At 40.4% G+C, this 143,808-nt stretch overlaps 5 protein-coding genes, 1 long non-coding RNA gene and 1 other non-coding gene across 12 annotated transcripts in view; 2 read left to right on the top strand and 5 right to left on the bottom strand.

Annotated features, from left to right (window-relative positions):
• ENSA (endosulfine alpha) overlaps window positions 1–4,653 on the bottom strand; it is a 7,504-nt gene extending 2,851 nt beyond the window's left edge. Inside the window, exons 1-3 of one of the 2 annotated variants that reach the window (XM_003817297.6) lie at window positions 4,439–4,653; window positions 2,492–2,617; window positions 667–833 (exon numbers count right to left, since the gene is read on the bottom strand). In XM_003817297.6, coding sequence (XP_003817345.1) covers window positions 667–833; window positions 2,492–2,617; window positions 4,439–4,495 — 350 coding nt within the window. In that variant the 5' untranslated portion in view covers window positions 4,496–4,653. Of the gene's footprint in view, window positions 1–666; window positions 834–2,491; window positions 2,618–4,085; window positions 4,237–4,438 lie in introns of those variants that run through there. The other variant, XM_003817298.7, reaches the window with a different exon arrangement.
• Window positions 4,654–4,770: 117 nt separating this feature from the next.
• Window positions 4,771–16,404, top strand: LOC106635332 (endogenous retrovirus group K member 10 Np9 protein-like). Of its 4 annotated transcripts, none has more exons than XM_055101747.2 (3): window positions 4,771–5,018; window positions 11,233–11,350; window positions 15,494–16,404. In XM_055101747.2, exons 1-3 carry the CDS (start codon window positions 4,935–4,937, stop codon window positions 15,589–15,591), a joined length of 300 nt encoding a protein of 99 aa, XP_054957722.1. In that variant the 5' UTR covers window positions 4,771–4,934; the 3' UTR covers window positions 15,592–16,404. The 4 variants fall into 4 exon arrangements, 3 of the variants coding, with proteins under 3 accessions (XP_054957722.1, XP_034790723.1, XP_014202565.1); XM_034934832.2 differs by having other exon boundaries at window positions 4,786–5,018; window positions 11,233–11,308; XM_014347079.3 differs by lacking the exon at window positions 11,233–11,350 and adding an exon at window positions 5,484–5,527 and having other exon boundaries at window positions 4,786–5,018.
• Window positions 16,405–26,592: 10,188 nt separating this feature from the next.
• On the bottom strand, window positions 26,593–77,489 carry GOLPH3L (golgi phosphoprotein 3 like). Its single transcript, XM_003817295.6, has 5 exons — window positions 77,289–77,489; window positions 74,950–75,144; window positions 43,976–44,107; window positions 42,145–42,259; window positions 26,593–29,114 (listed from the first exon to the last, which is right to left on the bottom strand). Exons 2-5 carry the CDS (start codon window positions 75,130–75,132, stop codon window positions 28,687–28,689), a joined length of 858 nt encoding a protein of 285 aa, XP_003817343.1. The 5' UTR covers window positions 75,133–75,144; window positions 77,289–77,489; the 3' UTR covers window positions 26,593–28,686.
• On the bottom strand, window positions 66,848–73,817 carry LOC129394447 (uncharacterized). The gene is made up of 2 exons (XR_008621728.1): window positions 73,762–73,817; window positions 66,848–69,058 (listed from the first exon to the last, which is right to left on the bottom strand). It is a non-coding gene; the product is annotated as an uncharacterized LOC129394447 (long non-coding RNA).
• HORMAD1 (HORMA domain containing 1) lies at window positions 75,152–102,260 on the bottom strand. Of its 2 annotated transcripts, XM_034934796.3 has the most exons (16): window positions 100,601–102,260; window positions 99,427–99,492; window positions 97,430–97,574; window positions 94,919–94,982; window positions 94,386–94,422; window positions 92,139–92,159; window positions 91,851–91,877; window positions 89,186–89,253; window positions 88,546–88,697; window positions 86,844–87,100; window positions 84,574–84,640; window positions 84,413–84,489; window positions 83,605–83,688; window positions 80,414–80,485; window positions 77,484–79,031; window positions 75,152–76,159 (listed from the first exon to the last, which is right to left on the bottom strand). In XM_034934796.3, the coding sequence occupies exons 2-15, from the start codon at window positions 99,457–99,459 to the stop codon at window positions 78,951–78,953; spliced, it is 1,185 nt and encodes a 394-aa protein (XP_034790687.1). In that variant the 5' UTR covers window positions 99,460–99,492; window positions 100,601–102,260; the 3' UTR covers window positions 75,152–76,159; window positions 77,484–78,950. The 2 variants fall into 2 exon arrangements, with proteins under 2 accessions (XP_034790687.1, XP_054957687.1); XM_055101712.2 differs by having other exon boundaries at window positions 77,484–80,485.
• LOC112438271 (U6 spliceosomal RNA) lies at window positions 82,166–82,272 on the top strand. The gene has a single exon (XR_003026725.1). It is a non-coding gene; the product is annotated as a U6 spliceosomal RNA (small nuclear RNA).
• A 7,974-nt stretch (window positions 102,261–110,234) lies between the features above and the next one.
• On the bottom strand, window positions 110,235–143,022 carry CTSS (cathepsin S). Its single transcript, XM_003817293.6, has 8 exons — window positions 142,734–143,022; window positions 141,674–141,800; window positions 134,850–134,972; window positions 131,995–132,144; window positions 128,766–128,993; window positions 126,989–127,154; window positions 124,747–124,849; window positions 110,235–110,996 (listed from the first exon to the last, which is right to left on the bottom strand). The coding sequence occupies exons 2-8, from the start codon at window positions 141,797–141,799 to the stop codon at window positions 110,897–110,899; spliced, it is 996 nt and encodes a 331-aa protein (XP_003817341.1). The 5' UTR covers window position 141,800; window positions 142,734–143,022; the 3' UTR covers window positions 110,235–110,896.
• Between the last annotated feature and the right edge of the window lie 786 nt (window positions 143,023–143,808).

The following is a 143,808-nucleotide window of genomic DNA, read 5'->3' as shown; positions in this document are numbered from 1 at the left end:
TTCAAAAGCAACATGCTGGAAGAGAGAGAGAAGGTGCCCATTTTCTGTGAATAATGTTCATCAATCTTTATACTATTTGAGAGCCAGAGCAAACTGTAAGAGATACTAAGTAATGGAGGCTAAGGGGGCACTGTAGTTTTAGGCAAACAAGTCAATTTTTCTTTTTAAGGATTCTCTAAACCTGCCATAATGGAAACATGAAGCAATAGCAGCCTAAGGGACAGAACACTTAGAAGCACAGAAAACATGTCTCATTCAATCTACCTTTCCCAACTACGTTAGGTTAGCCTTGGGATGTTAAACCTGCCAAACTATTCCCAAGGCTCAGCCTAATCAATGTTGGGACATTCTCTCCCAAAAGGAGAAATCACATCTCTCCAGTTTCTCACACAAAAAAAGCATTTGCAGCATTATCCAATCCTAGCCTTTCCTATTTCTGGGCCCTACCTGGACTACAGGGAGTGTGTGGAAGTGTCAATCTAACGAAATAAATAAACTTAGAGCCCCTTTTCAACCTACATTACCTTCTCAGCAGCCCCCAGCAGAATCACAGTCATTTCTGGCTAGCAAGCTGAGAAGATCTGACTAGGTGCCCATTTCATCCCTGCCTATAATATATAAACGTCCAGTGGTTGAGGAAGGGGAGGAGAGGGGGGCTCAGGTTACCCCGCAAGCTTGCTGGTGACGAGCGAGGACTTTCTCTGGGGCAGATCCTGTGGGGTGGGGATGTGATCACCAGTCACCAGGTTCTTGTCTGGTCCTGCACTTGGCAGCTGCTTATTCTTCATCTTGGCTTTGGCCATGTTGTAGTCTCCTGAGTCAAAGTACTTTTGCTAAGAGATAAGAGGGAGGTTTAGGTGAGTGAGGACTCTGGCCTTCCTCAAAAACAAGGAGACTCACATCTCACATCCATTATAAACCCTCATGCACACTCGGATCTTTCAAGAAGTCTTCCTTGATTAACCTCATGCATACACAGTTTAACATTAATTACATGTACTTATGTCTTCTCCCCAGTGTGTTCTGACTTTTTCAGGTACGTAAGCAATTTCCCAGCTAGAGTATATAGTTTTGGAGTCAAGGGATAGCCCCTGCCATCCTTTGTACTCCACTCAGTAGAGGATCGTTCCACCAAAATCACTTATTCATAAAGGGTAACTGAGGACCTTACTGGGTACAGGGCAATAGCCTGGAACTGGAGAAACAGAAATGAATAAGATATAGAGAAGGATAAATATGGGGCTATCCTAGCCACCAGGAGATCAACTACAAGCCAACAACCTCAAAATGATTATTCTCCCAGACCAGGAATAGAAACTGGGCCTGTTCATGAGGATAATGTATTTTCCTTCTGACTCTCACAGCTCCCACACATGTTCCATGACTGTGACAGCCTGCCCACGCCTGCCTTGCCTCCAGCAAGGTAAATGCAAATCAGCATCACATTATCATCTGTGACTAAGACTCAATAACTGGAATCCTCCACAGGGATATTTCACCCACCATTTCATCCACACAGAGAAGCACACTCCAATGTAATGATTTATAATCCTACAGTCATTGCAGAGGAGAGTAAGGAAAATAAAAAAAATTTTTTTTGAGATGGAGCCTCGCTATGTTGCCCAGGCTGGAGTGCAGTGGCACGATCTCGGCTCACTGCAAGCTCCGCCTCCCGGGTTCACGCCATTCTCCTGCTTCAGCCTCCCGAGTAGCTGGGACTACAGGCGCCCGCCACCACACCCGGCTAAGTTTTTGTATTATTAATAGAGACGGGGTTTCACTATGGTCTCGATCTCCTGACCTCGTGCTCCGCCCGTCTCGGCCTCCCAAAGTGCTGGGATTACAGGCGTGAGCCACCGCGCCTGGCCAAATTTTTTTTAAAAAAAACGATAATATAATCCCTCAGTCAGCTTTAGGTACCTTTGGGAACTAAAAATCTGATCAGGAGCTACATGGCTATGAAAGTAGACTCTCTCTTGGTAAGGAGGACCACTCTGAACAAGAAAAATACATTTGCTGCAGGAGTATAATTAATGGCTGGTGCTCACTTCAAGGGTATGAAGAAACTGATTCATTTCAAGTTGAGGATTTATTTCTGTAGGAGAGATGGTTTGATCTTCTTCTGAAATGATGCATCCCAAAATTTATCTCTAATGCTTAAAAAGTGCACAATCCTAAAACCTCCAACATTCAAACAGGCAAATGCCTGGGGGCAGTCTGCATTTCAGTTTCTAACATCTTTCCCTCATTTCCCCACACACCCAAATGCTCCAATTTAGGCCTTAATTTCCTACATGGGAAATCAGGAGGGAATTGATACCACATCAGGGATTTACATTAATTTGACTTGCTCTTTTCAAATTTCAAATTCGCCTCTACTTCTGTTCAACAACAAAACCTCCAGAAAAGGATCCAGTAGAACCTCTACAGACTTCATTCGAAGAACCTCCTTTGGCTCCAAAGAAAGAGGGTAAGAGACTATGCCCCATACCCCTTTCTGGAGTCTCTTCATGAGGAAGTCGGAGCCTCCAGGCTTTTGTCCTAGGCTTGGGTATTTGGCCTTTAGCTTTGCCTCTTCAGCTCTCTCAGGGAGAATACCTTCTTTCTCCTGCGTGTCCTGGAGAAAACAAATGAGCCAAATAAAATTAAAGACTGAGAAACAACAGCTTCTCACATCTGATAACAACTATACTATCAACTTCTCCTGGAAATCCACCCACTTGTAAATATGCTATCTCTACTCTGCTGTTAAAGCTAGACCTTTGTTAAAATCCCTAAAGCTCAAGATGACTATTGTGAGAGAAAAAGACAAGCTGCTTCTCACACTTCACCCAAGGAACCAGCCAGGGACCTGTGCGTATTGGGCTAAAGGTAATACTAAACACAATACTTTAATCACAGAGTGGGCCATATCACTCAGCACAAATGCTAAGAAAGACAAAGAGAAAAAAGCAGGGCTTCTGGTGATAGAGGATGAGTAGCAGGGTTCCCTAGGCTATCCTACATGTCACATGAGAAATTAAAAAAAAAAATAGTTTGGGGCTGGGAGCAGTGACTCATGCCTGTAATCCCAGCACTTTGGGAGGCTGAGGCGGGTGCATCACTTGAGCTCATGAATTCACTACCCGCCTGGGCAATATGTTGAAACCCCGTCTCTACAACAACAAAAAATAGTTTGCTAAATGTTTCCTCCTTATTTTTTTCTTTCTTTTTTAAAATTGCTACACGACAAAGCAGTTCCTTCTTTATTCAAGGTCTAAGCCACCTGTTAGGTCTCCCTGTGGAGGCGGCTAGCTATGTGGCCTTCTCCAAAGATCTCCACCTGAGTAATGGCACAGCCTTGCTTCAACATTTCCACAAATATTATGGTAGCAAGCTGATAAACAGAGAGGAAAATGATACTGTTTTTAACCTCAGGAAAACAAAGATACAGTAGGCTCACTAGTATTTACCCACCAGTTTTCATCAAAAAAATCAATACCTACCCTGGTGGTGCAGGGACTCTCACTACTGTAGTCAATCTCTTTTTTTTTTTTTGTGGTCCCTGCTGCCCTTTAGTGAGTTTTTGAAAAGATATGAAGTCAACGTATGACTCTTTTTAGTGGAATTATATTCCTTTCTCTTGGAAATTACGCACAGATATAACACCAAGTGTATTTAATGAGTACCTGAACCCAGTACTAAATTTTAAAAGTCAAATACAAACCCCAATAAGGGGTTTATTTGGCGTTAGTGTTTCCATCACGGAATCGCAGGTGCACTAAGTCCCTGCCTTGGAAGTCTAGGGGAAGAGAGAAGTGTCTTTCTCACGACCCTGTCGGCGTCTTTTCCAAGTTTAATTACCATGATTCTGTTTGGAACTCTAGCCCTCTTCAATCTTGCTGGGTCCTCATTGAAGGTGAGCAATAGACCATCCTTAGCTACTAAAATAGGTCTCTTGAGAAAGTTGCCGCCTTAAACTAGCCATCATAATAATTACACTTCTCCCCTCCCCCAATACTGGTTTTTTTTTAAACGTCTTTACCTCGACCCCTATCTTTGCGGATTGAGGCTGCGGGCCCCAGCCCGGTTGCTGGGTCACTTACCTCTACAAACCAATAACACACATCACACCCAAGACCACCAGCCATCCCCTTTCCATTCACCGTCTTTCCAACCACCCGCCCCACGTCCATGCTCGGCCAATTATAGCACAGCGTCCAAGGTTTGAGCGGTAGGCCTATTGGCCAATCAGGAAGAGTACAGTACTGAGTGACAAACGACCCAACTAACCAGCGCCTAAGCAGCATGTCGTGTTGAAGCTCACCCAGCGTGACGCAAAAAGTGGCCAACCCCTGCGGAGCCTGAGACCATGGCGACCAATCCGCACTGGTGGGAGACCGTCTCCCGCCCCATCACGGTCTCCCCAGCTCGCCCGCCCGCACCCCTTCCACTTCACCTGCTTCTCCTCGCCGGTCTCCTCCGCAGGGTTCTCTTCTTCTTGTTTCTGGGACATGGCGGGACCGGGACTGTGGAGTGTAAGGGGCCCGGGAAGGCAACCGGAGAAGGGAAGGGGGAGGGGAAACGGGGACAACCTGCGCTGCTGCTTCGGCTCCTGTCACTAGGGTTGCTCAGTCAAAATGGCGGCCCTTGCCCGTGACGTTGCGACCGCCCCTTCCTATGAGAGCCAGTGGGAGTGAGGTAGATAGGGCAATGACGTAACGATCTACCAATAGTCGCCGTCTAAAGGTGGGCTCTATAGAGGCGACCGGCAAGCTGGAACACCAACCTGGAAAGAGAGTGAGCCACAAGGACCAATTGGAAGCCTGTGGGGGATATCGGGGGCGGGGCTGCTGGCTGTGGTACTTTTGCAGCTTTGGTGGGCTCCGGCTTCCTTCACACCAGCCCCCCGCGTCCGAGAGACTTAGCAGGGCGTCAAACTGGAGAGCGGAAGGATGGAACCTTTTATTCTCAGGTGGAGAGGATTAAGCTTTGCGGTGTTAGCAGAAAATGATCGAGCTCCAGAAAATGATTTGGAGGTCAGATTCGATTTTAAAATAGTACTAACAGGCCGGGCGCGGTGCCTCACGCCTGTAATCCTAGCACTTTGGGAGGCCGAGGTGGGCGGATCACCTGAGGTTAGGAGTTCGAGACCAGCCTGAACAACATGGTGAAACCCCGTCTCTACTAAAAATATAAATATTAGCCGGGCGTGGTGGCGGGCGTTTGTAATCCCAATTACTTGGGAGGCTGAGGCAGGAGAATCGCTTGAACCCTGCAGGCGGAGGTTGCAGTGAGCCGAAATCGCGCCACTGCACTCCAGCCTGGGTGACAGGTCGAGACTTTGTCGCGAAAAATAAAATAAAACGGTACCAATGGTATTACGATGTGTCACTTGGCCTGTGGAAGAGAGAGACTGAGTCTCAACCCGAGCTGTCTTGCAAAACACTAATGGCTTACGTTCCGTAGTTTCACTCTTATGTGTAGTTTTTATATTCCATCAGGGTGATCCCTTGGGGACTACGCTCCTTGAAACAAGGAGGACAGTGTAAGTATGTGGTAAACATTTAGTAAATACGGTTAATACTAGTTAACTTATCCAGAATTACAGTTTAACATTTCCTGGGCGTCTGTCTGTATGTGGATGGTACTGTGTTAGTTGGGGGGCGGGGTACGTGTATAGTAAGGCAGTCTCTGCCCTTAGAAAGCTTACAGGCCTGGCTGGGCGCGGTGACTCACGCCTGTAATGCCAGCACTCTGGGAGGCGTAGGCGGGCGAATCACTTGAGGTCAGGAGTTCGAAACCAGCCTGGCCAACATGGTGAAACCCTGTCTCTACTAGAAATACAAAACAAGGCTGGGTACGGTGGCCCACGCATGTAATCCCAGCACCTTGGGAGGCCGATGAGGGTGGATCATGATGTCAGGCGATAGAAACCATCCTGGTCAACATGGAGAAACCCCGTCTCTACTAAAAATACAAAAATTAGCCAGGCGTGGTGGCGTGCACCTGTAGTCCCAGCTACTCAGGAGCCTGAGGCAGGAGAATCGCTTTTACCTGGGAGGCGGAGGTTGCAGTGAACCGAGATCGCATCTCGCCACTGAACTCCAGGCTGGGTGACAGTGAGAGTCCGTCTCAAAAAAAAAAAAAAAAAAAAAAAGAGTGGCAGATAAGAATTGCTCTTTATGGAGATAATTTGGTGGTAATGAATAAAAAGACTCAGAATTCCAAGCAGAAAACTACCAGAGATGAACAGTCTAGCCGAGTCCTCTGCAAACGTTAGGTAGGAGATAATTAGGATTTAACCTAGAAACGTAGTAGTTAAGAATAGAAAATAGTGAACCTAACCAAGAGAGTCTGTGACAATGGAATCCACTAGACTAGCAGCTGATTGAATAGAGAATGAGAAGACTGTGTGCCTCAAGGTGATTATTTATAGAAACAATAAATTCAAGAAGAGGAGTCAATTTGGGAATGGAGCTGAAAAGCAGAGAGAAAATAAGGCATTCAGTTTTGAAAACATGGACTTTTTTTTTTTTTTTTTTTTTTTTTTGAGACGGAGTCTCGCTCTGTCACCCAGGCTGTAGTGCAGTAGCACAATCTCAGTTCCCTACAACCTCTGCCTCCCGGGTTCAAGTGATTCTCCTGCCTCAGCCTCCTGACTACAGGTGCGCGCCACCATGCCCGGCTAATTTTTGTATTTTTAGTAGAGACAGGGTTTCGCCATGTTGGCCAGGCTGGTCTCAAACTCCTGAACTCAGGTGACCTGCCTGCCTCGGCCTCCCAAATGCTGGGATTACAGGCGTGAACCACCGTGCCCGGCCTGAAAACATGGACTTTATTAAAAGCGAATGAACCATTTGGTGGAGACATCCAGGCAATGAAGACTTAGGATAAATGACCTCTAAGATCTCCATATCTGAAATTTAAGGGTTCTAGGAAATGTAAGTGTGGGAGTTTGGGAGAAAAGTAGACGCTAAAGATGTACAAATTTTGGACTTTTTCACATAAATGTAAGTAAAGTTGTGGAAGTTGATGGGATCACAAAGGAGAATGTAGGAAAAAAAGAGGTTCCAGTCAGGTGCGGTGGGTGGCTTACACCTGTAATCCCAACACTTTGAATGGTCAAGGTGAGAGGATCGCCTGAAGCCAGGAGTTTGAGGTTACAGTGAGCTATGATCATGCCATTGCACTCCAGCCTAGGCAACAGAGTGAACCCGTCTCTTAAAAAAAAAAAAAAAAAAAAAAACTCCCAAGACAGAAACGTGGGGAAAAGTTGGCAAAAGACATACAAATGATCAGAGTGGTAGGGAGAGAATTAGAAGAGAGAAGAGCCATGGAAAGCAAATGAAGAAAGGGAGGGCAGGTTGTCAATGTTAAATGTAATACAGAAATTAAAGATGGAGGTGATAGAGGTCAATCGCAAGACGTTAAGGAGCGAGGAGGTGGTACCAATATTGAACAGTGGTAGCAATATTTAACAGTAAAGCAAGGAAAGGGCAGAGCTGTAGCAGCAGATTTTCTTTTGGGAATAGGCAAGACTCAAGCACGTTTTTAGAAAAGGCGAATGAGGCTGGATGTGGTGGCTCACGCCTGTAACCCCAGCACTTTGGGAGGCTGAGGTGGGCAGATCACGAGGTCAGGAGTTCGAGACCAGCCTGACCAACATGGTGAAACCCCATCTCTACTAAAAATAAAAAAATTAGCCGGGGTGGTGGCATGCATCTGTAATCCCAGCTATTCAGGAGGCTGAGGCAGGAGAATCACTTGAACCCAGGAGGCGGAGGTTGCAGTGAGCTGAGATCGTGCCACTGCACTCTAGCCTGGGCGACAGAGTGAGACTCCGTCTCAAAAATAAATAAATAAAAAGAAAGAAGGAAAAGAAAAGGGGAATGAGCTAATTGAGAGAGAAAAACTAAAAATGTAATTATTTACTTTACAGAGGCAATAATGGCTGGGCGCGGTGGCTCACTCCTGTAATCCCAGCACTTTGGAAGGCTGAGGCAGGTGGATCACTTGAGACCAGGAGTTCGAGACCAGCCTGGACAACATGGTGTAACCCTGTCTCTACTAAAAATACAAAAAGTAACCAGATGTGGTGGTGGGCACCTGTAATCCCAGCTACTAGGGAGGCTGAGGCAGGAGAATGGCTTGAACCTGGGAGGCGGAGGTGGCAGTGAGCCAAGGTGGGGCCACTGCACTCCAGCCCAGGAAACAGAGTGAGACCCTGTCTCCAAATAAATATAAATAAATAAATAAAGAGGCAATACTGAAAGAATTAAAGTCTCAGAGAAAGTTAGTAGGTCAAGAGGGAGAGAGGCAGACAGGTTGACTTTGGCAACTGTAAAGGAAGAGTGGGAGCTCAAATGTACAGAGATTTTGCATGGCTAAACATTTAGGAAAGTCACACTGAATGGACTTGTTTTTCTGAGTATGGTCAATCTTTTGAAAATAAAAAGGGCTGGGTGCGGTGGCTCATGCCTATAATCCCAGCACTTTGGGAGGCCAAGGCGGGTGGATCACCTGAGGTCAGGAGTTCGAGACCAGCTTGACCAACATGGAGGAACCCCGTCTCTATTAAAAATACAAAATTGGCCGGGCATGGTGGTGCATGCCTGTAATCCCAGCTACTTGGGAGGCTGAGGCAGGAGAATCACTTGAACCCGGGAGGCGGAGGTTGCAATGAACTGAGATTGCGCCATTGCACTCCAGCCTGGGCAACAAGAGTGAAACTGCATCTCAAAAATAAAAAATAAAATAAAAAAAGAAAATAAAAAGGATGGGGGTGAGATAGAGGATCTAGGAAAAAATAGAGGTTGGAAATAGTTCTATAGAAAATGGCAATGATTCCAAATAGCAAGAAAGAGCTGAGATTAAATAGTAGATTAGAATTTATAGTAGTCCCAATCAGCATGGCTTTGTGACTTTGGTCAATAACTCCTGGCTGCTTTAGAATGGAAAAAACAGGACTAGTAGAGAGGGAACAGTGGGAGGAGGGCAATAAGGAAGTCTAGAGATTGGTTTGCCAGTTTGTTGAAATAGCTGACCACAGCATCTAGGCTCTTTACGAAAGATGGAATGAGACGGATGAACTAGGAGAACAGGAAGGTGTTGAAGAACTGTCTCATGAAGAACATGAGACAGATGAAGCACAGATTTGGTGGGAATGAATGAGAGAGGCTGAAGAGTAGGAGGTTGCAATGAGACTAAAATGTTAGTTTATATCTTGGGAGGTAGAGAAATTACAGGTTATGTTAAGCTTTATCCCATAATAACTATAATTGATGGCAGATATGGCATGGCTATAAAAGTCACTTGATAGGCTGGGTGCGGTGGCTCACGCCTGTAATCCCGGCACTTTGGGAGGCAGAGGCAGGCGGATCACCCGAGGTCAGGAGTTCGAGACCAGCCTGGCCACATGAAGAAACCCTGTCTGTACTAGAAATACAAAAAAAATTAGCCGGGCATGTTGGTGCCTGCCTGTAAACCCAGCTACTGGGGAGGCTGAAGCAGGAGAATCGCTTGAACCTGGGAGGCAGAGGTTGCGGTGAGCCAAGATCACGCCATTGCACTCCAGCCTGGGCAACAAGAGTGAAACTCCATCTGAAAAAAAAAAGTCACTTGATGGCTTGGCATGGTGGCTCACGCCCGTAATCCCAGCACTTTGGGAGGCCGAAGCAGGTGGATCACCTGAGGTCAGGGGTTCAAAACCAGCCTGGCCAACATGGTGAAACCCCGGCTCTACTAGAAATACAAAATTAGCCAGGCATGGTGGATGCCTGTAATCCCAGCTGCTTGGGAGGCTGAGGCAGGAGAATCGCCTGAACCTGGGAGGCGGAGGTTGCAGTGAGCTGAGATCACGCCACTGCACTGCAGCCTGGGCAACAACAGCGAAACTCCATCTCAAAAAAAAAAAGCCACTTCATGTAATCAAGCAAGTGGGAAGCCGCAAATGTTGAAGTCCTAGAGCATAATAATTGGGAGGAGGTTAGGAAAGGGTGACCATGACCCATATTTGGCCATGAGCTGTATATCTCCAACACATACTATGTAGAAACAACTGTACGACCCTTATCAAATGATTTGTATGTTCAGTGTTTAAAGGATCATTTCTGGGTAAGGTGGTTACGGAACATTTCAGATGGGATAGAAACTAAGCCGGGATTATGAGGATGAACGGGAAGGTTGGAGACTGGTAAGGGGAGAGAGGAAGGGAAGACAATTTAGAGGACCATCTCATCTTATAAAAGGTCAGACAGAGGGTGACTGACCCCTGACAGAGGACAGTAGGAAAAGAAGAGGGAAATTGTAGCAAGAGTTCCCTAAAGGGAATGAGGTTCTGCTAGTGCAGCAAGAGACTCCTTTCATCCAACAAACTTTCTGAGCATTCACTATGTGCTAGGTATTGTTCTGGGCACTGTGGATGCAAAGATAATGGACGGTCTTTTCAAGTTGTTCACAGATGAGTGGGCAGATAAAGACAGTTTACACTGGAAAAGGTATCAAAGGCAGCTTCCAGGAGAATGTGACATTTGAAGGAAGTATAGGAATAATTCAGATTAAAAAGAAAAGAAGGCGAAGAAGCCTTTTTCAGGCAGAAGGAGCTTCATGTGAAAAGACACAAAACCATAAGAAACCTCCATGTGGATCCCTGGTTCTCAAACTTGTTTGATTAGAAGCTCCCAGGGAACTTTATAAAAATACAGAAACTCTTGGCCCTATGTCACTCCAGCTGAGTCAGCATCTCTACACTGGGGCCTGGAAATACATATTTTTGAAAAGCTCCCAGAGGAAAACTGGAAAAGAAGGCTGATCCAGGAACCTGTGTGAAGTAGCAAGACGAAGTTTTTCACGTTGCTGGGGTCCTGAGAAGTCTTGACAATCATGCTAGAGTACTGGGGTTTTATGAAGACAAAGGGAGCCTCTAATTTCTCTTCTCTCTTTTTGTTTTTTTTTTTTTTTTGAGACAGAGTCTCAGTTTCACTCTGTTGCCCAGGCTGGAGTGCAGTGGCACGATCTCGGCTCACTGCAACTTCCGCCTCCCCGGTTTAAGGGATTCTCATGCCTTGGCCTCCCAAGTAGCTGGGATTAAAAGTGCTAGGAGGCAGAGGTTGCAGTGAGCCGAGATTGTGCCACTGCACTCCAGCCTGGGCAACAGAGTGAGACTCTCTTAAAAAAAAAAAAAAAAAAAAAAAAGTTGTCAGACTACAGAAATGGCTGGGTTTAATTTTTTTTTTTTTTCTTTTGAGACAGGGTCTTGCTCTGTTGCACAGGATGGAGTGCAGTGGCCCGATCTCAGCTCACCACAACCTCCACCTCTTGGGCTCAGGTAATCCTCCCACATCAGCCTCCCGAATAGATGGGACCACAGGTGTGTGCCACCACGCCTGGCCAATTTTTGTATTTTTTGTAGAGACAGGTTTTCACTATGTTGCCCAGACTGGTCTTGAACTCCTGGGCTTGAATGATTCACCCTCCTCGGCCTCCCAAAGTGCTGGGATTACAGGCATGAGCCACCGTGCCCAGCCAATGGCTGGGTTTAAAACACATACCATTCCTCTGATGGGCCAAACTGAGAATACCAGGAACGTAATCAAGCCCTGTCCTGTCCTTGTCTCCTTTGCAGTCAGGGCTGTCTTTAAATGTAGCTTAAGGAAAGTAGCCAAGTAATCAGAGTAGTGCAGGGTTAAAGGTAAATTTCAAAAAGATAAAATCATAACTCATAAAAATAAGGGAACTAAGAGGGCCAGGCACGGTGGCTCATGCTTGTAATCCTAGCACTTTGGGAGGCTGGGGAGGGCGGATAAGCTGAGGTCAGGAGTTCGAGACCAGCCTGGCCAACGTGGCGAAACCCCATCTCTAATAAAAATTCAAAAATTAGTCAGGCGTGGTGGAGGGCACCTGTAATCCCAGCTACGGGAGGCTGAGGCAGGAGAATTGCTTGAACCTGGGAGGCGGAGGTTGCAGTGAGCCGAGATCGTGCGCCACTGCACTCCAGCCTGGGCAACAAGAGCAAAACTCCGTATCAAAAAAAAAGAAAAGATCGACAGAACTAGCTCAGTTGGATATAAGAAAGGAGTAGCTGGGTGGGTGGCTCATGCCTATAATCCCAGCAGTTTGGGAGTCCAAGGCAGGAGAATCATGTGAGCCCAGAAGTTTGAGACCAGCCTGGGCAACACAACAAGACCCCATCTCTACAATAAAAAATAAAATAATTAGCCAGGCATGGTGGTGCAGGCCTGTGGCCCAGCTACTTGGGAGGCTGAGGTGGGAGGATTGCTTGAGCAGGGAGGTGGAGTTGTGATCACACCACTCTACTGTAGCCTACTTGGTGAAAAAGTGAGACTCTGTCTCAAAAAAAAAAAATCTGGGCATAGTGACTCCTCATGCCTATAATCCCAGCACTTTGGGAGGCCAAGACAGGAGGGTTGGTTGAGTCCAGGAGTTTGAAACCAGCCTGGGCAACATAGCAAGACCCCTTCTCTTAAAAAAAAAAAAAAAAAAAAAAAAGGAAAGAAAGAAAATTAGCCAGGTGTGGTGGCACATTTCTGTGGTCCTAACTACTTGGGAGGCTGAGGTGGGAGGATGGCTTGAGCCCGAGAGGTCGAGGCTGCAGTGAGCCATGATTGCACCACTGCACTCCAGCCTAGGTAACAGAGCGAGACCCTGTTTCAGAAAAAAAAAAAAAAAGGTTAAGAAAGCGATAAAATAAGGCAGGTTATATTTATGCTAGGTGACGTGGAGAAAGAAAATGGACACTATTGGTTGAATTCAGGTTTAGGCAATTACGGTGAAAATACATTATGAATGTGTTTAAGAGATTAGTTGAAATATCTAAAAGATGAATAATTCTTTTGGGAAATACTTTCTGATCAAGCTATTTCTAATTCCAAGCTCTGCTTAAGAATAATGTGTAAAAACTATGATTGCTAAAGGAATGATTGATTTAAATTATACATTTGTCCCTTTTTTTGAGACTGAGTTTCATTCTTGTTGCCCAGGCTGGAGTGCAATGGTGTGATATCTCGGCTCACTGCAACCTCCCCCTCCCAGGTTCAAGTGATTCTCCTGCCTCAGCTGTGGGGAAAAGAAAGAGAGATCAGACTGTTACTGTGTCTGTGTAGAAAGAAGTAGATATAAGAGACTCCATTTTGTTCATCTTGTGAGTCGATGGCGCACGATTGTGGTGTTTCTGTCTCCGTGGAGGTGCTTTTCTTTGCATCTCCGATGGGTTCATTGTAGAACTTCAAATGTCTAGTGGGTATCCAAACAGGAAGCTGATTTTCTCCTGGTGAAACACAAGCAAAACCTCTCCCCCATGTTACCACCTTCCCTATTTCCCATGTCACCACCTTCCCTATTTCCCATGTCTTATTTTTATTATCTTTCTACCAAATCAGTTTTCCTTCATGTGGGCTGTTCTTTTTACCAGTAAGATGTTGTTCTGCAGAAGTAGTAGTCTGATTTCTATAAATGTTTAAAAAATATAAAGTATAAAGTGCTAGATTAAGTTGCATCTGAGGCGTGGTACATTCCTTACTGTCTCCCCCTTCTTTTTATTTAACTAATTGAGTTTTGAGTGTTCTATTAGTTCTTTCAACTATGGCCTGTCCTTGGGAATTATAGGGAATTCCTGTTGTATGTGAAATTTTCCACTGATTTAAGAATTTTTGGAAAGCTTTACTACAGTATCCTGGTCCATTGTCAGTTTTAATTTTTTCTGGAAGTCCCATTACAGCAAAACAAGATAATAAATGTTTTTTAACACGGGAAGTACTTTCTCCTGTCTGGCAGGTTGCCCATATGAAATGTGAATAAGTATCAACTGTTACATGAACATATAATAATCTTCCAAATGAAGGTACATGCGTGACATCCATTTGCCATAATGCATTAGGACACAGACCTCTGGGATTAACTCCTGCCTCTTGAGTGGGCAGGTGTAAGACTTGACACTGGGTGCAATGTTGTACAATATCTTTTGCCTGTTTCCATGTGACATCAAATTTGTTTTTTAATCCTGCTGCATTTACATGAGTCAAAGCATGAAATTTTTGTGCTTTTATGAATGCAGATGATACCAGTAAGTCAGCTTGTTCATTTGCTTTAGACAAAGGCCCTGGTAAATTAGTGTGTGCTCGAATATGAGTAATATAAAATGGGAAATTTCTTTTTCTTACAGTTTGTTGTAATAAATTGAATAGCTGGTTTAACTGATCATCCATGCTATATTTAATTAGAGCTGTCTTTACATCCCTTGTAGCCTGTACTACATATGCAGAATCTGATACAATATTGATAGGTTGATCAAAATCTTGTAACACTGTAATGACTGCAACCAACTCTGCTCTTCGAGCCAATTGATATTGAGTTTTGATTACTCGCTCTTTTGGCCCTGTGTAAGCCACTTTTCCATTGCTGGAACCATCAGTAAACACTGTCAGAGCATTTTCTAAAGGTTCACGTCTGGTAATTTTAGGTAGAATCCAAGTAGTCAATTTTAAAAACTGGAAGATTTTTGTTTTTGGGTAATGATGATCAATAATTCCCACAAAATTAGCAAGACCAATCTGCCATGCACCAGAATTGATAAAGGCTTGTCTAACTTGTTCCTTGGTTCAAGGGACAACTATTTTGTCTGGGTCATTTACACACAATTTTATTATTTGTAATCTTGCCTGACCAATTAATGTAGCTATTTGATCCAAGTACAATGTAAAAGTCTTAATTGTACTGTGAGGAAGGAATGACCACTCCACAAGATCAGTATTTTGAACAGTGATGCCTGTTGGAGAATGTGCAGTAGCAAAAACCAAAAGTTGGAGTGGGGCTAAGGGATCTATTCTATTTATTTGTGAAAGGAGCCGGGCACATTCCTCAGCCCCGGGCTCAAAACAAACAAGCCCAGTACAAACACATCCCATCCTCCCATCCCACCACATATCGCCATATATCTCTCAAACTTCCTGAGCCCAGTACAAACACCACCAGGAAAGTCTCCGATAAGGGGACAGCCGTTCAAAGCTTTACTGAAAGAGCGGGAACCAAAAGAATTCCTTTGTTCCCCTGTAACTTTCAGGCTATAAAAAGCAAACACTCGCATTGTTCAGGGCCCTCTTGTATGCTGTGGAATGGAGGGACCAGGTTCGAACTTGTAGTAAAGATCCTTGCCGCTTGGCTTTGACTCTGGACTCTGGTGGTCTTCTTTGGGGAACTAATGGTCTGGGCATAACATTTGCACTGATGAATTTTTTGTTCCACTAATTTAATTTCTTTTATTGCCTCTGGGGTTAATATTCTCTTACTGTTTAAGTCTGAGTCTCCTCTTAAGATAGAGAACCAATTTTCGAAGCATCAAAAGCCCATTTAAATTTGGTACCAGAAACTGAGGCAATCGCAGGAGTGGCTGATGGCCTCGCAAATCTTAACCCTGTCACTTGGGTTAAGACCATCGGAAGTACTACTATTATAAATTTCGTATTAATCCTTGTGTGCCTGTTTTGTCTGTTGTTAGTCTGCAGGTGTACCCAGCAGCTCCGAAGAGACAGCGACCATCGAGAACAAGCCATGATGATGATGGTGGTTTGTCGAAAAGGAAATGGGGAAATGTAGGGAAAAGAGAGATCAGACTGTTACTGTGTCTGTGTAGAAAGAAGTAGACATAAGAGACTCCATTTTGTTCTGTACTAAGAAAAATTATTCTGCCTTGAGATGCTGTTAATCTGTAACCCTACCCCCAACCCTGTGCTCCCTGAAACACGTGCTGTGTCAACTCAGGGTTAAATGGATTAAGGGCTGTGCAGGATGTGCTTTGTTAGACAAATGCTTGAAGGCAGCATGCTTGTTAAGAGTCATCATCACTCCCCAATCTCAAGTACCCAGAGACAATACGCTGCGGAAGGCCGCAGGGACCTCTGCCTAGGAAAGCCAGGTATTGTCCAAGGTTTCTCCCCATGTGATAGTCTGAAATATGGCCTCTTGGGAAGGGAAAGACCTGACCGTCCCCCAGCCCAACACCCGTAAAGGGTCTGTGCTGAGGAGGATTAGTAAAAGAGGAAGGAAGGCCTCTTTGCAGTTGAGATAAGAGGAAGGCATCTGTCTCCTGCTCGTCCCTGGGCAATGGAATGTCTCGGTGTAAAACCCGATTGTATGTTCCATCTACTGAGATGGGGAAAACCACCTTAGGGCTGGATGTAGGACATGCTGGCAGCAATACTGCTCTTTAAGGCATTGAGATGTTTATGTGTATGCACATCAAAAGCACAGCACTTTTTTCTTTACCTTGTTTATGATGCGGAGACGTTTGTTCACATGTTTTCCTGCTGACCGAATCTCTCCACTATTACCCTATTGTCCTGCCACATCCCCCTCTCCGAGAAATGCCCAATAATGATCAATAAATACTGAGGGAACTCAGAGACTGGTGCCGGTGCGGGTCCACTGTATGCTGAGCGCCGCTTCCCTAAGCCCACTTTTCTTTCTCCATACTTTGTCTCTGTGTCTCCTTCTTTTCTTAAGTCTCTCATTCCACCTGACAAGAAATGCCCACAAGTGTGGAGGGGCAGGCCACCCCTTCACTCAGCCTCCTGAGTAGCTGGGATTGCAGGTGCGCGCCACCATGTCTGGCTAATTTTTGTTTTTTTAGTAGAGGCGGGGTTTCACCCTGTTGGCCAGGTTGGTCTTGAACTCCTGACCTCAGGTGATCCACCCATCTGGGCCTCCCAAAGTTCTGAGATTACAGGCATGAGTCACCGTGCCCAGCCCATTTATCCTTGATATAGCTAAATTACTGAGCATTAGGAAGGGTGGAACTTTCAGCCTGTAAAATATGAGTGAGGTTTCACAAAAACTAGCACAATGTCTGGGGCCCAGATTATTCTATTTGTGACTGGGCGGGAAGAGGTATATATATAGTAATTTTTGTATTTTTAGTAGAGACGGGGTTTCACCATGTTGGCCAGGCTGGTCTTGAACTCCTGACGTTAAGTGATCCATCTGCCTCCCAAAGTGCTGGGATTACAGGTGTGAGCCACCACTCTGGGCCATAGATCGGGTGATTGGGGGAAGACCTGAGGTATCTGAGCAGAAATCTGGGTGGGGAGTGAGCCAACAGTTATCTGGAGGGAAACTGGTTCAGGCAGAGGGAAGAGCAAATCCAAAGCTCCTAAAGCAAAAGCATATTTTTGGTGTATTTGAGAAACAGCAAGAAGGTCAATGTAGCTAAGAGCCGGAATAAGAGAAGAGATGCAGGCAGGGATGAGATTGTTTTTGGCTTCTTAGGTCATGGTAAGAACTTGGATTTTATTTTTTGTGTAATGGGCACCCATCAGATGGTGTTGAGCAGGTGACTGACACAAAATCATTTAGGTATTAAACTGATCCTTCCGCTGCTCCATGGGGACCAAGAGTGGAAGTAGTAGCAGGAAACCAATTAGGCTTTTACAACAGTTCAGGTAAGAGATGACAGTGACTTGGACTAGGGTGTAGTAGCTATGGAGATGGTTGAAAATGGCTAGATGTGGGATCTATTTTAAAGGTACCACCAATAGCATTTGCAGACTCAAGGATGATTTCAAAGTTTTTGGTCTGAGCAACTAGGTGAATGATAACATTGTTTACTGAGACGGGGAGGCCTTAAGTAGAAGGTTTAGGAGGGAAAATATAGATTTTGCTATGGACACATTATATTCTATACAGACATAATTTAAAATAGTTACCAGGTCCATCAATTGATGGATAAACTATGGTATATCCATACATTGGAATATTATTTGTTAATAAAAATAAATGGTCGGGCGCAGTACCTTAAGCCTGTAATCCCAGCACTTCAGGAGGCTGAGGTGGGTGGAGTGCAGTGGCGCGATCTCAGCTCACTGCAACCTCTGCCTCCCAGGTTCAAGCCATTCTCCTGCCTCAGCCTCCGGAGTAGCTGCGATTACAGGCGCCCACCACAACGTCCAGCTACTTTTTGTATTTTTAGTAGAGATGGGGTTTCACCATATGGGCCAGGCTGGTCTTGAACTCCTGACCTTAGGCGATTTACCCGCCTCGGCCTCCCAAAGTGCTGGGATTACAGGCGTGAGCCACTGCACCTGACCACTATTCACTTTAAATGGGTATACTGTATGGTATGTGAATTATAATCGCAATGAATCTATTCTAAAAATATAGTTATTGAAAATATATAATTATGAAAAGCATTATGAAGCTATTCCCCCCCACACCAGAAGCTATTTTAATAAAAGATTTTAACCTACTAGAAATAAAAGGAAAATTAAGTAGTCAAGAGTTCTAATCCTTCTCTGTTAACCACAGGAAACCTGGCTGTTTGGACTGTGTGTCTGTGTCAACAGACCACCACCAACCTGGAACAGTATTTGCTAATAACAAGCAAAGTATTCCTGAGTAATAATAGCTTCTTGATTGTTGGACTCCCATAAAGCAGTCATTATTAAGCTTTTTAACTTTTTTTTTGTTGGGGGGGTGGGTGGTGTGTGTAAAGTATTGCATTATGTTTACTTTTGTATATATTGCCACCAGTTTTTCCAAATCTGATCTTTGAGAATCTGGTATAAACTATGGTTCTTCTGTCCCCCAAATGTGCTTAAGCGCAAATACATACATGCAATATTATACGTATTTTAGGATGTACATAGATCCCCTGAAACCAACCAATGCAGCTCAGTTTCTAGTATTTGCTATCACAACAGGGTGACTATAGTAAAAAATAATTGTTCATTAAAAAATAACTAAAAGAGAGGCCAGGTGCGGTGGCTCATGCCTGTAATCCCAACACTTTGGGAGGCCGAGATGGGTGGATTGCCTAAGGTCAGGAGCTTGAGACCAGCCTGACAAACACGGTGAAACCTTGTCTCTATTAAAAATACAAAAACTAGCCAGACATGGTGGCAGGTGCCTGTAATCCTAGCTACTCAGGATGCTGAGTGTGGAGAATCGCTTGAACCTGGGAGGCAGAGGTTGCAGTAAGCCAAGGTTGTGTCATTGCACTCCAGCCTGAGCAACAAGAGTGAACTCCATCTCAAACAAACAAGCAAACTAAGAGTATAATTGGATTGTTGGAAACATAAAGGATAGATGTTTGAGGTGATGAATACTGTATTTACTCTGATGTAATTATTACACATTGCATGCCTATATCAAACATCTCATGTAACCCATAAATATATACACCCACTATGTATCCACAAAAATTAAAAAAGAGCCCGGGCATGGTGGCTCACATCTGTAATCCCAGCACTTTGGGAGGCCAAGGCGGGCGGATCACCTGGGGTCGGGAGTTCGAGACCAGCCCGACCAACACGGAGAAACCCTGTCTCTACTAAAAATACAAAATTAGCCGGGCGTGGTGGCGCATGCCTCTAATCCCAGCTACCCGGGAGGCTGAGGCAGGAGAATCAGTGGAACCTGGGAGGCGGAGGTTGTGGTGAGCTGAGATCGTGCCATGGCACTCCAGCCTGGGCAATAAGAGCAAAACTCCATCTCAAAAAAAAAAAAAAAATTAAAAAAGAAATGCATTCTTATGTTATACCAAAACACGTATTCATAGTAGTTCTATTTATAGTTGCCCCAAACTAGGTCAATCAAATCTTCAAAAAAAGTAAAATAGTTAATTCATGGTCACAAAACATACATATTTCATAATTTCATTTGTATAAACCTCAAAAGCAAAACCAATCTATGGTATTTCAAGTCAAGATTGTGGTTACCTTTAAGGGAGAAAATAGCAACTGGGAAAAGGTATGAGGGGGGATTCTAGGGTGCTGGTAACGATCTGTTTCTTGATTTGGGTGCTGGCTATATATGTTCACTATTCATTTTTAAAAAATAGACACAGGGTCTCACTATGTTGCCCAGGCTGGTCTTAAACTCTTGGCCTCAAGCAGTCCTCCCACCTCGGCCTCCCAAAGTGCTTGGATTACAGGCGTGAGCCACCATTCCCAGCTAGCCACCTCATTTAAAATAGTATTACTTGGCCAGGTGCAGTGGCTCACGCCTGTAATTCCAGCACTTTGGGAGGCCGAGGCGGGTTGGGATCAAGCCAGCCTGGCCAACATGGTGAAACTTCAACTCTCCTAAAATTACAAAATTAGTAATCGAGACCATTCTGGGTAACACGGTGAAATCCCATCTCTACTAAAAATACAAAAAATTAGCTGGGCATGGTGGCGGGCGCCTGTAGTCCCAGCTACTCGGGAGGCTGAGGCAGGAGAATGGCGTGAACCCGGGAGGCGGAGCTTGCAGTGAGCTGAGATGGCGCCACTGCACTCCAGCCTGGGTGACAGAGTGAGACTCCGTCTCAAAAACAAAAAAAAAACAAAACAAACAAACAAACAAAAAACAAAAAAAATTAGGCTGGGCGCAGTGGCTCATGCCTGTAATCCCAGCACTTTGGGAGGCTGATGTGGGCGGATCACCTGAGGTCAGGAGTTCAAGACCAGCCTTACCAACATGTAGAAACCCCGTCTCTACTAAAAATACAAAAAAAATTGGCCAGGCGTGGTGGCATATGCCTGTAATCCCAGCTGTCAGGCCTCTGAGCCCAAACCAAGCCATCGCATCCCCTGTGACTTGCACGTATACACCCAGATGGCCTGAAGTAACTGAAGATCCACAAAAGAAGTAAAAATAGCCTTAACTGATGACATTCCACCATTGTGATTTGTTCCTGCCCCACCCTAACTGATCAATGTACTTTGTAATCTCCCCCACCCTTAAGAAAGTTCTTTGTAATTCTCCCCACCCTTGAAAATGTACTTTGTGAGATCCACCCCTGCCCGCAAAACATTGCTCTTAACTTCACTGCCTAACCCAAAACCTGTAAGAATTAATGATAATCCATCTCCCTTCGCTGACTCTCTTTTCGGCACCCAGGTGAAATAAATACCCACGTTGCTCACACAAAGCCTGTTTGGTGGTCTCTTCACACGGACGCACATGAAACCAGCTACTTAGGCTGAGGCAGGAGAATTGCTTGATCCCGGGAGGCGCAGGTTGCGGTGACCCGAGATCACGCCATTGCACTCCTGCCTGGGCAACAAGAGCAAAATTCCGTCTCAGGAAAAAAAAAAAAAATTAGCTGGGTGTGGTGGGGCAGGCCTGTAATCCCAGCTACTCAGGAGGCTGAGGCAGGAGAATCACTTGAACCTGGGAGGCGGAGGTTGCGGAGTCGAGATCATGCCATTGCCCTCCAGCCTGGGCGACTGAGTGAGACTCCATCTTAAAAAAAAAAAAAAAAGTATTTTATTACTTTTTGAGCATTTAAAAAGTATTTTTTGGCCAGACGGTGTGGCTCACGCCTGTAATCCCAGTATTTTGGGAGGCCCAGGCGGGTGGATCACTTGAAGCCTCCAGCCTGGCCAACGTGGCAGGAGAATGGCTGGAACCCGGGAGGTGGATGTTGCAGTGAGCCAAGATGGTGTCACTGCACTCCAGCCTGGGTGACAGAGAGAGACTCTGTCTCAAAGACAAAAAGAAAATTTGTTCAGTATTTTCTTCAATCAGCTTTCTCAGACTGAATGTTCACCCTTTTAAATATTCATAATGTTCCTGAGAATCCATTTGGCTATTCTGTTTTCTTCACCCTTCTCCAGCCTTCCCCTCCTCAATTCGACCCATTTCTTCCCTACTTCCCAAAAGAAAAAATATCTACTTTGGATTAATATAAATCAGTTTAATCTAACTTATTCAAGACTTTTTTAGCCTCTACTTGGAGGTTCAAGAAAAGGTGAGTGTCAGGCCTCTGAGCCCAAGCTAAGCCATCATATCCCCTGTGACCTGCACATACACATCCAGATGGCCGGTTCCTGCCTTAACTGATGACATTCCACCACAAAAGAAGTGAAAATGGCCTGTTCCTGCCTTAACTGATGACATTGTCTTGTGAAATTCCTTTTCCTGGCTCATCGTGTCTCAAAAAGCTCCCCTACTGAGCACCCTGTGACCCCCACTCTGCCTGCCAGAGAACAACACCCCTTTGACTGTAATTTTCCTTTATCTACCCAAATCCTATAAAACAGCCGCACCCTTATCTTCCTTCGCTGACTCTCTTTTTGGACTCAGCCCGCCTGCACCCAGGTGAAATAAACAGCCATGTTGCTCACACAAAGCCTGTTTGGTGGTCTCTTCACACGGACGAGCATGAAAGTGAGGTGATAGAACTAGGGGGAAAAGAATTATTATTATTATTATTAAGGCTAACCTACAAATATTTTGAGGTATTTTATGGGTTTAAATATCCATAAATCTTTGAAGAAGTCTCACTTTCAGATAAGGAGGAAACATTTCAGTATCTCTGAAATACAAGAAAAATTTAGGATTAAAATTTTTCTCATTAAATCAGGAAAATGATGTACATTTATTGGACTGATTTTTTTCTTGTGGCAGAAACATGGATTCAGTCAAGAAGCCCTTCTGAAGGAGTAGAAGGCCCTAGATTCCCAGGTAAGCTTCTGAAGTAAATTCAGTTAAATCTACTATCATACTTTGGGAGGTTGAATTAGATTAAGAAAAACAAAGTGGTAGCCAGATTATTTATATTCTGGGAAAAAATTCTACACAAAAGAGCTCTTAGCGAATATTTAGTTTTTCCCCTCTGGTTCAATTTACTTTTTTACAATTTGGAATGCAAAGGAAAACTGACACGGTAAGTGAGCTGGGCTGCTAGAAAACGGAGATTTCTGCCAGGAAGTGACTCTCGCTTTGACTTGCATTCGATAAAATTTTACTGCTTTCTGGGAGAGATGCTCCCTCAATTATCAATAAAAAGTCACTTTTCAGCTGAGCACGGTGGCTCATGCCTATAATCCTAGGACTTTGGGAGGCCGAGACAGGAGGATCCCTTGAGCCCAGGAGTTTGAGACCAGGCTGGGCAACACAGGGAGACCCCCCTGCCTCTACAAAACAACAAAAAAAAGCATGTTTGGTTTGTCTCTTTCCAAATTACCTAGACAACTTGGAACTCAGCAGAAAAATAAGACAGACCAAGGCTTTGAGAATAATTGCAGACACAGAAACAAACAGTACATACACACATGTAACAGATAATAGAAAAATATAAAAAAAGCAGTGTTACCTAACATTTCAGCATTAAAGTGATTATTTTTATTCTTTAGGGAGAGTAAAACACATTTTAAGAAACCATGTGAATATACACTTATGGGCATTTTAGCTGTGTGGCAAAAAGGAAGAACAAATTTTATCTGTTAGAATCTAAATTAAATTTCAGTTTTGTTGTAATTTAATGTCGGAAAGCATGCATGCATACATGCAAGACAGTGGAATATATAAAGTGTTGAAAGACAAAAACAACCCACCAACCTAGAATTATTTCTGTTGTTGTTGTTGTAGAACTGGGGCTCTGGCTATGTTGCCCAGGCTGGTCATAAACTCCTGGCCTCAAGTGATCCTCCTGCCTCGGCCTCCCAAAGTGCTGGGATTACAGGTGAGCTATTGTACCCAGCCCAACATAGAATTCTATTTCCAGTTAAATTATCCTTCCAAAATGAAGGATAAATAAAGACTTTCTTAGACAAAAACTGAGGGAATTCACATCCAGCTGACTTGCTCTGTAAGAAATGTTATTGAGAGAGGGAAAATGATAAGTAGGAAACTCAGTTCTTCTTTTTTTTTTTTTTTAGTTTTGTTCTTTCACCCAGGCTGGAATTAAGTGGCACGATCTCGGCTCACTGCAACCTCTGCCCCCCAGGTTCAAGCAATTTTCCTGCCTGAGCCTCCCCAGTAGCTGGGATTATAGGTGACCGCCACCACACCCATCTAATTTTTGTATTTTTAGTAGAGATGGTGTTTCGCCAGGTTGGCCAGGCTGGTCTTGAACCCCTGACCTTAGGCAATCTGCCTGTTCGGGCTCTCAAAGTGCTAGGATTACAGGTGTGAGCCACTGTGCCTGGCTGGAAACTCAGTTCTATATAAAGAAAAGCAATGGGAAAGGAATAAGGAAAGGTAAACAAACAACAAAAAAAATTTAGCTTGTCCTGGTGCATGTGCCTGTAATCCCAACTACTGGAGAGGCTGAGGCGGGAGGATCCCTTGAGGCCAGGAGTTTGAGGCATTATTGGGCTATGATAGCGCCTGTGAATAGCCACTGCACTCCAGCCTTGGCAACAAAGTGAGACCCCATCTCTAAAAAAAGAGCTGCCAGTTTCAAAATCCTTTGTTTAGTTTACAACTTGAATATATTCTCTTAGTTTCTGGGCTGAGCGCAGTGGCTCATGCCTGTAATCCCAGCACTTTGGGAGGCTGAGGCGGGTGGATCACCTGAGGTCAGGAGTTTGAGACTAGTCTGGCCAACATGGTGAAACCCCATCTCTACTAAAAATATAAGAAATTAGCCAGGCGTGGTGGTGGGTGCCTGTAATCCCAGCTACTAAAGAGGCTGAGGCAGGAGAATCACTTGAACCTAGGAGGCGGAGGTTGCAGTGAGCTGAGATCCAGCCTGGGCAACAAGAGTGAAACTCCATCTCAAAAAAAAAATTTTTTTTTTCTGGAAATATGTGAAAACGACATGCATTCATGAAATTCTAGCACATCACCAATTATCTTGTACATATTATTTCCTCTGCTTAGGGTAGCCTTGGCTCTTCCCTCTTAGCCTGAAAAGATCCTTTGAGACTTTTTAAAAATTTTTTTAAAAATAGAGACAAGATCTTGCTATGGCCCAGGCTGGTCTTGAATTCCTGGACTCCAGTGATCCTCCCACCTTGGCCTCCTAAAGTGCTGGGACTATAGGCATAAGCCACCTTGGCCCAGCCGATCCTTTGAGATTTAGTTCAAATGAAGGCAAGAAAGGGTAATGATTAAAAAGTAGGTGTTTGAACTGAAGCTCTGCACTAGGTCCTCAGGCAAGCCTCATTACCTGAGTTTTCTTTTTTTTTTTTTTTTGAGACACAGTCTTGCTCTGTCACCCAGGCTGGAGTACAGTGACACGATCTTAACTCACTACAGCCTCCACCTCCTGGGTTCCAGCGATTCTCCTGCTTCAGCCTCCCGAGTAGCTGGGACTACAGGCATGTGCCACCACGCCGGGCTAATTTTTGTATTTTTAATAGAGATGGGATTTCACCATGTTGGCCAGGCTGGTCTCGAACTCTTGACCTCAGGTGATCCAGCCGCCTTGGCCTCCCAAAGTGCTGGGAATACAGGCATGAGCCACCACACCCAGCCACCTGAGTTTTCTTTAAAAGAACACTGTAGAGTTTTTTTTTTTTTTTTTAGTGTTGTAATAAATGAGACAAGATACAAAGCAGTTAGCATAGTACCTACCTCACAACAAAAGTGCTCAATATATGATAAGCATAATAAAGAAATACAACACCTCAAAGTCTTCTCTAACATTCCCAGGGAGAATACTATTTACTTGTGCTTCCAAATATTATGTTTATACTTCTATTTGAGCATTTGTCACAAATTATATTATTTGCCCACATAAATGTGCATTCTTGGGAGCTAGAATGGTGCCCTATGCAATGTTTTATTGTCAGTGCCTAGCAAGTGCCCATCAATTTGTAAGTACTCAATATTTTTTTGATGAATGAATTATAGACAATAAGATATAGGGTGGCGTTCTCCAATTTTAACATGCAAGCTTTTAGAGTTTCTTTTTTTTGAGACGGAGTCTCGCTCTATCGCCCAGGCTGGAGTGTAGAGGCGCGATCTTGGCTCACTGCAACCTCCGCCTCCCAGATTCAAGCAATTCTCCTGCCTCAGCCTCCCGAGTAGCTGGGATTACAGGAGTGCGCCACTATGGCCAGCTAATTTTGTATTTTTAGTAGAGATGGGGTTTCACCGTGTTGGCCAGGCTGGTCTTGAACTCCTGACCTCAGATGATCCACCCGCCTCGGCCTCCCAAAGTGCTGGGATTACAGGCATGAGCCATCGCGCCTGGCTGAGAATTTCTTTAAAATGCAGCTTCCTCCTAACTCCAGAGACTGATTTACTAGGATCTGCATTTTAGCAAGGTACCCTCCTATCTCACACACACATTTTGGTGCAATGGTTTTTGCAATATACTTTGAGAAACATTGTATAAAGCATGACTTATGGAAATAGTACTTTGTCTTAAATAAAAATATTAGAAAAGTATAAACAATCCTAATAAACAAATGTATTATTGTCCCTTGTGCTATAGATAAAGAAAGGGAGAACAATAAGCCAATTATAAGCACACTTACATTTTTACATGTTAACTCTGTTATAGTCAGGCATGTCACCTACATTTGGAACTTAAGATTTTCAACTCCTAAATTCAGGTGTCATTTGCAAGTAGATATTAGTAGAACAGATCATATTCATTCTCTTCATGGTAATAATGGTATAATTGGCTAATTTATTTTGATTGAGATGGAGACACTATTTAGGCTTTATAGTATTAGCTGGTGTTCGTGTGGTCAGCTTTTGACATGTCCTGCCCCTCAGCCTATGCATGTTACAATTGTTTTTGTATCCCTCATTTTCTACATAGGATAAAACAAGCTGGTATGCTAGTGTAAAGGGGGAGGCATTACTAGCCTTGTGTAGAAAGTCCTTATTTCCAATTAAAACAATTTAAATTATAAAATTGTGCACAGAGAGACCAGAGAGCTGATAATTGATCTTTATTATACAGAAATGTGAAGGCCATAAGCATTAAATGAGAAGGAGTTTGGCAGTGAACATTATGCAGATTCAAACTGAAGGTATCCTCGTCTTATTGAGATATAAAAATAAACACTAAGAGTTGCAAGAAAGAACTCAATTCAACTTCTATCTCCCAATCAAGCTATAACTTTCCACAGGAAAACCTGGTTTCAATTCATGCCGAATTGTTCAAAGAAAAGAAAAAGCTAAATCAGTTAGAGACAACACATGGACTGGCTTTTGTCCTATTAGAGAGCCAGACTGAAGCTGTATTCAGCCTCACATTTAGACACTGTTTCCTATTACAATTTATATCTCTATTTACCTAAGAGATACCTAAAGTGAAAAACAAAAAAATGTTAACTGAGCTGGGGAATTTTTGTGGGGCTAAGTAGATTTGGCAGAGGGGAGAAATGAATAAATAATTCATTTAATTATTTCTAATCAAGAGGATTTAATGTCAGGTCTGGGTCATCTGTATTAACCCTTTGACAGTTTGTTGTTCTATAATGGTCAAGAAGCACTATCCCATTAAAGTATAATAAATGCTGAACATCAGCACAGCTCAGTGCACATCCTCTTTATATCCTCAAATACTGGACTTTATATCAGCATGCTTTCAATACCAAATTAGCGCTTTAAATAGGATCTTTCTTAATAAAGCTTCTCATTGCCCTCACTACTGAAGTAAAAAACGTGTTAGAGATTTGGCCAGAAAGATGGTTTTACTGAAATAAGACTGATGACTAGGAGCACATCTATGGATTAAATATAGACAAAACTACTCCCAGAAACCTTAAATATAGACAGACTTTATTAATTTATGTAGGAAGCCAAAAATAGGAAATAAAAAGATCAGGAGTTCAGATATACTGATATATTCAGCAACTGAAACTTACAATTCCTTCAATTCAGTCAGAGCAGAGACATTTAAAGTAGTCTGGAGGGGTGGGTGCAGTGGCTCAAGCCAGTAATCTCAGCACTTCGGGAGGCTGAGGTGGAAGAATTGCTTGAGCCCAGGAATTCAAGACCAGCCTGGGCAACAAAGCGAGACTCTTGTCTAAAACAAACAAAAAAAAGCTGAGTATGGTGGCACGTGCCTGTAGTCCCACTTAGTTGGGAGACTGAGGCAGGAGGATCCTTGAGCCCTGGAGGTCAAGGCTGCAGTCAGCTGTGATTGCACTACTGTACTCCTGCCTGGGCAAGAGCAAGACCCTGTCTCAAAAGAAAAAAAAAAAAGTGGCCTGGGGGAAACAGGACAGTCATATACCCCAAGAATGGAAATTTTCATGCCACCCCCCTTCCTTCCTTACAAATTCTAATGCTGATTGCATGAACGAGGTGTTGAGAGAGACTTTTCTTTTCTTCATTTAGACGTTTGCCCTAGTGAATGAGGGAGCAAGAGAATGCTAAGAGGGATGAGAGAATATATTTCTGGCTCTAGGACTTTGACATCCAGGTAATTGAATCTGGGACATTCTCATTAGGTTAGAAAAGGAAAGATGAGAAAATCACTAGCAGGATATGCAATTCCAGAGACCATCTGCTCCAAAAATTAGTTTTGTTTCTCATTGCTCCTTATTCAGCGACAGTTATTTCAATAAGCTACATTATTTAGCAGAGTCTGAGAGACAAAGGCTGTGAAAACATGTATTTAAGATAGAAAACAAACTCAGAAAAATATAATAGATAGTTCGCTTTTTATCTCATTCACATTCTATAGCTGGAGAACTCAAAATCCCATTTAGATATTTCTGCTTATCCAAAAGCACACTGGGTGAAACTAAACCACCAAATGGGAGAAAATGTTCATTGGGTGTGTGTGGGTTCACCCAGTTTATTTACCTATGGAGTGGAAGTGTAGGGAGAAATAAGGTCTGCTTATAATGGTCAAGGTCTATGGAGAAGCCCTGAAGTTGGCTCTCCCCAAATCACAAGTCTGATTCAAGAAAAGGAAATAAAAATGATGAAAACATCTCATCACACAAAACTCAGTGATGGGGTCTCTGACAGTCACCAGCCAGCAGGGGAAAAGGAGAAATCCACCTGCCGGCTTTAAGATTTATTGAAGGCTGCCAGCACAGCCCAGATCATTTCTGTGGCACTAGGCTTTGTCCCTTCCACTTCAGGGTCCAGTTCTACTAAGTCCTTGGCTCGATTCATTGCCACATCATACTTGTCATCTGTCAGAGAGGAGAAGACATTCTCTAGCACATCAGAGGAGTGGGCTAGCACCAGGAGTGCTAGTGTTCGCTTGTCCATACGCTGAGGGTCATTTACCCACCGCTCTAGTACACTATCTTGAAGTTTTTTCACTAGTCGCTGTTTCTCTGTTGTATTGGTCACTGGATGAGTAGTCATGTCAAATAGCAGGAAATTCTGCTTCTCAGTGGTTAGAATACCCTTCTCTACTAGGTTCTTTGCGATGCGCTCTCGTACATTTCTCAGCTGGTACTGTAATTTGAAGGGGTTCCAAGTCTCGCCTATGAGAAAAAAGAAATAGGACATAATGAACAGAAAGAGAAAAGCAAAATGAAACATGTAGTTGTTTGGAAACTTGAATGGCTAAAATGTTTAAAAGCATAATCTTCATTCCTCAATTCATTTGATCCTTAGTCCTTTATAATCTGGCTTTGACTCCAACCACATTTCACATTAAACCAGCTTCAAAAAATGTCACCAAGGACTTCCATATAGCTAGAGCTTATAGACTTTATTTCTGTTCTTATGTGACCTCTGTGACACTGTAATTATTTATGTATTTTTCAAATTCTATTTAGGACACCAGTCTCTCCCAGATGATTTCTACTCTATATTGTGGAAGTTCTATTTGCTGGTGAAGCTAAGAGGACTGAGGTTCCCTACCCTATTTGTAGAGCAGAAGCTCTATCCCAGGCCTGGTAGGCTGACAATATTTAGACTTCAATTGCTCCCATTCCAGCTTGTTCGTAGATTAGAGATTCTGCAACAGAAAAGGCAAGTCAAGAAGACCAGGGGCTAACACCTCTTTCCCCCAGCACCTACTCATACAGCAGGTGGGTATCACTGTAGGAGAAGTGGGCCCTTGTGCAGAAGTTCTGCCCAGGAGGGAAGGAAGGCCTGAAGAATGAAGAGCTCCAAAGCTCTGCCTGAGAGGACTGACTTTATTTGGAACACAGTGTGGAGAATTCTATGCCTAAGGGTGTTGAAAACCATAGAGATCTTGGTGGAGAGCAATTACAAGGTGCTGCTAGCTCTATGGCACTGGTATGACAAACCCAAATGGCAAAGCCTCCAGAAGTTTAACAGGCAGAACCAGAGAAACAGAAAGCCAAGAAAAGTCCTTCTGGAATCATGACCAACACTGGGGGTTGGGAAGACTGTGTGCTTGCACCAGGCTGCACCCACTCAGGAGCAATCAGAGCAGGACGTGGGGCTTGACTTGAGAGTATTCCCCAGACCACACATAGATCTATCAAAAAAGGGTGGATGCTTCACTGGCACCAAGGGCTAAAGCACAACCACTGAACCAACACTGGCTGAACAATAAGCTACCCTAACTCAGAGGCAACTCCTAGGAAGCTAAGCTTAAAAATAATAATAGCCAGGTGTGGTGGTACACGCCTGTAGTCCCAGCTACTTGGAGGCTTAGGCAGGAAAACCCAGGAGGCGGAGGTTTCAGTCAGCTGAGATTGCGCCACTGCACTCCAGCCTGAGTGACAGAGTGAGACTTCATCTCAAGAAATGAAAAATAAAAAATAAAAATAAAATTAAAAAAAATCACATGCACCCCTGGTGTATGTCCAAGGATGTACTCTCTCCGAGAAGAAATCAGAGAGGGAACTTCCAAGCTGCTAGTTCCTCACTGAATGTGGGGCAAAATGTAAACTCCCTGATTTGTGATGGCTATGTCAAAATCACACACACATATCCAACAGTAAAGGATAAAAAAATTTAATTGGCTAAAAGGTCTTAAGCACAACCTTTGACTAATAAGTGGCTTCTACTGACCCACTGGCAACACACAGGGAGTTAGGCCAAAAGATAAAAACAAGAAAATATGAGCAGTGACATCAGAGGCTGCACACTACAAGAGAAACAGACTTCAGAGAGCTGCTGCAGGCAAGTCACTAAGGAAACAAATTACCCAGCAAACAACACAATCAACCTCTAGTGGGAAGGAGAAACCAGTATAGCAGGTGTCCCCAACCCCTGGACCATGGACTGGTACTGGTCTGTAGCCTGTTAGGAACGCAGCTGCACAGCAGGAGGTGAGCCATGGGTGAGTAAAGTTGAGCTCTGCCTCCCATCAGATCATCAGTGGCATTAGGTTCCCACAGGAGTGTGAACCCTATTGTGAACTGCACATGGGAGGGATCTAGGTTGCATGTTCCTTGTGAAACTCTAATAAATGCAATGCACTTGAATCATACCGAAACCATCCCCCCATCTCCCACCCCAGTGGAAAAACTGTCTTCCACGAAACCTGTCCTGGTGCCAGAAAAGTTGGGGACAGCTGCAGTGTAGTATCCAGAGTTGCACAATTATCTAAAATGTCCAGTTTTTGACAAAAAAGTATGAAGTATACAAAGAATAAATTGTGACCCATTGACCCATTCAGAAGAAAAAAAGCAGGCAATGGAAACTGCCTTTGAGAACGCTAAAATGTTGGACTTTACAAAGACTATAAAGCAGCTTTTATAAATACGTTCAAAGACCTAAGGGAAACCATGACTTATCATATAGAGAATATAAATAAAGACAAATTATAAAAAAGATCCATTATAGGCCAGGTGTGGTGGCTCACGCCTGTAATCCCAGCATTTTGAGAGGCTGAGGTGGGTGGATCATTTGAGGCCAGGAGTTCAAGACAAGCCTGGCCAACATGGCGAAATGCCATCTCTACTAAAAATACAAAAATTAGCCAGGTATGGTGGGCACCTGTAATCCCAGCTGCTCAGGAGGCTGAGGCAGAGAATCGCTTGAACCTGGGAGGTGGAGGCTGCAATGAGCTGAGATAGTGCCACTGCACTCCAGCCTGGGCAACAAAGCAAAACTCCATCTCAAAAAAACAAAAACAAAAAAACCATTTAGAAATCCTAGAGTTTAAAAGTACAACAGACTGGGCATGGTGGCTCATGTCTGTAATCCCAGCACTTTGGGAGGCTGAGGCAGGCGGATTACTTGAAGCCAGGAGTTTGAGACCAGCCTGGCCAATATGGTGAAACCCTGTCTCTACTAAAAATACAAAATTAGCCGGGTATGGTGGTGTGTACCTGTAGTTCCAGCTACTCAGGAGGCTGAGGCAGGAGAATCACTTGAACCCAGGAGGCGGAGGTTGCAATGAGCCAAGATCACACCATTACACTCCAGCCTCGGCGACAGAGCGAAACTCAAAAAAAAAAAAAAAAAAAAAGTACAACAAACAAAATGAAAAATTCACTCAAGGGACCCAACAAGAGATCTGAGCTGGCAAAATAAAGAATTAGCAAACTTAGAGATCAAAGAAATTATGTAATATGAAGAACAAGGAGAAAAGAGAATGAAGAAAAATGAACAGACTCAGAGAAATATAAAGTATCATCAACTTGATGAACATACATAAAATGGAAGCACCAGAAGGAAAGGAGAGAAAGAGGCAGAAAAAATACTCAAGAAAGTAATGGCTAAAATCTTGCCAAACGTGATGAAAAACACTCAACCACACATTGGAGAAGTTCAACAAACTCCAAGTTGGATGAACACAAAGAGACCCATATCCAACATCATAGTAAAAATGTTGAAAACCAAAAATAAGTGGAAAATCATGAAAGCAGAAGAGAAAAATGACTTATCACATCACAGTGGAACTTTGTAAGCTTAATAACTGACTTCCCATTAGAAAAAATGCAGGCCAGAAGAATGAGTAGACTTATTCAAAGTGAGGGTAGAAACTATTAGCCAAGAATCTTATAACTGGCAAACTATCTTTCAGAAATAAAAGCAAAGCAGGTGTGGTGGCATGCACTTGTAGTCCCAGCTACTCAGGAGGCTGAGGCAGGAGAATCACTTGAACCCAGGAAGTGGAGGTTGCATTGAGCTGAGATCGTGCCACCGCACTCCAGACTGGGTGACAGAGTGAGACTCTGTCTCAAAAAAAAAAAAAAAAAAAAAAAACCCTAAAAAAAACAAAACAAAAATGAAGGCAAAGAAAAATTTCTAAAAAGGAGAAAAAATAAATACATTCCTAGATCTGAAAGAGTTCACTGCTAGCAGACCTGCTTATAAGAAATATTAATACTAAAACTAAAGGGAAGTTGTTAAGGCTGAGAGCAGGACACACTAGACAGTAATTTGAATCCACGTGAACAAACAGTAAAAGTAATTATGTAAGTAATAAAAAAGATGGTATAATTGGATACTTCATCTCAACTGATTTATAAAGCAATTGCACAAAACAATATTTATATAATTGTTATTGTTGAGTTATAATTTTTAACTTTTTAAACTTTTGCACAAGGTTATAACATATAGAAATGTAATAATAGCACAAAGAAAGAGGGTGGGAAAAAAGTTGTGTTGAAGTAAGGAAAATGACAACAGATGGTAACTTGAATCCACAGGAAGAAATGAAGAAAACCAGAAATGGTAAATAAGGAGGTTAATATAACAAACTCTATAAGTATATATTTGTGCTTTCTTCTCTTCTTTAATAATTACAACAATGAATTGTTGAATTTGTAACACATAGAGATGTAATACGTGTAACAATATTGGCATGGTGGGCCCATGCCTGTAATCCCAGAACTTTGGGATGCCAAGGTGGGCAGATTGCTTGAGCCCAGCAGTTTAAGACCAGTCTGGGTAACATAGTGAAACTTTGTCTAAAAAAACAAAACAAAACAAAAAACAACAAAAAAACCCCCAAAAGCCAAAAAAACAAAAAAAAAAAAAAAGAAAAGAAACATATAGCAATATTAACACAAAAAGAGGGAGAGGGAATAGAGTTATATAGAAGTAAAGTTTCCTTGGAATTAAACTTGGTATAAATCTTTTTTTTTTTTTTTTGAGACGGAGTCTCACACTGTCACCCTGGCTGGAGTGCAATGGCGTGATCTCAGCTCACTGCAGCCTCTGCCTGCCGGGTTCAAGTGATTCTCCTGCCTCAGCCTCCTATGTTAGATTTACTGGAGAAAGACTTGAAAGCAACTTTTTTTTTTTTTTTTTTTTTTTTGGAGACAGGGTCTTGCTTTGTTGCCAGGCTGGAATGGAGTGGTGTGGTCTTGGCTCACTGCAGCTACCACCTCCCCAGCCCAAGTGATCCTCCCGTCTCAGCCTCCTGAGTAGCTGGGACTATAGGCATGTACCACCATGTTCAGCTAATTTTATGTTTTGTAGAGATGAGGTCTCACTGTTGACCAGGCTAGTCTCAAATTCCTGGACTCAAGTGATCTTCCCACCTGAGTGTCCCAAAGTACTGGGATTACAGGTGTGAGCCACCACACCCACTACAACTATCTTTTGTTTTTTTTTTTGAGATGGAGTTTCACTCTTGTCGCCCAGGCTGGAGTGCAGCAGCACAATCTTGTCTCACTGCAACCTCCACCTCCCAGGTTCAGGTGATTCTCCTGCCTCAGCCTCCCAAGTAGCTGGGATTACAGGTGCCCACCACCACGCCCAGCTAATTTTTGTATTTTCAGTACAGACGGGGTTTCACCATGTTGGCCAGGCTGGTGTTGAACTCCTGACCTCCAGTGATCCACCTGCCTTGGCCTTCCAAAGTGCTGGGATTACAGGTGTGAGCCACCGCGCCCAGCCACAACTGTCTTAAAGATGCTCAAATATTTTAAAAAATGGATAAAGACAGGAAAATAATGTAGAAGCAAAATGATAATATCAATAAAGAGATAGAGAAAGGGACCAAAAGGAAATTCTGGAGCTAAAACTTATAATAACTGAAATAAAAAAATATACTAGGGGGGCTGGGCATGGTGGCTCATTCCTGTAATCCCAGCACTTTGGGAGGCCAAGGTGGGTGAGTCACTTGAGGTCAGGAGTTCAAGACCAGCCTGGCCAATATAGGGAAACCCTATCTCTACTGAAAATACAAAAATTAGCTAGTGTGGTGGTGGGAGCCTGTAATCCCTGCTACTCGGGAGGCTGAGGCAGGGAGAAGTGCTTGAACCTAGGAGGCAGAGGTTGCAGTGAGCCAAGATTGTGCCACTGCACTCCAGCCTGGGAGGCAGAGCAAGACATTCCGTTTAAAAAAAAAAAACGAAAAACAAATTTGAAGAAGCAGAAGAAATAATCAGCAAGCAGTTCCCTGTTAGGATACACCCTCCAGATCAACAGGGAAATATTATGGCTACATTTGAGCCTTTTCCTTTTAAATTTGGGAAACGCCATGAGGGGCCCGTCTGGGCCCGTTCCAAACCGGGGCATTTCCAGCTTAGGCTATTCCCTCATCCCTGTACAATGTCTGTCCCCCGCCATAGCAGGTAGTGCCGCAGTAGATTTATGCTGCACAAAAGCTGTGAGCCTTCTGCCTGGGGAACTCCTGCAAAAGGTCCCAACAGGAGTCTGTGGACCCTTGCCAGCGGGAATGATAAGATTACTTCTAGGAGATCTAGTTTAAGTTTAAAAGGAGTACAAATACATACAGGAGTCCTTGATTCAGATTACAGTGGGGAAATTCAAATTGTTATATCTACTTCTGTTCCCTGGAAAGCAGAGCCAGGAGAGCGTATAGCACAGCTCCTGATTGTACCATATGTGGAAATGGGGAAAAGTGAAATTAAATGAACAGGAGGATTTGGAAGCACAAATAAACAAGGCAAAGCTGCTTATTGGATGAATCAAATTACTGATAAATGTCCTACCTGTGAAATAACTATTCAGGGAAAGAAATTTAAAGGTTTGGTAGCTATAGGAGCAGACATTTCAATCATTTCTCTACAGCACTGGCCGTCTGCGTGGCCAGTTCAACCCGCTCAATTTAACATAGTTGGAGTTGGTAAGGACCCTGAAGTGTATCAAAGTAGTTACATTTTCCATTGTGAAGGGCCCAATGGACAACCTGGGACTATTCAACCAGTTATAATTTATGTACCTATAAATTTATGGAGAAGAGATTTATTACAACAATGGGGAGCACAAGTTCTAATTCCAGAGCAATTATATAGCCCTCAAAATCAACATATGATGCATGAAATGGGGCATGTCCCTGGTATGGGACTAGGAAAAAATTTGCAAGGTTTGAAGGAACCACTTCAAGTGGAAAGACAAAGTTCCTGCCAAGGTTTAGGATATCATTTTTGATGGCAGCCATTGTTAAGCCTCCAGAGCCTATACCTTTAAAATGGTTAACAGATAAGCCAATTTGGATAGAACGATGGCCACTAAGTAAAGAGAAACTAGAGGCTTTAAAGGACTTCGTTAATGAACAATTAGAAAATGGACACAGCTCCAACATTTTCCTCTTGGAATTCTCCAGTTTTCGCTATTAAGAAAAAATCAGGTAAATGGAGAATGTTAACAGATCTTAGAGCCATCAATTCAGTTATACAACCTATGGGAGCATTACAGCCAGGACGGCCTTCTCCTACTATAATTCTGAAAAATTGGCCTTTAATAGTTATAGATTTAAAAGACTGTTTCTTTACTATCCCCTTAGCTGAGCAAGACTGTGAATGGTTTGCATTTACAATTCCTGCAGTAAACAACCTGCAGCCTGCTAAGCGTTTTCACTGGAAAGTGTTGCCACAAGGCATGTTAAACAGTCCAACAATTTGCCAGACTTATGTAGGGCAAACAATTGAACCTACTCGTAAAAAATTTTCACAGTGTTACATTATTCACTATATGGATGATGTATTTGTGCTGCCCCCACTCAAGAAATATTACTCCAATGTTATGATCACTTGCAAAATTCGATTTCTTGTGCTGGTTTAATTACAGCTCCTGACAAAATTCAGACTACTACACCTTACTCCTACTTGGGGACCTTAGTAAATGACACTACCATTGTGCCACAAGAAGTAGTCATACATAGGGATCAAATGAAAACATTAAATGACTTTCAAAAATTACTAGGGGACATTAATTGGATACGACCTGCTCTAGGCATCCCTACCTTGCCATGAGCAATCTATTTTCTATCCTTAGAGATCCTAGTCTTACTAGCCCTCGGCAATTAACAAAAGAAGCTGAGGCAGAGCTGCAGCAAATCGAAAAGCAAGTCCATAAAGCTAAAACAAATAGAATAGATCCAGAGAAGACTCTAGATTTGCTAATTTTTCCAACTCAGCATTCACCTAATGGTGTTATTGTCCAAGAGCAGGACTTAGCAGAATGGCTTTTTCTTTCACATACTAATTCACAGACTCTAACTCCTTATTTGGATCACATCGCTACTATGATAGGAAATGGGAGAACTCGGATTGTTAAACTACAGGATATGATCCTGAAAAAATTATTGTCCCTCTCACGAAGGCACAAATACAGCAAGCTTTTATAAATAATCTTACTTGGCAAACCCACTTAGCTAACTTTGTGGGTATTCTCGATAATCATTTTCCTAAAATGAAACTGTTTCAATTTTTGAAATTAACTAATTGGATTCTCCCTAGAATAACTAAATTTAAACCAATTGAAGGTGCTGAGAATGTTTTTACAGATGGGTCTGGTAATGGTAAAGCTTCTTATTCTGGCTCTAAAGGTAAAGTTTTCCAGACGCCCTATACTTCACCTCAAAAAGCAGAGCTTGTAGCTGTAACTGAGGTACTGACTGCTTTTAATATGCCTATTTATGTGATTTCTGATTCTTCATATGTGGTTCATTCCACACAGTTAATTGAAAATGCTCAGTTACGATTTCATACAGATGAACAACTGATGACTTTATTTACCCAGTTAGAAACAGCAGTTAGGAGTAGAATGCACCCTTTTTACATCACTCACATTAGGGCTCATAAACCTCTTCCCGGACATTTAACTGAAGGGAATCAAATGGCTGATTGCCTAGCTGCTAATGCAATATCTAATGCTAAACACTTTCGCAATTTAACCCATGTTAATGCCTCTGGTCTCAAAAGCAGATACAGCATTACCTGGAAAGAAGCTAAAGCTATTATCCAGCGATGCCCAACTTGTCAAATGGTATATTCCTCATCTTTTACAGGAGGAGTTAATCCTTGAGGACTGGAACCTAATTCTCTTTGGCAAATGGATGTCACACATGTTCCCTCATTTGGGAGACTAGCTTATGTACACGTATGTGTGGACACCTTTTCTCACTTTGTCTGGGCTACATGCCAATCAGGAGAGTCTTCTGCCTGTGTTAAACGTCACCTTTTGCAGTGTTTGTGGTGATGAGCATTCCAGCTTCTATTAAAACAGATAATGCCCCAGGCTATACTAGCCAAGCTCTAGCTACATTTTTCTCTATATGGAATATTAAACACAATACTGGTATCCCCTATAATTCTCAAGGACAAGCCACAGTGGAAAGAATGAATCTCTCCCTAAAAGAGCAGTTACAAAAACAAAACATGGGGGAAACAGGGATTACAGGACACCCCATATACAACTGAATCTAGCATCATTAACTTTAAATTTTTTGAGCCTGCCTAAAGGCCAGATGTTAGCAGCAGCTGAACAGCATCTAACCAGCTGCAAAGACAGAAGCAAAACAACTGGTTTGGTGGAGAGATCCGGTAACAAAAAGTTGGGAAATAGGTAAAATAATAACTTGGGGTAGAGGTTATGCTTGTGTTTCTCCAGGACCGAATCAACAGCTGATTTGGATACCATCAAGACATCTGAAACCTTATCATGAGCCAGATGCCGAGGAAGAGATTCCGGGAGGATCCCGAGGACCCCCCGGTTGCAGCCATGTCGAGACTGATGCTGAGGAGGACCCCAACTGTCATGAGCAACACCCGTTGAACACAGCCACCCACCTGAGGGCAGATCAAGAAGCTGTCACAGATGGAGGAAGAAAACCTGAGGAAATCGGGACAACCAGTCGCAATGAGTAATTTAATGGTAGCTATGATAGTGGTGATCACCATTGCTGTGAGTATTCCTTCAACAAGGGCTGACACAGAGAACAATTATACTCATTGGGCATATTTATCAATCTTGGCTGGCAATAATGCCTGGATGTAATTACTCTATGATGCAGTTACACATGCTTTCTGACCTCAGTATTTACCATAATAAATCTGCTCCTATAATTGAGGCATACCACCCTCAAAAACCTATGTGTAAACAAAATTGAACCTGGCCAGAGAAAATGAACGTACTTGTTTAGGAAGATTGCATTGCAGAACAGGAAGAGGTGCTGCGCAATGATTCTTATGGAATCATTACTGATTGGTCCCATAAGGGGATGTTTATCTTGAATTGCACCTCTCAGTTTGCATGTCATGGCCACACTATGTTCAGCTGGTTTGAACAAAATGGTCAGATGGTAGAAATGGTAAGAAGTATGACAAGAGTTCCTATTATCTGGAAACATGGTGGTAGAGTGGCACCTCAACCTCAAATGATATGGCCCGCTGTAGGAGCTAAACATAAGGATTTCTGGAAACTATTAATGGCTCTTAATAAGATCCAAATTTGGGAAAGAATAAAAAACCATCTAAAAGGACACTCTACAAACTTGTCTTTGGATATTGCAAAATTAAAAGAACAAATATTTAAAGCATCCCAGGCACACCTGACCTTAATGCCAGGAACTGGAGTGCTTGAAGGAGCTGCAGACAGATTAACAGCTAGTAACCCATTAAAATGGATAAAAACACTTGGAAGCCCTTTGATTTCAATGATAATTGTGTTATTAATCTGTGTTGTTTGTCTCTGTATAGTCTGCAGATGTGGATCCTGACTTCTGTGAGAAGTAGCTCACCTTGACAAAGCTGCCTTTGCTTTTATTGCTTTGTAAAACAAAGAAGGGGGACGTGTTGGGAATAGGCCTCAAAAATCTGGCCATAAACTGGCCCCAAAACTGGCCATAAACAAAATCTCTGCAGCACTGTGACATGCTTGTGATGGCCTTGACGCCCATGCTGGAAGGTTGTGGGTTTACTGGAATGAGGGCAAGGAACACCTGGCCCACCCAGGGTGGAAAACTGCTTAAGGTGTTCTTAAACCACAAACAATAGCATGAGAGATCTGTGCCTTAAGGACATGTTCATGCTGCAGATAACTAGCCAGAGCCCGTCCCTTTATTTCGGCCCATCCCTTTATTTCCCATAAGGAATACTTTTAGTAAACCTTATGACTGGCTTGCTGTCAATAAATATGTGGGTAAATCTCTGTTCAAGGCTCTCAGCTCTGAAGGCTGTGAGACCCCTGATTTCCCACTCCACACTCTATATTTCTGTGTGTGTGTGTCTTTAATTCCTCTAGCGCCACTGGGTTAGGGTCTCCACAACTGAGCTGGTCTCGGCAAGATTAATATCCAGAATATATATAAAGAACTTCTGGCCAGGCACGGTGGCTCACGCCTGTAATCCCAGCACTTTGGGAGACCAAGATGGGTAGACTGTCTGAGCTCAGGAGTTCAGAGACCAGCCTGGGCGACATAGCAAAACCCCATCTCCAGCAAAAATACAAAAAATTAGCCAGGTGTGATGGTGCGCGCCCATAGTCCCAGTTACTTGGGAGGCTGAGGTGGGAGGATCCTTGAGCCCGGGAGATAGAGGTTGCAGTGAGCCGAGATTGCACCACGGCACTCCATCCTGGGTGACAGAGTGAGACTGCATCTCATAAATAAATACAAAAAAACCTCAACAACAACAAAACAATCAAACTTAAAAATGGGAAAAGTATTTTATATTTCTCCAAAGAAGATATATAAATGGTCAGTAAGCACATAAAAATATGCTCAATATTTTTAGTCATTAGGAATGACATGAAAACTATTTTCATTTGAAAATAAAAATCAAAACCACAATGAGATAACATTTTAGGCCTACTCGGATGTCTATAATTAAAAAAAAGAAAAGAAAGAGAAGAACAAGTGGTGATCAGCATGTGGACAAATTGGAACCCTGGTGCATACTGGTGGGAATATAAAATGGTGCAGTCTCTGTGGAAATGTTTGGTGATTTCTCAAAAGGTTAAACATAAAACTGCTATATGACCCAGCAATTCTATTCCTAGGTATATATCCAAAAGAATTAAAAACAGGAACTTGAACAGATATTTGTGTATCAATGTTCACAGCAGCATTATTCACAATAGCCAAAAGGTGGAAACAAGGCAAGTGTCCATCAACAGATGAATGGTTAAACTAAAGTGTTATATACATACAACGGAATATCACTCAGCCATAAACAGGAATGAAATTTTGATATATGCTGTGACATGAATGGACCTTGAAAACATTATGCTTAGTGAATAAGCTAGGCAAAGTAATGACAGATATTGTATGATTCTACTTATATGAGGTACCTACAGTAAGCAAATTCATAGAAAAAGAAAGTAGAATAGAGGTTGCCAGGGACTGGGGGGAGAGAGAAAGAGGAAGTTATCATTTAATAGGTACAGAGTTTTAATGGGTAATGATGAGGAAGCATTGGGTATAGTATAGATAGAGGTGACGGTTACAAAATATTGCAAATATATTTAATTTCACAGAATTGTACACTTAAGAATGGCTAAAATAATAATAAATGTTGGCTGGGCGCGGTGGCTCACGCCTGTAATCCCAGCACTTTGGGAGGCCAAGGCGGGCAGATCACGAAGTCAAGAGTTCGAGACAAGCCTGGCCAATATGGTGAAACCCTGTCTCTACTAAGAATACAAAAATTAGCCAGGCATGGTGGCACGTGCCTGTAATCCCAGCTACTTGGGAGGCTGAGGCAGGAGAATTGCTTGAACCCGCGAGGCAGAGGTTGCAGTGAGCTGAGATTGCATCACTGTACTCCAGCCTGGACAACAGAGCAAGACTCCATCTCGAAATAATAATAATAATAATAATAAATGTTATGTATATTTTACCACAGTAAGAATGTTACTCGTTGATTTACATATGACCCAGTTATCTACTCCTAGCTACATACCCACAAGAAATGAAAACATGTTCAAACAAAAACTTGTCCGTGCGTGTTCACAGCAACATTATTCACAATACCCAAAATGTGGAAATAACTCAAAGATTCATCAACTGATGACTGGATAAACAAATGTGGTATGGCCATGCAATAAAATATTATTTGGCAAATTAAAACTGGGAAATTCTAATAAGAATAATAGATTGCATCAATGCCAATATTCTCATTGTCCTCTCAATAAAGATGTTTTAAAAGTTTCTTGTGAAGAATACTATTTAAGGGCTTTCGGGGTGGGGTGGCAGAAGATAAGGTGAAGCTTTGGAAAACTTTAGGTATCAATTAACCATGCTTTTTCTGTCCCTCATTAGAATTAAATAGTGAACCACATCTATCTCATCCAGCACGATGAATTTCGATACATCTTTTACTAAATTTCAGGGTAGGATAAAGATAACAAAGTGTGAAATTCATATATTATTTTAAGTCATCTTACCAGTGAGTAGCTCTATCCATGTTTGGACAGTTTCTGTGGGTTCAGTTGCTTTGATGTGTTTCAGAGTTTCATCCAGTAAAACATCACCTGTTGGGCTGTCTGACTTTAGCAGTACCTTTGAGAAAAGGAGAAAGAAGGAACCCTGATTCCTTCACTTCATTCAAGTTAAAATCTTTCAATATATCATGTATATGTTACTGGTTAAAAATTGCAAGAATGTAAGGAAGCATAATATACTGTCTCTGTCCTCAAGAAGTTTAAAATATAGTATGGAGTGATAGTGCAAAGACAAAAATAACATTTGAAGTGGGCCCTAGTGACAAACTGGATATGAATGATAATGGAGAAAAGTTTCAATAACAACTCATTTTGAGTCTGGAAACCAACTTTTGAAACCATTAATAAAGGTAGGAAACAGCTGGGCTCGGTGGCTCATGCCTGTAATCTTAGCACTTTGGGAGGCTGAGGCGGGTGGATCACCTGAGCTCAGGAGTTTGAGACCAGCCTGGGCAACATGGCAAAATCTTTTCTCTATTAAAAAAATAAAAATTTAAATAAACAAACAAACAAACAAACAAACAAACAAACAAAGGCAGGAAAGTCAGAAAAGGAAGTCAGTTTTGGGGAAAGGTTGATAATTTGGTTTTCTTTCATTTTTGTTAAGTTTGGTTTTAAATGATATGGGATAGCCAAGTTGAAATTTCTAGCCAATAGTTAAATATGTTTCTGGAGGTGGAAAAACAAGACCTGCCTAGAAATTTGAAAATTAATCTCATGAAGGTGACAGATGAAGCTATAAAGGTAAATGATATCTCTGAAAGGACAGAAGATCACTCAAGTGATACAAACTGAGACTTGGATGTTAAGAAATGGAGAAGTAAGGAAACAGTGTATAGTCAGAGAAGCAAGAGAATAAGATAATAACAAAGGCCAAGAATGAAGAAAGTTTCAAAGTGATAAAAAGTGTCAAATGACACATATAGGTTAAAAGAGAAAAATAAATCAAAGACTGAAAAGAAGCTGGTGATACCTAAGAATGTAGTTTAAGTGGGGTGCTTAGGATGATAAAGAAGTTGTGAGTGGAAAAATTCAGTAAGAAAATAGATACAGGAGTATGGTTGGAAAGGACTTGCAGTAAATGGAAGGAAACAGAATAGTTATTGGAGAATAACCAGGGTTAATCAATGACTGACCTGACCCATATGAGTCCCTCTCCCTACATCATACTCTATTTCATAATTTTTTTTTTTGAGACGGAGTCTTGCACTGTCCCCCAGGCTGGAGTGCAGTGGCGCGATCTTGGCTCACTGCAAGCTCCACCTTCCGGGTTCACGCCATTCTCCTGCTTCAGCCACCCGAGTAGCTGTGACTACAGGCGCCCGCCACAATGCCCCGCTAATTTTTTTTTTTTAAATATTTCTCGTAGAGATGGGATTTCACCGTGTTAGCCAGGATGGTCTCAATCTCCTGACCTCATGATCCGCCCGCCTCGGCCTCCCAAAGTGCTGGGATTACAAGCATGAGCCACTGTGCCCGGCTATTTCATAATGTTATAGCTATAGATATAGGAGGAATTTAATCAACAGCATCCTAAGTATGATTTTTCTGCATAAAAAAGGAAGACAAAACCAGGAGCTTCCTATAACTCTTTGGACTATGGATACTTTGACTTCTCCCTCTTGCAATAGGGTAATTAACCTGTTTAGACAATGGAACTGCTGAGTCAGTGATATTTATTTTATCTTACTACTCAAATCTTTCTATTCTTCCCAAATGTACTGTTGGTATTTGCCTTTTCATAAGCCATGGACGTTCACAGAGGATTCAGTACCTTTCTGTCTAGTAGTCGCTTCTTACGCATGGTCGGGGGTTCCAGATAGATTCGACCCCGCATGGCCAGCTCTATCAGGATGCCCCCTCGCAGGCCTGATGATATGCAGTCATTCCAGAAAGATGTGTACCCCTAGGAAAGGAGAAAAGAGAAGAGAAAGAATGTTTTGAGAGAAATACTGACTTCCAGCAGGCACCGTAAGAACAGGCCGCTTTGTTGTGATTCGTTTCACATCATACTACATGAACTCAAAGCGAAGTATAGAGTAGAGGATGTTTCTTTAATCCTCTTAAACACCCCCAAATATGATTTTCTGTCTGACTTCAAGATCTTTAGTGAATTTCCATGGTTTGCTGTTAGTCAATAAATGATGTGCAATTTTTTTTTTTTGAGACAGGGTCTCGCTTTTTCCCCCAGGCTGAAATGCAGTGGCATGATCATGGCTCACTGCAGCCTTGACCTCCTGGGCTCAAGCAATCCTTCCACCTCAGCCTCCTGAGTAGCTGGGACTACAGGTATGTGCCACCATGCCTGGCTGTTTTTAAAAAAATTTTTTTTGTAGAGACAAGGTCTTGCTATGTTGCCTACGCTGGTCTCGAACTCCTGGCCTCAAGCTATCCTCCCACCTTGGCCTCCGAAAGTGTTGGGATTACAGACATGAGTGACTGCACCTGGTTTGACATGCAAAATTTTAATTTTTGAGGAGAATTTTGGCTTTTTTGAAGTCTGTTTCCATGACACAAAATTTCAGAGTGGGGTAAAATAAGTCAGAAAAAAGTAAAAAGCATTTGAGCTTTTAATCCTCCTAGATATGTATTAATTTGAAGTTCTTTTTTCTTTTTTTTGAGATGGAGGCTTGCTCTGTCGCCCAGGCTGGAGTGCAGTGACGTGATCTCGGCTCACTGCAACCTCCGCCTCCCAGGTTCAAGCGATTCTCCTGCCTCAGCCTCCTGAGTAGCTGGGATTACAGGTGTGCACTGCCACACCCAGCTAATTTTTGTATTTTTAGTAGAGACGGGATTTCACTATGTTGGTCAAGCTGGTCTCAAACTCCTGACCTCGTCATCCACCAGCCTCAGTCTCCCAAAGTGCTGGGAATACAGGAGTGAGCCACCGTGCCCGGCCAATTTGAAGTTCTTTTGATGGGAGGTATAATAGAAACCCACTGTCATTAAGTGCCTTGGTTATGTTACTTAAACTTTCTGAAGTACATTGTCCTCATCTATAAAATGCAGACACCAATATATATTTTCATAAGATTGTTATGAGGGTTACATGAGATACAATATATAAGAAAGCATTTAGTATAGTGCCTGGCATATAGCAGGCACTTAAAATGTTAGCTCCCCTTCCCTTTGTATAGGGAATATACGTATAAGAGAGCCACTGGTATTGTCTAACAGCAGTAACGTTTAATTACTAATGTCTATTGAATACTTATTATATACTAGATATGTGCTAATACTTATTATGTACTAGATTTGTGCTAAGCTTTTTACATGCATTATCTGATTATATCTTCACAACAACCCTATAAAGGAAGTACTACTACTACCCACACATTAAAGATGAGAAAACTAAGGCTTACAGAGGTTATACAGCATAACAGAGGTCACGAAGCTAAATAGAGAAATTTTTAAGTGGTTGTTTTTTTGGTGGTGTTTTACTGATAGATCATAGTTGTGCATATTTTGGGGTTACTTTTTTTTTTTAAGAGACGGGCGGGGTCTTGCTCCATTATCCAGGCTGAAATGCAGTGGGGCCATCATAGCTCACTGTAGACTTGAACTCCAGGGCTCAAACAATTGTCCTGCCTCAGCCTCCCGAGTAGCTCAGACTACAGGCATGAGCCACTGCACCTAGCTATAATAACTTTTTATTTAAAAAATTTTTTAATTCAATTTTCCTCTTTATTGGCTTGGAAGTTATGTACTTTTAGAAGTTATCCTTGAAATTTTAACATGCATGATACATTAATTTAAAATTAACATAAAACCTAAATTTTAAATATTAATATTTTAACCACTCTTTTAGTTGTCCAGTATTTTTTTTTAGCCTCATAAATTAGATAGCATCATCATCATTATTATTTTATACAGGTAGCACTTGTTTAGATTTACACAGGTGCTTACGAATTTCTTTGCTCACCGCTCACCGTTCCTTCCTGTATCTCAGACTTCCTTTCTGGCACCATTTTTCTTCTTCCTAAAGTAGAATTTCCTTAAGTGAAAGTCTGTTGGAGGCAGTTTCTATTTTGCTTATCTGAAATGTCTTTGTATTTCACCATCATCCTTGAAAGATAGTTTCTCTGGACATAAAATTCCAGGTTGATCATTCCAGGTTATCACATTGAAGATAGTATGCCCTCTTCTTCCAGCTTCTAATACGGCAGTGAGAAATCTATCTTTCTTATTGATTGTGGTTTTTTTGTAGGTGGTGTATCTTTTCTTTGGTCCTTTAAGATCTTCTCTTTTGGTGTTTTGCAGTTTTACTATAACATGACTGTGCATGAATTTATTTATTCTGTTTGGTATATGTTGTGCTTCCCATAACTGTGGTTTCATTTCTTAGCTTCAAAAATTCTCAGCTCTTAGGTCTCTAAGCACTTTGGCTCTCCTTTATTTTCTTTTTTCTTTCCTTCTAGGACTTCAGTCTTTATTTTAACCCCGTCTTTTAACCTTTTATATTTTCCATTTGCTTATTCTCTGTATTGCTTTCTGGAGAGTTTTTGTTTGTTTGTTTATTTGTTTCTGAGATGGAGTCTCACCTGTCACCCAGGCTGGAGTGCAATGGCACAATCTCGGCTCACTGCAACCTCCGTCTCCCAGGTTCAAGCAATTCTCCTGCCTCAGCCTCCCAAGTAGCTGGGATTACAGGTGCACCTCACCACGCCTGGCTAATTTTTTTGTGGAGATGGGGTTTTATCATGTTGGCCAGGCTGGTCTTGAACTCCTGACCTCAGGTGATCTGCCTGCCTCAGCCTCCCAAAGTGCTGGAATTACAAGCATGAGCCACCAGCCTGGCCTTTGGAGAGTTTTTAAAAAATATCTGGCTTCCTATTTACTAATTCAAACTAACCCTGAGATTTTGATTTCAACAATTTTTCATTAGTAGAAGTTTTATTTAGTTATTTTTCACATTTGTCTGGTGATTTGTGATTTTTTATTTTGTGATTATTTTATTTCTTTAAAAATGTCATATTTTTAGTCTGATTATTTTAATATGGGACAATATATGAGGTCCTTGATACCTGACAATATCTGAGGACTTTATTTGTCACTTCTTCCTTGTTTGTATGTTTGATGATCTTTGATTAAGAGGTTCACGTTTAACGTTTTGTGAATTTACGAGATTCTGGAGGCCTAAATTGAGGACATCTTCCTTCAGAGGGAAAGATCTGTTTCTGCCGAGAGCTAAGTACAGAGGGATTGTGGGAGTGCCACACAACTGGGAGCACATTTAAGCCAGTTTCCCCACTTTACCTCAACCATCAAGTTTATTCCTGACCAACCAACTCCTGAATCTCAAGACTGATTTGGTAATTTGCCCCAGGGTAATTTGATCTTCATGTTATCTTTATTGCTCACCTCTTGGATTTTAATTTTGGTGTTTGGGGGCCCCTTGAAGATTATTTCTACTTTCCAAGACTCAATAATACATTAAAAATTAAGCTTATTCAAGACTTAATATCTGACCACCATACTGCCAGGGCTAGAGGACCTCTAATTCTATTTGTCCTGCTATAGCCAGGACAATCTTTAACATCAAGTGTAATGATATAACTCCCTCCCCTCATGCTTAAAAATCTTTCAAACATTCCTCTCAGCCTTCAGGATGGAATCCAAATGGCTAATGCAGGAGGATCGCTTGAGGCCAAGAGTTGGCCAGCCTTTGGGAACACAGCGAGACCTTGTCTGTAAAAACAAAACAAAACAAAACAAAAGTGGCTATTCACTAGTCTTTTCTTTTTTTTTCTTTCTTTTTTTTTTTTGAGACGGAGTCTCTCTCTGTCACCCAGGCTGGAGTGCAGTGGCGCAATCTCGGCTGACTGTAAGCTCCACCTGCCGGGTTCACGCCATTCTCCTGCCTCAGCCTCCGAGTAGCTGGGACTATAGGCGCCCGCCACCACACCCAGCTAAATTTTTTTATATTTTTGGTAGAGATGGGGTTTCACCGTGTTAGCTAGGATGGTCTCGATCTCCTGACCTCGTGACCCGCCTGCCTCGGCCTCCCAAAGTGCTGGGATTACAGGAGTGAGCCACCGCGCCCGGCCCACTAGTCTTTTCTTTGGCCTCTTTCCCCTATTGGCCTTTGCACACACTGCTTTGTTGAAAAGAACCAATATTCTTCCTTCCACAACTCCTCTTTGTAGTTAAGCATTAAGTACAGGGGTCACATTTCCACATAACCTTCTCTAACATTGTTTACTTCTCCACTCCACCCTCTGGATTAGGTTCTGCACCTGGGTGTGCCCATATATACTTCTCTCATAACTTCTATTATATCACATTGCAAACAACTATTTCTCCTGACCAGAGTACAAATTCCTTAAGGAGAGAATATCCCTTATGCCGCAAAAATATTTTTGAAAGCATAAATTTATGCTTAAAAGTAAATGTTAACCTGGCAAAAGTTCAGCTTGAGCCATAAAATATTCCTTAGACATCTCCAAATTTCCTGAGGGTCTGATCTTTGACTCAAGGTTGGGATTAGTTCCTTCCCCTGCCTGCCTCATGGCTACTCCAAGTCATATTTGTTTTTTTGGTTTTGGTTTTGTTTGGACACAGGGTATCGCTCTGTCGCCCAGGCTGGGGTGCAGTGGCATGATCTCATCTCACTGCAACCTCCACCTCCCTGGTTCAAGCAATCCTCTCACCTCAGCCTCCCAAGTAGTTGGGACTACAGGCGCGTGCCACCACACCCAGCTAATATTTGTATTTTTAGTAGAGATGGGGTTTTGCCATGTTGCCCAGGCTGGTCTTGAACTCCTGAGCTCAAGTGGTATGCCCACCTCAGCCTCCTGAAGTACTAAAATTACAGGTGTGAGCCACTGTGCCTGGCCCCAACTCATATTTGTGACTCCTCTTTAAGGAAGGGGTAGGCTATTTTTTTTAGGTTAACACTTGTTTTTTTTATAGTTTAGCTACCTAATTAAAGTTAAACTATAACTTCCTTCAGAACACGTAATTATGTAGGCATTATTTATTCTCGTAATAAATCTTAACAGGTGTGCAAACATTTTAGCCAATATTAAAGCAACTGGAAGAAAGTTTTCTTTTGTTGTCTCATTTCCTCCTGACCATGTAACTTCTGTTTCAGTGACAGTGACATCAGATTGTCCACAAAACTATAAATGAGAAACAGTATAAAGAAATGATGAAGATCAGGATAAAGAAACTACATTTTTGAATGTCACACTTTCCTATTGTAGCATCTCAAAACATACAAAACTTTCCAAACGAGTTTTTAACTTTTTTATTAAGAATATGCAATAATAGACAAAAGTATAAAAACATATATGTAGAGTTTTAAGAAAATAATTATAAAACAAACACCTGTATAACTACAAGAAAGAGACTGGATTTAGAAAAAGAAAATAACTGAGAAAAGAGAGAACATGATAGTGAATGTTCCCCTGTACTGTGGGTACATATGACCAATAAAGATTATAATATTGTCATCTATAGTAATATTTAGAACAGATTGAAACAAATTTAGGTGCAGAATAGCCTGGAGGTAAGGGAAAATACAATTATTTATATTTAAAGGTCATTTTCCTCTTAGTGTATCTATCTAACTTAGTGAATTCTCCAGCCATTCATAATAAAGATTCTATATTAAATGGCCAATGCTTTGGTATGTCTGAGCAGGAAGACCTAGCACGTACATACTAAAGTTCACCATTTGATCATTAAATCTCATTACCAAAGGCTATCTAAAGAAAATTTTAGGACCTACCCAACACAGATGGAATTGCACATTGTCTCATGGCTAATGGAGAATCTCAGAGAATTTGCAGAATAAGATATTCAGATAGTGGACTTTAATATACATCTGTAGGCCGGGCGCGGTGGCTCACACCTGCAATCCCTGCACTTTGGGAGGTCAAGGCGGGTGGATCACCTGAGGTCAGGAGTTCGAGACCAGCCTGGCCAACATGATGAAACCCTGTCTCTACTAAAAATACAAAAATTAGCTGGGTGTGGTGGCACGTGCCTGTAATCCCAGCTACTCAGGAGGCTGAGGCAGGATAATCACTTGAACCTGAGAGGTGGAGGTTGCAGTTAGCTGAGATCACACCACTGCACTCCATCCTGGGCAACAAGAGCAAAACTCCGTCTCAAAAAAAAAACTGCAGGCCCGGCATGGTCGCTCAGGACTGTAATCCCAGCATTTTGGGAGGCTGACGTGGGTGGATAACCTGAGGTCAGCAGTTCAAGACCAGCCTGGCCAACATGGTGAAACCCTGTTTCTACTAAAAATACAAAAATTGGCCAGGTGTGGTGGTAGACGCCTGTAATCCCAGCCACTCAGGAAGCTGAGGCAGAAGAATTGCTTGAACCCCAGAGGCGGAGGTTGCAGTGAGCTAGATCATACCACTGCACTCCAGCCTGGGCGACAAGATTGAAACTCCATCTCAAAAAAAATTGTAAAAAAGAAAGAAAAATCCCATTATAGAAATGTATACTTTAGGCTGGGTGTGGTGGCTCACGCCTGTAATCCCAGCACTTTGGGAGGCTGAGGCGAGTGGATCATGAGGTCAGGAGATCGAGACCATCCTGGCTAACACGGTGAAACCCCGTCTCTACTAAAAATACAAAAAATTAGCCGGGCGTGGTGGCGGGTGCCTGTAGTCCCAGCTACTCGGGAGGCTGAGGCAGGAGAATGGCATGAACCCAGGAGGCGGAGCTTGCAGTGAGCCAAGATTGCGCCACTGCACTCCAGCCTGGGCTACAGAGCAAGACTCTGTCTCAAAAAAAAAATTAATAAATAAAAAGAAATGTAGACTTTAGAAAGTGAAAGTGTTCTAGAATCTTATCCCCTCTAGAGGATCACTACCAACAGTTTAATGGGTACTTTTCTAGATTTTTATATACATATTCTATGTTTACACTTATTAATATTATTTCTAGAAATGGCATTACACTGAGTGGTAACTTTTTTCATTAACCCATTATTCTGGGTATCATTCTACATCAGTAAATATACTTCTTCATCCCTTGTAATGACTGCATAGTATTGCATTTTAGATGCACTATAATTTTATCTATCCAAGCCCCTTACTGATGTGCATTTAGGTTGCTTACAGTATTTTGCTATTATTAAAAAATGTTGGCTGGGCGTGGTGGCTCAAGCCTGTAATCCCAGCACTTTGGGAGGCCATGGTGGGTGGATCACCTGAGGTCAGGAGTTTGAGACCAGCCTGGCCAACATGGTGAAACCCAGTCTCCACTAAAAATACAAAAAAATTAGCCGGGCATGGTGGCCCGTGCCTGTAATCCCAGCTACTCAGGAGGGTGAGGCAGGAGAATCCTATGAATCCAGGAGGCAGAGGCTGCAGGGAGGTGAGTTCGTGCCACTGCACTCCAGCCTGGGCGGCAGAGTAAGACTCCATCTCAAGAAAAAAAAAAAAAGTAAAGACGTATTCATTTGTGTGTGTATTTCTGTTGAATATCTAGAAGAAAATTCTGGGTCAAATATTACACATATTTAAACTTTAAAGATTGCACAATGGGAATTCAATAAATTCAGACAGTCAACACTTTATGCTGAATTTCCACTTAGTCAAGTATTCAAAGTGTCCTTCCTTATTCAAACTTCCTTGAAGACACACCTTAAAACAACTCTGAAGGTTAAAGATCTTAAAAGTTGCCTGCTTGGCAAAAAAAGAGGAAAGAAGGGCCGGGCGCGGTGGCTCACGCCTGTAATCCCAGCACTTTGGGAGGCCGAGGCGGGCAGATCACCTAAGGTCAGAGTTTGAGAGCAGCCTGGCCAACATGGTGAAACACTGTCTCTACTAAAAATACAAAATTAGCCGGGTGTGGTGCCGCATGCCTGTAATCCCAGCTATTCGGGAGGCTGAGACAAGGAGAATCGCTTGAACCTGGCAGGCGGAGGTTGCAGTGAGCTGAGATCGCACCACTGCACTCCAACCTGGACAACGAGAGCAAAACTCTGTCTCAAAAAAAAAAAAAAAAAAAAGAGGAAAGAAAACAAAACAACTTAAAGCATCATTAAAAAATATGCTCATAAGGAGTTTTTAAAATAACATTAGAAAATACTTGTGATAAAGTTGAATGAAAAATAGCCAGCTATATAATTGAGTATCCAGGATTATTACAATGATATAATAAAATAATGTCTACATTAAAACATGGCTTTTTAACCTTTCCAAATTATCTACAGTGAGAAAATATCACTTTTTAAAGGAAAATTTTCAGAAAAAAAGAACCCCTCCATCTCCCCAAGTCTGAAGATTTAACATTAAAATTGCTTCACCTTCCATGAGAGAAGAAATGTTATCATGTTGCTTTGAACCCTTTTATATCTGCCCAATTCCAAAGCCCAAGGAAAGTATAATGATCTTCAGGGGTTATCAAAAATTCTACAAGCAAAACTAATTTTATTATTTTTTTCCTCCTAAAAAATTACTCTAAGAAAATTTAGTGTACTGTTTGTCCTTGAGTCACTCTATTAAAAGAGTGGTATTCAGGATTTGATGTAAATTCCTCTTTTACAAATTAATGTGATTCATCGAAACTCCAATTCCTATTTCCACATCCACACAGCTCATAAAGACATTTTATGTATGTATGTATGTATTTGAGACGGAGTCTCAATCTATCGCCCAGGCTGGAGTGCAGTGGCACAATCATGGCTCACTGCAACCTCTGCCTCCCGGATTCAAGCGATTCTCCTGCCTCAGCCTCCCGAGTAGCTGGGATTACAGGGGCCTGCCACCACATCCAGTTAATTTTTGTATTTTTAGTAGAGACGGGATTTCATCATGTTGGCCAGGCTGGTCTCGAACTCCTGACCTCAGGTGATCCACCCACTTCAGCCTCCCAAAGTGCTGGGATTACAGGTGTGAGCCACTGCACCTGGCCAAGACATTTTGTAAAATAGATCAAGCATTAAAAGCCCACTCTGTTTAATCCTATTGGAGAATGAAGAACTGTGACCTGATGTTGTTCTGGTTTAACAGACAATTTCAGCCTGATCGTGAGGAATGGATTATAAATATAGGCAAATGGACAGGATTTCTCAATGAATGAAATGAAGATTGAATCCTTTCAGGTTTATTTTAAAAGGTGGGTAGAAAGATGCAAAGCTAGTTACAATGATCAGTTTATTAGTTTTTGCAGGGCTTCTGGTTTTTTTTTTTTTCCTTATCAAAAGTTTAGCAAATAAAAACAACATGCTAATGCATTGTCAGTGAAAGGGAAATGCAAAATAAAGGAAAGCAACTGGTCATCTTTGAATTCCCATATAAGCTTTAAATCTCATTCTGGTCAGTAAAAATATCATTAGTTGTTTTACCCTAAAAATTTTTATTTTTTTTATTTTTTAGACATAGTCTCCCTCTGTCACCTAGGCTGGAGTGACCTGGCCGGAAAGAGGAATTTTAATTGCTACACATTGTCCAAAGAAAACGGAAGAAAAGCCAGGCGCGGTGGCTCATGCCTGTAATCCCAGCACTTTGGGAAGCTGAGGCGGGCGGATCACAAGGTTAGGAGTTCGAGACCAGGCTGGCCAACATAGTGAAACCCTGTCTCTACTAAAAACACAAAAAATTAGCTGGGCAGGCGTGGTGGTGGGCACCTGTAATCCCAGCTACTTGGGAGGCTGAGGCAGGAGAATCATGTGAATCAGGAGGCGGAGGTTGCAGTGAGCTGAGATCGCACCACTGCACTCCAGCCCGGGTGACAGTGCAAGACTCTGTCTCAAAAAAACAAAACAAAACAAAAAACAAAAGAAAACAGAAGAAAAGAGAAAGTTGAGAAGGGGGAGCAAAAATTTGAAAACAGGCCAGGCTCAGTGGCTCACGCCAGTAATCCTAGTACTTTGGGAGGCCAAGGTGGGAGTACTGCCTGAGCTCGGGAGTTCAGGACCAGCCTGGGCAACACAGTGAAACCCCGTCTCTACCAAAAGTACAAAAAAAAACTGGCCGGGTGCGTCTGTGGGTCCCAGCTACTTGGGAGGCTGAGGCAGGAGAATTGCTTGAACCCGGGAGGTGGAGGTTGCAGTGAGCCGAGATTGTACCACTGTACTCCAACCTGGGTGACAAAGTGAGACTCCCATCTCCAAAAAAAAAAAAAAAAAGAAAAAAAATGGAAAACATGTCCAGGCTCTAAGTCTATCTCCCCACAACTCACGTGATTTTTTTAAACAATAAAATATTTATCAATTTATTCATCCACTTATATTTAGCTTGAATCTGAATGACTTATGGAAATTTTAGAAATTAAAATCCATCCCCAAAACAACCAATTATAGTATCATTACAATAAGTATTTAGCCATCTTAAGGGACAACTTCAAAAGAGGCAGTACTCCTTTGAATATAGAAGTTTTCATATGTTTGTTAAAAGAGCAAAATAAACTATCATTAGAGTGAACAGGTAACCTACAGAGCGGGAGAATTTTTTTTTTTTTTTTTGAGATGGAGTCTTTCTCTGTCACCCAGGCTGGAGTGCAGTGGCATGATCTTGGCTCATTGCAACCTCCGCCTCCTGGGCTCAAGCGATTCTCCTGCCTCAGCCTCCCGAGTAGCTGGGATTACAGGCATATGTCACTAGGCCTAGCTAATTTTTTTGTATTTTGAGTACAGACAGGGTTTCACCATGTTGGCCAGGGTAGTTTCGAACTCCTGACCTCAGGTGATCTGCCTGCCTTGGCGTCCCAAAGTGCTGGTATTACAGGCGTGAACCACCGCACTTGGCCTTTTTCTTTTTTTTAAAGAGATGAGGTCTTGGCCTGGTATGGTGGCTCCTACCTATAATCCCAGCACTTTGCCAAGCTGAGGCGGGAGGATAGCTGAGGCACGAGGATCACTTGAGCCCAAAGTTCGTAACCAGCTTAGGCAACATACTGAGACTCCATCTATATAAAAAATTTTAAAAATTAGCCAGGTGTGGTGGCGCATGCCTGTAGTCCCACTTACTCAGGAGGCTGAGGTGGAAGGATCCCTCAAGCCCAGGAGGTCAAGGGGGCAGTGAGCCATGATCATGCCACTGCACTCTAGCCTGGGCAAGAGAGTGAGACCCTGTCTCAAAGGAAAAAAAAGAGAGAAACAGGGTTTCACTCTGTCATACAGGCTAGAGTACAGTGGCACAATCATGGCTCACTGCAGCCTCAAACTCCTGGGCTTGAGTTATCCTCCCTTGTGGTTAGGACTACAGGTGTGTACCACCACGTCTGGCTAATTAAAAAAAAAAAATTTGTAGCAATAGGGTCTGGCTATGTTGCCCAGGCTGGTGTTGAAGACCTGGCCTCGAGTGATCCTCCCACTTCAGCCTCCCAAGTAGCTAGGATTACAGATGTGAGCCACCTGGCCTGGCTTCCAATGATTTAAAACGGACTTAGAAACACAAGCAATTATGTTACGTTCAAACCTTAGAAGAGCAAAACTAGGTAAGTGTAGATTTTTTTTTTTTGTGGTCAAATAGCTTTTCTCTCCTTGATTACTAGCATATACACATTGTAGAAAATTTGAAAACAAAAAAATTCATAAAAAATAAAAATCACCCATAAATTCCATCACCCTATGATCATATGGGTGTATGTACAACCAAACTTTTCTGTATACATAAAATACGTGTATCTTCTACCCATCAACCTATTTTCCCATCTCCTTCTCTCCCAACCCCAATTCTGGGGCATCCCTTCATAGCAAAGGTTTGTGTGAATTATGGAACAACAGTATGATATATATGTTATAAACCTCAACAAAATATTACCAGCCTGGGCAGCATGTTGAAACCCCGTCTCTACTAAAAATACAAAAAATTAGCTAGGTGTGGTGGCATGTGCCTGTAGTCCCAGCTACTTGGGAGGCTGAGGCAGGAGAACTACTTGAATCTGGGAGGTGGAGGTTGCAGTGAGCCAAGCTCCCGCCACTACACCCCAGCCTGGGCGACAGAGTAAGAGAAACTCTGTCTCAAAAAAAAAAAAAAAAAAAAAAAAAAAAAAAGTATTGAGGAGTAGAGATAGAAGAAACTGTGAAGAGTACTGATTTCATCATCTTTCACTACAGGGAGTCAGTAGGATATTGTCTAAAACTGAGTAATGTGGTAAGAAAACACAACCCCAATTTTTTTTTAACATTTTTGATTGAACTCCTCCCTCCCTCCCTCCCTTCCTTTTTTTTTTGTGTCTCCCTTTGTCACTCAACCAGGCTGCAGTAGAGGTGCAGTGGTGTGAACATGGCTCACCGTAGCCCCAACCTCCTAGACTCAAACAATCGTCTGGCCTCAGCCTCCTAAGTAGCTGGAACTACCAGCGCATGCCACCATGCCTGGCTAATTTTTGTATTTTTTGCAGAGACAAGGTTTTCCGATGTTGCCCAAGCTAGTCTCCAACTCCTGAGCTCAGGTGATGCTCCCGCCTTGGCCTCTCAAAGTGCTGGGATTACAGGCTGAGCCACCATGCCCAGCCAACAGTTTCAAACATACACAAAGTAGAGAGATTATGTAGCTCTATGTAGCCATCACCTAGTTTCAACAGTTATCAATATAATCTTTCATCTTTACCACCCACCCCACCCAAACCCAGATTATTTCTGTACAAATTCCAGCTACTATATAATTTCATCCAAAAAATACTGCATATTCTCCCCAAGAGATTAGGATTTTTTAAAAAAAGAACTGTAATACCAACATCATACATAAAACAACCCAATAAGAACTCCAGTAAGCCTTCATATTCCATCAATTGTTTAGTAAATTTTTTTTTACAGTTGCTTTGTTTGAATCCGGAGCCAAAGTCCATACTTAGTCTTCTGTATTTCATACATTCTATTTTTTTTTTTTTTTTTTTTTTGAGATGGAGTTTCACTCTGTCACCCAGGCTAGCAGGCTGGAATGCAATGGCTCGATCTTGGCTCACTGCAACCTCCGCCTCCCGGGTTCAAGCAATTCTCCTGCCTCAGACTCCCGAGTAGTTGGGATTACAGCCACCCGCCACCAAGCCTGGCTAATTTTTGTATTTTTAGTAGAGACTGGGTTTCACCATGTTGGCCAGGGTGGTCTTGAACTCCTGACCTCAGGTGATCCACCTGCCTCAGCTTCCAAAAAATGCTGGGATTACAGGCGTGAGCCACCGTGCCCAGCCTACATGTGTAATTTTAAAAGTAAAATGAAATATAATTTCATTTCATTTGGGGCCTCAGACTCCCAAAGTGCTGGGATTACAGGTGTGAGCCACCATGCCAGGCTACATGCGTAATTTTATTTTATTATTTATTTATTTATTTTTGAGATGAAGTCTCACTCTGTCGCCCAAGCTGGAGTGCAGTGGCGCGATCTTGGCTCACTGCAACCTCTGCCTCCCGGGTTCAAGCAATTCTCCTGCTTCAGCCTCCTGAGTAGCTGGGATTACAGGCATGAGCCACCGTGCCTGGCCTATTTATTTATTTATTTTTGAGACAGAGTCTCGCTCCATTGCCCAGGCTGGAGTGCAGTGGTGTGATCTTGGCTTACGGCAACTTCTGCCTCCTGGGTCCAAGTGATTCTCTTGCCTCAACCTCCTGAGTAGCTGGGATTACAGGCGTATGTCACCGTGCCTGGCTAAGTTTTTGTATTTTTAGTAGAGATGGGGTTTCATCATGTTGGCCAGGCTGGTCTTGAACTCCTGACCTCAGGTGATCCACCTGCCTCAGCCTCCAAAAAATGCTGGGATTACAGGCGTAAGCCACCGTGCCCAGCCTACATGTGTAATTTTAAAAGTAAAATGAAATATAATTTTACTTAACAGAAAAAAAATGAAGTGAAACAATTACTAAACTTCAAACATTTCTTTTTTTTTTTTTAATTTGAGACAGGGTCTCACTCTGTCACCCACGCTGGAGTGCATAATCGTAGCTCACTGCACCCTCTACCTCTCGAGCTCAAGCAATCCTACCACCTCAGCCTCCTAAGTGGATGGAACTACAGGCACATGCCACCATGCCCATCTCATTTTTTAATTCTTTTAGAGATGAGGGTCTTGCTATGTTGCCCAAGCTGGTCTCAAACTCATAGACTCAAGTGATCCTCCCACCTTGGCCTCCCAAAGTGCTAGGATTACAGGCATGAGCCACCACACCTGGCCTCAAACAGTTGTTTCTTATAAGAGATACGTCATGATGTTGGCTATGGGTTATCAAGTAAAAAGGAAAAAAAAATTTTTTTAAAGAGAAATGTGGCTGGGCACGGTGGCTCATGCCTGTAATCCCAGCACTTTGGGAGGCTGATGTGGGCGGATCACCTGAAGTCAGGAGTTCGAGACCAGCCTTACCAACATGGAGAAACCCCGTCTCTACTAAAAATACAAAATTAGCTGGGCGTGGTGGCACATACCTGTAATCCCAGCTACTCGGGAGGCTGAGGCAGGAGAATCACTTGAACCCGGGAGGCGGAGGTTTCAGTGAGCCGAGATCGCCCTGGGCAACAAGATCGAAACTCCGTCTCAAAAAAAAAAAAAAAAAAAAAAAAAAAAGGACAAATGTCCTATAAATTCCTTTCTAAGATTTAAAAAAGAGATTATTAAGAGGTTGGGGTCATTTTTAAAAACTAGATGTTTCAATTTTAGATAATGTCTAAGTGACTCCTTATTATGAAAGATACAAGTTAATATCCTTCCCATATTTTATTACCTTACTTCCCAATTTTAAAATTATAACTTTTATTCTGTGTAGACTCATAATATGTATATTCTATTCTATAACTATAATTCACCAGATCTGCTCTACTTTACCTGAATGTATGCATAGAGAGCTGATGCTGGTTACATGAGAGTTTATTATATTGTTTTTTACACATTTTTGTATGCCTGAATTATTTGTAATTTTGAAAAAAAGGAATGTTTTAAACTAAAAAATGATGTTTGGCGGGGTGTGGTGGCTCATGCCACCAAGGCAGGCAGATCATAAGGTCAAGAGATCAAGACCATCCTGGCCAACATGGTGAAACCCCATCTCTAGTAAAAACACAAAAATTAGCTGGCGTGGTGGCACACGCCTGTAGTCCCAGCTACTCGGGAGGCTGAGGCAGAACTGCTTGAACCTGGGAGGCAGAGGTTGCAGTGAGCCGAGAGCCAAGATCCAGCCTGGCGAGGGAGCAAGGCTCTGTCTCAAAAAAACAAAAAGTTTAAGAATATTTACAGTATTTCTGGGAAGTAAGATTTCTTCTTTTTTTAATGTTGTTAATTATACTTCCCTCTATTGCTTAAATTCTTTATCAAGAGCATTTTTTCCTAAAACAAACAGGAAAAACAAGTTTGTGTGAACCTTCACAATTTTAAGACTGGTATTATTCCCTTAAATCTTTCTTATGAGTGAAAATGTTAAAAGGGTGATAGTGCTGAGAAAGATTTGTCACATAAGCATAAATAGTACAATTAGATGCATACATAGAATGGGCAGTGGTATTATGTCTGCAGTATTCTACTTGACCAACCCAAAGCACTACCCCAAATAGCAATGTACAGAAGCTCAGAAATCACAGCACAGTTTTCTCACTATTCTACTAGGCAGAAATTCTAGATTAAAGTTGAAAATGAAATCTAGAATTTAGTCTTCTGGCAGACATTTAAGTTCCTCACCTATTACCAAAATGAAAGACCCCAAAACTTAATTGCATGCAGTCACAAATCTTATCTCAAAAGTTAATTAGCCAAAATTTAAAGCTGGTTAGAAATAATAAAAAGGGCTGGGCGCAATGGCTCGCACCTGCAATCCTAGCACTTTGGGAGACCGAAGCAGGACTGCTTGAGGTCAGGAGTTAGAGACCAGCCTGGGCAACAAAGTGAAACTCCCTGTCTCTACAAGAAAATAAAAAAAATTAGCCAGGCAATGGTGGCATACGCCTGTAGTCCCAGCTATTTGGGAGGCCAAAGTGAGAATATCCCTTGAGCCCAAGAGGTGGAGCCTGCAGTGAGGCATGTTCGTGCCACTGTACCCCAGCCTGGACAACAGAGCGGAGACTGTTATCAAAAATAATAATAATAATAAAAAGGCCAAGTGTGGTGGCTCATGTCTGTAATCCCCACACTTTGGGAGACTGAAGCAGGCAGATCACTTGAGGCTGGGAGTTCGAGACCCGCCTGGCTAACACAGTGAAACCCTGTCTCTATTTAAAAAAAAGAATAATAATAAAAAAAGAATAAAATGATTATTGCTAAATTTTTATCGAATCCTAATTCAGATGAATTTAAGAGCTAGACTCCACAGAAATGATTCCTTATTTAGCAGAGGGAACAAAATCCAGAGAAGTAGGGAGTTTCAACAGGACGCTTCTGCAACAGTTTAGATTGGAGGTAATAAGATAAAGAAGCAAAAATGGGAATGGAAAGGAGGTATCAATGGCAAAGAGTGCAGATCTAAGACTGCAAGAATTCTTTCATGTATTTCCAACTCTGGAACTATCACCAGTACCCAGAGAGAGGTATATGAAAACAAAATGAACTGTTACCCTTCCTCTACACCTCAATAATTCATCTAAAATCCCTAGAAGCCACACAGAACTAATTCAGATATCAAGTGGGTTTTCTATCCCCCAGATTATATCCCCAAGTAAATTAAGAGTTTTTTTTAAAGGATTATACATTATCCAAGTAAGAAAATAGTGAACAATCGTATTTACTTTTTTTTTCATCCTATGTGTGAGACCACTGAAACAAAAGTCAAAGATTACTAAGAATACTAGGTTAGGCTCTCTTCTAGGAAACATTTTTCAGTGCCCTCTTGTTCCAATAACTAAGGTCAGGCATTGGTTGCTCAGTTTGTAAGAGCTGATTCAACTGATCATTTTCAAGTCAAAAAATAAGAAACTACTGCTTTGAAAGTTTAAGGCTATCCTACAGATATTTACTTTAAAGCATGTAAGTGGCTATTTATGCCCAGCATTCAACTAAGGTCTCTCTGGCCATAAGAAAATGACCATTTAATTAAGAGCCAAGACTAATGGTTTAAACAACAACAAAAACATAATAATAATGGTTATTATTTATTGAGCATTTACATGTGTCATGCTCTGAGTTAAAATTTTTATATAATCAGGCTGGGCGCAGTGGCTCATGCCTGTAATCCCAGCACTTTGGGAAGCCGAGGCACCTGAGGTCAGGAGTTCAAGACCAGACTGGGCAACATGGTGAAACCCTGTCTCTACTGAAAATACAAAAACTAGCCAGGCATGGTGGTGGACACCTAGAATCCCAGCTACTCGGGAGGCTGAGGCAGGAGAACCACTTGAACCTGGAAGGTGAATGTAGTGAGCTGAGATCGCACCACTGCACTCCAGTCTGGGTGACAAGAGCAAAACTCCGCCTCAAAAAAAAAAGTTTTTAAAAATATAATTAGTTAATCTAATCCTACAATAGCACTATTAAGTCAATATTATCTCTATTAAATAAGAATGAAGGGAAAAAATGTGAAAATGGAGCCCAAGTCATATAGCTGATAAGTGGTAGAACCGGGATTTGAATGTAGATGTGTCTGATTCCAAAGCCTGTGCTTTTATCCACTGCTGATAAAAAAATTAGAAAATAAAAGATGGTTACTAAGCACACTGAGAGGTATGATAAATGCAAGAGAATTCAGAGAATGTAAAGTTCAGTGCTGGATTTGTGATGGGCTTTAAAACAAAATATGGGAAGGAAACATGGCAGGAATATATAAAATAGACAAATGGGACTGGAGTGGTAAGTAGACTAAGCAGCGAGAAATAAGGTTAGTCAGATGAAGTGGGGCTTAGAAAGCCAGGAAAACACAGTCCTGCTCTCAGGGAGGTTGCAGACTAACCTTAAAGTTAATAATAATATACATTTATTCAATGGAATCCTATGAAACCATTAAAAATAATGGGGTATGTTTATATTCATTGGCATAAAATATGTCCACATTATAATACTTGGAAAAAGAAGGCTACAAAATGGTATGTCTGATTATAATCAATTTTTTGGTAATTATGCATCTGTGGCTGGGCATGGTGGCTCACACCTGTAATCCTAGCACTTTGGGAGGCTGAGGCAGGTGGATCACCTGAGGCCATGAATTCAAGACCAGCCTGGCCAACGTGGCAAAGCCCTGTCTCTACTAAAAATACAAAAATTAGCCGGGTATGTGGCAGGCGCCTGTAATCCCATCTACTCTGGTAACTGAGGCATGAGAATTGCTTGAACCTGGGAGGTGGAGCTTTCAGTGAGCTGCAGGTACCATGGCACTCCAGCCTGAGTGACAGAGGAGACAATGTCTCAAAGAAAAAAAAAAAAGATGCATCTGTGTATACATATATATGCACTGAAAACAGTCTATAAGGATATATATTACAATTTTAACAGTAGTTAACTTTGGAAAGCAAGATTATAGGTGGTTTTTATTTTCTTCTTTACACCTTTAAAAAAAGGTATAATTTACATAGAGTGAAATGCATAGATGTTAAGTTCAGTGAGTTTTGACAAAAGCATATATCCATGTTATCTCACACCCCAAGCAAGATCTGGAACACTTCTATCATCCCAGTAAGTGTTCTCATGGAGGGCCAGGAGCGGTGGCTCACACCTGTAATCCCAGCACTTTGGGAGGCTGAGGCAGGTAGATCACTTGAGTCTAGGAGTTTGAGACCAGCCTGGGCAACATGGCAAAATCCCAGCTCTATAAAAATTACAAAGAATTAGCTGGGCGTGGTGGCCTGCACCTGTAGTTCCAGCTACTTGGGAAGCTGAGGCAGGGGGATCACCTGCTCCTGGGGAAGGTGAGGCTTCAGTGAGCCCTGATAGTGCCACTGCACTCCAGTCTTGGTGACAGACTCTTTCTCAAAAAAAAAAAAAAAAAAGTGTTCTCATGTAGATCTCTGTCTGAATTTCTTAGGGTAAATGTATTTCACTTTTAAAATATCAAAAAGTAATAAAATTACTTTTATATCTTAGACAAATTTTAAAAACTAACTAAAAAAGAAAACAAATAAAAAAGAGAATACAGTAACCTCAAACCCTTTGATTCAGTATTTTTTTCTATTTGCCATTCCTACCTTAAACTTCTTGGACAACTGTGAATAGGTAAGGTCAAACAGAGAAAATAAAGAATAACTGGCACGGACTTTCTTCCTTTTCCATGTTCCTATAGCACTTTTTTGGTACCTTTCTCCTAGTACTTACATACTGTGTCTAGCTGTATGGTTACTGCATAAATATCTTTTCTCCTCTATCAAATCCCTATGCTTCTGTAGGAAGATAAGCGCATCTTACTTACTTTTATATTTTCCTTACTTTTCTCAGTGCCTTGCATCAAGGAGGTACTCAAGGCCGGGTGCAGTGGCTCATGCCTATAGTCCCAGCACTTTGGGAGGCCGAGGCAGGCAGATCACATGAGGCCAGGAGTTCACGACCTGCCTGGGCAACATGGCGAAACCCCATCGCTATTAAAAATACAAAAATTGGCCTGGCGCGGTGGCTCACGCCTGTAATCCCAGCACTTTGGGAGGCCGAGGCGGGCGGATCACGAGGTCAGGAGATCGAGACCATCCTGGCCAACATGGTGAAACCCCGTCTCTACTAAAAATACAAAAAATTAGCTGGGCGTGGTGGTGGGCGCCTGTAGTCGCAGCTACCCGGGAGGCTGAGGCAGGAGAATGGCGTGAACCCGGGAGGCGGAGCTTGCAGTGAGCCGAGATCGCGCCACTGCACTCCAGCCTGGGCGACAGAGACTCTGTCTCAAAAAAAAAAAAAAAAATTAGCTGGGCTTGGTGGTGGGAGCCTGTAATCCCAGCTACTCGGGAGGCTGAGGTACCAGAAGTGCTTGAACCCAGGAGGCGGAAGCAGCGAGCCAAGATCACGCTGCTGCACTCCAGCTTGGGTGACAGAGCGAGGCTCTGTCTCAAAAAAAAAAAAAAAAAAAAGAGATACTCAATAAATGTTGGCTGACTTGAGCTGAAGAAAAAAAATCACATCATTAGACAATTTAATGATACTTCCTGAGAGTGAGCTGTCCTTCGGGCGGATGTACATAAATAAATATGCAATTATCTTCATAACCTATTTTTTCTAAAACCTTTCTAAATCATTGTTATGAGCTGAATTGTGTCCCCTCAAATTTCATATGTTGAAGTTATAACCCCCATTACCTCAGAATACATCTGTCTTTGGAGATAGGGCTTTTAGAAGAGGTGATTAAGGTAAAATGAAGGTGTTATAGTGGGCCCTAAACCAATCTGACTGGTGTTCTTTTGAGAGGAGGAAATTTGGACACCTAGAGACGCCAGGAAGGCATTTGCATAGAGGACACAGCAGGAAGTCTGCAGGGCAAGGTGAGAAGTCTCAGAAGAAACCAAACCCATCAATCTTGATCTTGGACTTCTAATCCCTAGAACTGTGAGAAAATTAATTTCTGTCATTTAAGCCACCAAGTCTGTGGTATTTTAGCAGGGCATCTTTAGCAAACTAATATAATCCTACTCTCACAGAAAAATCTAGAAGAGGCTTGTCTATTCATTTAGTCTTAAGCTTTTTTAATGTTTTATTTATTTTTAGAGACAGGGTCTCACTATGTTGCCTAGGCTCGTTTCAAACTCCTGGGCTCAAGCAATCCTCCTGCCTCAGCCTCCCAAAGTGCTGAGATTAAAGGCGTGGGACATGATGCCCAGCCTTGGTTTTAAGCTTTAAGATGCAAGAAAAAATAACTATTTGCTTACTCATATTTATCTCATTTTAGTATAATAGTGTCTCCCTCCTTCCATAAGGAACATGTGTGACATGGGTTCTAATCTATAGCTGAAGAGTGAACTGACAAGAAAAATAATGACTATTTGTACACTAGACCTTCTGATGTGATTATTTAAATTTTTTTTTTGGAGACAGAGTTTCACTCTTGTTGCCCAGACTGTAGTGCAATGGTGCGATCTCAGCTCACTGCAAACTCCGCCTCCTGGGTTTAAGCAATTCTCCTGCCTCAGCCTCCCAAGTAGCTGGGATTACGGGCATGCACTACCATGCCCAGCTAATTTTTGTATTATTAGTAGAGATGGGGTTTCACCATGTTGGCCAGGCTGGTCTCAAATTCCTAACCTCAGGTGATCCACCCACCTCGGCCTCCCAAAGTGCTGGGATTACAGGTGTGAGCCACCATGCCCAGCGATAATATGATAATTATAATTAAATATTATTTACTTATTCGTTAAACATATCTTCCTTTTGCCAGTTGGGTTATTCAAACTTCTTACTTGGACTTGTTGCCCTTTATGACTAGAATATCTTGTTTGAAAAAGGAGAAGAGAAAAATAATGTATAGAATTTTCCTATTTCCTCAATATTTGAGGCAATGGAATGGAAAATTTGAAGTAAAAATAAAACTAATAAAATCATTCAGAATTCCTTACAGTAGTATTTTCCCTTTTTCTGACATTATTGATGCCTAGTTAATGTTTTTTATAGGATCCCAAAATCTTTTTCCAGGAGTGAGCTTTGCTGGGGTATTAAACATTTGAACAAGAAAGATATGGATAAGACCTGAAAAATAACTCATATGCCAAATATTATTGTGAAACATAATAATCTTTTATCTTAATAGGAGGCATAAATTAAAATCCATATGAATCTGGCCAGATGCAGTGGCTTATGCCTGTAATCCCAGCACTTTGGGAGGCTGAAGCAGGTGGATCACTTGAGGTCAGGAGTTTGAGACTAGCCTGGCCAATATGGTGAAACCCTGTCTCTACTAAAAATAAAAAATTAGCCAGGCATGGTGGCATGCACCTTATAGTCCCAGCTACTCAGGAGGCTGAGGCAAGAGAATTGCTTGAACCCACGAGGTGGAGGTTGCAGTGGGTTGAGATCGCACCACTGCACTCTAGCCTGGGCAACAGAATGAGAGTCTATCTCAAAAAATAAAAATATAAATATAAAAAATAAAATCCATATGAATCTATTCAAGGAGGTGAAATTATTTGGGTCACACTAAACAGTTAACGATCCTGAACAATTCTCTTTATTTCAGGAAGAAATACAGAGAAACATGTGAAACTTGCTTTGTAAGTATGTCTTTTTTTTTTTTTTTTTTTGAGACAGAGTCTTGCTCTGTTGCCCAGGCTAGAGTGCAGTGGCGCAACCTTGGCTCACTGCAACTTCTGCCTCCCTGGTTCAAGCAATTCTCCTGCCTCAGCCTCCCGAGTAGCTGAGATTACAGGTGCATGCCACCACACCCGGCTAATTTTTGTATTTTTAGTAAAGATGGGGTTTTACCATATTGGCCAGGCTGGTCTTGAATTCCTGACCTCATGATCTGCCTGCCTCGGCCTCCCAAAGTGCTAGGATTACAGGCGTGAGCTACCGCACCCAGCCAGCATGTCCTTTTTAAACTGCAAAGTCAGATATTTGTTTTTGTTTTGTTTTTCCTGTTTTGAGACAGAGTCGTGCTCTGTGGCCCAGGCTGGAGCACAGTGGTGTGATCATAGCTCAATGCAGCTTCGAACTCCTGGGCTCAAGTGATCCTCTCACCTCAACCTCCTGAGTAGCTGGGACTATAGGTTCACGCAGGGCTGTTTTCATTTTTTTGTAGAGATTGGGTCTCATTTTGTTGCCCTGGCTTGTCTTGAACTCCTGGCCTGAAGTAATCCTCCCATTTTGGCCTCCCAAACTGCTGGGAATACAGGCAGTGAAACACTACGCCCAGTTGCAGAGTCAGTTTGAATGTAAATTCCACAATTTATTGCCCAAATGATCATTTAACTTTGACTCCTATAAAGAGAATGATACCTGCCTTGCAGGATTAAACAATAGAAACTGCAAAATGTTTTGAAAATAAATTATACAAACAAAATATGGAGGCAAAAGTGATGAAATGGCTGACAGCAAGTTTATAGGCACAGTGGTTACAGTAAAAATCCCAAATTCAAGTGGGCAGCTTTGTCTCAATATCAATACTAGATATTTTATATTTTGGGAGAGTACTGTGTGCATTTGGGGATTGGGAGAATTAGGGAGAAGATCTTAATGAAATAGTTTAAGCTATATTTTCCTACTATTAAAACAGGTCTTTGGTCTTCCAGTTTATTTCCTTTTACACCAATAGTAAATAGTTATTTGGGGTTAATATGCCTGGATATAATAAAAACCAAAAGTTAATTTAACAGCTTATGTTTAAAGAAAAAAACCTGACAAGCCCTTCTGATACAGTTGCCCTATTCACAATCGCAGTAGCTACTGGGAGACTTATTGTTCATTTTGCGCGATTAGGAAACTAAAAGGAAAGACCAGGTAGTAACTTAAATTAGACTTTTAATTTTTTTTTTAAGACAAGGTCTTGTTCTTTGCTCAGCCTGCTATTAATATTTTAATTATAATAAAATGCTTTAGGATTGAGTCACTTTTTAAGGAGGGCAATTTTCTTCATTCATAGCCAATAATCAACAAGTTGGACACTGACTGACTGTGACTGATTTTAAAAACCTTTTTGGGCTGGGCGTGGTGGCTCACATCTGTAATCCCAGCACTTTGGGAGGTCGAGGCAGGCGGATCACCTGAGGTCAGGAGCTCGACACCAGCCTGGCTAACGTGGTAAAACCCCGTTTCTACTAAAAATACAAAAAATTAGCCGGGCGTGGTGGTGCATGCCTGTAATTCCAGCTACTCGGGAGGCTGACACAGGAGAATTGAACGCGGGAGGCAGAGGTTGCGGTGAGCCAAGATCGTGCCACTACACTCTAGCTTGGGTAACAAGAGCGAAACTCTGTCTCAAAAAAAACTTTTTGATTAGTGAATTTTTTTTACCAGCTTTAAAGAAGCTTTTACTTCTAATCTCCTATTGCTAATAAAGATGAACTATACTTGATGGAGGATCATCAGCAGCTTGAAAAAGCATAGCATTAACATACTTTATAATTAAAAATACATATGAATTTCATACGTATAATTCCCATACGTATAGTGGATAATAGTAGGTTGTTTGAAAAAAGATAACTGACAAGTACCAGGAGAATTTTAGCAGCACTGTTCATAATGAACTCTTGAATGTGCATTAACCCATAGAATGAATAGTGGTATATTCATGTAATGAAATATTAATCAGGATGAACTGGATTAAATTATATGCAACAACATGGACAAATCTCACAAACATTATATTGATCAAAAGAATACATTAAAATATTAACCCAATAAAATAGAGTTTAAAAACAGGCAAAACTAAAATATATTGTTTAGGGATATACATACATGTCAAAACTACAGGAAAGTGGGCAGCATGCGATTAGGGGCAGGCATAAGAGAAGCCTTTCAGGATGCTGATATTGTTCTATTGGTGATTACATGACTGTTGACTTTCAAACTACTTGTTAAACTGTATATATGTGCTTTATACAATTTTCTGGATACACTGTATTTCACAATTTTAGAAAACTTAAATAATAAAGCATGTAACTGGATGTTCAGCTCTGATACTTCAGTTTTAAAACACTGGAGTTCATTAAAAGGAGATGGGATGCTTTCAGACATCTGTGGTTATTCCAGTTGCACATCACTGAAATTATTAGGAACATCCAGTTGATGTTCTTTTTTCCTAGAACCTGTCTCTTTACAGACTAACTCACTCTTATTCCAGTTAAGAGTTATTACCTCCTGGCGGGGCGCAGTGGCTCACACCTGTAATCCCAGCACTTTGGGAGGCCAAGGCAGTTGGATCACCTGAGGTCAGGAATTCGAGACCAGCCTGGCCAACATGGTGAAACCCCGTCCCTACAAAAATACAAAAATTAGCCGGGGATGGTGGCAGGTGCATGTAATACCAGCTACTTGGGAGGCTGAGGAAGCAGAATCGCTTGAATCCAGGAGGTGGAGGTTGCAGTGAGCCAAGATCACGCCACTGCTTTGCAGCCTGGGTGACAGAACGAGATTCCATCTCAAACAAACAAACAACAAAAAAAAGAGTTATCACCTCCTGTAAGTCTTTCCCAACATCTCTTCTTCCCTCTCCTACTGCTCCTTCCCACCACCCATCTGATTTACGTGCTTTTCCTCTGTGTTTCCTTCCTACTCAGAACACACTTATACACATATCACATTGTTCTGAAATGGTCTGCTGACTTTCTGGCTTCTACTCCCAGCATCTCCAACCATCCCTATGCCACTAAACCATAAATTGACCTCAAAAGCAGGGACAATTGTTTTTGTTCTCTCTTTCTATGACATATGAGGCATTCAATAAAATTTTTGGTGATTAAACAAATAAGTGAAAATGTATTTCCATATTTCCAATGGATAATACTTCTTGCCAATTTTTACCACAGTGACATGAGAAATATGATGAAAAGCTTTTCTTTCACAGTAAGTAGTAAGTATTCAATAAATGGCATTACTAGGAGAAAGCTTTCCAAGAAAGAGAGGATGGTTGAAAAACATTATCCACAAATTAAATAGATGAGAAATGAAAAGACCACTAGGAGTCAAAAGCAGTAATTGGCTCACTCCCCTTAGAGGTAACTTAAGAAACAATTCTAATAAATGAAAAGTTTTATACATTAGCAAGTCAATTAAAACACTGTTCATGAGTTAATAATCTATATCAAAACTCTTACCAAAGGCAATAATAACAAATAAGCAGATTCCTGATTTCAACAGGAGATAAACCTATTTTATTTTGGTCAGGCTTGTGCTCAATGTTTACTTTCTCAGTTGAGGTCAGTGTTATTGAACTGAGATAGTATCTAATTTTAACTGTGCTTGAAAGGTTATACTCTTCAAATTATATTTAAATTTCTTGATTGTTTTCATAAGACAATGATACTTAATATTTAATTTAATTAGTTTATATTTTTTGAGGCAGTCTTACTCTGTCACCCAGGTTAGAGTGCAGTAGTGTGACCTTGGCTCATTGCAGCCTCTGCCTCTTGGGTTCAAGAGATTCTCCCATCAGCATAGCTAGGATTACAGGTGCATGTCACCACGCCCAGCTAATTTGTTTTTTTCCTTTAGTAGAGATGGGGTTTCACCATGTTGGCCAGGCTGGTCTCGAACTCCTGGCCTCAAGTGATTTGCCCGCCTCAAACCTCCCAAAGTGCTGGGATTATAGATGTGAGCCACTGCGTCTGGCCAGATGCTTAATATTTTAAAACCAGTCTGTGGTAGTTACCCCTCAGAAGAATTTTTTTTTTCTTTTAAGATATGGTCTCACTCTGTCACCCAGGTTGGAGTACAGTGTCACAAACATAGCTCACTCCAGCCTTGAACTCCTGGGCTCAAGCAATCCTCTCGCCTCAACCTCCAAAGTAGCTGAAACTGCAGGTATGTGACACCATGCCAGGCTAATTTTTATATTTTTTGTAGAGATGAGGTCTCACTATGTTGCCCAGGTTGGTCTAGAATTCCTGGCCTCAGGCAATCCTTCTGTCTCCCAAAGTGCTGGGATTACAGACAGGAGCCACCGTGCCTGCTTGAAAGAGACATAGTTTCTAAAAAAATGATAATACTGGGTTCTAAACAGAGGATCTTAGGGAACTCTCCAGTAAAAGTTTGGGAGTTTGGGACACAAAATTTAACATTTAGGATTTTTTCCTTTTTTGACTTGTCACAAATCTCAAACCATGTAAAAACAAGCAATTATATACACATTAAAACATACTCACAAAGAACATAAAAATGTCATTAAGCCCTTAATTTGGACACAAAAAGGAAATGGGCTTTGCTGTTTTCATTAGGCTGATTCTCTTTTCCCTAAAGGAAAGAGTCTAAAAGTCTCTGCCTGGTAACAAAATCTATAATCTGGTCCAAATCGAATTTACTGATTTTGAATCCCATTGTTCTCCACCTACTTCAGTCATACTGGCCTACTCACAGTTATCTCCCAAACTCATCAAGCTCATGATACCTTTGCTCACTCAGGTTCCCTCATCCAGAACGTGTTTCCTTTTCTCCATTCATGTTAATCCTCCCATTTTTAAAGGCATGGCTTGTTTTACTGCCTTTTTCTATTCTTCCCCGGATTACTCTATCTCATGATGGTTTCTCCTCTCTCTAACTCCCTTGGCTCATTCTAACATGCAAAAACTTGCTTTTTACTGTTGTTTACTTTAAAAAATATATTTTGCATTGTGAAATATAATGTACACACAGAAGAATAAACAAAACAAAGTAAAAAGCTTAATTATTCCAAAGTGAAGATCTATGGCCCAGGTGCAGTGGCTCACGCTTGTAATCCCAGCACTTTGGGAGGCCAAGGCAGGTGGATCACTTGAGATCAGGAGTTCAAGACTAGCCGGGCTAACATGCTGAAAACCCTTCCCTACTAAGAGTACAAAAATTAGCCAGGAGGGACAGAGCAAGACTCCGTATCAAAAATAAATAAATAAATAAAAAAGGCCGGGAGCAGTAGTTTACGCCTGTAATCCCAGCACTTTGGGAGGCCACACCTATAATCCCAGCACTTTGGGAGGCCAAGTTGGGTGGGTCGCCTGAGAGGTCAGGAGTTCAAGACCAGCCTGACCAATATGGTGAAACCCCATCTCTACTAAAAATACAAAAATTAGCCAGGCATGGTGGCGGGTGCCTGTAATCCCAGCTACTCAGGAGATTGAGACAGGAGAATTACTTGAACTTGGGAGGCGGAGGTTGCAGTGAGCCAAGATGGTGCCACTATATTCCAACCTGGGTGACAGAGCGAGACTCTGTCTTAAAAACAAAAACAAAAACAAAACTATGAAACTTCCTCTAGGTCCAGAAACAGAAAATTGTTACTATCTAGAAATCCTCTTCATTTTCCTTCCTAATTACTAACACCCTTTTCCTTCCCCTATCCCTTACAAAAAGATAATCACTATTCTAAAAACTATAGTAATTCCTGGCTTGATTTTGTTTATAATTGTACCACCTAAATATGCAACCTCAAATACAATAGTTTTTTGAGTTTCATATAAATGGAATCATACAGTATGTATATTTTTGTGTTTGGCTTTTTTTATTGAACATAATGTGAGAAATATACATGTTGTATAACAATGTTCATTTTCATTCTGTATAGAAAACATATTTATACTCATTTAAACAAATGGATGACTCTTTTTTTTTTTGATGATTCATTTTTATCCATTCTGCTGCTGATGGACCTTCGGGTTACTTAACTTTTAAAAAGTATGTATCTTTTTGTCTCTCCAGCTAGAATGCAAGTTTCTTGAAGGCAGGGACCATATACTATACTATTTTATATTTACCTTAGTATTAATATTTAGCATAATCCTAAGCACATAATGGGTGTCCTCAATCACATTAAATATTGATTAAATGAATCTATTGATAGTTTGAGAGATAAGAAAAAAATAAGTACAGTTGGGAATCAATTTAATATTTTTAGAGATAGTTATGTAACTGGCCTTTTGTAACTACTACTATTTAAATAAATCACAAAGCTTGACCTCTTCTATTCATTTACACCTAAGGATTTATTGTCTTTTATTCTTCCTGAGCCAAATGAAAGCTAAATATTTGTTAACTATCCTCAAAAATAAAATTAGAGCAATTCAAAAGGTGGTTAATTGTTATGTGCTCTTATTTATTATTTTTTGAGGCCTTGCTCTGTTGTTCAGGCTGGAGTGCAGTGACACAATCCTGGTTCACTGAAGCCTCGACCTCCGAGGCTTAAGCCATCCTCTTGACTCAGCCTCCTGAGTAGCTAGGACTACAGGCATGTGCCACCATGCCCAGCTAATTTTTTTGTTTTAAATTTTTTGTAGAGATGGTGTCTCACCATGTTGCCCAGGCTGGTCTTGAACTCCTGGGCCCAAGCAATCCTCTTACCTTGGCCTCCCAAGTGTTAGGATTACAGGAATTAGCCATTGCATCCAGCCATCTGCTTATTTTGTACAGTATCTCACCAATATGTTAAGTACTCACCATGGCCATAGCTCTTAATGAGCTGCTTTATTTTTTATTCTATTTCCTAAAATTTATATTAACCATTATAAACACATGAAGACAAGCCCAAAAGCAAAAATTCCAGTGCATAAGGTCAGCAGGAAATTAATCATTCCTATTCAAAGCTAAAACAAACCAAATAGCTTTTAGTTCTATATCCTCTTTTTATACAGTCAGTGACTGTTTCCTAGGTAATGTGTAAACGTCTCAAAAGAGTATTTATATCACCTAATCTTCAGTCCTATTCTGACATTCTCTTGGAGAGCTGGTTTTGCCTTTTCGTTTATTTGCCTTTTATAAAACTGAAGGCTCATCAACTTCTCAGCAAACAGGAAAATATATTTCCGGGCAAGAATTTCTGATATACCTACATCTTGGCCAGGTACACATAAGCATGTCTCTAATATTAGTTTTAACAATACACGGACTATAACTGGTCTGTAAATTTTGTTCAAGTTGGTAATTTAACAAGAAAAAAAGTAAAAAGGAAAATAGTAAATAAATGAAAGGCAAAATCTAAACAACAATGGTATTTCCAAGTCGAAGAATTATGTAGAAAAGAAGAGCTGTTACTACTTGTATGCAGCCAATTCACTTCTAGCTAAGGATAATTATCAAAGCCAAATTTAGTACTTTTAAAATCTAAAATAACATTCTAATTTTGTATGTTTTCAAAACTGAGGCCAGTAATAAATATACCTCTTTCTTTTCTTGCAGGCGGTGGGCGAGGGGGGGCGGTTATTTAAGGCTTTCCTGGAAAGAAAGCAGATTGTTTAAAATGTTACCTTCGTAACTTCTTCATGAGGGAATAGTGTGACGAGAAAACACAGCAAAAAGTTACAAATGAAGGATGATGATGTATACTAGTAGTAGAGAAGCCAGGGAAATTTCTAGTTATATCACAAGACTCAGGACCTTAAGACTAACTGTACTATAAAATAAATGTTCCATTAAATAAGGAGACATTTAGGGAAAAAAGAGAAAAGCTAAAATTATTTTTAAAAATTTTCAAAAATTAAAATAATCCTCAATTGTTTATATGTGTGTGTGTGTGTGTGTGTGTGTGTGTATATATATATATATATATTTTTTTTTTTTTTTTTTTTTGAGGCAGGGTCTCACTCTGTCATCCAGGCTGGAGTGCAGTGGTGCAATCTTGGCTCATTGCAACCTCCGCCTCCCAGGTTCAAGTGATTCTCCTGCCTCAGCCTCCCGAGTACCTGGGATTATAGGCACCCGCCGCCACACATGGCTAATTTTTTATTTTTAGTAGAGACGGGGTTTCACCATGTTGGCCAGGCTAGTCTTGAACTCCTGGCCTCAAGTGATTCACTCACCTCGGCTCCCCAAAGTGCTGGGATTACAGGCGTGAGCCACCGCGCCTGATCCAACTGTTGATATTTGACTTATAAAGATGCACAGAGGAAAATAAAAAATTATTTCTGCTATAAGAAACCTACCAATTGTTTATTTCTGTAAGGCAACTAATCACACATGTTCCTTGTCTTTTCATGTAAACGACTATTTCTCCTCAAAGCTGAAGAAGACTTCAATGTGTGGGCCCTCGTTCTTACTTTAATAAGCGGTATTATTTCGCCTTTAATCTAACTTGGGAAACTACAAGTACAAAACTTTATACTATAGCCTCCTCTCCTGTATCTTCTAAAATTTTGGAGTAATTTTGTAATTAAATACACTTCACGTAATTCTACTTCTGGATTTTTACCCTCCAAGTATCGGTCACTGTCCCAACTCCTCCATCTTCCAGATGGTTAGAGCACAATTCTAAGACCAATTTATTATTAAATATATTCCATTAGATTACTTCCTAAAACATTCCAATATTTAATAGTCTTTGAGATAGCCTAGCAAACCTAACTGCATTACCTCTTTATCTTTTAGTCCCAGAAGCAATACTTCTTCCATAAGAGTAAGGCGGATATCCTTAGAGTCTCCAGAATCTTCATTGTCTGGACTTTTCTCCCAATTACTGTCTTCCTCACTTTCCATCTTCTTTTCAGAGTTCTTGCTTATTTCAGTGCGACGGGCCCGGTGAGTTAAAGTGGTCATTCTCACCTGTTTCTGGAGGGAGTGGTGAAAAAAAAAATCCATATGTATGCTTATGTAAATAAATCATATATTCATACATGCATACTAAACATCCATACAAATAGGAAATATTTACAGATTTAAATATAGAAAGAAAGGAAGGAGTAATGACCAGAAAAAAATGGGTGGGTAATACAGTATCTTTTCCAAAGTACAATAGCTTGTACTTCACAGATGGCACTGACAAAGGATCAAATGAGTAATTCTAAAGTCCAGTAGAAACGCTCATCTTTCAAGCCTGTTGACTTCTTTTTTTCTTTTTCTTCTTCTTATTTTTTCTTGAGAGGGAGTCTTGCTCTGTTGCCCAGGCTGGAGTGCAGTGGTGCGATGTTGGCTCACTGCAACCTCCGCTTCCCAGGTTCAAGTGATTCTTGTGCCTCAGCCTCCTGAGTAGTTGGGATTACAGGTGTGCGCCACCATGTCTGGCTAATTTTTGTATTTTTAGTAGAGATGGGGTTTCACCATGTTGGCCAGGCTGGTCTTGAACTCCTGACCTCAAGTGATCTGCCTGCCTGGGCCTCCCAAAGTGCTAGAATTACAGGCATGAGCCACCAGGCCCGGCCAAACCTGCTGATTTTTTCTGCATAATCTATAAAGAAGGAATGAATATCCACCATTGTCACTCCTCTTTCACAAAATGGATCCCAAGTTAAGTAAGATGGAACAACAAAAAATTGTGAGCATCCAGCCCCAAAATGCATATAATAATTTGTATCTAATTTCTATAAACATTCAATGGTACTACATTATAAAAAAACACAAAAAATAGAAAGTAAAAAAGAATACGAAAAACTAAATAGAAATACATGTTCTATATTTCCTTCCCATACCCTAATGACTCATTTCATGTACTCACTTTGGAGATCACAAGTCTAGACGATAACATTCAGAAAATCATGTGTAGTAATTCCACAGTCAGTAAACTTAGCAGCTCTAGTCCTAGCTAGCCATATCTTGCAAATACACAAGGAGCTGCAAACAAAAATTACTGGCAAGAGAGTGTTGAAAGATTAACAAATTTTCTCAATTAAAAAAAAAAATCAAAGAACATGTCTTTTATTCTATGTACTACGGTCAAAAGAAACTGCACTAAATCATTTGTGATAAAGTTTATAGTTAGCATACTTTATTTTATATAAATCTAGATATCAGTTTTTAAGATAATATATAACAAATATTTTAAATCAGCAATTATATAAAGGAGTATCTTTTTCAAGATCAAAATAATGGTATTTAAGAGTTGCTATGACTGGACTCGTTTCTACTCCTCTAGCGATATTTCCCATTACTCCTAATAAGTAGTGTTGCCAGACTTTTTCTCAAAAATGTCTCATGCTTTCTTTCTGCTTCTGCTCCTCTGTACTTGCTGGGGTCTTCACCCTTTTCTCTTCCTCTTTACATTCTACCCATTCTTTAAAGGCCTTGTTAAGGCCTTTAAGTGACCTCCTCTTTTCTATTACCTATGTGTCTCATGGCCACTCCCTCAGCTGTTTCACAGAGCTTTATTTATACTCACTTCCTTTAAAGTATTTATTATAGTCTTTCTCTTGGTATAGCTGTCTCTCAACTGTAAACTTCTTAAGAACAGGGATATTGTCTTCTTGGGTTTATATATTCTCCATAGCAACTAGCAGTGTCTTTAACATTGTTATTGCTCGATAAATTTATATTGATTAAAATGAATACTCAGAAGTGCATGTGAACATTTAAAATAGAAATACACATGAAGTGAGCTACAAAAGTTTTTTTGTACAAGGGTATATTTCAAATATAATTTGTTATAGGAGGTGGGAAGAAAAGTGAAGGAGGAAGAGAACCATGAAATAAATTCTTAAGCGCACTAAGCCTATCTGGCACTGTGAATAGGGACTATTTCCTAAACCAATCCAAGAAACTTTAAACCTTCGCGGGGCAGGGGGGGAGGGGGGCGGGGGGGCGGTTTCTTTGAGAAATTAGTTTCATCTGGACATTTACTAGTTAAAAATCCTACTTGAAAGAAAACAAATGGCCCAAATGAATACAAACCTTTCCCTCCCATAAAATAATAATTTTAAAAAATAGAGGTTTTTTTGGTGGGGGGAAGGGACGTTAGGAAATGTAATTTTCTCGTTGCTTACCTGATGTTACTCCTGGGTTATGGCTGGACGCAGGCTGTAGCTTGTGCTGTATTTTAGAAGGACACCTGTTCTCCCCACCCCACCCCCGTCCTAGTAGGTGAAAAACTTAGCCACGCAGAGAGCACAAACTTCCTGATCCTTCGATGCAGAGAAGGAATAACACATCAGCTTCCTCAGGATCACTAGGCAACCTACCTTGGTGTTTCTTCATTGCGCCAATCAGAAATCACCAAGGTTGAGTCCCGCCAATCGGAGCTCACAGGGGGAGGCTCTCCCCCAGCTATTCTGTTGCGATCCAGACAAACACCACCAAAAGCAGGCAGGTTTGCGTTCAACCTGACAGCTGGTCAATCCAATGAAGGAACCTTGGTGGAAGAGAGGAAAGAGGGCTGCGCTCCCCACCCCCATTAAACCAGCCAATCAAAGCGCTGAGTGAGCTAACATGGGCTGCCAATCTCGAAAGGTTTCTGTGGGTTAATTTCAGTGTAGCAGGTGTGTTGCTGTAGTAGCGTATACTGGGACAATTAAGTGAGATGTGTTGGGATCCAAGCAATACAGCTAAAAATAAATAAATATTTTTACATTGGTTGTTTCTGACAGTCAGTTTATCCTTGACTTGACTGTTCCAGAAAAACATGATCTGGGTCAGTTTGTGTACGTTTATATGGTTTACCTTAAACAGGATGAATACATTTCTACCATCGCATATCTACCAGCATTCCCTATAGCGCTTATTACTGACAAACCCATGGATGTGTATGTTTTTGGAATATGGCTGCTGAAACTACAAGCGGCAAACAGACCAAGTTTTAAGTCTTCCTTTTTCTAAAGCAAAGAAAGCAGGCAAGGCTGGAACTAGCTCCCAGGTTTCTCATTAAAAGCACAGCATTTTTCATACTACTACTCAAAAATTCTAGAAAGTGTGCTCAACTCTTCTTGCAAAGTAATAGCTACCGAAATCATCTAAAAATTAGTATTCCCTATCCCCCCATCCTCCTACCAGCCTTTCAAATGAATGAAGCCATATTTCCTGCTACTTAAATAAAAATTAGAAGCGATAAAAGGGCCTACGTACTGAACAATATTTTATTTATGCTGCAAAAAATGCCATACTTTAAAAATCAGTCTTTTTGTCCTGTAAAAAAAAGCATAGTAAAGGTAAAGCACCAATTCTTAAATTGTACATTATATATTAAAATGTTAATACATTATGTCAAAATATTGAAGAACATTGTTTTAATAACAGCACAATGACAAAAGAGCCAGTTAAATGGTATAATTTTAACATAAGTAAAAAGTGAATCCATACCAAATTTTAATACCAAAGTAAACATTACTGTTTAGAAAAATGGCATTAGAGGGCCTTAACAGATAGTATATATTTAAAGGAAATATTAAGTAGGTAATGAACAAAATCAATTTTGAAATTTTACTTATTACCGAATCAATTATGACATTTGTACTTTTGCTTTTACTCAAAAGTTCTATTGGATTTATCTCAAGATTAAGGACCACAATATGACAGTCAGCCAAAAACTTAGTTTTAGTGTACAAACTGCTTTAAACTATATATACATCTTCAGAGTTAGGGAAATATAATATAGGGTCCTTCAGTTTAAATGTTGAGAAGAACTCTGCAAGCCTGCAGAACAAAAATAATTTTTATATATGTTCCTTTGGTTCACTAAACTTTCTCCTTTTTGGCACTGACTCTTGACTAGGAGAATCAAAGTGATGGAGGACCTGTCAAAAGAAAACAACTACTAAGAATAGATACTTTCCTGTTTAAATGTCTTTAATTGTAGATTTTTTCATGTATCTGAGATTTCTCTTCTTTTTAAAAAAATTTATGCCTAGCATACCTAGCATAACTATATCTGGGTTTCTTAAAAGTAGAGTAAAATTTATTATTAACATCTTCCAATGGCTGCTGAAAGTATGTACTTGCAAAATGTATAATCTTCAGTAGGGCTGCTGTAGAAGTGAGAAGATAGATTTAACATTATGTCCTCAAAATAGCCAAATATTTCAGAGCAATAAGAAGGGAAAAAAGATTTTAAAATGAACTACAAATAGAAAAACATTCTACCTTGGAATCATGTACGATTTAAATCATGTCTTGCTTTTGTACTCTTGAGACGTTAACATTTGAGTTTTAAAAATAGTCTTAGGTTTTCAGTTGTTTAATTCTAACCTACTAATAATACTAAAATATCTAGTTGGAAAAATATGAATAATTATCTCAGAAATGGCAAATACATTATCTGATTTGGTAAAATAAGGTTCTAAATATGAAACAACTATAGGGTTTAAGTCAGGAAAAGATTTTTTTCTCCAGAGGTACTAGGAGGAGACCCTATATTTTTAGGGAACACATGTATTTAGTAAATTATCCTCCTTCTACTTCAGTTTTGATCTCTAGAAAGCTCAGATCAAATTTGTGGCCCAATTTCAGTTCTATATAAACAAAATGGCCTTAGTATTCTTGTACTGTCACTTTCTCATTCTATATTCTCTTATATTTTTCCTGGCACTGATTTTTTTTTTTTTTTAAAGACGGAGTCTTGGTCTGTCGCCAGGCTGTAGTACAGTGGCGTGATCTCGGCTCACTGCAACCTCCACCTCCCAGGTTCAAGCGATTCTCCTGCCTCACCCTCCCGAGTAGCTGGGACTACAGGCGTGCGCCACCACACCCAGCTTTTTTTTTTTTTTTTTTTTTGTATTTTTGGTAGAGACAGGGTTTCACCATGTTGGCCAGGATGGTCTCGATCTCTTGACCTCGTGATCCACCTGCCTCAGCCTCCCAAAGTGCTGGGATTACAGGCGTGAGCCACTGCACCCAGCTGATTTTTAATTTATATATTATAAATTCCTCCAATTACTTTAAATCATTCATGGAATGAGACAGGAGATGTTTACATGGAAAAAACTAATAAACCAACATAGGGCATCTTATTTCAAAATCACCTCGATTTTTAGAACAAAATATATTTAAACAAAATTTGAATATCAGAACTCTCAGGTACATCGAAAGATATCAAATTCATCATTTTAAATTTAATCTGTAGTAATGATATTCTGATCCTTGCCATTGTATTCAAACTATACATTATCATAAGACTTACTATTCTCCCAGATTCATGTTGACTTCTCTTCCGATTTTCTTTGGAAGATTTTACTGGTTGATTTCCATTTGCCTCCACAAAGATAGAATAATTACTAATTGGTTATTTCTCAAAGAACAGCCAACACTTGATTTTTCAATCTTATGCAACGATATGCAATATTTATTTATTTATTTACTTTTTAGGGACAGGGTCTCCCTCTGTCACCCAGGCTGGAATGCAGTGGCACCATCATGGCTCACTGCAGCCTGAAACTTCTGGCCTCAAGGGATCCTCCTGCCTCAGCCTGCCAAAGTGCTGGGATTACAGGAATGAGCTACAGTGCCCAGCTGGATATACAATTTTTTTAAAAAACAGCTTTATTGAGATATAATTTAGATACTATATGATTCACCCATTTATAAGTGTACAATTCAATGATTTTCAGTACATTCACAGAGTTGTACAACCATCACTACAATCAATTTTACATCACTTTCATCACCCCACAAACAAACCCCATATACCTTAGCTATCACTCTCTTATTCTGCCATCCTCCCACCAGCCTTAAGACTGTCTCAATAACTTTCCCAGTTCTGACTTTCAAATGAAAGGAATAATACAATATGTGGACTTTTGTGAGTAACTTCCTTTAATTAGCATGTTTTCAAGGTTCATCTAAGTTGTAGCATGTATTGGCACTTCATTTTTTTTATGGCTGATATTCAATTGTATGAATATACCACATTTTTTAATCCATTCATCTGTTGATGTATATTTAGGTTTTTCCCATCTTTCGGCTATTGTTAATAATGCTGTATATATAGTTATTAAAATGAATATTGGAAAATGACTAATGATTAGGTGTCATACAACTATTCTCTAAAAGGATATACTTCTTTTCTGATGCTTGAAATGAGCTTTCCAATGATAACTTCCTTAGTATATATAATAATGAATATTTTCATTTCTTGCCCTTTTCTAACCACAATTCAGTAATAATTCTCAAAATCAGGAGTACACTTGCTCAGAGTTCATATCCAAAAACATGTGCAATTTCAGAAATAAATTTATGTCCCTAAATCATCTTAATGTTACATTACAAGGAGATCTTGCTTAATAATTTTTAAAATGCTGGTCTCTATCCCTATATCCTAGTAAAGGTTATTCATCCTACATATAAACTGGCTAGGATGAACATTTTGCTTCTAGAAGTAGTAAATCTTGACATTCCTTTATCTCTTGCTTTCATGAGATACTCATTTGAATGCTGCCTTCTGCCAGTTCTAACTTCCCATTGAGAATAGGGGTGGGGGAAGACACTTAAAAATGGCACTATAATGAGTAGTGTTCCAATAATGTTTAATAACCAGCTCTAGGAGAGAAACAAACCTTGAGGCATTTGCTGATTTCTGTGCTGTGAATACTACCAACATGTCCAATTTAAGCTACCAACATGATATCTCTGAGCGGGGAGTTGGGAAGAAATGTTCTAGCACACCACTAACAGAGTGAACTATTTATTTCCTAAACTTTGGATATTTTATGTATTTTACAGAATGCTTTTTCTTCACCCCAATGAACCTTTGAGAGTAACTTAAAGGTCTAAAATCAAATATGAATTTTGATTTAGTATAATTCATACCAAAAGCTAAAATAAAGCAGTGATTTTTTCCCTTAAGAATATGAGATTCATTTTATACAAGATATATACAAAAGATTAATTTGTAATGTCTTATTAACAAGATACTCAATTTATAAGATTCAGCATGGTGCTCACTTCAGCAGCACATATGCTAAAATTAGAACGATATAGAGAAGATTAGCATGTCCCTTGCACAAGGATGACATGCAAATTCATGAAGCATTCCATATTTTTCAGAGTGAACAGAGAACCTATAGAATGGGAGAAAATTTCTGCAATCTATCCATCTGACAAAGGTCTAATATCCAGAATCTATAAGAAACTTAAACAAATTTACAAGAAAAAACAAACAACCCCATTAAAAAGTGGGTAAAGGACATGAACAGACACTTCTCAAAAGAAGACATTCATGTGGCCAACAAACATATGAAAAACACTCAACATCACTGATCATTAGAGAAATGCAAATCAAAACCACAATGAGATACCATCTCATGCCAGTCAGAATGGTGATTATTAAAAGTTAAGAAACAACAGATGCTGACGAGGCTATGGAGAAATAGGAACACTTTTACACTGTTGGTTGGAATGTAAATTAGTTCAACCATTGTGGAAGACAGTGTGGTGATTCTTCAAAGACCTAGAACCAGAAATACCATTTGTCCCAGTAATCCCATTACTAGGTATATACCCAGAGGAATATAAATCATTCTATTACAAAGATACATGCACCTGTATGTGCACCACTATTCACAATAGCAAAGACAGAATCAACCCACATGCCCATCAGTGATAGACTGGATAAAGAAAATAAGCAGCCATAAAAAGAAATGAAATCATGTCCTTTGCAGGGACATGGATGGAGCTGGAAGCCATTATCCTCAGCAAACTAACACAAGAACAGAAAACCAAACACCACATGTTCTCGCTTATAAGTGGTAGATAAACAATGAGAACACATGGACACAAAGAGGGGAACAATACACACTGGGGCCTGTCAGGGGGTTGGAGGGAGGGAGAGCATTAGGATAAATAGCTAATGCATGTGGGGCTTAATACCTAGGTAATAGATTGATAGGTGCAGCAAATCACTATGGCACACGTTTACCTATGTAACAAACCTGCACGTCCTGCACATGTATCTTGGAACTTAAATTAAATGAAATTTAAAAAGAAAAAAAGATCAAGCATGGGAACATTCTGGCATTCTAGGAAATTTCTCTGGGAGTCTGGATGATAGTATCACTTCTTCCCAAAACCTTTCCCGGATCCCTCTCTTTAATATACCTTCAGTAAAATTAACCATTCCTTTCTTTGTGCCTATGTAGCCTATTCAGACTTCTATAATGGCTCTGTATCATTCCTTGTTTATTTCCAGTTACTAAACTTCAGCTAAGACCATGAAGTATGTGTTATTCAGGTTATATCCTAAGCACCTAGTAAAGTACCTGACACATAGTAGGTACTTAGTAAATACTGGTTTAATAAATGAAATATTAAAATAAACTCACATATGGGGGAGAATTACAAGGTTACAATGGAAAACAAACCTAAAGAGATATTTACCATTTTATTCTGAAAGACTTTTCCACTTCTTGTTTTGCTTTCAGACATACCAAGTTCAGATGTTTTATTGACTAACTGCTCAACCTAAAAAAGAAAATAATTACAAAAAATATAACTTAGTATAATAAAACCTTTTCATAACACAATAAATGGGGTCCAAAAATTTAACCACATAAAATTTAGGGTCTTGTCAAGTTAAAATCAATAATTTTGAGTTGGTTCATACTGTTCAAAAAGCACAAAAATAAAGATAGTGAAACTGACACTTTACATAATTGGCCAACCACTGAACTGAGAAAGTACCAAATGATCACCAGGCGCCACCCTTCCAGAAGACAAGAAATTTAGTCTACTTATTTGATAAATGGGCTGGGCAGAGGAAGACAGACAATCAATCATCAATCATATTATTTCCAAGTTCATATTACCTAAATCTCTTATTTCAGGATTTTACTGTATTTGAAAAGCAGAATAAAACATGTATGCTCCAAGGCAACACAAATGTATTATATATTCCACTTATAAATACAAAGCAGGGTGGAATAAATAACTGCATAAGATTCTATCTAGCTCTGAAATTCTCAGATTCTACCAATAGTATTTAGGTTTATTACTAAACAAATCCACCAGTAATATACTCAAAATTCATCAACATATAATTTCCAGATTTAGTTAATAACAAGCATTCTAAATATTGAATTGTATTCTAAAAGACCTGGAATAAGAAAATCTGAAAAATAAAAAATTAGCACAGAAGCAACTGTCCTGTGAACAAAACAAAAGTGAGATGAAACTATCAAGTTTATACCTGAGAATGAGAAATAGAAAGATCTGGACTTTCTTTAGACCTCATAATTTCATCTTCCTCACAAACTAAACTTGGTTCTGTAAAAAAAAAAAAAAAAAATGTTACATGGGTATAAAATTGAGTTGGAAGTGAGTTAATGTACATTTTCATTAACTTCTTACCTTCAAGTTCAGAAGATGCAGGGTTTTTTTCCTGTTCTTCCATTTTAGTTTCAATGTCCAAATCATCCTACATAATTATGTGAAGAAAAAAATTGACACATTTCAAAAAGGAACTGAAACAACTGAGCAGAAAGCATTTATGAACAAATTTGTTTCATGTGAAGGCTAAATACAATATAAAACTACTGGCCGGGCATGGTGGCTCATGCTTGTATTACTAGCACTTTGGAAGGCCATGGAGGGAGGATTGCTTGAGACTAGTAGTTCCAGATTAGCCTGGGCAATATGATGAGACCTCGTCTCTATGAAAAAATTTTAAAAATTAGCCAGGTGTGGTGGCATGTTTCTGTCACCTGAGGCTGAGGTGAGAGGATCGCTTGAGCCCAGAAGTTTGAGGCTGCAGTAGCCGTGATCATCCCACTGCGCTCCAGCCTGGGAGACAGGACGAGACCCTGACTCAAAAACAAACAAACAAAAAAACCCAGGCCAGGCGCAATGGCTTACGCCTGTATTCCCAGCACTTTGGGAGGCTGAGGTGGGCAGATCACTTGGGGTCAGGAGTTGGAGACCAGCCTGGCTAACATGGTGAAATCTCGTCTCTACTAAAAATACAAAAATTAGCCCAGTGTGGTGGCACATGCTTGTAATCCCAGCTACTCAGGAGGCTGAGGCAGGAGAATACCTTGAACCCAGGAGGCTAGAGGTTGCAGTGAACCAAGATCTGCCACTGCACTTCAGCCTCGGCAAAAGAGCAAGACTCTGTCTCAAAAAACAAAACAAAACAAAACAAACAAACCAGAAAACCCCAAAAACCTACAACTACCTCATGGTTGCTAGAAATAAAAGTGTTCCTAGAATTTCTATCAAAAGGCAATTTATTAATCCAAATAAAGTATAAAATACTATTTTTCTTTATTTTGCAGGGTTGCTTTAAGGACAAATGATAAAAATATACAACTTTCGGCCAGGCGTGGTGGCTCATGCCTGTAATCCCAGCACTTTGGGAGGCACAGGTGGGCAGATCACCTGAGGTCAAGAGTCCGAGACTAGCCTGACCAACATGGAGAAACCCTGTCTCTACTAAAAATACAAAATTAGCCAGGCATGGTGGCGCATGCCTGTAATCCCAGCTACTTGGGAAGCTGAGGCAGGAGAATCACTTGAACCTGGGAGGAGGAGGTTGCTGTGAGCTGAGATCGTGCCATTGCACTCCAGCCTGGGCAACAAGAGTGAAACTCTGTCTCAAAAAAAAAAAAAGTAATAAACAAAAACTCTTCAGAGAGTTATTGAAGGATAAGCTCAGTCATGTTATGGTAGAAATTGCAACAGGTTTAATGTCTACATTACAATTATTGTTCCCTTTGTGATACATGTGAAAGAGATTTAAATATTTTAAAGAATGCTACAAACACCTCAGCCATATTTGTTATAAAGCAAGACTGGGATTTAGGTCTTAGAAAAAAGTTTTTTTCTTTGACTGAATTGGTTGAAAATTGATTGAATTTTCTATGTGTAAAGATGTGGTTAGACAGCCTAATCAGAATAGTGAATCTCTGTACATAAGTACTGTAGTCATAATTTAGAATAAATTGAGACACAGAATACAAGAGAGGTAAGATTAAAGGACATAATGTTAATGCTTGAAAGATTAAAGCAATAATGACTTTCATATTTGCTGGAAGTGAGGCAACAAAAAAACTCTTTTATACTTCTATTCATCCATTCACTCGACTAATACTTAGGACGCACTAACTAGAAATCCAAGTGCTAGGCACAGGATGATTAAAAAGTTGAATGAGACACTTTTCCTGACTTCCAGGAACTTCCAGGCTGCTTCAGAACAGTGACTTTCCAGGCCCTAGAGAAATTCAAGCACAGGCTACCTGAACACTTAGTAGGGATGTTGTAGAAAAGATTCCATCATTAGCCGGGAGTTAGACTAGTGCAATGCTTTTCAAATTATGCCCTAGAGTCCTAGGGGTTTCCTCAGAGTCCACTAAGAAGGTAAGTGACATAGGGAGTGGCAGAGCCTCCAGGAACATTCCCTACTTCAACCAGAATAGTTGTGCTTTTAAGTTCTAGTACAATGTTGTTTGGGCTAAGTAAAAAGTTTTAAAACCATAGGCCTAGACTTTAAGGTCCCTTTCAACCTTGAGTTTATGATTATAATACAGAATTTACACAAATGTTAATGGGAGCTATGAAAAATCTTCAGAATTGAGTCAAACATTTGTTATTATTGTTCTTTATAACTCTTGAAATACACTTACACTTGTATAATGCTCCTGTTCATCTTCTACATCTTTGTCCCTCAGGATTTTTTGAAATGGTGTTTTTATTTGTTTTGGTGATAGTATAGTTGAATCAATATTTTCCATTCGTTCTCTCTCAGTGGTCACTTTTACTTTGAAGATGTGAAAAGGTGTTGAGACTTCTCCCACATTTAAATACATAGGTTCCCCTTCAAATATAACTCCTTCACAATCACCATCCTTAAAACCGGGAGGCTGGTAATCTGGGGGTGTAACTGCAAAAAAGTAAGTGTAAACTGTGCTGTTCATGAAATTAAAGAAAATATAATTATTATTATAAAAACACATGCAGATTGCAGGTATTTCAAATAGTATATAAGGGCATAAGGTAAAACATACGAATTACTCTCCTGCTATGTCCAAGTCCCCATTTTATTCCCTAAAGGTAAGCTTTGTTTTCTTCACTTGACTGTCTGTGACCTTGAGTAAATTATTCGTCATCCCTGATTTGATTTTCTCACCTGTCAAATGGTGAAAATAATAGTACCTACTTCATAGGGTCATTGTGGGAATAAAATAAAGTGTCGTAAAATGTTGAGAAGAGAACTGGCACATAGTAAATACTCAGTAAATGTTAGTTGTCATTTTTGTTGCTTTATGTTCTTCTAGAAGACATGCATATAATAAAAGATATTTCATATTTACATAGGTTTTAGGAAATATATATAAAATTTCTTAAAAACACAAATGAGCTCATACCATTCCATACCTAGCTGGTTTTAACTTAATAATATATCTTGGATAACGTAATTTATCAGCACCTTCTTTTTAACAGCTTGTGTAGTATTCTATTACGCAGATGGACCATAATTTATTTACTCAGTCCCCAATGAAGGACACTGAAGTTGTTTCCAGTTTGTTCCTATTTTAGCCAATGCTATAATCAAAATCCTTATATAACTTTGCGTATTTGCACAATTATATCTTCAATATATTTTTCTCACTATAGAATTTCTGGATTAAAGATAGTGTGCATTTAAAATTTTGATACTGCCAAATTGTCCTCTAAAAATGTTGCACCTGTTTACAGTCCCTCGAGTGTATAAAAGTGCCTGCTCGGCCGGGTGCTGTGGCTCACGCCTGTTATCCCAGTACTTTGGGAGGCCAAAGTGGGTGAATCACTTGAGATCAGGAGTTCAAGACTAGCCTGGCCAACACGGTGAAACCCCATCTGTACTAAAAATACAAAAATTAGCCAGACATGGTGGCGAGTGCCTGTAGTCCCAGCTACTCAGGAGGCTGAGACAGGAGAATCGCTTGAACCCAGGAGGTGGAGGCTGCAGTGAGCTGAGATTATGCCACTGCACTCCAGCCTGGGAGACAGAGCAAGACTCTGTCTCAAACAAAAAAAAGTTCCTGTTTCCCCACATCCTTATCAATAATGGATTAACACGTTTTACCAATCTGATAAGTGAAAACTGTTAACTCATTGTTAAATTTGAGTGAGGTTATACTTCACATGGATATGTTCCTATCACTAGAGAAGCATCTATTTTAAAGCTTAATTTTGTAAATCTTTCTTTCTTGAATAGTGATATTAAGTGTAAATTTTATAATTTCAAAAAATTTAGGTGCTAAAAATATTTGGAATGGAAACCAATTGTTTCAATAATGATAAAACATATGTACCAACTGAAACAGGATGTATTGCAAATAGTACCTTCATCATAGTAAAAAAGTTTCATGGTCAAACAAACATCATTAGGTAAAGGCCCCAGATTTTGCATTAGGATATAAATCTTGCGAATGAGGAGAATGCTTGCTTTCTTGGTGTCAGTAGACGACATGCTAGATTCGTTGCTTTGGTTTTTACTAGAAGAGAATCACATATTAATTTATTTTATAAAACCTGTGGCTTCTAATATCATAACTTTACATTTTAACTATTTGAGATTCTTATTTCTATTATAGCATTAAGCTGTTAACTTGAAAGTTACCATGTGTTTTAATGTCACTATTATAAAATTTTAATATTAATATCATTGCTATAAATAATAACTTAATTTTACTTAAGTGCATTTTATATTAAGTGTTTAAAGAAAGCAAATTATGTTTTAAAATTATATTTCTATATTTCTAATCACCTAAGTTCTCTTTCCACAATTAAAATTGCTTATTATTAGCCACAGAATCCTGGCTTGAAGCTACTGCAAGCCACCACTCCATTTTGCATAGCCACATCTTGATGGTTAATTGGGGATGTCCCTGCAGTTTCAGAATGAATCCTGAGGTTTAGCTATATAGCATTAATATGAATAAGTGGTAATCTGTAATACAAACAGAAAACTATAGAACAATACCTTATGAAGTCCATGAGTGGTCCATTATTGGTGTATTTGAATTTGAATTGGTAACATTCTGAAATTGTCTTAAATAGAAAATATCGCAGTTATGCTTCTGATATTCAGTACTAGCTGCTAAATAGCTATATTCTGTTTTGTATGACTCAACATCTAGTCAATACTTTTTTCTGCCATATTAATCCCTATTGATCCATTGAAACTTTTGATTCCTCATAGTCAGTTTTCATGGTTTGGGTTTGGGGCTTCAGTCTTGGAGAGACATTTATTTCCCAACTCATTGTAATGTATGTTATTGTACGGAAAAGAGAGATCAGACTGTTACTGTGTCTATGTAGAGAGGGAAGACATAAGAGACTCCATTTTGAAAAAGACTTGTACTTTAAATAATTGCTTTGCTGAGATGTTGTTAATTTGTAGCTTTGCCCCAGCCACTTTGACCCAGCCACTTTGACCCAACCACTTTGATCCAATCTGGAGCTCACAGAAACATATGTTGTATGAAATCAAGGTTTAAGGGATCTAGGGCTGTGCAGGACGTGCCTTGTTAACAAAATGTTTACAAGCAGTATACTTAGTAAAAGTCATCGCCATTCTCTAGTCTCAATAAACCAGGGGCACAATGCATTGCGGAAAGCCGCAGGGACTTCTGCCCTTGAAAGCGGGGTATTGTCCAAGGTTTCTCCCCATGTGATAGTCTGAAATATGGCCTCGTGGGATGAGAAAGATCTGACCATCTGCCAGCGCGACACCCGTAAAGGGTCTGTGCTGAGGTGGATTAGTAAAAGAGGAAAGCCTCTTGCAGTTGAGATAGAGGAAGGCCACTGTCTCCTGCCTGCCCCTGGGAACTGAATGTCTCGGTATAAAACCCGATTGTACATTTGTTCAATTCTGAGATAGGACAAAAACCGCCCTATGGTGGGAGGCGAGACATGTTTGCAGCAATGCTGCCTTGTTATTCTTTACTCCACTGAGATGTTTGGGTGGTGAGAAACAAATCTGGCTTACGTGTATGTCCAGTCATAGTACCTTCCCTTGAACTTAATTATGACATAGATTCTATTGCTCACATGTTTGTTGCTGACCTTCTCCTTATTATCACCCTGCCCTCCTACTACATTCCTTTTTACTAAAATAATGAAGATAATAATCAATAAAAACTGAGGGAACTCAGAGACCGGTGCCGGTGCAGGTCCTTGGTATGCTGAGCGCCGGTCCCCTGGGCCTACTATTGTTTCTCTATACTTTGTCTCTGTGTCTTATTTCTTTTCTCAGTCTCTCGTCCCACCCGACTAGAAATACCCACAGGTGTGGAGGGGCAGGCCACCCCTTCAGTTATTTATACCACATGGAAGGAACTCCTTAGCAGGCAGATAAGGGAGGCAACATACCTCAGCAGAGTGGCTAACACAGGGCATAAATCTTTGCTATACTGTAACCACAGGCAAGCCACTTAAGCCTTAGTTTAAGTATTAGTTTCCCCAGCTAAAAAAGAGATTAAAGACAGTACATATCTCATTGATAGTTGTGAATAAATATTCAGAAATGGGATAATTTATACAGGGTACTTTATAAAGTACCTGACATATAGTAAACATTCAATAAATATTATTATTGTATCAACAAGGTTGCTAATTTACTGATAGAAAAAATGCACAATTATAAAACATATGAAAATAAATGAACATTTTCTGAACAATCAATTAGTTTTCTGAACACAATCTATTAATTCACAGCCTTTACCCAAATGATCTGCTTTGTCAGCATGGACACATATTAAGCATTAATCGCAGGTGTGAGTATCAAAGAAAAGACACATTCTCAGCCCTCCTGAAGCGTGAATACTTCTATTGCTTTCTTTATACTTCATTGCTTACATAGTGATGTTTTTAAACATCTATTTTTAACACCAGTTTAAATCTACCTCTCCTTGACTGAATGAAACGTCATATTGTAACAGCTATAGCGTAATGGGTAAACACCCAAATTGTGAACTGGCCTTCCTAGGTTCAAAAACCTGGTTCTGCCACTTCAGCCACTATGACCTTAGGCAAGAAACCCCTTGTACTTAGATTTCCTCATCTGTAAAGCGGAGAAGCTAATAGTGGTTACCTCATGAAGGTTGGGATGAATAAATGAGATAATGCACATAAAGCCCCAAAGAACAGAGCCTAATATAAAGTAAGCACTCGGTAGATCTTTCCCCCTTGTTTCTTATCTTCTGGTTTTCCCTTTCACGTTCTCCCTTCTCTCCTTTAATGGTAAGATAAATAGGTAGCTATGAATGGATTGGGATGAATATTCGAAGTTTAAGGATGACTTTCTTACTTTTCTAAAACTCAAGCCCTTTCATAATTCTAAAATGTAGTATAAAAAATACTACAAAGAATTCGACGTCAGGAGATTTAAGTTAAGTTTCTAACAGTTTGTAAGCTTTGTGGCCTAAGATCAGTCACATAATCTCTGTCATGCTAATCTGTTTAAAGGTAACAATCCAAGCCCTGCCTTACCTCAGAAGAGTTTTATGAAGCTCAAATGTGAAAATATATATGAAAGTATATTGATTAAAGCATAATTAAAAGCATAAGATATTCTTATATTATATTTCGTGTTATTTTTAGATATTAGAGGCATTATGTTTCTTTAGTAACTCAAGCACACTTACCTGAGGATCTTCTGGGTTTGTGTATACCTATTTAAAAACAATTTACAATTGAGTTATCTAAGGCTAAGTATTCAAGAACTAAATTAGATGTTCAGACTAAACTTCATGTGAACTCAGCAAAACAAACAAATAAAAATGACCACCCAAAATATTACTTTTTCATTCCATTGAATAGATCAGTTATTTGAATAATGTGACATAATCAATTGATAGTTTTAGTGTCATTTAATTAAGCAAGGCCAAATTTGGCAGTATTAAAAAAAGAACACACAATTTAAAAATACTTACAGCTAGAACAACCATCCTTAGCTGAAATACAACAAAGAACAAAAATCTTACTTGTAGTCTATAATTTTTCATTACGAATCATAAGAATTCTTTGTCCTATTTCAACATGTATTCCTAATAACAAATAATCATTGCAGATCTTGACTGCATAAGATCAATGCCTATAATGCAGTACCTTAGATATGCTTCCCTATCCCCTGAAATATCTATTGCTACTAAAATTACTGATGATTGAAATTCATGTCAGCACTTTATTTCATTGACTTAAGCAAAAAGGACATTACTGCCAGTTACAAGGAAAAAATATATATATTGTGAAATAACACAATATATGTGTTATACTGAAAACAATGAGAACTGATTTTGAAAAAAGAAAAAGCAGAGTTCAGGGCCCTATGAATTCAACAGAGGGAGGAAGTTTTGGAGACCATAGGAAAAGAAAATCATAGAAAATAATTTAATCAAGTGATCTGCCAAAAATCTAAGAGTCATCCTTGATTCTGATCTTTTCCTTGTATTACACAGCCAGTCCATCAACAAATCCAATCACTTCTACTGCCAAATCTATCCTGAATCTCCTCTCTCTGCTATCCTGGTCTAAGCAACCATTATTTCTCACCAGTACTACAGTAATGGCCTAGGTGCTATTCTCCTTACTCCCAATCTTAATCTCCTTCTACAGCATATTCTCTAAATTGTGGGCAAAGTGATTTAAAACAATTATTTTTTAAGACAGAGTATCACTCTGTCACTCAGGCTGGAGTACAGTGGCATGATCTCAGCTTACTGCAATCTCCACCTCCCAGGTTCAAGCAATTCTCCTGCCTCAGCCTCCTGAGTAGCTGGGATTACAGGCGCGCCAACACGCCTAGCTCATTTTTGTATTTTTAGTAGAGACAAGGTTTCACCATGTTGGCCAGGCTGGTCTCAAACTCCTAACCTTAGGTGATCCACGTGTCTTGGCCTCCCAAGGTGATAGGATTACAGGCATGAGCCACCATGCCTGGCCTAAAACAATTTTTAAATGTAAATCAAATATTACATTTCTATGTATAACCTTTGAATGGCTTTTCTTTGCACCTAAAATAAAAGCCACTGAGTGCTCTGGCCCTGCTTATCTGCCCAGGCTCATCTCATGTTATTCCCCCCCACTGCACAATTGCCCTCAGTCATATTGGCCTTCTTTTTGTTCCTGGAACTCTCTAAACTTCCAATTCTTTGCATTTGCTGCTCTGCCAGGAGTATTTTCTCCTAAAATCAATGCCTGGCTGGTTTCTTCTCATTCAGGTCTCTTCAATGTCACTTCCTCAGAGAAGCTCCTATGACCATCCCATCTAAAGTTACTTCACCTTTCCATTTACCACATACTTTTGCTAAAAATTTTAATGGCAATTTAACATTATTGAAAAGTATATGATTTGTTTTATTAACTACTTGTTTTCCTACTATACAAGGGACCCTTTTTGTTTTGTTGATCACTGTTAGCTTACCCAGTTCCTACCTAGAAGAGATGCCTAACACATAACGGGCGCTCAATATTTACTACGCCTTAATGGGGAAGATTAGGAACCATGAATAAAAATTAATCTTCTTGAGGCTGAGGCAGGAGAATGGCGTGAACCTGGGAGGCGGAGCTTGCAGTAAGCCGAGATGGTGCCACTGCACTCCAGCCTGAGCGACAGAGCAAGACTCCATCTCAAAAAAAAAAAAAAATTCATCTTCTTCACAATTAGCCGAGTGCTGGACTTCATTATGCAAGTTGGTACTAAATTATACTAAGTATGCAAAAAGGATTACAATACATCTTAAAACCTTCTTAATTTTGCTAATTCAGAATTTGTGACAATTTAACCTAGATTATGTGGAAATTTATTTTTGAACCCTAATAAGAAAATAATTTATTAAATTATTAGTATAAACAAGCTTGTAGAAGGCATGTGAAACTAATGAATAAACTATTTGAAAAGACTCTTTAATTCATTAACTTTTTTGTAAGTTAACACGTGTTATTAATACAAATAAGTGTTAAAAAAACTAGCTTGGAAAAATTTGTTTAGTGTTAATTCCATTATCTTTAAATGAGTTGATGATTAGTCTTTAAAATATTCAAATGTTTAGGCTTTTCAGTAATTCAGACTGACCTACACTCAAGTTAGTTCAAATGAATGTTTTACTACATCATAACTCCAGTTATATTTGTAGATCATAAACTGTAGAAAAAAAGGATAAAGAGATTGCAAGACTTACATATTTTTTCTGTAAAGCATCATAACATCCTAGCATCCTAAAAAAAAAAAAATCAAGGATTCATTTTTAGACTGAATGCATTTCCAGAAAATAGTTATTTTCATAAATTTCCATATTATCTCATTACTAAATAATACAAAAATGTCTTATTAAAGCTCCCTTCTTATTAACTAGCTTAAAACAAGACAAAACATAAAAAACAATGTGGCAGAAATGTAAAATGATGATAGAGATGGAAGGGAAAATACAAAATATCTGACAGCTATTTGTGGGGAACAATAATAAAATAAATAAAGCCTGCTTGCATGGGGCACAAAATAAAGAAACATTTATTTTTAAAATTTATTTTTCCAAATACCTAGACTTCAAGGAGAGGAAAACTTCAGTGGAAAATTTAATGACCTACAAAAATGCTATCTAGCATTAAAGGGTGATTCACTAAAATTTGGTTAAACACCAAAGGTATCCAAGGTACAAAAAAAAGTAAAATGAGAAAAAAATAATTTTCTCTCTTTAGGTATTCTTTTACTTGCCATTTCACTAACTGTGTAGATCCTGGGCAATTTTTATCTTCTCTCAGTATTTTGACACAAAGATCTAAACACAAAAATGATGAAATATAGTTACTTAAGAAAAGTAAACAACTAGAAATTTTAAATGAAGTTTATTTTCTTCTGCTGTGTATTACAGGTAAATTATTATTATAATTATTATTATTTTGAGACAGGGTCTCACTCTATCACCCAGGATGGAGTGCGGTGACATGATCTCAGCTCACTGGAACTTCTGCCTTCCGAGTTCAAGCCATTCTCCCACCTCAGCCTCCCCAGTAGCTGGGACTTCAGGTGCGCCACCATGACCGGCTAATTTTTGTATTTTTTGGTAGAGACAGGGTTTCCTCAAGTTGGGCAGACTAGTCTCGAACTCCTGACCTCAGCTGACCCGCCTGCCTCAACCTCCCAAAGTGCTGGGATTACAGGCGTGAGCCACCTTGCCCAGCACAGGTAAATTATTAATAGCAATAATTAATATTATTAATGTAATTAAAGGAAGAAAGGTTATATGAAAGTAGTATTTTAATATTTATTATAAGATGCCATCATAATAATTAGGATGCAAGCTGATGGGTACAAAAATATTTCGTAAAAAACTTATAGAATCCATGAAATTAGATATGTTGCTTTCATGCCATTGTTATACAAGAATCTTAGAATCTTATCCCAGTAAAATACTTGTAAAGGCCAAGAAGTTAACGGGCTATCAAAAACAAAGAGGCCTGCAAAGAAGCAACATGTAACACAGTGGAAAAGACTGAGAGTCTCTCATATCCTCAGGTACCTTAATTGAAAAACAGGTATTTGTAGGACTGCTACATGAATTAACAAGATATCGTATATAACATAGTGCTTAACATATTGCCCAGCACATAACTGGTGTACAATATTATGCATGTATAATGTACTGAGAAATAAGTTATTATTGTAGTATAAACTGGCTGTATTATTATTATTGTTTTAATTTAAAAAATAGAGATGGAGTCTCCTTATGTTGACCAGGCTGGTCTTGAACTCCTGGCCTCAAGTGATCCTCCTGCCTCAGCCTCCCAAAGTGCTGGGATTACAGACGTGAGCTTCCACGCCTGGCCCTGGCTGTATTATTTTTACTTCCTTAAAATAGCACAAGAACATACACTACTACTGTATGTTTTCTATTGATTTCTTTCATCATTATAAGCATAATTTCAGGTAAAATTATACTTGAGAAACTGAGGAAAAATTTTATGATTAAGTGCTTCTAAAGGTATTGAATATATATATATATGTATATATTTTAAAACCATTTAGGTATCCAAACAAAAACAAAAACTTGTACATCAGTGCGGCATTATTCATAATAGCCAAAAAGAGAACCCAAATGTTCATCAACTGATAAAGGGATAAATAAAATGTGGTACAGCCATACAATAGAACATTATTCAGCAACAAAAGGGGATGAAGCACTGATCCATGCTACAATACGGAGGAACCTTGAAAACATGCTAAGTGAAAGCCAGTCACAAAGGACCACTTTTTTTTTTTTTTTTTTTTGAGACTGAGTCTTGCTCTGTTGCCAGGCTGGAGTGCAGTGGCACAATCTCGGCTCACTGCAACCTCCGCCTCCCGGGTTCAAGCGATTCTCCTGCTCAGCCTCCCAAGTAGCTGGGACTACAGGCATGCACCACCATGCCCGGCTAATTTTTGTATTTTTAGTAGAGACGAGGTTTCACCATGTTGGCCAGGATGGTCTCCATGTCTTGACTTTGTGATCCGCCCGCCTCGGCCTCCCAAAGTGCTGGGATTACAGGCGTGAGCCACTGCACCCGGCCAGGACCACATTTTATATTATTTCATTTATATGAAATGTCCAGAATAAGTAAATCTGTACAGACAGAAAGTAGATTGGTGATTGCCTAGGACTGGGAAGGTTGAGGGGAAGTGCATAGTGGCTTAAGGGGTATGGAGTTTCTTCTTGGGATGAAGAAATGTTCTAAAATTGACTGTGGTGATGGTTGTACAAATCTGTTAATTTATTAAAAATCATTGAAATGGGCCGGGCGCGGTGGCTCACGCCTGTAATCACACCACTTTGGGAGGCCGAGGCGGGCGGATCACAAGGTGAGGAAATCGAGACCATCCTGGCTAACACGGTGAAACCCCGTCTCTACTAAAAATACAAAAAATTAGCCGGGCGTGGTGGCGGGCGCCTGTAGTCCCAGCTACTTGTGAGGCTGAAGCAGGAGAATGGCGTGAACCCAGGAGGTGGAGCTTGCAGTGAGCCGAGATGGCACCACTGCACTCCAGCCCGGGCGAGACCCCGTCTCAAAAAAAAAAAAAAAAAAAAATCATTGAAATGTACACTTTAAACAAGTGAACTGTCAGGTACGTGAATTGTATTAATAAAGCTTCTATTAAAATAAAATTTCTAAGTCAAAAATTATAGTTTTGGAGCAAGCAAAAATAAAAATACCATTTTAAAAGAAAGCTTTAAAATAAATATTGTATTACCATCTAGATATCTTGTTCCATAAGCGCATTCTGGGAATATTCCCCTCAAATACGTGATACAGGATACTGAAACTGCTAGAAGCCTCTTCACTAACACCAAAGACTGGTGTTCAGTTGATATCTTATTGGGAAATACCAGTGCACTCTAAAATTCAAGGGAAAGTAGAACACTTTATTTAAATTTATTAAAAATAAAGTTTCTCTTGACTTAACATATATCCAATTTTGTATAAGCATAGTACTCACCCCAAGAATTCCTCTCTATATTGGTTAGTAATCCCCCAAAAGTCAGAGCGGCATAAAAATGTGAGGGTATTTCTAGGGTAATAGCCTAAAGGACATATGCAAAAAGTACCTAAAAATCTTTCAATTTTTTTTTTTTATTTTTAAAAAAATTGAGACAGGATCTCACTGTATTGCCCAGGCTGGAGTGCAGTGGCACAATCACAGCTGCCTACAACCTCCATTGGATGCAAGTTGATGGGCACAAAGTATTTCATTAAAAAAGTATAGGCCGGGTGCAGTGGCTCAGGCCTGTAATCCCAGCACTTTGGGAGGCTGAGGCGGGTGGATCACAAGGTCAGGAGTTCAAGACCAGCCTGGCCAAATGGTGAAACCCTGTCTCTACTAAAAATACAAAAATTAGCTGGGCGTGGTGGCAGGTACCTGTAAACCCAGCTACTCTTGTAATCCCAGCACTTGGGAGGCTGAGGCAGGGAATTGCTTGAGCCCAGGAGGCAGAGGTTGCTGTGAGCCAAGATCGCACCACTGCACTCCAGCCTGAGTGACAAAGCGAGACTCCATCTCAAAAAAAAAGTATATAATCATTATATAATTCTTCAGATTATATTCAAATATATCAAATGCTTGTATTTTGAGGATGAATAAAACAAATGTTAATAGTGGCTGGTATTTTAAAAACACCTTTTTGGGACACCCATATAAAGTGTTTTTCAGTTTAATGGTTTTTAGTTTATTCACAGAGGTGTGTGTGCAACAATCACCACCAATTTCATAACATTTTCTTCATCCCAAAAAGGAAACCCATACCAATTAGCAATCACTCCCTGTCCCTTATCCCATCCCATGTCCTACCCATTAGCCTATCTGTCCCTATAAATTTGCCTATTCTAGACATTTCATATATCCTCGCACAACCTCTAAAGTAGCTGAGACTACAGGCGTTGCACCACCATGCCTGGCTAATTTTTTTTTTTTTTTTTTGTAGAGATGGCATCTCACTATGTTACCCAGGCTGACCTAAACTCTTGCGCTCAAGCAATCCTCTCACCTCAGCCTCAGCTCAAAAAGTACCTAAAAATCTTAAGAATCCCCTTGCAGATTAACTGTCTGTAAATGCATAACACATGGATAGATTACATTGATTTTTCTCTTTGGTCACTGAGTAGGTATAACAGAGGTTAAGTGTAATGCAAAATCCTATACAAATATAGCAAATGCATATTTGTCTCTCGGTTACAAACATTCATTTTCTTTCTTTTTGAGACGGAGTCTCACTGTTACCCAGGCTGGAGTGCAGTGGTGTGATCTCGACTCACTGCAACCTCCTCCTTCTGAGTTCAAGTGATTCTCCTGCCTCAGCCACCTTCATAGCTGAGATTACAGGCGTGAGCCACCGTGCCCGGCCTCATTTTCTTATTTATTTATTTTTATTCTGCTTATATATTGAACATTCATGTTCTAGAGGTGGACTGCTATGAACAATAATTTCATCAAAGCAACAAAGCAGTATTCATTAATACCTAATGTAAATTAAATGTGAATGAGCAATTTAATGCAATGCAGCAAACATCCAATAGAATTCTCAATTAATTCAAAATACTTTAGCAAATATCTTCATTTCTTAAAACATGCAGTTTCCTGGTATCATAAAACCCTCAAATAGTTGAGCCCTAACTTCCAACAGAGTATTTGAGACTTCAAGAAACAATAAAAGCAGCTATTATTAAGATATACCAAAATACAAGAAATCATACCATGGGAGTCCTCTGCAACTGGGCAGTGGCCATCTTCTTCTGATAAAGTATTTTCTTTAATTCAACCTTGTGACACAAATACAAGCTTTAACTTAGAGCTCATTTTTTTCCTCTAACATTTCAGTTTACCACATATAAAATTCAAAACAATTTTATGTGAATAAATTTGAATTTCTTTAATTAAAATAGTCTTCAAAAACGTAGAGGTCGATATTGCAGTAGAACCATTTTGAGTAGGGTCCTGATTTGAAGCCATGTGACTAGCAAGTCTCAAACAAATGGGTTATTAAGAAACTGTTTAAGAGAACTTTTTAAAAAGGCACAATCTTCCTATTGTTATTCCCTATACAAATTCAAACAATGACAACATTGTACAGGCAGGTATTCAGTAATGAAAAATTGCCTGGCAAACCCTCTAAACTTTTTCAGTTTTATTTCTTTTTATTTTTCATTTTTTTGAGACGGAGTTGCGCTCTGTCGCCAGGCTGGAGTGCAGTGGCGCGATCTCAGCTCACTGCAAGCTCCGCCTCCCGGGTTCAAGCGATTCTCCTGCCTCAGCCTCCCGAGTAGCGGAGACCACAGGTGCCCACCACCACAGCCAGCATATATATATATATACAAATTTTTTTTTTTCGAGACGGTGTCTCTCTCTGTTGCCCAGGCTGGAGTGTAATGGCGCGATCTCGGCTCACCGCAACCTCCCCCTCTGGGTTCAAGTGATTCTCCTGCCTCAGCCTCCTGAGTAGCTGGGACTCCAGGCATGCCACCACGCCCAGCTAATTTTTGTATTTCTAGTAGACACGGGGTTTCACCATGTTGGCCAGGAAACTCCTGACCTCGTGATCCGCCCGCCTCGGCCCCCAAGGTGTTGGGATTATAGGCGTGAAGCACCGTGCCCGGCCGCTAATTTTTTTTTCTATTTTTAGTGGAGACGGGGTTTCGCCATGTTGGTCAGGCTGGTCTCAAACGATCCTCCGGCCTCAGCCGCCCAACTTGCTGGGATTACAGGAAGTTGTGTGTCCGGAACCACTGTGTCCGGCCCCAATTTCACTTTTCTTAATCAGACAATTCAGCTGGAAGAGTTTACTAAAGAGGCAAACTTCATAGAAGAACCTATTTACGTTAAACGTTTAAATTTATCCTGACAAATCCTGAATTCGCCGTCCGTACTCACCCCATCTCAAGAACCTCTGTTGACAAGTAAGTGGGTATACATTTTTACCGCAAATGTTTTACCACTAAGACCTTAAGAAACTTAAAAGTAGGGGGAAGCTGACAGACAAAGAGATTAAAAAGTAAAATATACGCACACACACACATATATACACACTAATATATATTACATTACGTCTGAGGGGCGGGCGCCGGAGACCAGAAGAGCTGCACGAGACTGCACGCGCTGTGCCCGACGCGCATGCGCTTTCCTTCAACGGTCACCCGCTGGGGCGCGACAGTGGCTTTTTGACCCCTGGTCGAGGTCACCTTTCCCGCCAAGAGCAGCGCAAGGTGCACTGGGAGCCTCAGACACGGGAAGGCTCAGCGCCACGTCTCAGGCAGTGGAAAAGCCAGACAGAAGGGGGAAGGTTAAGTAACTGTATGTGCAGTTACTGAATTTCTGATTGTTTTCTGACTTTTGATTTTCTTTCTTTCTTTCTTTTTTTTTTTTTTTGAGACGGAGTTTTGCTCTTGTCGTCCAGGCTGAAGTGCAGTGGCATGATCTTGGCTCACTGCAACCTCTGCCTCCAGGGTTCAAGCGATTCTCCTGCCTCAGCCTCCCAAGTAGCTGGGATTACAGGCGTCCGCCACCATGCCCAGCTAATTTTTGTATTTTTAGTAGAGACGGGGTTTTGCCATGTTGGCCAAGCTGGTCTCAAACTCCCGACCTCAGGTGACCTGCCTCCCTCGGCCCCCCAAAGTGCTGGGATTACAGGCGTGAGCCACCACACCCGGCTGACTTTTGATTTTCTTATTGGAACTACCACAAATTGCATTTCCACCTTCCAATCTCCTGTATCTTCAGGAAACCATTTGCTTTAGCAGTCTTCTACTTAGCCACTTCCACTGTGTTATGTCATTGGGGACAATGGATAGCTTTGAATGTAATTTGTCTCATTTAGAAATAAAATAAAATCAGAGTGGGTAGGTATTAGTAGTTGGAGATTATTCAGTAGTACAAGCTTCTTAGTTTACAGATTATTATATATCCAAATACATTTCTTACCAGTGTAAACATTCAATTACAGGCATACCTTGGACATATTGCAAGTTCAGTTCCAGACCATCCAATAAAGCAAACAACACAATAAAGCAAATTACACAATTTTTTAGTTTTCCATGTGTATAAAAGTTATGTTGGCTAGATGTGGTGGCTCATGCCAATAATCCCAGCACTTTGGGAGGCTAAGGCGGAACGATTGCTTGAGGCCAGAAATTGGGGATCAGCTTGGGCAACAAAGTGAGACCCTGTCTCTACAAAAAATAAAAAAAATTAGGCAGAGGTTGTGGCACACACCTGTAGTCTCAGCTACTCAGGAGGCTTAGGCAGGAGGATCCCTTGAGCCCAGGAGTTTGCAGTGGCAGTGAGCCCTGTTTGAGCCACTGCATTACTGCCTAGGCGGCAGTGAGACTTGTTTCAAAAAAAAAATTATGGTTACACTATTAATATCTTTATATATATATATATATAAATATTTTTTTTTTGAGACGGAGTCTTGCTCTGTCTGTCGCCCAGGCTGGAGTGCAGTGGTACGATCTCGGCTCACTGCAAGCTCCACCTCCTGGGTTCACACCATTCTCCTGCCTCAGCCTCCCAAGTAGCTGGGACTACAGGCGCCCGCCACCACGCCCGGCTAATTTTTTTGTATTTTTAGTAGAGACGAGGTTTCACCATGTTGGCCAGGATGGTCTCCATCTCTTGACTTTGTGATCCGCCCGCCTTGGCCTCCCAAAGTGCTGGGATTACAGGCATGAGCCACTGCGCCCGGCCCTTAATATATTTATTGTACATATCTTATGCTTACTGTAGCCTGTTAAGTGTGCAGGAGCATAATGTCTAGAAACACAACGCACATACTTTAATTTAAAAATACTTTATTGCTAAAAAATGCTAATGATCATCTGAACAATCATCTTTTTGCCGGTGGAGGGTCTTGCCTTGATGTTAATGGCTGCTGACTAATCAGGGAGGTGTTTGCTGCATGTTGGGGTGTCTGTGGCAATTTCTTAAATTAGGACAACAATGACATTCACCACATCGATTGACTCTTCCTTTTACAAAAGATTTCTCTGTAGCATGTGATGCTGTTTTACAGCATTTTACCTACAGTAGACATTCCTTCAGAATTGGAGTCAGTCCTTTCAAACCCTGCTGCTACTTTGTCAACTAAGTTTATGTAACATTCTAAATCCTTTGTTACCATTTCAACCTTGTTCTCAGCATCTTCACCAGGAGTAGATTCCATCGATTCCATCTCAATAAATCACTTTCCTCAATCATCCATAAGAAGCAATTCCAGCACTTTGGGAGGCTGAGGCGGGTGGATCACGAAGTCAGGAGTTTGAGACTAGCCTGGCCAATATGGTGAAACCTTGTCTCTACTAAAAATACAAAAATTAGCCAGGCATGATAGCACGCCTGTAATCCCAGCTACTAGGGAGGCTGAGGTGGGAGAATCGCTTGAACCCAGGAGGCTGAGGTTACAGTGAGCTGAAATCACGCCACTGCACTCCAGCCTGGACAACAGAGCAAGACACTATCTTAAAAAAAAAAAAAAGAAGCAATTCCTCAGCAGTTCAAATTTTGTCATGAGATTGTAGCAATTCAGTCCCATCTTCTTATCTTCAGGTTCTACTTCCAATTCTGGTACTCTTGCTATTTCCACATCTGCAGTTACTTCCTCCATGGCAGTCTCGAACTTCTCAAAGTCATCCATGAGGATTGGAATAACTTCTTCTAAACTGCTGCTAATGTTGATATTTTGACCTCCTCCTATGAATCACAAATATTCTTAATGGCATCTAGAATAGTGACGCCTTTCCAGAAGGTTTTCAATTTTCTTTGCCTACATCCATCAGAGGAATCACTATGGCAGCTACAGCCCTTACAAAATGTGTTTCTTAACTTATAAGGCTTGAAAGTCAAAATTACTTCTTGATCCATGGGCTGCAGAATGGTCTTTTTGTTAGCAGACACGAAAACAACATTAATCTCCATGTTCACCTCCATTAGAGCTCTTGAGTGACCAAGTGCATTGACAATGAGCAGTAATATGTTGAAAGGAATCTTTTTTTCTAAGCAGCAGTAGGTCTCAACCATGTGCTTAAAATATCCAGTAAACTATGTTGTAAGCAGATGTGGTGTCATCCAGGCTTTGTTGTTCCATTTATAGATCACAGGCAGAGTAGATTTAGTATAATTCTTAATGGCCCTAGAATTTGCAGAATGTTAAGGGAGCATTGGCTTCAAATGTAAGTCACCAGCTGCATTATCCTCGTATGAGAAATTCATCCTGTCCTTTAAAGCTTTGAAGGCATTAATTTCTCTTCTCTAGCTATGAAAGTTTTCAGTGGAATCTTCTTCCACAAAGCTGTTTCACCTATGTGGAAAATGTGCTGTTTAGTATAGCCACCTGCATCAGTTATCTTAGCTAGATCTTCTGGATAACTTGCTGCAGCTTCCACATCAGCCCTTGATGCTCCATCTTGCACTTTTTTTTTTTTTTTTTTTTTTTTTTTTTGAGACGGAGTCTCACTCTGTCGCCCAGGCTGGAGTGCAGTGGCGCGATCTCAGCACTTTTGTGTTATGGAGAATGGCTTCATCCCTGAAACCTCATGAACCAACATCTGCTAGCTTCAGACTTCTCTTCTGCAGCTTCTGCATCTCTGTCAGCCTTTCTAGAATTGAGGAGTTAGGGCCTTGCTCTGGATTAGACTTCGGTTTAAGAGCATGTTGTGGCTGGCTCAATCTTCTATCCAGACCACTCAAACTTTCTGCATATCACCAATAAAGCTGCTTCACTTTCTTATCATTCATGTGTTCACTGGAGTAGCACTTGTAATTTCCTCCAAGAACTTTCCCTTTACATTCACAACTTGGTGAACTATTTGGCACAAGAGGCCTTTCAGCCTGTCTTGGCTTTTGGCATGCCTTCCTCACTAAGCTTAATCATTTTTAGCTTTTAAGTGAGAGGCATGCAACTCTTTCTTTCACTTGAACACATAGACAATATTGTAGGGTTATGAATTGACCTAATTTAAATATTGTTGTGTCTTAGAAAATAGGGAGGCCCAAGGAGAGGGAGAGAGATGGGGACACAGCCAGTAAATGGAGCAGTTAGAACACACACATTTATTGATTATATTTGCCATTTTACATGGGTGCGGCTTTTGACATCCTATGACAATTATCATAGTAACATCAAAGATCACTGATCACAGATCACCATAGTAGATAATAATAATAATGAAAAAGTTTAAAATATTGCAAGAATTACCAAAATGTGACACAAAGACATGAAGTAAGCATATGCTGTTGGGAAACGGCACTGACAGACTTACTTGATGCTGGGTTGCTACAAACCTGCAATTTGTAAAAAAAATGCAATATCTGCAAAGCACAATAAAGCAAAGCACAATAAAACAAGATAAGCCTGTACTCATAAACTTTGACATATCTTCATTACAAAGGAGAAAACAGCCACTAGATATGAAAAGATTTGCCCAAAGTCATTCAACTAGGAGAGAAATGAAGACTAGAACTTTGTTATTAGGATTAAAAATAGTGAAAATCTTGGTCTAATAATTATTTTGAATTATAATTAAGTCACTGTTTTGTGTTTTTGTTGTTGTTGTTGTTGTTGTTTGAGACGGAGTCTCACTCTTTTGCCCAGGCTGGAGTGCAGTGGCATAATCTTGGCTCACTGCAACCTCCACCTCCCGGGTTCAAGGGATTCTCCTGCCTCAGCTTCCCCAGTAGCTGGGATCACAGGCACGCACCAACACATCCAACTAATTTTTGTATTTTTAGTAGAGATGGGGTTTCACCATGTTGGCCAGACTGGTCTTGAACTCCTGACCTCAGGTGATTTGCCCACCTTGGACTCCCAAAATGCTGGGATTACAGGCATGAGCCACTTTGCCCAGCCACTTTTTTTTCTTTAGAGGCAGGGTCTCTTTCAGTCTCCCAGGCTGGAGTGCAGTGATGCAATCATACCTCACTGCAGCCTCAAACTCCTGGCTCAAGCAATCCTCCCTCCTCAGCCTCTGTAACAACTAGGACCACAGGTGTGTGCCACAACTCTCGGCTACTTTTTAATTTTTTTGTAGAGTCAGGGTCTTGCTATGTTGTGTAGACTGATCTTGAACTACTGGCCTCAAGTAATACTCCTGCCTTAGCCTCCCAAAGTGTTTCAGGCATGAACTACTATGCCAGGCCTATTTTCATTTTTTTTCATTTTTTTGAGACAGAGTCTTGCTCTGTCACCCAGACTGGAATGCAGTGGCGTGATCTCGACTCACTGCAACCTCCCCTTCCTGGGTTCAAGCAATTCTCCTGCCTCAGCCTCTGAAGTAACTGGGATTACAGGCATCCACCACCACGCCAGGCTAATTTTTGTATTTTTAGTAAAGGTGGCATTTTGCCATGTTGGCCAGGCTAGCCTCGAACTCCTGACCTCAGGTGATCAGCTTGCCTTGGCCTCCCAAAGTGCTGGGATTACAGGCATGAGCCACCGCGCCCGGCCCCCTTTATTACATGTTCTGATTTATAGTCTTTCTGGTAACTTAGAGTATGCATACTTGAAGCATCATCAAGATTCTTATCTAGAAGAGAAGAGTCAAAAAATAATAATTTGATTCAAAGAAATAGTAAGTCTTATGCCTGTAATCCCAGTACTTTGGGAGACCAAAGTGGGAGGATCACTTGAGGCCAAGAGTTGGAGACCAGCCTGGGCAACATAATGAGACTCTCATCTCTACACACACACACACACACACACACACACACAAATAAGCCAGAAATGGTGGCTTGCACCTCTAGTCCCAGCTACTGGAGGGGTGGGGAAGGTGTGTGAGGTGAGAAAATAGCTTAAGTTCAGGAGTTCAAGGCTGCAGTGAGCAGTGATGGCATCACTGCACTCCAGCCTGAGTGACAGAGTGAGACCCTGTCTCAAAAAAAAAAAAAGATAAGAAAGGAAAAAAGAAAAGAGAAAGGAAATACTAAGTATCTGTCACATTTATGTTATATGTTTTAATGGCATTGTCTCATGGATGCCTAGTTCTGGAATATTTAAATCTTCTTGTTTCTTTTTTTAATATAATTTTTCAAATTTTTTGGCTAATCTTCTCTGTGTCATTCAAATTTTAGTATATGTGCTGCCAAAGCAAGCACCGTTTCTTTACTTTTATTATACAGTTTAAAATTCTGTCAACTTTTACTCTGTGATGGCTCCCAGATTTGCTTTATTTTTTATTTTTTTGCTGTTTTCAGAAATGATATATTTAGTTTAGGGCTTTATCACCACACATATAGACTACTAGAATATCTTTTAGATTGTCTCTTTTTTTTTCTTGAGACAGAGTTTCGTTCTTGTTGCCCAGGCTGGAGTGCAATGGCACGATCTCGGCTCACTGCAACCTCCACCTCCTGAGTTCAAGCAATTCTCCTGTCTCAGCCTTTCAAGTAGCTGGGATTACAGGCACCCACCATCATGCCCAGCTAATTTTTGTATTTTTAGTAGAGGCGGGGTTTCACTGTGTTGGCCAGGCTGGTCTCCAACTCCTGACCTCAAGTGATCTGCCTGCCTCGGCCTCCCAAAGTGCTGGGATTACAGGCGTAAGCCACCATGCCCGGCCTAGGTTGTCTCATTTTAAAATTTTATTTATTTTATTATTTGCCAATTTATTTATTTTGAAACAAGGTCACCCAGGCTGGAGTGCAATGGCACTATCATGGCTCACTGCAGCCTCAATCTCCTGGGCTCAAGTGATCCTCCCACCTCAGCCTTTCCCCTAGTAGCTGGGACTATAGGCACATACCACCACACCTGGCTAACTTTTTTATTTTTTGTAGAGATGGAGATCTTTTTATGTGCTCATAACAAGAGGCAGGAGGATCACTTGAGCCCAGGAGTTTGAGACCAGCCTCTTGAACTTCTGGCTCAAGCGATCCTCCCACCTCAGCCTCCCACAGTGCTGGGATTACAGGTGTGAGCCACTGCACCTGACTTTTAAAAAATTTTCTTCAAATCGTCTTGCATACTACTGTCTAGAAATTGTTCCAGAATAAATTCTAAATGTTTTTGTTTTAAATTTATATTTTTAGATAATTTTTTATCTCTATAAGTTTGAAATTACTTATTGTTAATAATTTCCCTTTATATTGGGCATACAGTGAAGATTTAAAAAAAATATTTCATTATTCTACTTGCTTAGTTCAGGCATTCTTTACTTGAGAGCCCCAACTCTCAAAGTCTCCTTGGATAGAATTCAGGGAATTTATGAATTTGTATGGGTAAAAAATTCCATTTTTATTTTTACTAATGTAGGGGAGAACATATGTTTCCTTCTATCCATCCTAGGTTTAGGGCTGAGATCTCTATAACAAAAGAGAGATTAGCAAGAGAAAAGCATGCACATTTCTTTAATATAGTTTTACATGACACGAGGGCCTCCATAAGGAAATAAAGGCCCAAAGAAACAGTTGAACTTGAATGTTTTTTATAGTAGGTTTGATGAAGAGCAGGCAGTGATGTAGAAATGTCATAGGGCAAAGTGTGAACAAGCTAAATGTAATAAACTGGGGGAAACTGAGAGGCCTGTTTGTTTAGATTCCTCTTTGTGTCCCTGTGCTTTTGGAGGTAAGGATGCTCCTTTTCTCTGGGTGCCAGGAGAGCACCTCTTACATGACAGTCTTATGATCTACTTCAGGGGAAGGTCAGAAAATCCTTCCCAGGTTTTATGGCTGCTTCTGGGGAGAACAGCAGGCAGAAGGTCAGAGTCACCTTCCTGCTTCTGCAATTTCCTCAAATGCCTTCAGCTTAAAATATTCAATATGTCAAAGTGCTGTATTTTGTGTAGGGTGTCCTGAACCCCGTCACTAACCTCTAACTGAAAGTTAGGATTTTCTTCAATTCTGAACATAGTTCATAAACCACAGTAATATTAGCAATACTTCATCATCAAAAGAAAAACCCAGATATTTTCATATCACATTACTTTTTTGCATCTATTTTCCTTATGCTCATCACTATTTCAGATTTAGGATAGCTATTAACTCTTATTTAATGCATTTATAAGGAAGCATGCATATTAGTATATAACAAACTTATCTTTTAACATTTTAATAACTGTATTTCGATATAATTAGATTCCTTTGTAATCCTATATATTTTATGCATTTAAAAACATGATTCTAAGAAGGCATTCATAGGCTTTAACAGATAGCTAAAGACTAAGAACCCATGTTTTTATTCTACTTTCAATACTTGAAAAGTTGTGGATAAAACAAAAATTATGTTAAAAACTGAAAAGTAGGCTGGGCTCAGTGGCTCACGCCTGTAATCTTAGCACTTTGGGAGGCTGAGGTGGGTGGATCACCTGAGGTCAGGAGTTTGAGACCAGCCTGGCTAATGTGGCAAAACCCTGTCTTTACTAAAAATACAAAAATTAGCTGGGCGTGGTGGTGCACGCCTATAATTCCAGCTACTCGGGAGGCTGAGGCAGGAGAATCGCTTGAACTCGGGAGGCAGAAGTTGCAGTGAACTGAGATGGTGCCACTGCACTCCAGCCTGGGCAACAGAGTGAGACTCCGTCTCAAAAAAAAAAAAACAAAACTGAAAAGTAATCAACTAAATACTTTTAAACTATAATATTCTATACGCTTTTGATGATAGCCATGTATTATGGTATCATTTATGTTTTTATATTTAGCAATTCTTGTTCCTTAAAATGTGCTTTATGGAGAAGGAGCCAGAGTTAGTGAAATTAGTTAAGGTTAATTTAGGATATATTAATGACATTATCCCACACATTGTTCCTGTCATAGGCATGAACTTAAAAAATTTAAAGTTCCTGCTGCCTGCTTAGATGCATCTACTAATCTAGAGCAGTTGTAAGGAAGATCCATCTGAATTAGATAAAAATATGAGCAGTGGAGTATTGGTTATTTTATTCTGGTTGGCTCAGTTATTTGCCAAATAAAGGCCCTGGTCAAATTGTTGATGACTAGGTAAAAATAATTTGGACTAATACATTAAATTGTTGATCATTAAAATAATTCTTCCAAAGTGCTTGTCTTTTATGCATTTCTTTACTTTAACATAATATAAAAATATGTGTTGAATCCTCTTTTTTTAAGACAGGGTCTTGCTCTGTCACCCAGGCTGGAGTGCAGTGGTGCAATTACAAGCTCACTGCATTCTCAACCTCCTGGGCTCATGTGATCCTCCTATCTTAGACATCTGCATAGCAGGGACCACAGGCACACACCACCACTCCTGGATAGTTTCTTTTTTATTTTTGTGGAGACAAGGTCTCACTATGTTGTCCAGGCTGGTCTTGAACTCCTGGGCTCAAGACGATCCTCCTACTTCAGCCTCCCAAAGTGTTGGGATTACAGGCATGAGCCACTACACGTGGCGTTTTGAATCCTCTTCTGTGCAAAGATACAATCTGAGTCCTTAGGACATTTATAGCCTAATATTTTCTTCCATCGAAGTTGCTAAACCCCATCACCAGAATACCACAATTAATATTCTCAGGATAGATTATTAATAGTTGCCTAGGAATAAGAATGGTATGTGGCAATGATAGAAATTTGAAATGGCAGATTTATTAAGTACTTTTAAGCCATCAAGTTACAAAAGGCTATTAGGGGTCTTAAAAAGACAAAGCGTATACAATAAAACAATGAGCAATTACAGATTGTTTTAGGTTGAACAATTTTTGTACAGTTATATCTATAGTACATTACTAATACTTAGCAAACTTTTTCCTGAGATTTGCAAATTTAAAAAAATGAAGAATCAAACTATATTTTCTTTTCTGTTTTTTTGAAACAGAGTCTCCACTCTGTCATCCAGGCTGGAGTACAGTGGTGTGATCTCAGCTCAACACAGCCTCAACCTCTTGGGTTCAAGGAATCTCGTGCCTCAGCCTCCCAAGTAGCTGGGATTACAGGCATGCACCACCGTGCTCGGCTAATTTTTTGTATTTTTAGTAGAGATGGGGTTTCACCATGTTAGCCAGGCTGCTCTTTAACTCCTGGCCTCAAGTTGATATGCCTGCCTTGGCCTCCCAAGTACTGGGATTACAGGTGTGAGCCACCGTGCCCGGCCTCAAACTATATTTTCTAATTAGTACAGTAAATACACATTAATCATGACACAATTATTTCTTCTGGATACAGCAGGAAAAATTAAGTTAAGAGAAAGTGCTTCATATTTCTTGATTTGTTATAAAAAGAAGAGATCCTCTAGATTTCTGGGTAAGAGGGAAAGCTAGCAATCCCACAATGATTTCCTTTATTTCTTGCCATCCGAATATATCCTTCTTCACCAAAGTTGTGGCCCCAGCTTTAGAAAAAGAAATAATACAAAATTACAAATGTGTACAATCAAATCATGTTATCAACTTTTTATCTCATTGTTTTTCTCCTATAAGTGATTACATATGAAAGGCCGTAAAACAAAATTAGAATGAAATAAGATAATAATTTCTCCAGGGATTTCAGGTAACTCAAAATAATGGTTTGGAAAGCTTTAGTGCTATATTGATGAATAGACTTAATACCTAAGGAAAACTATAGTAAGATCCATCCCAGTCCTTTAATCCTCCTACTTTGCAAATATGCCTTCTCTAAAGAAAGAGTATTAGTATCCTTTATAAGCCTTTATCTCTAAATTTTTTGATAACAGTATCATGTGTAATGATTTTCTATCAAACTTAAATTCCTCTAGAGAATGTCAATTAAGAAATATTTTTGAGTGACTACTATGAAAAAGGTATAGGGCAGGGAATTCTAAAGCAAACAACAAAAATGCAGCTCTGAAAGAGCTTTTTGATCTAGAAGTGGAGCTAAGACTTTCTCATAATTAAAGCTATTGAAAAATGAGCCAGGCATGGTGGCTCACACTTGTAATCCAAGTGCTTTGAGAGGCTGAAGTGGGAGGATTGTTTGAGGCCAGAGTTTGAGACCAGCCTGGGCAAAATAGCAAGTCCCTGATTCTACAAAAAAAATTTTTTTTTAATTAGCCAGGCATGGTGGCATGCACCTGTATTCCTTAGCTACTCTGCAGCAGAGGCTACTTCTTAGAGATGTTGCAGAGAAAAATCATGGGTCGGATTAGGGTTCGAGTAGATCAGTGTTTCACTTTTTGATTTAATGGACTTAGAGGAGTTCAAAAAGTTTTTACAGATAGATATACAGTTATCAATTTTAAAATTAGCATGTATGGACATCTTTTTTTTTTTTTTGGAGGTGAAGTTTCGCTCTTGTTGCCCAGACTGGAGTGCAATGGTGCAATCTCAGCTCACCGCAGCCTCCATCTCCTGGGTTCAAGTGATTCTCCTGCCTCAGCCTCCCAAGTAGCTAGGACTGCAGGCATGTGCCACCACGAGGGCTAATTTTGTATTTTTAGTAGAGATGGGGTTTCTCCATGTTGGTCAGGCTGGTCTCCAACTCCTGACCTCAAGTGATCTACCCACCTCAGGCTCCCAAAGAGTTGGGATTACAGGTGTGAGCCACCACGCCCAGCTGTATGGACATCTTTTTTAAAAAGCATACTATTGGTCGGGCACGGTGGCTCAAGCCTGTAATCCCAGCACTTTGGGAGGCAGACACGGGCAGATCATTTGAGGTCAGGAGTTCGAGACCAGCCTGATCAACATGGTGAAACCCCGTCTCTACTAAAAATACAAAAATTAGCTGGGCATGGTAGCATAAGCCTGTAGTCCCAGCTACTCGAGAGGCTGAGGTAGGAGAATCGCTTGAACCTGGGAGGCAAGGCAGAGGTTGCAGTAAGCCGAGATTGCGCCTGTGCACTCCAGCCTGGGCAACAGAGTGAGACTGTCTCAAAAAAAGAAAATAAATAAAAACCATACTACTTACTGTCACCATTATGTTGTAAAAGAAAATACATTTTAACACCAAAAGCAAAAAATCCAAAGACATAATCTCTATTTTAAGGATAGTCTTTTGAGTAAATAAATTTATATTACTGAAAAAGTCACCAAAATATTCTTATTTTTGTTACTTTACCAAGACTGATGAAAAAACTTAGAAAATCCTTGTAAGAGGAATGATTTCTGAAGCTCTTTATCATTCTGAGATTTTATAGTGGTAGGTATATAAATATCATACAAGGCAAAATTCATTAAGTGCTCTAGGATACAAATAAAAGTATGAAATTGAGAAAATGCCTAGTGTGTCTGGAGAGCAGTAAGAAATTTAGTTGAAAGGAAAACTGGATATCTTTAGTAGAATAGTGGAAAAAGAGGATAGAAAGCTGGTTTGGGGCCATGTTGTGAACAGCTTAGAACAGCAGGTGGAGGAACATGTACTTCAATTACAAAGGCAAAGGGAAGCTGTTAGAAATTTTGGCTCAGGGACTCAAAGTTTGTGTTTTTGCATGCAGTGGAGAACCTAAGAAATGCTGGTTTATTGTTGGAAGACAAATGACACCATTTAAAAGGACTGTGCTTTAAGAGGCCTTAAATATTCTATGTATCAGCCCTCATTGGACATTTTGCAGGTCCTATTTTTTTCTCTCTGTACCATTTAACACACTTGTCTACTCCCACCTTACTGGTCTCTTGGCTTCAAGACACTACTATGTTCTGATTTTCTTATCTCTCTCTGGTCAGTCCTTCTCAAACATTTTCATGAGCTCCTTTCTTTACTTCCTTTCACTTAATTGCCACTCCACTGCTTAGAAATTGTCAATGGCTCTCCATGCCTTTACAATAAAATTCAAACTCCATCGTCACCTCTAATAAACCAATGGCTGTAGTGGGTTTTTTGTTTGTTTGTTTGTTTGTTTGTTTGTTTGTTTTTGACAGAGTCTCACCGTGTTGCCCTGGTTGGAGTGTGGTGGTGCAATCACAGCTCACTGCAGCTTCGACCTCCTGTGCTCAAGCAATCCTCCTGCCTCAGCCTTAAAAGTAGCTAGGACCACATGTGCGTACCACCATGCTTGGCCAATTTTTTTTTTTTTTTTTTGCGATGGAGTCTTGCTCTGTGGCCCAGGCTGGAGTGTAGTGGCACAATCTCGGCTCACTGCAAGCTCCGCCTCCCGGGTTCATGCCATTCTCCTGCCTCAGCCTCCTCAGTAGCTGGAATTACAGGCTCCCACCACCACGCCCGGCTAATTTTTTTGTATTTTTTAGTAGAGATGGGGTTTTACCGTGTTAGCCAGGATGGTCTCGATCTCCTGACCTTGTGATCTGCCCGCCTCAGCCTCCCAAAGTGCTGGGATTACAGGCGTGAGCCACTGCGCCCGGCCCAGTTTTTTATTTTAGTAAAGAAGAGGTCTCACTATGTTGCCCAAGCTGTAGCAATGCTCTTTTAATATCCAGTTTGATAAGCAAAAGCAATAACAAGAATCTGGCCAGGCTATTATTAATATTAATAGACACCACTTATTTAGCACTTACTCTGTGCCAAACAGATTAACATAAATTATCTAATTTAATCATCATCCTGTGAGGTGAATATTATCTTCTTTTACTAAAGAAAAAAACAGAAGGGCAGAGTGGTAAAGTAGCTTGCCAAAAGTCACATAGATAGTAAATTGTGAAGCCAGAGGTCAAATCTAGGATTATTTTATTCCAAAGCCCACTCTAACTTTTATCTATGCCTATCCCTACAGTTATCTCTGTGAGTGAAGTCATATGGGGAATGAAATTCAGACCAGTACATCTAGGATCTCATGTAATTTATATCCTACTATGGTCACTGCCTTAAATAATAGGTAAAATAAATCATTTTAGGTGAACTGAATTTGGACCTGAGTTCTAGTATGAAAATTGAATTGAGGGTCTAGTTACTAGCAGTATGAATTCAGTCAGTGAGACCAAGGAATCCCAGACCCCATTCAACATCTAAACAATTTACTTTTCTCAGTTTTACCGACCAAGATCAATTGCCCCCAGTTTTGCAAAAGATCCCAGACCTCTTTTAGACTGAGTCCTGCTAACTTCCCTTAAACAATGAAACTGATAAAAAAAAAAAATCTTAAGCTAAGTAAAGTATCTGAGGACAAAGTCTTGCCTTCAGAATTATACAAGATGTGCTCCAAATGTTCATTTCGGTACTTACCAAGTTGTATATTTTTATTAATTCTATAGCTCTTTCACTCAAACTGTTCAACTTTAGGTGAGTTTGTTAACTAAATGCCTATCTCATAAGAGTACTTTAAAAATTAAATGAGAGAATGTATTTAAAGTACTCACACAATATTTGGTATATAGCCAATGCTTACTAAGTGAAGGTAGCTATTTTTATTATTATCCAGGTATGAGTACATCAGATTGGACTCAAGTAGAGTCCATCTACTTTTTTTTTTTTGAGACGGAGTTTCACTCTTGTTGCCCAGGCTGGAGTGCAATGGCACAACCTCGCCTCACTGCAACCTCCACCTCCCAGGTTCAAGTGATTCTCCTGCCTCAGCCTCCTGAGTAGCTGGGATTACAGGCGTGCGCCATCATGCCCGGATAATTTTGTATTTTTAGTAGAGATGGAGTGTCTCCATGTTGGCCAGGCTGGTCTCGAACTCCCAGCCTCAGGTGATCCTCCCACCTCGGCCTCCCAAAGTGCTGGGATTACAGGCGTGAGCCACTGAGCCGGGCTGAGTCCGTCTACTTTTAAAAAAATATATAGCGTTCTTCTAGGGTGATCACCAGTCCCAGTTTGCCTGGGACTATCCCGTTTTTAAAAAGAAAGTCCTATGTCCCAGAAAGCCTCGTAGCCCTTAGCAAAGTGGGAAAGTTGATCACCCTACCTTCTCCTTGCATATTATAAGGCTACTAACTTATTATTCCTTCTAAAATCAATGCCAGTTTCCTTTGTAATAGACTGAAGTCCTGGGCTTCTTAGGCTGTGCCAGACACTCTTCTAGGCATTAGGATTACAGAGACAAAGTCTTTCTAAAGCCTAGGTTCTAGAGGAGAAACATATGATAAACGAAGAAATACTTGATGATATATATGATTAGTACAATAAAGAAAAATAAAGCAGGATAAGGGATACAGAGTGTTAGGAGACAGGGCTCAATTTTAGGTGGAATGGTCGGGAAAAGCTTCGCTGAGTGGATGTTTGAGCAAAGATGCAAGTGAGGCAAAGACCTGGATAAAGGGCTAGAAATAAGCATGATGTGTCAAGAAATAGCCAAAAGGCTAATGTGCTGGGAGCTGAGTGAGAGAGGAGAGAGTAGTTGGAGAGGTAGTTGGAGAGGCAGGCTAAGGCCAGATAATGTCATGCTTTACAGGTCATGGGTTTTATTCTGAGTGGGAAGGAAAGCCATTAGAGGGTTTGGGGTAGAAGGGTAACATAATCTACTTTATGCTTTAAAAAGATAATTCTGGTTACTGTGTAGAGGATTGATTCCAAGCAAACAAGAGGGAAGCAGCTACCAGTTATGAGATTATTGCAATAGACCAGGAGATGGATGGTGGCTTGAACTCTAATGGTAACAGCAGAGGTATTGAGAAGTGCAAGCAAATCTTGTTTTATTGTGCTTTGCTTTATTGTGCATTGCAAATTTTGCATATTTTACAAATTGAAGGTTTGTGGCAACCCTGCATGGAGCAAGTCTATCGGCACAATGTTTCCAACAGCCTGTGCTCACTTTGTGTCCCTGTGTCACATTTTGGCATTTCTCATAATATTTCAACTGTTTTCATTATTAGCAAATCTGTTACGGTGATCTGTGATCAGTGATTTTTTTTTTTTTTTTTTTTTTTTTTTGAGATAGGGTCTCACTCTGTCATCCAGGTTGGAGTGCAGCGGCACAATCGCAGCTCACTGCAGCCTCAGCCTCCAGGTCTCACGCTCCTGCCTCAGCCTCCCAAGTAGCTGGGACCACAAATATGCACCAGCATGCCCGGGTAATTAAAAAAAAAACTATCTGTAGAGACAGAGTCTTGCTATGTTGCCCAAGCTGGGATCAGTGATCTTTAATATTACTATTGTAATTGTCTTGGGGTACCATGAGCCACGTGCATATAAGATGGTGAACTTAACTGATAAGTGGTGTGTGTTCTGACTGCTCCACTAACTGACACTTCCCCCATCTCTCTCTCTCTCCTCGGGCCTCCCTTTTCCCTGAGACACAATGATATTGAAATTAGGCCAATTAATAACCTTACAATGGGCCAGGTGCGGTGGCTCACGCTTGTAATCCTAGCACTTTGGGAGGCCAAGGCAGGTGGATCACCTGAGGACAAGAGTTCGAGACCAGCCTGGCCAACATGGCGAAACCCCGTCTGTACTAAAAATACAAAATTAGCAGGGTGTGGTGGTGCGTGCCTGTAATCCCAGCTACTCCGGAGGCTGAGGCAGGAGAATTGCTTAGAACCTGGGAGGCAGAGGTTTCAGTGAGCTGAGATTGCACCACTGTACTCCAAGGCCTGGGCAACAGAGGGAGACTGTCTCAAAAAACAAAAACAAAAAACAACCTTACAGTGGCTTCTAAGTGTTCAAGTGAAAGGAAGAGTTATACATCTCTCATTTTACATCAAAGCTAGAAATGATTATGCTTTGTGAAAGCCAAGGTAGGCTGAAAGCTAGACCTCTTGAACCAGTTAGCCATGGTGTGAATGCAAAGGGAAAGTTCTTGGAGGAAATTAAAATGCTACTCCAGTGAACACATGAATGAAAGCTAAACAACAGGCCAGGTGCAGTGGCTCATGCCTGTAATTCCAGCACTTTGGGAAGCTGAGGTGGGTAGATGACTTGAGCTCAGGAGTTCAAGACCAGCCTGGGCAACAAGCTAAAAATACAGAAATTACCCGTGCCTGGTGGCACATGCCTGTAGTCCCAGCTACTTGGAGGGAGGCGGAGGTTGCAGTGAGCTGAGATTGTGCCACTGCACTCCAGCCTGGGTGACAAAGTGAGACCTGTCTCAACAACAACAACAACAACAACAAAAAGAAAGAAAGAAGAAAAAGAAAAGTAAAGAAAGAAAAAAAAGTGAAACAGCCTTATTGCTGATATGATTTGAGTGGCCTAGATAAAAGAGCAAACTAGCCACAACATGCCCTTAAGCCAAAACCTAATCCAGAGCAAGGCCCTAACTCTCTTCCATTGTAAGAAGGCTGATGAAACTAAAATTAAAGAAGTTAAATAACCTGCCGAAGTTCTTCTATGCCTCCAGTGCAACTTATGCCACCTCGATTTTAGCATTTATCACATTGAGTTGCAATGGACTACACATGCACCTGCCTGTTTCCTTCACTCCATTAGACTATGAGTACCTTGAGGGATGGTAGAAGAGCTGCATTTTTCATTTCCAATCGCTAGTTCCTAGCTTGGCACATGGTAGGTACTCAATACATGTTTGTTGAATCAGTGTCCAAATGAAGATGCAAAAATGAACAAGAGACTATCCTACCTTGAAGAAGTTTACATTTTAGTGAATGGGGCATGGTTTGCACAAATAGCTATAACACAAGGGATATGTGTAAAATACTATAATAGAATTCATAAAGCATTGCCAAAGCTTAGGAATTAGAGAAACAATTCTAAGTGAATGGGGTATGAAGGAGATAGTATTTGAGGCAGGATTTAAAAAATGAATAGGATTTGTAATGACTTTTTTTTCATTTTAAAATTAATACCTTTCTTTTTTTTCCTTCCTTTTTTGAGACGGAGTCTCGCTCTGTCACCCCGGCTGGAGTGTGGAGCGCAGTGGTGTGATCTTGGCTCACTGCAAGCTCCGCCTCCCAGGTTCATGCCATCCTCCTCCCTCAGCCTCCCGAGTAGTTGGGACTACAGGCATGCGCCACCACGCCTGGCTAATTTTTTTTGTATTTTTAGTAGAGACAGGGTTTCACCGTGTTAGCCAGGATGGTCTTGATCTCCTGACCTAGTGATCCACCTGCCTTGGCCTCCCAAAGTGCTGGGATTACAGGCATGAGCCACTGTGCCCGACGTCCTTCCTTTTTTTTTCGAGATAGGGTCTCATTCTGTCACTGAAGCTAGAGTTGAGTGATGTGATCATGGCTCACTCACAGCGGCCTCAACTTCCTGGGCTCAAGTGATATTCCCACCTCAGTCTCCCAAGTAGCTGGGACCACAAGTGTGTGTCACCATGCCTGGCTTATTTTTGTTTAGAGATGGGGTCTCACTATGTTCCCCATGCTGGTCTTGAACCCCTGGGCTCAAGCGATCCTCCCAGTTCAGCCTCCCAAAGTGCTGGGATTACAAGCATGAGCCACTAAGCCTGGTTGGACATACTATGTTTAACTTAAATTTTTTTTTGACATAGGGTCCTGCTCTGTCACCTAGGCCAGAGGGCAGTGGTGTGATCATGGCTCACTGTAGCCTCAAACTCCTCAGCTCAAAAAATCCTCCTACCTCAGCCTCTTGAGTAGTTGATATTACAGGCACATGCCACCATGCCCAGCTAATTTTTTAGATTTGTTTATAGAGACTGGGTCTCCCTATGTTGCTGGTCTTAAACTCCTGGCCTCAAGTGATCCTCCTGCCTTGGCCTCCCAAAGCTCTAGAGTTATAAGCATCAGCTTACCACATTCAGCTAATATTTATACTACATATAAATTTTGTATTTATGTGTATCTTTTTTCATTTAAATATATATCCCAAGTATTTTATTAGGTTATTAATAATAGTCTGAAAAATTCTAATGCATGGAGTTGATTATGTCATAGTTTATTTAATCATACACCTATTGTTAGGCATTTTTGGCTACTTACTAGTTTTTACTATTAAAGAATAATGCTACAATTCACATAAGTTGTGTATGAAAGTTTTCCCATATTTAGGATTATTTTCTTCATATAGATTCCAAGAAATAAAAGTAATGGGACACTGGCTGTGCGCAGTGGCTTGCGCCTGTAATCCTGGCACTTTGGGAGGCCAAGACAGGCAGATCACCCAAGATCAGGAGTTGGTAGACCAGCCTGGCCAACATGGTGAAACCCCATCTCTACTAAAAATACAAAAATTAGCCAGGTGTTTTGGTGGGCACCTGTAATCTCAGCTACTTGGGAGACTGAGGCAGGAGAATCACTTGAACCTGGGAGACGGAGGTTGCAGTGAGCCGAGATTGTACCACTGCACTCCAGCTTGGGAGACAGAGCGAGACTCTGTCTCAAAAAAAAAAGAGGGGGGGAAAGAATATGAACATTTAAAAAGTTCTTTATCATATTGTCAAATTGCTTCCAAGAAAGAGAATAGGCAGGGTAGGGTGGCTCATGCCTGTAATCCCAGCACTTGGGGAGACCGAGGTGGGCAGATCACGAGGTCAAGAGATCGAGATCATCCTGGCCAACATGGTGAAACCCCATCTCTACTAAAAATACAAAAATTGGCTGGGCATGGTGGCACATGCCTGTAGTCCCATCTACTCGGGAGGCTGAGGCAGAAGAATTGCTTGAACCTTAAAGGCGGAGGTTGCGGTGAGCTGAGATCATGCCACTGCACTCTAGCCTGGTGACAGAGTGAGACTCCATCTCAAAAAAAAAAAAGAATAAATACAGCTTACTTTCCCATCAAACTGTATAAGAATGCCCATTTCACCAAGACAGGTGGGATTTCTGTAGACAGCATTGGACTTCACAGGCATTTCAGAAAGATACAGCATATATAAAGAAACAGAGGTAGGGATGTATCTGTAAACTTAGGGAATGATGAATAAGTAGTTCACTGTGGCCAGAGTATGACTGTGGGTATATGAAAATATAGTGGAAGAAATGTCTAAGGTTATGTTAAAAGCTAGATAATGGAGTACCTGGAATGCCTGGCCAGGAGTTTGGACTTCATTTTTAGACAATGGTGAACTATTCAGAATTTTTGAGCAGGAGTTGACATGATCTATATTTTAAGAAGATACCTCTACAGCTGGGTAGAATGGAATCTGAATTACAGCAGGGCCATTGGGAATGGCAAAGAGAAAATACATATAAAATATGATTCACAGGCCAAATGGATAGGGCTGGGTGGGTTGAGGGGGGAAAACGAAAAGGCCAAGATGATGCTTAGGCTTTAATAATCTGAAGATGGTAATATATTACCCAAAATAAGGAATAGTTTTCCCTTGAGCTTGTTTGAAAATCCTTTTCAGGGATGAGGGAAGAAAGGAAGAGAAGAACATTGTAAACTTATTGAGTATGAGAGTGTGTATATGTTGGTAGTAGGGTGATGTAGGTGGGGAGTTTGGATTTTTCAAAGAGAGCTGCCAAATTGGAAGTTGGACAAGGAAGTGTGTCACTTAGGAGGTCATTTTCAGAGATTATGAACTGGGGATCATCTACATAATGGCAATAGTTGAAACTGAAGGAGCAGGTGAGTTTGCTTTGATATAGATGAGTTTGCTTTGATATAGCAAACTCATGTAACAGGCAGGTGGATAAAATAATGTAAGATATGAGGCTAAAGTTGATGTAGCAAAATGAATCAAGATAGTGAGAAATGTGCCATTGCATATGTGTTTTGGGTCATTGAGAGCAACTTTCCAACCTCTAACACACTTTCCTCCTCCAATACGTGAACAATTCCATACATCTGAAAACTTGATTCAAATAGTGTCTTCTCTGTGGAGGTTTAGGCTGTTAGGCATTTCCTCTTCAACAGTCCCATAGCCATTTAGACATGTATCATTATACCACGATGTGTTTATTGTATCGTTTAAAAATACATCTAGGCTGGGTGCAGTGGTGGCTCACGCCTGTAATCCCAGCACTTTGGGAGGCTGGGATATATATATATATATACACACACATATATATATATATTTATTTATTTATTTATATTTATATATAGAGAGATTTATATGTATGTATACATAATATATTATATATTATATATGTATATTATGTATACATATGTATACATAATATATTATATATTATATATGTATATTATGTATACATATGTATACATAATATATTATATATTATATATGTATATTATGTATACATAATATATTATATATTATATATGTATATTATGTATTATATTATATTATGTATATATATTATATATGCATACATAATATGTATTGTATATTATGTATGTATATATAATATATATTATATATATTTTTTCATGTTAGATTGTGAGTGCCTTTAGGACAGGATGGTTTCTTACTATTTTTTGTATCTCCAGGGCCTAGATAATGCCACTCACATTGTAGATGCCTAGTAAGTGCTTGTTGAATGAATGAGTGAAGAGAAGCAGATTTGAATTTCAACACTAAAAGATATAGATGATCTTCAAGAGCAACTTCAGTAGAGAAGGGAATTTAGAACACCTGCTGTAGGGAGTTCCTTAGAGAGTCAATAAGATATGAGGGAAATGGTTTCATTTTAAAAAGCTATCACTGGTCTACACCCAAGCTGATCAGTGCTGTGAATAGGTTATCAGTGAACCAAGATATTGATCCCCTCAGCTACTTTCCCCATGGGCCATACGAATATCATCATCTTCTATGTGTGCCACAATGGGAAAAGGGTAGGAAAGCACCTTTTGTTTGATTTGTAGACTATGTACTTCAAGTAAAGATTTAAGGGGTGTTATGGGTTGCATTGTGTCCCCGCAAAATTCATGTTGGAATCCTAACCTCCAGTACCTCAGAATGTGAACTTATTTAGAGATAGGGTTGATGTAGACATAATTAATTAAATTAAGATGAGGTCATTAGGGTGGGTCCTAATCCAACATGAATGATGCTCATGAAAAGGGAAAATTGGCCAGGCGCAGTGGCTCACACCTGTAATCCCAGTGCTCTGGGAGACCAAAGCAGGAGGATCACTTGATCCCAGGAGTTTGAGACCAGCCTGGGAAACATAGAGAGATCCTGTCTCTACAAATAGAAATTAAAATTGGTCTGGTGTGGTGGTGCATGCCAATAGTGCCAGCTACTTTGGTGGCTGATGTGGGAGGATTGCTTGAGCCCAGGAGTTTGAGGCTGCGGTGAACATTGATCACCCCACTGCACTCCAGCCTGGGTGACAGAGTGAGACCCTGTCTCAAAAAGGGGAAGAAAGTAAAATTATGAATAGAGACAGAAATGCATACAGGGAGAATGTCATGTGAAAATGAAGGCAGAGGTCAGGGTGATGGTCCTAAAGGCTGAGGAAAGTCAAAGATCACCAGCAAACTTTCAGAAGCTAGGGGAGAGGCATCAAATTTTTTTTTAATTAAAAGAACATATTTAATTGACAGATTGTATAAACTCAAGGTATACAGTGTGATGACTTGATGTATGTGCACATTGTGCAATGATTGACATAATCAAATGAAATAACACATTCATCTCCACCCGTGCTGTAACTTTGATTCCCAGAATCTGTTCATCTTATACCTGTAAGTTTACACTCTTTGATCAGCATCTCCTCATTTACCCAGCCTCCAGTCCCTGGCAGCTATCATTCTACTGTCTGTTTCTGTAAGTTTGACTTTTTTAGATCCCACATATAAGTAAGATCATACAGTTTTTTTTTCCTGTGTCCACGAATATTTTCTTCCTCACAACATGAGAAGGAAGTAACACCTTGATCTTAGACTTCCAGCCTCCAGAACTGGGAGACATAAATTTCTGTCATTTAAGCTGCTCAGTTCGTGGCACTTTGTCATGGTAGCCATAGCAAACTAACACAAAGAGAAACTCCAGGTGTGCCCCAAAGTCTCAACTCTTCATATTTCCTCCATTTTTTCCCTCTAGAAGTTATGTTCCTTTTGTTTATGAGTGATATAGATGTCAGTTCAATACATATATTGAGGGGCCTTTAGGTGCCACCCACTTAGTCTGTGCTGCGGATATGAAGACCAGACATAATCTCTCCCCAAAGGCACGTACAGAACATTGGAGTGACAGACAGGTAAATATACAATTTAAATATAATGCCTAAAATGCTGTGATCCAGTATGCATAGGACATTTTGGCAGCATAGAAAAAAGACATTTTCCTCAGCCCAAGGATTCAGGAAAGACTTTCTGGAATAGATTGTGCCTGAGCTGCTTCTGAAGAAAAGGAGAAGTAAACCAAAAGAGAAGACAGGATGTTCTAGGCAGAGGGAACACAAACCGAGATATGAAGGAAGGTACTACAGATAAAGTGGAATGTATGGGAACTACAACTGTGGATAGTGCAATATAACCAGAGTGAAAATAGGAGGCAACAAATGCCAGGAGGTGAGGCTGGCAAGGCAGGGAGCACAGCCTATAGGATTTGTCTTCTGTCAGGGAACATTAATTTTACACCGAATGAAACTCAGTAGAAGAGTTATAAGCCCAGACTCGTTCATATTTTAGACAAATAAGTTTGGCAGCAGTATGAAAGATGGATTTGAGGGTAAAGGGGAAGAAAATAGAGAGTAAAGGAGACCAGTTAGAAAGGTACAGCAATAGTCCACACTAGAGATGCCTGAACTAGAGCCGTAATAGAAGAAACAGAGAAGGAACAGAATCAAGGACATAGATAAGGTAAAATTGGTTTGACTAATTGGTTGCTTGGTTGGACTTGGGGAGGTCTCAGATGAATCCATCATATCTTATTGGGTGATTGTGTTGTGTGGCCCTTTACTGATATGGGAAATTCTGAAGGAGGAACAGTATGGGGGAGAGAGTACTGAATTATTTGGATGTATTGAGTTTGGAAAGACTAAGATATATGTAAGTGGGTGTGTCCAGATAAGTCTGAAGTTCTGGGAAGATGTCAGAACTATAGCTAGAGATTCAAAAGCTACTGGCATATAAAGGTTATAGCTAGAGTCCTAAGAGTGGAATTATAGCACCCAAGAAAAAATAAAATAAGAAGAGGAATGGGCAGATGATAGAGCCCTGGGGAAAACTAACATTTTTGGGCTAAATAGAAGAGAGGAATAGGTTCATAAGAGAGCCTGAGAAGGAATAATCACAGAAGTAGTACAGAAGATAAACCAGGAAAACAAAGTGATGAAGGCAGAATCGTAAGTGAAAAGATGGGGGCACTGAGTAATTTAGAATGTCACTTTGTAAGAAGCTATAAAGTTCATCATTGTCAATATCGTGATCATAATGATCATCATCAAAGTCATGAGAGTATTTGCTGAAACTCCCTCAAATTCCTGATTCCAATTAAATATAAAGTGTAAATATATTACCTGTTTTTCACAAGCCAGTATTCTTTCCCATTAAGATCACCATAGCCAACCACAAGTACACCATGATTCACATTCTGAGTACAGGATGGTTCATAGTAGACACCTGAGAATCAAATATGGGTGGGAAAAAAGAGTGAATACTATAGGATAATAAAGGGCATTTTAAAACGGTATTACTTTTTATTAGCCTGCTTTGGATACATAGCAAGGTTAATTTAAAAAGTTAAGGACATGTCCAGGCATGGTGGCTCATGCCTGTAATCCCAGAAGTTTGGGAGGCCAAGGCGGGCGGGTCACAAGGTCAAGAGATCGAGACCATCCTGGCCAACATGGTGACACCCCATCTCTACTAAAAATACAAAAATTAGCTGGGCATGGTGGCACGCACCTGTAGTCCCAGCTACTCAGGAGGCTGAGGCAGGAGAATTGCTTGAACCCAGGAGGCAGAGGTTGCAGTGAGCTGAGATCGTGCCACCTCACTGCAGCCTGGCAACAGAGCAAGACTCCATCTTAAAAAAAAAAAAAAAAAGTCAAGGACATATACTCTCATGCATAAACTAGGGCTCATAATTATTTGCCACCAATGCTGTATTTGTCAGTGTTCTTGCCAAGCTTAGCATCACTCCAATCATAGTTCCCCCAGAAACCTTCTTTGATAAGCACACCACCTTTTTCTAAGTTTTTTTCTTTTTTGTTTTTTTTCTAAGTATTTTTAAACTTGCATACAATCAGTCATTTTAATTCTCTGTGTATACAGGCATATCTCATTTTATTGTGCTTTGCTTTATTGTGCTTTGCAGATATTAGCTTTTTTTTTTTTTTTTTTTAAGGAACAGTGTTTTGCTCTGTTGTCTAGGCTGTAATACAGGTGGTATGATCATAGCTAATTGTAACCTCAATCTCCTAGGCTCCAGTCATCCTCCTGATTTGGCCTCCCAAAGCGCTGGAATTATAGGCATGAGCCACTGCACCCAGCTAGATATTGCATTTTTTACAAATTGAAGGTTTGTGGCAACTCTACATTCAGCAAGTCTATTGGTACCATTTTCCCAAAAGCATGAGCTCACATTGTGTCCTTGTACCACATTTTGGTAATTCTCACAATATTTCAAACTTTCTCATCATTATTATATCTGTTATGGTCATCTGTGATCAATGATCTTTGAGGTTACTTTATAATTTTGAGGGTGAGCTACAAACCACACCTATATAGATAGCAGACTTAACCCACAAATGTTGTGTGTGTTCTGACTAATCCACGGACTGGCCACACCCCCATCTCTCTCCTCAGGCCTCCCTGTTCCCTGAGACACAATGATATTGAAATTATGCCACATGATAACCCTACGATAGCTTCTAAGTGTTCAAGTAAAAAGAAAAGTTGCATATCTCTCACTTTAAGTCAAAAGCTAGATGTGATTAAGCTTAGCGGGAAAGGCATGTTGAAAGCCAAGACAGGCCAGAACCTAGCCTAGGCCTCTTGTACCGAACAGTCAGGCATGCTGTGAATGTAAAGGAAAAGTGCTTGAAGGAAATTAAAAATGCTGCTCTGCTGAACACACAAATGACAAGAAAGTGAAACAGCCTTATTGCTGATACAGAGAAAATGTGAGTGGTCTAGATACAAGAGTAAGCCAGCCCAGCATGCCTTTACGCCAAAACCTAATCCAGAACAAGACCCTAACTCTCTTCTATTGTAAGAAGGCTGAGAGAGGCGAGGAAGCTGCAGAAGAAAAGTTTGAAGCCAGCAGATGTTGGTTCATGAGGTTTAAAATTGCCTCGCCTCACCCCGCCCCGCCTCACCCCGCCCCGCCCCGCCCCGCCCCACCTTGCCCTGCCCTGCCCTGCCCTACCCTGCCCCTCTTTCTTCCTTCTTTCTCTCTTTCTTTCTTCCTTGTTTTTTAGAGACAGGTTTTCACTCTGTTGCCCAGGTTGGAGTGCAGTGGTATGATCATAGCTCACTGTAACCTCAAATTCCTGGGTTCAAGGAATCCTCCCGCCTCACCCTCCCAAGTAGCTGAGACTACAAGTGAGTGTCACCATATCCGGCTAATTTTTATTTTTATTTTTTGTAGAGATAAGGGTCTCGCGATGTTGCTCAGGCTGGTGTCAAACTCCCAGGCTCAAGCAATCCTCCCACCTCAGCCTCCAAAGCTAGAATTACAGGCATGAACCACCGTGCTCAGCCAATATCCTTTCTTTCTTTCTTTAAATTCTAATTATTTTTTATTTTATTTTTTACCACTTCTGTAGAGGAAGAAAGAAGGATGAAGCGCATCTACACCAACAGACACTGGGCCTTTATTGGCCACAGCTTCTTTCAGGACATCTTCTCTGCCATAAGGAAGTTCAGTGTACTTTGAACATGTGGCAGCACGATATTTTGAGTCATATTGACATTTCTGATCCTGCAAAAAGAAGTATAAATCAGATGAAGTATACTTCAACTCCTTTATAAATCACCTGTATCCTAAGCCTGGATTTTAAATGTCTTCCTTCCTTTCTTTAACTTTTTCATGTGTCTAAGGCTCCTTCCTTTGCAAATCTTCCAAATCCTAACAGTCCCGGGTTTCAGCAATAATGGAGGAAATACAGAACTATTCTATTCTTTCAAATTGTGAACATCCTCATACATGCAAAACTTGCCAGGACAATGGCCCCTCAGACTTTGAGGTGGACTGTAGGGAAATATTACATAGAGATAATAAACTCTAGATGAGAGCTTTAAAATCTTTTTGATGCCTGCAAGATGATCTGCAGCTAAAATGATGGTATATAAAGACCATATAATATGGGAAACACAAGTGTATTTCAAGTGGGAAAAGGAAAGTTACAAATTCATGTTTGTTGTATATACAACTATTTTGTATTTATTTATATTATTTATTTTTTTGAGACAGGCTCTCACTCCATTGTCCAGGCTGGAGTGCAGTGGCATAATCATGGCTCACTGCAGCCTCCAACTCCTGGGCCAAGTGATTCTCCCACCTCAGCTTCCTGAGTAGCTGGAACTGCTACTCAGGTGTGCACCACCATGCCTGGCTAATTTTTTTGATTTTTAGTAGAGGTGAGGTCTCACTATGTTGCACAGGCTGGTCTCAAACTCTTGAGCTCAAGCAATCCTCCCACCTCGACCTCCCAAAGTGCTGACATTACAGGTGTGAGCCACCACACTTGGCCAACTATGTTTTTTAAGTGCTTAACAAGAAAATAACTTGAAAGAAATAAACCAAAACAATCGTGGTTAAGGTAGAAGGTTTTTGAGTGATATTTTTATATTTTTAAAATCTTCTGTAACATGGACACAATCCTTAGGTTATCGTTATATCAAAATGTATAATGAATTTGTGAGGAAGAGGAGAGTGTTATTTAGCTTCTCAGTGGGTGGAAGAATGATGTGGTTAATGATCTGAGAATAAGGTTGAGCATGGGAGGCTGCAGAAGAAAAAGTTTAAATACAGAGAAATAATTTTAAGGATAGTTTGCTTAAAATCTGTTTAATTTTGGGACGGAGTCTTGCTCCGTTGCCGAGGCTGGAGTACAGTGGCATGATCTCGGCTCACTGCACCTCCGCCTCCTGAGTTCAAGCGATTCTCCTGCTTCAGCCTCCCGAGTAGCTGGGACCACAGGCATGCACCACCATGCCTGGCTAATTTTTGTATTTTTGGTAGAGACAGGGTTTCACCACGTTGGCCAGGCTGGTCTCAAACTCCTGACCTCAGGTGATCCACCCACCTCGGCCTTCCAAAGTGCTGAGATTACAGGTGTGAGCCACTACGCCCAGTCATTAAAATCTGTTTTTAAGCATGAATGCTACTTCCTTATTTGTACTACTGATATATTAAGAAGAGTACTTCATCAGAAACAGAACTCTTGAGAATTTAAGAATTCCTCTTCAGGGTTCTCTCTCACACACAATACTGCTTCTCAAGCAATTGGCATGGTGGCAAGCCCAGCGCAGTCAGTCAGTGGATAACATGAGATCATGGGGCAGCACAAAAAGTTTGCTTAAGACGCACCGTGGCTTTGTAGGGATAGGAAGCATCTGAGTCGATGCCCTTGTTATCAATGATGTACTGGAAAGCCGTTGTCATGAAGCCACCATTGCAGCCTTTGTTTCCATATTTTTCAGTTGAGCAATCCACCAGGTTCTGGGCACTGAGAGACACCAGCTTTCCTGTTTTCAGCTTCAGCTGTGCTTCCAGGGCCCCCACAGCACTGAAAGCCCAGCAAGCACCACAAGAACCCTAAAACAGATACAAGGTCACAAACGCAAATCACAGAAAATCATTCGGAATGACTTCCATAACCCAAACTGGACAACGCTCAGCTACATCAGTTCTGTCCCTAGTTCCCAGAAAGAGCTCCCCCACTACAGTTTCCTTCTGTCTATAACAATGAAAATGAAGACTAAATTTAACTCGATTGTTATCTAGGCAAGGTCCAACCTTGATAGAGATTTGCAATCAGCCAAGCTCAGAACATAATGGCCATATTCAAATATACTTAGAAACAATACTCACTGAGCATGTACCAAATTGCACCTATTTTCACCCATAAGTAAGGGAGATAGTTGCCTACAGTAATGAGATTTTGAGAGAGCTAGGATGATTTCCTTGACCTAAAATACCCTTTCTCCTGTCAAATGATGCCTGAAACATAAGAAGTTTAATCCTAGGTTGGCATTTTTCAAACCTTTGTTGTCTTCAGAATTTTTTTGATCAAAAAATATTTTACAAGGAGGCATAAACAAACAAAAAAAGGCAAAGCTGCTTTAGTTTTAAAAGGGGCAGAGTGTCCAAAGCCCCATCATAATTGTTCTCTTTCTCTCTCCTTCCCTCCTCCCACCTTGCTCTCCACCCAAAGGAAGCAAACTGACATTGCTTTTGATTGAAGCAAAATTGTTCATTAAAATGCAAGCACCCAGAGAAAGGAGCTCATTAACTTACTCAGAGTTAACATTTAAATATGTGGTTTATTGGATCTTCTAAAAGCTGTTATTTTAGAGAACCTCGGGTAAGAAATCCAAAACTAATTGAAAGAAAAATATGTAGGTGGAAAAGAATAAGAGATTAGCAGTACCATTTACTTCTTTTTGTTTGTTTGTTTTGAGACAGGGTTTCCTTCTGTCACTCAGACTGAAGTGCAGTGGTGTGATCATGGCTCACTGTAGCCTCAACCTCCCAGGCTCAAGCGATCCTCCCGTCTCAGCCCCTCAAGTAGCTGGGACTACAGGAGCGCACCATGCCTGGCTAATTTTTATTTTTATTTTTTGTAGAGTCAGGGCCTCACTATATTGCCTAGGTTGGTTTCTAACTCCTGGGCTCAAGCGATCCTTCTGCCTCTGCCTCCCAAAGTGCTGGAATCACAGATGTGAGCCACTGTGCCTGGCCACCATTTACTTCCTAATAAATTTTTACTTTCTTCGTTGATCACAACCTGGGGTAGCTGCTCAGAATGCTTTGATTCCTCTCACTTACCCTGACCTCTATGGTGATACATGTGTTTTACCTCTAACTAATTTAGGATTTTTGCAATTTTTTTAAAACAAGCAAACTAAAGGAAAATACAACAGCATAGGAACAATAATTTTACAAGGCACATATTTCATATTCTAACGATGCAAGATTAGCCATGAATTAACTTGAGTGGCTCAATTTATAGAACACTCTAGCTCTAGTTCTTTCTTCTCCTTCAACTTTGAAACTCACAAGTGAAATGGAGAAACTTCCTGATCACCAGGGCTCTCTCACACAACACTGCTTCTCAAGCAATTGGCTTATTGGAGAGTCCAGTGCAGTCAATGCGTAGCGTGAGCAATAAAAGTCTGTGTTAAACACCTATTTGCTTAGTTCAGTGTTTGTCTAAGTAGGTGGCTCTATGATCACTTAGAAAAGCACTGTGGGGGCTGAACACGAGGGCTCATGCCTATAATCCCAGGACTTTGGGAGGTGGAGGTGGGAGGATCACTTGAGCTCAGGAGCTTGAGATCAGCTTGGGCAACATGGCAAAACCCATCTCTGCTAAAAACACAAAGAAAAAAAAAAGTGGTGGTGTGTGCCTGTAGTCACTATGTAGGCTGAGATGGGAGGATCACTTGAGCCCAAGAGGCAGAGGTTGCAGTGAGCCCAGATCGCACCACTGCAGTCCAGCCTGGGCAACAGAGGGAGACCCTGTCTCAAACAAAACAAAACAAAACAAAACAAAACAAAACAACCACTGTGGAGAATCCAGTTGTCCCTCAGTATCCACAAGGGATTGGTTCCAGGACCTCTGAGCATACCAAAGTCAAGAATTTTCAAGTTCCTTATATAAATTACTGAGTATTCGCATATAACCTACACATCCTCCTATACACTTTTTTTTTTTTTTTTTTAAGACAGGGTCTCACTCTATCGCCCAGGCTGGAGTGCAGTGGCAAGATCTCAGCTCACTGCAACCTCTGCCTCCCAGGTTCAAGTGATTCTCCTGCCTCACCCTCCTGAGTAGCTGGGATTACAGGCGCCCACCACCGCGCCAGGCTAATTTTTGTATTTTCAGTAGAGACGGGACTTCACCATGTTGGCCAAGCTGGTCTCGAACTCCTGACCTCAAGTGATCTGCCTCCCTTGACCTGGAAAAGTGCTGGGATTACAGGCATGAGCCACTACGCCCGGCCCTCCCTTATACTTTACCTATTTTTTTTTTTTTTTTGAGATGGAGTCTCGCTCTTTAGCTCAGGCTGGAGTGCCGTGGTGTGATCTCAGCTCACTGCAACCTCTGCCTCCCAGGTTCAAGTGATTCTCCTGCCTCACTCTCCTGAGTAACTGGGATTATAGGCGTGTGCCACCAGGCCCAGTTAATTTTTATATTTTTAGTAGAGACAGGGTTTCATCATGTTGGCCAGGCTGATCTGGAACTCCTGGCCTCAGGTGATGCGCCTGCCTCAGCCTCCCAAAGTAATGGTATTATAGGCGGGAGTGCCTGGCCTATTTTTTATTTTCATTTTTTTCTGGATATTTTTGATCCACAGTTGGTGGAATCTGCAGATGTGGAACCTGTGGATATGGAGGGCCAACTGTATAAATAAAATATAATATGTGATCCTTGCCCTTAAGGAACTTATAATTTAGTTGGGAAGACAAGAATAACAAAAATAATTAGAAAGTAACACGTGGGACTGTAAGATTCACTGTCAAATTCTGTAGCTAGACTAAGCATTTAAAGAGCTCTACCTAGGGTTCAGAGGCTTGGGATGGTAATACTCACTTGATATTTCACTTCAGTAACACACCCTTTCTCTCTCCAGTCCACAGAATCAGGCAATATCTGATTAGGGTTTGACTTATATGTGATATTTCTCTGCCACTGGCTGGGAACTCTCAGGGAACTCATCAAAGACATCACTTCTTCACTGGTCTACAAAGCAATATACAGTCAGGCATTGTTTAATGACTGGAATATGTTCTGAGAAATGCATCATTAGGTGATTTTGTCATTGTGAAAACACCATAGTGTGTACTTACACAAACCTAGAGCGTATTGGTTCCTACATACCTAGGCTGTATGGTAGGGCCCATTGCTCCTAAACTACAAACCTGCACGGCATGGTACTGTACTGAAGGTTGTAGGCAATTGTAGAACAATATGAAGTACTTGTGTATCTAAATATATCTAAACATAGAAAAGGTAGAGTGAAAATACAGTATAAAAAGTAAAAATGGGAGCTGGGCATGGTGGCTCACGCCTGCAATCCCAGCACTTTGGGAGGCTGAGCCGGGCAAATCACCTGAGGTCAGGAGTTCGAGACCAGCCTGGCCAACGTGGTGAAACCCCATCTCTACTAAAAATACAAAAATTAGCTGGGCATGGTGGTGCATGCCTGTAATCCCAGCTATTTGGGAGGCTGAGGCAGGAGAATCACTTGAGCCTGGGAGGCGGAGGTTGCAGTGAGCTGAGATCGCGCCACTGCACTCCAGCCTGGGCGACAGAGTGAGACTCCATCTCAAAAAAAAAAAAAAAAAAAAGTAAAAATGGTACTTCTATATAGGTCATTTACTATGAAAGGCCTGGAGTTGCTCTGGGTGAGTCAGTGAGTGAGTGGAGAGTGAACGTGAAGGCCCAGGACATTACTGTAGACTTTATAAACACGGTGCACTTAGGCTACACTAAATTTGTTAAAACATTTTTCTTTCTTCAATAATAAATTAACCTTAGTTTAATGCAACTTTTTTACTTAATAAACTTTTAATTTTTTAAATGTTTTGTCTTCTATAGTAACCCCTTAAAATACAAACACATTGTATAGCTGTACGAAAATATTTTCTTCTTTATCACCTTCTTCTATAAGCTTTTTCTATTTCTAATTTTTTAAAAGTTTTTACACTTTTTTGTTAAAAACTAAAATACAAACACACACACACATTAGCCTAGGCCTATACAAGGTCAGGATCATCAGTATCACTGCATTCCGTCTCCACCTCTTGTCCCACTGGAAGGTCTTCAGGGTCAACAACACGTATGGAGCTGTCATCTCCTCTGATAACAATGTTTTCTACTGGATGCCTCCTGAAGGACCTGCCTGAGGCTGTTTTACAGTTAACTTTTAAAAAGTATAAGTAGGAGTACACTCTAAAATAACAATTAAAAGTATAGTATAGTAAATACATAAACCAGTAACATAGTCATTTATTATTATTAAGCATTTTGTACTGTGCAAAATTTTATGTGCTATACTTTCATACCACTGGCAGAGCAGTAGGTTTGTTTACAGCAGCATCACCACAGACAAGTGAGTAGTGTGTTGTGCTACATTGTTATGGTGGCTACAACATCACTAGCTAGGCAAGAGGAAATTTTCAGCTCCATCATAATCTTAAAGGACCACCATGGTATATGTGGTCCATCAGTGGCCAAAATGCATATGACACATGACTATATATCTCTTTCACTTACATCCTTCTTTCTTTTCTTTCTTTCTTTCTTTTTTTTTTTTTTCTCTTTTGAGATGGAGTTTCACTCTTTTTGCCCAGGCTGGAGTGCAATGGCATGACCTTGGCTCACTGCAATCTCTGCCTCCCGGGTTCAAGCGATTCTCCTGCCTCAGCCTCCCAAGTAGCTGAGATTACAGGCATGTGCCACCACGCCCAGCTAATTTTGTATTTTTAGTAGAGACAGGATTTCTCTATGTTGGTCAGGCTAGTCTCAAACTCCCGACCTCAGGTGATCTGCCCACCTCGGCCTCCCAAAGTGCTGGGATTACAGGTGTGAGCCACTGTGCCCAGCCTATCTACTTTCTAATATCCTAATAACTGTAACTGTGAATATATTTAAAAACTGCCATGGAATAAAAAAACTGAGAAAAAACAGTAATAGTTGTGACCAACATAGGTTCCATTAGGATCTGGTGGGGCGAATTATCTGGGTTTGTTTAGTTTCACACTTGGCACTAGCATCCCAGCTAGGCACCCTCATGGGGAAGGAGAAAAAGAGAATGGTAAAAACTAGAAGTTACAGGGAGGCAGATTTTTGTTTCAAAGCAAGGCAGAATTTTATAAAAGGGCTGTCTAAAAAGTGGACTAAACTGGTTTCCCATGTGAGAAATAATTACAAAGGAGATTCCTGCATTTAAGAAGGAATTTAGTCTACCTAGGGCATTCCCTTCTTCACTTTGGCAACAGTGGTAAAGTTTTGCAGGACAGAACAGAATCTGAAAACCAATAGGGGATTATTTGTGATATTAAATACCCACATTCTCCCATTAAGAAAGCAGATGGATCACACTAAATTGTCAATCTAGACTTAAATAAGTATGGCAACTTGCTATAAAAACCTGTCAATAGTCTTTAGGTAATACTTTCTAGAATTTATTTTTAAAAAAATGGTAGTCTGTGAGTTTAAAATTTCCTCTAAAGAAGTGATTTGTTAAAGAAAGAAAGCAGTCAAAATAGAACTAAGTAAGAAATTTCTGTACAAGTTCTTACGTCCTTCAATTCTACTGTTTTCCAACTTTGTACTATACATTCCTTTGTTATTGTTGTTTACCTTCAAATTGCTTTTGGGGAGACAGAAAGGAAATGATATTTACCCAGACATGAAAGTGGGATTCCTTGTAATGTACCTACCATGTCTCCCAGGTGGTTCATGCCCAGATCGTATGAGTGCATTCCCATTGAATGCTCCAGGTTGTGAAGCATCACAAACTTTAGATTCTTTTCCCAGATGAGACGTCGTACTGCTTCTTCATTCTAAAACATAATGAAGAAGAACATAGTCATACTGCATCCTGGACAAATAAGTGTTTGATGATGAAAATGGCAATTTTTTTTTTTTTTTTTGAGATGGAATCTCACTCTGTCACCCAAGCTGGAGTCCAGTGGCACGATCTCAGCTTACTTCAACCTCCGATTCTCAGGTTCAAGTGATTCTCCTGCCTCAACCTTCCGAGTATCTGGGATTACAGGCATGTGCCACCATGCCTAGCTAATTTTTGTATTTTTAGTAGAGACGGGGTTTCGTCATGTTGGCCAGGCTGGTCTCAAACTGTTGACCTCAGGGGATCTGCCTGCCTCAGCCTCCCAAAGTACTGGGATTACAGGTGTGAGCCACTGCACGCGCCCAAAAATAGCATTTTTGAAGCATTCTACCAAATGTGGATCTGCCTGAGAGCATGCAAATACATAAATATATCCAATATAACTGCTAACTTCACATATTAATCTTAATTCTTGCTCTTAACTGCTTTGATGGTTTAATATTATTTTATGATAAACATGAATTTCCTTCTCTTTTTAACATTTATTATTATTATTATTATTATTTTGACAGAGTCTTGCTCTGTCACTCAGGCTGGATGGAGTGCAGTGAAGTGGCCTGATTACTGCTCACCATAGCCTTGACCTCCTGGGACCCAGCAATCTTCACACCTCAGCCTCCTGCATAGCTGGGATGACTGGTGTGTGCCACTGCAGCCAGTTTTTCTGTTTGTTTGTTTGTTTGTTTGTTTGTTTGTTTGTTTTGGTAGAGACTGGGTCTCCCTATGTTGCAGGCTCATATTAAATTCCTGGGCTCAAGCAATCCTCCCCTATCAGCCTCCCAAAGTCCTGCGATTATTGGTGTGAGCCACTGCGCCCAGCATTTTTTTTTTTTTTTTTAGACAGGGTCTTGCTCTGTTGCCCAGGCTGGAGTGCAGTGGTATGATCATAGCTCACTACAGCCTCAAACTCTTGGGCTCAAACTATCCTCCCATCTCAGCTGCCCGAGTAGCTAGGACTGCAAGCCTGCACCACCACAACCAGCTTATTTTTAATTTTTTTTTTTTTTTTTTGTAGAGACAGGGTCTCCCTATGTTGCCTAGGCTGGTCTCAAATTCCTGGCCTTAAAGGATCCTTCCCCCTTGGCCTCCCAAAGTGCTGGGATTACAGGCATGAACCATACACCCAGCCATGATTTGCTCTTTCTTTTTGGTGTTTTACAACTTCGTTACATGTATCTGGGTGTAGGTTTCTTTATTTACCTTCAGCTGTGTGCTTTTGATTGGAGGACTCAGGACCTTTTCTCATATCTGGAAAATTCTCAATCAGTGTCTCCACATATATTGCTTCTCCACCATTCCACCTAATTCTCTTCTTCAGAAACTCCTATCCGAAGTATTTTGGAGCCTCAAACTCTCTTTCATCTCTCTTACTTGCATTTTCATATATTTTTCTTTTTATTTCTAGGTGCTGCATTCTGGGTGAATTCCTCAGTACTATCTTTCAGATTACTGATTCTATCCAGCTCTTTCCAGTCTGGAAATCCTTTTGATTTTTATTGCAATGACAATATTTTTTATTTTCAAGATTTCTAATTTATTTCTTGTCCATTAGTGTGCATATTATTCCTTTATATACAGTCTTTTGAAAATTCATTTTTGATTCTATTATTTTAATTTTATTCAGAGTGAATTTACATGCTGACCGACGATTTTCTTGTCCTTCAGGAGATTCATTTACATAGAATACAATGATGTAGAAGGCAAGGTGGATGGTGCCTCCTACAGTAGCTGAAGCCAGAGTTTCCAATAAGCTAGAACCCCAGGGAGCAGTCAGCAACAACTCTGTTCTGCCTCATTTCATTGAGCGGGTGAGCCCAGTCCCAGAGGCACTGGGTAGCAAGTCTGGATGCAGGTTTCTTTCCCTTGGAGCAAGGTTTTACTGTTACCCCAGTAATGGACATAATGGGCATGCATGATGGGCTTACTTCCAAACCACAAGATGAGAAGCAATGGTATAAAGGCAAACAAATCTAACTAAGTGCAAGAAAGGAAAAAAAAAAAAAAAAAAGAAGTGTACTTTGAGATCAATTATAAAGGTAGGATACGAATCAAAAGTCAGGTTCATTCCTCCTGAGGGACTGGAATTATTAAACAGAGGGATAGCATTCATTTAACCAGATAGTGGTGCTAATTGCACATCTAAGTCCAGTCAATCTTGAAATGAGGAACCTGTTCATAAAGGGTGTGGGTGAGGGTGAAATTCATCACCACCAAGGAAACCATATGATCATTTAAATAGATGCAGGAAAAGCATTTGACAGAATTCAACATCCTTTCATAACAAACATTCTCAACAAATTACATATAGAAGGAATGTTCCTCAACACAAATAGGCCATATATGGCAAGACTACAGCTAACACCATACTCAATTGGGTGAAAATTTAAAGGCCATTCTGCTAAGATCAGAAAAAGACAAGGGTACCCACTCTCACCATTTCTAGTCAATATAGTGCTGAAAATCCTAGCCAGAGCAATTAGGCAAGAAAAATAAATACAAGATCTCCAAATAAGAGAAGGAAGAAGTGAAATTGCGTTTGTTTGTTGATAACATGATCATATAGAAAGTCTTGGCCAGGTGTGGTGGCTCATGCCTGTACTTTGGGAGGTTGAGGTGGGAGGATTGTGTGAATCTAGGAGTTCAACACCAGCCTGGACAACATGGCAAGACCCCTTCTCTACAAAAAACAAAGATAGAAATTAGCCAGGTGTGGTGGCATGTGCCTACAGTCCCAGTTACTTGGAAGGCTGAGGCAAGAGAATCACTTGAGCTGGAGTTTGAGGCTGCAGTAAGCTATGATCACACCACTTCACTCCAACCTGGGTGACAGAGCAAGATCTCATCTCAAAAAAAAAAAAGAAGGTTGGGCAAGGCGGCTTATGCTTGTAATCCCAGCACTTTGGGAGGCCAAGATGGGTGGATCACGAGGTCAGAAGTTCAAGACCAGCCTGACCAACATGGTGAAACCCCGTCTCTACTAAAAATACAAAAATTAGCTAGGTGTGGTGGCGTGTGCCGGTAATCCCAGCTACTCAGGAGGCTGAGGCAGGAGAATTGCTTGAACCTGGGAGGCGGAGGTTGCAGTGAGCCGAGATTGCGCCACTGCACTCCAGCCTGGGCGACAGAGCATGAATCCACCTCAAAAAAAAAAAAAAAAGAGAGAGAAGAAAGACTCCATCAAAAAACTATTAGAACTGATACATGAATTCAGTAAAGTTGTAAGACACAAAGTCAACATACAAAAGTCAGTAGTATTTTTATACACTAACAACTATTTGAAAAAGAAATTAGGAAAACAATTCTATTTACAACAGCATTTAAAACATATTTAGGAGTTAATTTAACCAAGGAGTTGAAAAGTTATATGCTGAAAACTATAAAACATTGATAAAAGAAACTGAAGACAAAATAGGCCGGGCGTGGTGGCTCACACCTGTAATCCCAGCACTTTGGGAGGCCGAGGCAGGTGGATCACCTGAGGTTGGGAGTTTGAGACCAGCCTGACCAACATGGAAAAACCCCGACTCTACTAAAAATACAAAATTACCCGGGCGTGGTGGCACATGCCTGTAATCCCAGCTACTCAGGAGGCTGAGGCAGGAGAATTGCTTGAACCCCAGAAGCAGAGGTTGTGGTGAGCAGAGGTCACGCCACTGCACCCCAGCCTGGGCAACAAGAGCAAAATTCCATCTCAAAAAAACAAGAAAAAAAGAAAAAAGAAAGAAAGAAATTTAAGATAAAATAAATAAATGGGAAGATATTCCATGCTTATGGATTGGAAGAATTAATATTGCTAAAATGTTCATACTATCCAAAGCAAACTAGAAATTCAGTGCAATTTCTATCAAAATTCTAATGTTATTCTTCACAGAAATAGAAAAAACAATCCTCAAATTCATGTGGAACTACAAAAGTCCTTAAATAGTCAAAGTAATCTTTAGCAAGAGGAGCAAAGCTGGAGGCATTACAAAATGCCTGGTTTCAAAATATATTACAAAACTATAGTAATTTAAACAGCATAGTACTGGCATAGAAACAGACATGTTTACCAATGGAATAGGATATAGAGCCCAGAAATAACCTGCAACTTTATGGTCAATCAATTTTCAGCAAAGGTGCCAAGAACACACAATGGGGAAAGGATAGTCTGTTTAATAAATAGTATTGGGAAAACTGGCTATCCAAATGCAGAAAAATGAAATTGAACCCTTATGTCACCCCATATACAATAATCAACTCAAAATGAATTAAAGCACAAACATAAGGCCTGAAACTATATACAACCACTATAAGAAAATATAGGGGAAAACTCCACAACATTGGTCCGGGCAATGGTTTTTTGAATATGACCCCTAAAGAACAGGCAACAATAGCAAAAATAGACAAACGGGACTCCATCAAACTAAAAACTTTTGTACAATAAAGGAAACAATTAACAGAGTGAAAGGATAACTCATAGATTGGGAGAAAATATTTGCAAATCATACATTTGATAAGGGGCTAATATCCCAAATATAGAAGGAACTCAAAGTAACTATCAAGAAAACAACCCTGTTTAAAAATGGGCAGAAGACCTGAATAGACATTTCTCAAAACAAGACACATACAAATGGCCAACAGATATATGAAAAAATGCTTAACATCACCAGTCATCAGGGAAATGTAAAGTAAAACCACAATGAGATATCACCTCACATCTGTTAGAATGGCTATTATCAAAACGATGAAAGATAAGTGTTGGTGAGGATGTGGAGAAAAGGGAACCCTCATACACTTTTAGTAGGAATGTAAATTAGTACAGCCATTTGGGAAAACAGTATGGAGGTTCCTCAAAAAACTAAAAATATAATTACCATATCATCCAGCAATCTCACTTCTGGGTATATGTCCCAAGGAAGCGCAATCAGTATGTCAATGAGATACCTGCACTTCCATGTTCATTGTAGCATTATTCACAATAGCCAAGATATGGAATCAACCTTATAAAGTGTCCATTAAAAGACGAATGGATAAAAAAGTGTGGTACATATTGTATTCCATACATAATGGAATACTATTTAGCCTTAAAAAAAAAAAAAAGGAAATTCTGTCATTTTCAACAACATGGATGGGTCTAGAGAACGTTATGCTAAGTGAAATAAGCCAGGCACAGAAAGACAAGTACTGCATAATCTCATTTACATGTGGAATCTAAAACAGTTGAACTCATAAAAGTAGAGAGTAGAATGGTGGTTAGCAGAGGCTGGGCGGAGGGTAGACAGGGAAAGGGGAGATGTTAGGCAAAGAGTACAGAGTTTCATTTGACAAGAAGACTACATTCTAGCAATCTATTGCATAGCATGGTGACTACAGATAATAATAATAATGTATTTTATATGTCAAAATTACTGAAAGGGTAGATTTTAAATGTTCTTATCACAATGAAAGGATAAGTATGTGAGGTGCTGAATAGGTTAATTAGCCTAATTTAATCATCTGCAATGTATATTTGTATCATAACATCACATTGTACTCCATAAATAGACACAATTATTATTTAATTATAAATAAATAAAAATAAAACTTAGAGTGTATGACCTAAGAGTGTCATTTTTATACAAAATAATATGTCAAATAAATAAATATATGATGCTAGCTTACAAACAGAAATATTACATAGTTACAGGACTTAGTTATTTAAAGCAGTAGGGTTAAGGTCTTAACATCAGCAAGTGTGCTTTGAAATAAAAACAAAAGTACAAAATGGGAAGTGATAGTCAAGAAACAATATCTGGCCACACTATGTGGGTATTAACGCCTTTTCGCTCCTCAGCCATCCCAAATGTGGCCCTTCCTCAGGAGCTTGTGCTGATTTGCCCTTGGCCTGAGACCTTCACTCTATTATGTATTTTGCTTGCTCCCTGGCTTCCATCAATTCTCTGCTCAAATGGCACCCTTATCCGTGAGGCCTTCCCTAACCCTCCTGTCATATAGACTTCTTACCACCACCACCACCCAGGGCCCTTCCGATAGACTTCTTACCACCACCACCACCCAGGGCCCTTCCTACTCTCCATGCCTTCTGTTATTTTTATCTACAACACTTATCACCATCTAGCATACTACATATCTGCTTGTTTATTTTCTTATTTCCTGTCTCTCTCACGATAATATAAGCTCCATAACAGGAATTTTGTTTTGATTCCTGCTGTATGGTACCAAGAACAGTATCTGGCAAGAAACAAGTACATAATATTTATTTATTTATTTTTGAGATGGAGTCTCACTCTGTCACCCAGGCTGGAGTGCAATGGCACAATCTTGGCTCACTGCAACCTCTGCCTTCCTGGCTCAAGTGATTCTCTTGCCTCAGCCTCCCGAGTAGCTGGGATTACAGGCGCCCACCACCACATCCAGCTAATTTTTGTATTTTTAGTAGAGATGGGGTTTCGCCATGTTGGCTAGGCTGGTCTCGAACTCCTGACCTCAGGTGATCCGCTCACCTTGGCCTTCCAAAGGGCTAGGATTACAGGCGCGAGCCACCACACCCAGCTTAAATATTTACTGAAAACACTGCCTGTAAGAACACAATTTTGAGAGGTAGAAAACAGTACTCCTTTAAAAGCATATCGCTCGAGTGGCAATCCAATCTACCTTTTCCTTGTATTGTTTGCCATAGGTTTTCTTCCAGAGATGCCAGTGGTGATCCAGGGTAGGATCTTTATGCAACTGCGCCACTGCAGAGGAGCACACCAAGAGCACACAAACCAGCCGTTTCATTCTGTGTAAGGAAAGGTAACATAGGAAGTGTTGCTATTAGCTGCATATGTTGTGACCACATGTTTTCATAAGAGAAAATAACAATGCAAAGTCTATCAAAGGGACAGACTATTATAAACAGAATTATACAGGAAAATTCCTGGGATATATAGTCACAGGGAACAGCTGCAGATTTATGTCAGAAATACTACTTCCAATGCTTAGTAGCACTTTAAAAAGTGATTTCCAGGAATTTCCCAATATCTGGTAAACCAAACACATCTAGAGGGTTAGAAAACAGGGACTTTCCAGGATTTGCCAACAAATCTAATCAAAGGAAATCTCTTTCTCGCTCTCTCTCTCAAAAAAAAAAAAATCATCCTTAAGAGAGACAAACCTTTGAAAAATCAGTTTATCTCCTGAATTTTTGAATACATGGGCTCTTCTTAACTGACCTGTTTAAATATACACAGTCTTTACAGATAGTTAAAAGACAATTCTCATCTATTGCTTTCACATCTTTAGGTAGGTAATTTTCCTTTTTACGTTTTTTTTTTCAATGATCAGACATCTGTTTCAAATGAGGCAATTAACTACTCTTTAAAATGCCACTTCTGTATTTAATTCAAGAGACATCAACAGAAATTCAGCGACTAGCTCCCTCAAACTGGATTCTACTTTCTTTTCCATTTCTTTTTAATTGAAAACATCTGGAATTTTAAACATGTAAGCCTTTAAATTATATTCCAAAGAAAGCCATGTTTCAGTCTCAACTTAGATGCTTAGATGCTCAAGCAGACATTAACTTTTTAAAAATAGAGAAGAGGCAAATTGAACTACACGATTTTTTAGTTTACTTCCTGAAACCAAAGATTTAAAACCTAGCAGGCAGAACAAATTACAAACACAGAGTGTTTGAAGACCAAATGGGAGAAAAAGAACAAAGAGTACATACGTGATAGAACCAGCAGTTGCTCCCACAGTAAGAGTCCTTGAATTAGTGGGCTCTCTTCTAAGATTTCAAAGCAACAAGGAGATTTCAGTTCAATTGACTTGAAAAGAAATTGGAACTTGTCACATGAGGTACTCAAAATGAGGAAGTGAACTTTCATTTCAGTTTCATTTAAAATCTAGCTAGTACAGTCACCTCTAGTCATTTCCCTATGGTCTTGGGGACAAAGTGGATACAGTAAGCCATCAAGAAGAGCCCTTGTCTGAGCCCAGTGGCTCATGCCTATAATCCCAGCACTTTGGGAGGCTGAGGCGGGAGGATCACTTGAGGCCAGGAGTTCAAGACCAGCCTAGGCAATAAAGCGAGACCCTGTCTCTGCAAAAAAAATTTTTTTAATTAGCTGGGCATGGTGGTGCATGCTTGTAGTCCCAACTGAGGGGGAGGGTGAGGTGGGAGAATTGCTTGAGTCTAGGAGGACAAGGCTGCAGTGAGCCATGATTATGCCACTGTGTTTCAGCCTGGATGACATATCAAGACCCTATCTCAAAAAAAAAAAAAAATTAAATTGAATTTTAAAAACACCAACTTTTACACGGAAAACATTTAGTTATAAAGAGATTTAGATAAAGCTCCCCAAATCCCAGCTCCTTGTATGATTTCCTAGGAAAACCTGTCTTACTGCTTTTAACACAACTCATTCATGATCTGATATTGTCTGGTTCTCACTCAGCCATTCCTTCGTTCATCAAACTCAAAATGTCTTTATTAATATATACTATATGTATAGTTTAGTAATATGCGTGTGTTAGTATATTCATGGAAAAAAGGATACACTCAAATATATCCAATTGAGAATGATTACCTGGGTGGGGTGGGAGCAAGACGAACTATCATCTTTTAAATTTGCATTTTCCTAATTACTAATGAGGTTGAGGATCTTTTCACACATTTATTGACCGTTTGAATTTTCTGTGAATTTCCTGTTCATCTTTTTTGCTCATTTTTCTATTGTATTGTTGCATTTTCTTAGTGATTTGTGGGAGGTGTGTGTGTGTGTGTTGTGTGTTTTCCGAGACGG

This window comes from Pan paniscus, chromosome 1 (assembly GCF_029289425.2).
Source record: "Pan paniscus chromosome 1, NHGRI_mPanPan1-v2.0_pri, whole genome shotgun sequence".
NCBI lineage: Eukaryota > Metazoa > Chordata > Mammalia > Primates > Hominidae > Pan > Pan paniscus.
Note: the sequence above shows the minus strand (reverse complement) of the source record. Positions and strands in the feature narration are given on the sequence as shown.

What these genes read in the sequence shown, in the direction of transcription:
- LOC106635332 (XM_055101747.2), top strand. Translation starts at nt 4,935, where the DNA reads ATGGAACCTTTTATTCTCAGGTGGAGAGGATTAAGCTTTGCGGTGTTA. An exon ending in CTCCAGAAAATGATTTGGAG is followed by an intron (nt 5,019 to 11,232) that starts GTCAGATTCGAT and finishes CTTTTGAGACAG; the next exon opens with GGTCTTGCTCTGTTGCACAG. An exon ending in CCGAATAGATGGGACCACAG is followed by an intron (nt 11,351 to 15,493) that starts GTGTGTGCCACC and finishes GTCTGTTGTTAG; the next exon opens with TCTGCAGGTGTACCCAGCAG.
- GOLPH3L (XM_003817295.6), bottom strand. Translation starts at nt 75,132, where the DNA reads ATGACCACTTTAACTCACCGGGCCCGTCGCACTGAAATAAGCAAGAAC. An exon ending in TGGGACTAAAAGATAAAGAG is followed by an intron (nt 44,108 to 74,949) that starts GTAATGCAGTTA and finishes CTCCTTTCCTAG; the next exon opens with GGGTACACATCTTTCTGGAA. An exon ending in AGCGACTACTAGACAGAAAG is followed by an intron (nt 42,260 to 43,975) that starts GTACTGAATCCT and finishes CTTTTCTCAAAG; the next exon opens with GTACTGCTAAAGTCAGACAG.
- HORMAD1 (XM_055101712.2), bottom strand. Translation starts at nt 99,459, where the DNA reads ATGGCCACTGCCCAGTTGCAGAGGACTCCCATG. An exon ending in TGGAACAAGATATCTAGATG is followed by an intron (nt 94,983 to 97,429) that starts GTAATACAATAT and finishes TTTTGTGTTTAG; the next exon opens with ATCTTTGTGTCAAAATACTG. An exon ending in TGCATCTTCTGAACTTGAAG is followed by an intron (nt 84,490 to 84,573) that starts GTAAGAAGTTAA and finishes TTTTTTTTACAG; the next exon opens with AACCAAGTTTAGTTTGTGAG.
- CTSS (XM_003817293.6), bottom strand. Translation starts at nt 141,799, where the DNA reads ATGAAACGGCTGGTTTGTGTGCTCTTGGTGTGCTCCTCTGCAGTGGCG. An exon ending in GCAAACAATACAAGGAAAAG is followed by an intron (nt 134,973 to 141,673) that starts GTAGATTGGATT and finishes ATTATGTTTTAG; the next exon opens with AATGAAGAAGCAGTACGACG. An exon ending in CCTATCCCTACAAAGCCACG is followed by an intron (nt 127,155 to 128,765) that starts GTGCGTCTTAAG and finishes TTCTTTTTGCAG; the next exon opens with GATCAGAAATGTCAATATGA.